This window comes from Lepidothrix coronata, unplaced genomic scaffold, assembly GCF_001604755.1.
Source record: "Lepidothrix coronata isolate B3197 unplaced genomic scaffold, Lepidothrix_coronata-1.0 Scaffold55, whole genome shotgun sequence".
NCBI lineage: Eukaryota > Metazoa > Chordata > Aves > Passeriformes > Pipridae > Lepidothrix > Lepidothrix coronata.
Window position 1 is genome coordinate 4,880,647 of NW_016690235.1, and position 141,049 is coordinate 5,021,695.

At 45.7% G+C, this 141,049-nt stretch overlaps 6 protein-coding genes across 12 annotated transcripts; 2 read left to right on the forward strand and 4 right to left on the reverse strand.

Annotated features, from left to right (window-relative positions):
• Positions 1–1,964: 1,964 nt before the first annotated feature.
• On the reverse strand, positions 1,965–60,054 carry CORO2A (coronin 2A). 2 transcript variants are annotated; one of them, XM_017816488.1, is made up of 12 exons: positions 59,987–60,054; positions 23,929–24,129; positions 19,037–19,153; positions 14,726–14,875; positions 14,002–14,181; positions 13,206–13,322; positions 10,876–10,980; positions 10,432–10,528; positions 8,381–8,493; positions 7,212–7,302; positions 6,657–6,928; positions 1,965–4,875 (listed from the first exon to the last, which is right to left on the reverse strand). In XM_017816488.1, exons 2-12 carry the CDS (start codon positions 24,127–24,129, stop codon positions 4,744–4,746), a joined length of 1,575 nt encoding a protein of 524 aa, XP_017671977.1. In that variant the 5' UTR covers positions 59,987–60,054; the 3' UTR covers positions 1,965–4,743. The 2 variants fall into 2 exon arrangements, with proteins under 2 accessions (XP_017671977.1, XP_017671976.1); XM_017816487.1 differs by lacking the exon at positions 59,987–60,054 and having other exon boundaries at positions 23,929–24,211.
• Positions 60,055–63,027: 2,973 nt separating this feature from the next.
• Positions 63,028–84,157, reverse strand: TBC1D2 (TBC1 domain family member 2). 2 transcript variants are annotated; one of them, XM_017816473.1, is made up of 15 exons: positions 84,041–84,157; positions 83,792–83,961; positions 81,642–82,132; positions 80,808–80,940; positions 79,746–79,887; positions 77,581–77,717; positions 76,786–76,973; positions 75,327–75,713; positions 74,374–74,484; positions 71,435–71,622; positions 69,793–70,263; positions 68,556–68,676; positions 66,940–67,125; positions 66,164–66,285; positions 63,028–65,476 (listed from the first exon to the last, which is right to left on the reverse strand). In XM_017816473.1, the coding sequence occupies exons 3-15, from the start codon at positions 82,047–82,049 to the stop codon at positions 65,275–65,277; spliced, it is 2,796 nt and encodes a 931-aa protein (XP_017671962.1). In that variant the 5' UTR covers positions 82,050–82,132; positions 83,792–83,961; positions 84,041–84,157; the 3' UTR covers positions 63,028–65,274. The 2 variants fall into 2 exon arrangements, with proteins under 2 accessions (XP_017671962.1, XP_017671961.1); XM_017816472.1 differs by having other exon boundaries at positions 81,642–82,049; positions 84,041–84,151.
• A 2,729-nt stretch (positions 84,158–86,886) lies between these two features.
• Positions 86,887–118,174, forward strand: IKBKAP (inhibitor of kappa light polypeptide gene enhancer in B-cells, kinase complex-associated protein). The gene is made up of 36 exons (XM_017816381.1): positions 86,887–87,004; positions 88,095–88,247; positions 89,918–89,999; positions 91,956–92,036; positions 92,369–92,454; positions 93,698–93,797; positions 94,674–94,764; positions 95,247–95,370; positions 95,986–96,076; positions 97,141–97,371; positions 97,663–97,833; positions 98,438–98,537; positions 99,166–99,348; positions 100,111–100,217; positions 100,760–100,863; positions 101,685–101,738; positions 101,834–101,939; positions 102,623–102,738; positions 103,373–103,446; positions 104,064–104,142; positions 104,412–104,491; positions 105,357–105,497; positions 106,588–106,673; positions 107,739–107,887; positions 108,722–108,845; positions 109,266–109,363; positions 110,535–110,736; positions 111,675–111,736; positions 112,267–112,329; positions 112,453–112,513; positions 113,286–113,399; positions 114,070–114,181; positions 115,292–115,419; positions 115,820–115,974; positions 117,001–117,079; positions 118,034–118,174. Exons 3-36 carry the CDS (start codon positions 89,957–89,959, stop codon positions 118,099–118,101), a joined length of 3,663 nt encoding a protein of 1,220 aa, XP_017671870.1. The 5' UTR covers positions 86,887–87,004; positions 88,095–88,247; positions 89,918–89,956; the 3' UTR covers positions 118,102–118,174.
• A 1,308-nt stretch (positions 118,175–119,482) lies between these two features.
• Positions 119,483–119,957, reverse strand: LOC108498081 (actin-like protein 7A). Its single transcript, XM_017816361.1, is given in 4 exon segments — positions 119,483–119,595; positions 119,598–119,691; positions 119,804–119,912; positions 119,914–119,957. Coding segments are annotated over 4 exon segments (360 nt in total).
• A 1,926-nt stretch (positions 119,958–121,883) lies between these two features.
• APTX (aprataxin) lies at positions 121,884–129,699 on the reverse strand. Of its 4 annotated transcripts, none has more exons than XM_017816383.1 (8): positions 129,628–129,699; positions 128,782–128,918; positions 128,024–128,070; positions 126,538–126,873; positions 125,051–125,110; positions 123,455–123,681; positions 122,555–122,658; positions 121,884–122,259 (listed from the first exon to the last, which is right to left on the reverse strand). In XM_017816383.1, exons 2-8 carry the CDS (start codon positions 128,909–128,911, stop codon positions 122,105–122,107), a joined length of 1,059 nt encoding a protein of 352 aa, XP_017671872.1. In that variant the 5' UTR covers positions 128,912–128,918; positions 129,628–129,699; the 3' UTR covers positions 121,884–122,104. The 4 variants fall into 4 exon arrangements, with proteins under 4 accessions (XP_017671872.1, XP_017671873.1, XP_017671874.1 ...); XM_017816384.1 differs by lacking the exon at positions 129,628–129,699 and adding an exon at positions 129,418–129,516; XM_017816385.1 differs by lacking the exon at positions 126,538–126,873.
• Positions 129,700–130,141: 442 nt separating this feature from the next.
• DNAJA1 (DnaJ heat shock protein family (Hsp40) member A1) lies at positions 130,142–137,789 on the forward strand. Of its 2 annotated transcripts, none has more exons than XM_017816400.1 (8): positions 130,142–130,399; positions 130,492–130,669; positions 131,793–131,897; positions 131,999–132,226; positions 133,605–133,719; positions 135,637–135,752; positions 136,334–136,434; positions 137,181–137,789. In XM_017816400.1, the coding sequence occupies exons 1-8, from the start codon at positions 130,268–130,270 to the stop codon at positions 137,397–137,399; spliced, it is 1,194 nt and encodes a 397-aa protein (XP_017671889.1). In that variant the 5' UTR covers positions 130,142–130,267; the 3' UTR covers positions 137,400–137,789. The 2 variants fall into 2 exon arrangements, with proteins under 2 accessions (XP_017671889.1, XP_017671890.1); XM_017816401.1 differs by lacking the exon at positions 137,181–137,789 and adding an exon at positions 136,708–137,174 and having other exon boundaries at positions 130,178–130,399.
• The last annotated feature ends 3,260 nt before the right edge of the window (positions 137,790–141,049 follow it).

Here is a 141,049-nt window from a genome sequence, read left to right on the forward strand (position 1 = left end):
GCTATTGTCTATGTTTGAGTAGAGTTTATTTTGCAGTGGGCAGCTGGCCTGGAGTAGAGGGTGAAGATGTGATGTGTTACAGCTCTGGATGCAGCGGGCAAGTTAACACCGCAGGGCTGTGTTTCCCTTTCTCTTGTTTGGTTTAGTGGCCAGGATGGCAAGGAGCTTGAGACTCTTCCTCTGCCTCCCACACTGACCAGCCCACTGCTGCCTTTTTCTAGGCTTCACTCAGAGCAGTGAGCCTGTGTTGGCCCCTGAGGAGGGACAGAGTTCCTGTCCAGCCACCCTCCCCAGCACAAGGTCCCTTACAAGGCAGGGAGGCCAGGAGGTCACAGTACCCCAATTACATGGCTGGTGCACAAAGTTCTAAGCACAGTCTTTGTCCAACAATTTCCACCTTTCTTTGTTCCTAACACTGGCCTAACATTACAAGAAACATTAAAAAGTTACATCTTGAATGCAGTCGTGAACATTTCCTTGCCCAATGCTGTGACTGATCAACAATCTGCTACAGAGGAAGACAGCTCAGAGGACAAGGGCACAGGCTGTGGCAGGAGAGCCTACCCCTGATAACACCTAAAATCCAACACAATTCAAGCTATCAGCTGCTGGAGCCAGGGTGCTGTCTTGTGTTAAAGTATGCTAAGACCATCTTGGTTCACTAGACTTCGAATACACACCCTACTATTGAAACAGGATGTGACAGGTAAGCCGGTCTGCTGGCTTGTAGATCCATTACTAGCAGTCAATCTCTTTATACTATAAAAGTCCAGTCCCATCTCATACAGTTAGATTCTTCTGACATAAGCCTTCTTGGGGTGTATGTATGGAGATTGCTCCCTTGGGCTGGGGACACCCCCCAAGGTTACTCCTCAAGGTTGAGAGAAAGAGATCTCCCCATAAGCATTGATATGGGTGAGTTACATCAAATCTCTACTTAATAATTATTCCTTTTTCCTAGCTTCAATAAGTTTCAATAATTGATTCAGTATAGTGCACTATCCTATCCTATCTTGTACTATACCACTAGTAGTTTCAGCTTTTATATTGTGCAGTAAATAATTCTGATTAAGATCTTCTGTCTAATCATTTGTATAAAATAGATTATTAATTGTACATAAATATTCTCATTTTGCCAATCATTAAAACCTGTGGGACAGGAGTTGTTCAGTCATACCTCTATAACTCCTTAAACTGAAACCGTTGATGTAATCCAAGGCTGGAATCAGATTTAGCTGCACCTAGGCTCCTCTCTGAGAAGGGGCTTAGAAAGCAAGGGAGTCCTTTCTGCACCTCATGACTCAACAGCAGGGACTTCTAACAGATTTTGTCTAAACCTTCCACTCCCACCCACAACACAGGCGACGGTTCTTCAGATTCTCACCATGGCTACCATGCTCATGGGAATCATAACAAAACAAAAACAAGAAAATGGACTTTGAAGAGAGCTATGGGCTTGAGCTGGCTTCTGCCCATGTATTTCTTCCTGGTGATTGGAGATACTCAGCATCACGACGGTGAGAGAGACCAGTAATGGGAATTCCATTTGTATTGTGATCCAACTGGAGGTTGCAGCTGCTATATTGCACTTGTATTGTCAATGCTGCTTTACTCTGCTGAATTAAAATTCTGTCTAACACCACACGTCTTCAAATAAGTAAATTTGGTATTAACACATTATACCCTCCTCATGTGGAAAATCTAAAAGAGCCTGGTCAGATTGTATTGCACAAGAGAAGCACCTGTACTGCAGGACAGCAGGAAAAACCTCACCACACAGAATGCATCTCCAGGAGGGCTGAGTTTACTCAAAACAACATACAAAGCAGTTTAGCACAGAACAGTTCGAAATGGCCACCCATTTGTACCATCAAGGGCAGACAGGAAAGATATAAAAATACAGGCCCATGTGCATAACACTGTGTACAACCTGCCTACTAATGTAAGGCCACTTACATTATTGCTTTATTCAAGCAAAAGAGGCAGCAGGTGATACTCCTTTCTGACCTTGATTCAGCCTAAGTTTCAGTCACTTCAACAATACAATAATAAAACGACAAACTTGCATGTATCAAAAAGTAAAGCTCTAAATATATTTATTATTCAGTTATATTTGTTTTTCATTGCACAAATTTGGTTTTTATCCCCATGTTTTACAGTTTTTTACAAAGCTGTCACGAGTTTTAGAAACTGTTAAAATGATCACTTAAGACTATTTAGGCACAGATCATTAACCCATAACTCCATTTCCTCCATTTGTTTTTCCATGTGAAAGATTTACGGTTGCATTTAAGCTCCAAATTGAAATACATTTGACAGTCCACGCTTTTACAGGCATACTGTCTGAAAAAGAAGTTTTGATTAAATAGTCTCACCTTATCAAATGTTTCCAGCAAAGCCTAAAGAAAGCAACTTCTTTTCCAGAAATGCTGAAATCAACACAACCCTAAGATAAGAACCATAGTGGCCCACTATTCTCTATGCTAGTCAGTCATGGAATAACAAAGAAACAGTTCTCAAGAGGATGTAAAAATCCCCTGTAAAATTTACTTTAACATAGAAATAATTTAAATAATTTATTCTGTATGAAAAAAAAAAACAAGCAAAAAAATGCAGCAAATAAAACACATATGATGAAAGGATGTGTCATATCCCCTGGACTACTGAGGCTGTGTTGAGTGCTCTCCTTTCTGATAATGATTTCTTGAAAAGCAGCGTCATATCTCTTGTGCTACCTTCTGTGAAAATGGCTTTGAAGTTTGAAGCTGTTAGGACTGTTCTACATAGCTGAAAAACTGTGAGCTTTTTGATTTCTTAACATAATTCTTCTCTTTGGTAAGAGAGCCTGATCACTTTTGGTGTAAGATTCATATGTTTAGATTAAAGCTCTGTATCTGGGTTAAGCTGCTTTTGCATGTAACTTTATATCGCAGAGTGTTCCCAGGACACAGGGAAGTCCATTCTAGATGATCTGAAATGAGCTGAAGTTTGTTTCAGCAACTTTGTTATCAATATATTATTTTTATAAAAAGAGTAAAGTTAAATAAGTGACTGATGCTAAAGGACTCTTCCTGAAGAATATGAACAACAACCTCCTCTTCTTAATGCTGCAGAAACAACAATATTTGTGATTTTTTAGCACCCACATCTATTGTTGCTATTTAGAAATGAGTAAAATATTTTTGAAAACTGGGTGAAGAGTTTGCAGCAGAGCAAAAGGGAAAAGTCTTCATGTGATTTCTATATAAGAGCAATTAGTGCCATGAGACCTTGCTGGCTATGCCTTTCAGGGATAACCAGGGGGGCATCTCACATGAGCACAGGCAGTGCACAGCCTTTAGTCCCCTTGATAAGGAGCCCTGTTTGTGGGTATTTCTGAAAATGGAGGGGGGTTTAATTTTTTTTTATTATTATTTATTTATTTTTTTTTAGATTTTGGGTAATCAGTAGGCCTCAGGGAACTAGCAAGGTATAGTATTCATTTCTATGTGCCACAACAGAGGTGCACAGTTAACAGGTTAAACAGCGGTTGCTTGCTCTGCTTGGGTTTAAGACATCTCCATAAGGTCTAGCAGAGAGCTAGAGAGCTGGTGCTGAAGGGCACAGGTCAGTGTGGCTGCAGGCCTTGGGGAGCCAGAGCAGCCTGGGAGGATGCAGGGGGCTGCACGACACAGCTGGGAAGAGGGACCCTGCTGCTGTAGATGGCTGCAAGGATGGGACAAGGTGCTGGCACCTGCGAGCTGAGGAGGCAGCAGCTGCAGTCACATGGAAAAGCAATACTCCAGCAACCACAGAGGGCCTTTCATGACTAGCCACAGCCCCGTGATCTTCCTGTGGTTGACACAACATGTCTAGCACCATTGCTGAAAGGTCGGCAGTGGGTTGGGGGTCCAGCTCCTCCCTCATCCTTTTAAACCCTCTTGGCAAATTCCCCCGCTGTCAACACCGTGCAGCTTCAAATGTTGTCCTCATTTATATGATGACCCCCAATTGACTGCAGCTAGTCTTTGGCAGAAGGAGGAAAAGAAGGCCACTGACCCACAGGACACAGAGTTCTTTCTCTGGAAAGAACTAGCCCACAACACCACCCTTTAAAGTGGGACCTCCAACATCAACTCTCCTTTACCTATCACAAAAAGTGCTGGCCCTTGGCACCCCCAGCGCAGGCTCCCACTCAGAGCAGGACTATCCCTAGCACAAGATCAGGGCAGCCATGGCTTTGCCTAGCCACCTGGTGCAGGGCCAAGCCATGAGGTGAGAGGGGTGCCTGAGGATCACTTTGGAGCTAGACCTGCCGTGAAGCTCGGCTGGAGAGTGGCCTCCCAAGGCAAGAGGACAGCAGCCACAGGAGCCACACTGCTGCATCCCATCATGGGAGAACTGGCAGCTGCCTTCAGTCTCCCGTACTCCTGTGGAATGGCAGCAAAACAGGTTGCTCCTAGAGTTTAACATGTAGCTTCTCCAGGACCGGAAGAGCAAGATTTTCCGAAGTCTCTCATTAGCATTAACACATGAGCTTCTGTCATCAGTGAGCGGGCAAGCAAGGGGAGCCTGAAGAAGTGCAGTAAATCCATCAATAACTGTCTGGTGATGATTAGGGAAATGTGACCACCACAAGCCAGGGAAGTCCATGCTGCCTGAAGCATCAATTTTTCTCCCAGTAAAAAACCTAGGAGGAGTTATTGGCAGCAACTGGAATCTCCTCCAGTTGCCAGGGGTGCAAAAGGCTGCAGGCCAGCACTTTCAGTTACTGCCTGTGTCTGTGCAGAGGTTTCTGATCTCCAGCTCCAGCTGTTTAATTTGGACATCTCTCTGGATTATCAACTCACGTAGTCTACGGATTTCTTCCTGTTGTCGGTAAAACATCTGTAAAAGCTGTAAGAAAAGACACATTTTACTTCCTTTACACTAAGAAAACACAGCCTGACAATGCCACCAATCCTGTCACGTGACATCTAAGAGAAGCAGCATCTAAACAGGAGGCCTTCAACCAACAGGCTGAACATCAGCAATGCTCCTGTTGTCCACTAGGTTGAGTTAAAACTGTAGGTGTTTCTCAGCACCATTTAGTAATGCTACATCTCCTTAATTTAATGGAAAAAATCAGGAAAAACAGCTTCATACCACTGATCACTCAAAGAGAGCCTACAGAAAGCATCTGGAGTCTAAATTCCTGAGTCCACTATACCTCCTTCTCTGACCTTGGGCAAGTTCTTCTATTTTTCTTCTTTTTTTTGTGATCATGCTCTGTCCTCTCCAGTTGGGACTAGCATAGCCTTTCACTGTGCATGCAGCAGAGCACCCAGATCTGCAAGGGCTTCTGTAACCTCAGGGTGCCAGCTCAGAAATATGTAGAAAAATATCCTTTTTCACGCCACACGGAAATTCAGATGTGGAAATTCCTGCCCTATCAAGCTGCAGAAGCTAAAATCTTGAAGAGATGAAAAGGGGACCTGAAAACAGCTAGGGGATGAAAATCCTTCCAGGGTTGCTGAAAGTAAACACACTGCATGTACTTGAAAATGTCCCTGAACTGCCAATGATGAGAGGCTGGAAAATCACCACAGAGATCTACCATTGTGCCAGCTTTGGTTACTATACAGGGAGGTGGTTGGCCACGGCTGAAGATAGATCATGGAGCTGCCAGGACATTTTCTGGAGTCTTTCCCAGGCGCAGGCTGCAATGAGCAGCCAGCCTCAGTGGCATTGCACTGTCAAGTTGTCCCCCAGCAGGGAGCTGCTGAGGCAGGAGCACAATCAGCCTCTTAGCCATGTCAGGGTCCACAACAGTTAGGCAGTTAAGACCATATGGATGCTCCAGGGGTACAGACAGTCCTTCCACAGTGATCCCTGCTGTCTCACCAGGCTCACTGAGTGCAACTCTCATAGGAGGGTTATACTGCATGAAGTCCCTTCTCTTCTCCAGGCACCAAACATCACAAACACCTTCTTGTCCCCAGACAGCCACCAGGCAGGTCTGTGCCACAAGAATGCCCAAGAATGGCTGAGGTCACTTGGTCTGTTCAGCCTGGAGAAGAGAAGACTGAGGGGAGACTTCATTGCAGTTACAAACTTCCTCCTGAGGGGAAGAGGAGGGGCAAACACTGCTCTATTATCTGTGGTGACCAGTGACAGCACCCGAGGGGAATGGCCTGAAGTTGTGTCAAGGGAGGTTTAGATTGGATATTAGCAAAAGGTCCTTCACCCAGACGGTGGTTGGGTGCTGGAACAGGCTCCCCAGGGAAGTGGTCACAGCACCAAGGCTGACAGAGTTCAAGAAGTGTTTGGTCAGTGCTCTCAGGCACATGGTGTGACTCTTGGGGATGGTCCTGCGTGGGGCCAGAAGTTGAACTCAATGATCCTTATAGCTCCCTTCCAACTCTTCATATTCTGTGATTCTGTGAAAAAGCAGGAATACTGACTGCTCCCTCCTTTCCAGATTCCCTCAGCTGGGGTGCTGCTGGGCTGTATTTCTGCTCCCTGTGTGGCAGCCAGGGCATGAGGAGCTTCTGCCCCCACAAAGAAGAAAGAGCTTACACAGACCCAGGTCTGCAAAATAAACCCTCCCCAAATTGCCACCTTGTGAATAGCATCCTTTTGGCAGCTGGCTTTGAGCTTCCCCCACAGCCCCAGTCCTTCACCTCACACATTCACACCTCATTTTCAGTTTTTGGTGGTGGACACTCAAATATGTCAAAGCAATTGGAGAGGCACATTTGCTCATTTTTTGGCGATTTCTCCTCCACTTTCAGCTGTTTCCTGCCATCTTCGATCTCTCTTGGCTTCTGCTTGTCCTCCAGTGGCATCCTTTCTCCCCAACCCTGCTGCTGGCTCAGATCAGTAGTTTTCATGAGTGGCTCTGGCTCAAGACACTGTGGTACGGAATTCACAGCTCCAGAGCCTGGTCTCAAGGATACCAAGAGAGGCCCTAAGGAGGGAGGCAGGTGACAAGTTAGCACTCACAAACCACACTCAGAAATCAGCTCTAAGCAATTCATTCAAACAACTTGTAAGGATAAACATGAAGGCACTTGACTGGAATGGCTTCCAGAGTTCACGGCCACCGAGTTATTTTAGCTTACAGTCATATTTGTTATGTTTCTCCTTTTCCTCCTTTCCTCTTTCTCTGGCAGTTAACAGGCCAGAGAGCTGGCAGCAGCTTACCCAAGCCCTGGGGAGCTGAAGGGCTGGGGAGCTCTCCATGTGCTGACCTTTGTTAACTCCATTCAGCCACTGTTGTGCTGTCAGTGCTGGCTGGGCTGCTGCAGTCAAGGGGTAGATATCTTCCTGGTATGATTCCGACTGCAAACAAACAAAAGACCAGAGTAACTACGTCAGTGGAGTTTTAGTTTAGAGGAGGCATACTGGATTGTGCTGAAGAAATAAGTTTATTCCACCTCAGCACAGGGAGTGTCATGAGTACTCATCGGCATGGACATAAAATCTTCTCACCTGCCCTGAGCCTCTCTCAGAAGAATTGCATCTGAAGGCCTAATTTAATTCCTGATGGTAAGGTCTTTGCATGTCCATACAACAGACTGGGGGAGGTTGACAAACGCTAACTCAACTCCCATAAAATCAGTGTTCCCAAGCATGAATCAGTGAGTACAAAGGATGGACACAAGTCATAAATCATTAGCTGATCATCAGCTGACAAAAACTGGCCAAGGAGATAACGTTGGAGGAACATGCCTGATTGGTAGTTGCAGTGAGCATTAGCTCTGCTGCCTCTGAATTCGAGGAACCTTCTTCTCATATTCTACTTTCTGAAAGTAGAAGGCACAGTGCTGACATTTCCCATGCACTTGACTACTCACGCAGTCACATGGAAGATGCCTTGGCTAGCTACTGATTCATGGTCTGTTTCCTTCTCTTAATGACACCAGCTCTGAGACTTACTTCTACATCACTCTCAGTGCAATGGGTCATGCCCTACATGCTGCAGAACAATTGTCTGTAACACAATTTTACCCTCTGGGTAGAGACCTGGGAATCCATCATTCCCATTTTCCTGGGGTAATTCTTCTTCCTTCCACAAGGAGATTTTTATGTCACTCAGCATAAACTCCAGCCCCTCTCTCTCTTTTGTCATTCTGTCAAACAGATGACACTGAGGAAGTTTACAGCCAGCTAGTAGACCTGGCAGCACATCTTAGAAAGTCAGACGTCAAACAGAGACCTAACTCTTGAGTTACCCAGACAGGGTTTGTTGGCAGGGCTGCCCCAGAAACTGGCCAGCTATGTCCCTCGTGCTAGGAGAGAGAAAATCCCTTGTTCTACCTACTCTCATGCCCCTAAAAGAGTCACAAAGAGGAGGCACTGCCCTCATTTTTCCACTGACATTTGCCCCAGATACGAACATGACCTGAGGTTGACTTACCCGTCGAGGCACAATCATGGAGATGGGCTCAATCAGGCCTTTAGTTGGAATCAGTTTGTAGAAACGGAAAATCTCACAAGATGACACATCAAGGCCTCTCTTTGGCATCATTCCTGGTGGAAGAGCATGAAATAAATGGGATATAAATCTCCCTAGGAAAGTTAATGTCATCTGCCATGGGAAAAGGGTCACCAAATAATTAAAGGAGTCATAGCATCAGTTCCACATCAGCACGGTCTGAAATCTGCATCCAAAACTGGCTCAGTGGCATAAATTACAAGACTAAATATTTTTTTTTTTTTTTTGGTCAGAGCATGGAGTTACATACAGGGTATGTGGTTTTCATGCTAAAGCTCCTGTTCCTTATTCACTCTAATGAGCTCCAAATTGAACATAACTGAGTAGAACTGGCAGGTGATGACACAGGATTTGAGTATTAGGATGACAAAGAAGGGATTTCAGGACACCTAAACACCACAAGATTAGCTATATGTATCAGGCTGAAATCCCTTCCAGCCCAGTATCCTCCCCCAAAACTGTCCCAAAACAGAACGGAGTATGGGAAGGGCGTGAACATCTATGCTGTCAGACAGCACTGTTTGTGTTTTAGGGACTGGCTAAGGCACACAGGGTCTCTAAGTACCTGATAACCTCAGCAGATTTCTCTCCCACAAGCTTGCACAGTCCAAAGCCTATACTGTCAATTCCATTAACATGTCAATTCCCTTAACAAAAGTGATTCCCCGTGCTTGTAGACCTTGCTTCATGGTGTTCTACATAAGCTTAATTTTCTACTACTACCCAATGGCTTGAGATTAGCTTAGTTGGTTAGAACACAGTGCTAATAATGCCAGGGTTGAGGGTCTGATCCCCATAGAGGCCATTCATTTATGAGTTGAACTCAGTGATCCTTGTGAGTCCCTTCCAACTCAGAATATTCTGTGGCTTCATTAAACAGTAGATTCTATGTGAAGGAATGTTGCTCTTTACATTATGCATTCACCTAAATGCAAATCTAAACTCCACTTCTCTACACAGTATTTTGTTTTGCTAATGTTGAGAAAGAAATTTTGTGCAATAGCCTTAGCAGTATATTTGATCAGCAGGACAAAGCAGATTAGGGCAGTAGATGTGATTCATTCAGGCCTTTTAAAAACACTTATACACTTCCTTTTCATGGAATAATTTTTAAAGAGACTACGACAACAAAAAAATCAGAATGTTGTACACTGGAAGGATTATAAACACTGAATAATGGGAGATCCTTCCAGTTAAGTTTTAAATAATTTATTCCTTTCGATTTTTTTTTTGAAGGAGACCCGCAGGGACAAAACCCAGTGCTGCCAAATATCTGTACCAATGTTCTGTAAGACCAGGAGCGTCCAAGGTGGTGTGGAGGGGTGGTAAATGATCCTAGAAACATGTCAGTCTACAGAAGAATATGACTTAAAGGGCAGACCCAAGAAGGTTCCAGAAAGGGCTGAGGACTGAAAGCAGACCATGAATTAAACAGCGGGTAGTATGCAAGGGTCTGCAATGGAAGACAGGTGACCTAATCACAGCAGGTCTATTTCTAAACAGGAAATGTCAGTAAAGAAGAAGGTAGGAAAACAATAAAGAGTGACGGCCTTAAGATGTGAAACACCTATTACCAGAGAAATCACAGGGTGGGAACAATGTAAGTATAGTTCAGTGCCAAAAATCTGGAGCAGATTCACAAATGGCAAGGAGCATTCTCCAGCTTTAAATCCACACTATCCTCCCTTCCACCTTGACCAGGTATGTGAGAGGGGCTGCAACACTGACTGGTAACGCTGCCCAGCCCATGCTCTGCTGGTCAGAAGGGACCCCTCCGAGCTCTGACCCTGTAACACCACCTGCCATATATACATGAGCTGGGCCAAGCTGACTGTTGTGCACCTGTAAACCTGGGTGGAGGAATCTGGCCCGTTTTCTTTTCTAAATGATATTTTGGATAATCCTAGACTCTGAGAGCCTCTAAAACAAAAAAGTCACAGTCTTCTTCTAACATCAGGCATGCTGCCACTCACCAATTCCCTTCTGTGGTAAGTGAGAACGATATTCCATCAAGTAGTTCAGGTATGGTTTCTCAGGGCTTATCTCATAGTACCGTATATTTCCATCACCCTAAAGGCAAAGAAAATCAACATCAGCCAGACTGTGCTGTTCAGCATGAGGGTCTACTAAGTATGCCTGGCCAGAGAAGCCACGCAGGATCAACACTGAACCAAATGTTTACCCTCAATTTCCTACATGGGAAGATTAGGACTCTGCAGTGTGCTTAACTACAATAAGCATGGTACACCAGTAATGTGGTATACATGGCCTGATGTGCAGCACCCTGTGGCCCCTTTCCATCTACCCATGTCCTTAGGCTAAGATGCTTCAGGAGCATCTTTGACCCCAGCCTGATGCAACGCAGGCTGAGAGCAGAATCAAACAGGCCAGCATTTGCTGACATGGAAAGCACTTACCTTTCCCACCACATAAAGCATGTGTGTGTCAGAGTCATAGACAGGAAACAGGAGTCCCGAGGAGCCATCCAGATCCTCCTCCAGTAAAGGCACAGAAAGGTCATTCTGGGCAGGACACAGGAAAAAGGGTCAGCTGCAATCACCTGTCAGTCACTTCAAGTCAGGGACACCTCACCTGAGCCCCAGCAGCACATGAGCCAGCTCTGTAATGATCCCTGGCCATGGCTCTGAGCAGAGGGCCATGCATAGACCTCTTCAAAGCTCTGTGGGTAGGAAATGGGTGCTCTGTCCCAGGCCTTGACTGAGTGCAGGACATCAGTTCCTACCACTAGAACATCTCAGGCACCTGATGACATTTCAGGGTATGTACAATAAGAAACATTGTCTGCCTCCATGTGGGCCACCAGACCCAGGGAGTTAAAGAGGCCTTTAGGGAATATCTGCATGGCACACTGTATTTTACTTATATTCTTCCAAAGCCACTAGTCAAGGCAATACCTCCACAGTTGTGTACCACCCACCACAAGAGCAGTCTACATCAGCAAGCAGTCTCCACACTGCACAGTGGGAAGGTGCCATTTGCAAGGCCAAAAGCTCCTGCTGCCCTTTGGCAGGTAAGCCATGTAGGACATAGCACACCACTGCCTACACAAGGCTGGCATGTCTTGTACAAAGCCGTCCCTGTACTGCTGAGGGGAGCAATTTTGAGAGGACCAGTGGGGAAGACTATGATGTCCCATGGCTACTGTGTGCCAATTCTCACATAAATATGTATTTAGCATAGGGTTAAACACATTACGTGCTGCAGAATTGCCAAGCGGCAGGCTCCAGAAATCCAGAGCTTCTGTTTAGATGTAATGATGACATGGGCAGATGTGGACCTCAGAAAGATGCCTGCTGGGCAGATCCTGTGCCAATGCCTGTTCCTAAGGAGGCTGCACATACCTAGACTCCCACTATGTTCTTAAACTAAGTGTGGCCAGCTCCTCCAGCAGAAGGCTCTGAAACCCATGATGAGTCACAGCACTACTCAGTATTGTGGAAAGCCTTCAGACAGCAGTACAATGCTTTACCTCTCACATATGGCAAAGAAGCTATGTCCAAACATAGCCACACAGCAAATCATAGGCCTGGTCCTCCAGCTTTTTCTGGTACAAAGAGTGACAGCACTACATGATTGTGCTGCATGGTGCTTGATGCAGAGAGACAACATGAGAACCTGACAAAGTAAAAACCTCTCACTGAATATGAGGGGGTATAGGAGAGAAGAGTTTAATTAGCCTAGCAGCCACTGTCATAGGAGATCATGTCTTGGAAGTGACCATTTAAGTGCTACCTCAATACTCTACCATCAGGAACCATCAGAAATCAAAACCACCCCACATACTTTTCTCCACTGAGGGCTTCATCTGAGTAGGCTGTGTCTAGAGCTCATTTCTATTTCCAATATCAGGACCAGTTTGCCAGTAAGACCACTAAGAGCCACTTTAAGTCAGAGCTACAGGAACCACCCAGAGGTCTTTTGAATGATTTCTTCCTTTAGTGGGCTGTTGTGGTTTAACTCCAATCAAAGTACAAGTACCACACAGCTGCTTCCTCACTTCCCCTTGGTGGGATGAGGAAGAGAATCAGAAAAGGGTAAACCCAAGTTGAGATAAGAACAGTTCAATAATTGAAAAAAAGCAACATATAAAACAATAACAATAATTATAATGAAAAGAAAGGGGAGAGAGAGGAATTAACCCCCCAAAAAATAAGTAATGCACAACACAACCACTCACGACTCGCTGACCAATGCCCAACCAGTCCCTGAGTAGCAATCCATGGCTCCTGGCCAACTCCTCCCCTTGAGCATGGCATTCTATGGTATAGAATATTCCTATAGCCAGTTCAGATCAGCTGTCCTGGCTATACTTCCTTCTGGCTTCTTGTGCACCTGCACACTGGCAGAGCATCAAACACTGAAAAGTCTTTGACTTAGGGTAAGCACTACTTAGCAACACCCAAAACGTCAGTGTGCTATCAGCACTAAATCCAAACACAACATTGTACCAACAACTAAGAAGAAAATTAACTCTATCCCAGCCAAAACCAGGACATGGGCATAGCATACTCTCTGTTCTGGAGGATTTCTATGCTTAAAGTTTCTTTAGAAACTCAGTTAACTCTCACAGCAGTAAGACCTATCTCCCATTAGGAATTTGACAGATCACTTCTGAAATCCTGTTATGGTTCAATTTTTGTGTATTTGGCAGGTGGAAAAGTTAAAGTGACAGCAAAAGAGAGAAAACCAAAGCTGATGTGGTTAAGATTGTTGGTCCCATACTCACTTGATCCCATAAAGCAATTTGCCTATTATTCCACCGAGAGGTTCCAGTAGAGAACAGCTTTTTCATGTTTCCAAGAAACAACACTTTATTGACTCTGTGAGACTTGTAGCTGGCTTCCTATAGGAAGAGAAAGGACACTACATGAGTAAAACAGCACCTGTTGCATAGCTACATTTCATGTTACATGACAACACTCCTTCATTCACATCTGAAAGATCTGCCCAGCCTGGCTGAAGTATGGCGAGCAGAACTTCACGAGGATCTGAGAAAGCTGGCCTAAACTCTTCAGGACCATTCCCAAAAGCCCAATCAACCTCCCCTAACTAATGATTGACATATTTGCAAGAGGGCAGACCCTATTAGTTGTAGGCAGAACTTCCTGTGTACACAAATCTGTGCAAATAGCTACAAAATACAGTCACCTTCCCCTTACCAACAGATACAAAGCCCAGGCAACAAGAACAAGGCTGGCATTGGGATAAATGTACACTTGTGTACATTTGTCCACCTGATCTCTGCAAGCCCTCCCAAGGCATCCCACATAGGGCTGCACAAAGTAGCTAAGAAAACAGTGCACTTCAAGAAGGGTTTCAGAGAGCAAGGAACATGGTAGCAAGATGCAAAAGCCTTGTTTTCAACAATGGCAGTTGAGTGTTCCATGGAAAGTAGAAGGCAATAGTACCATTGCCTTGGGCAATGCAAGGCACAGATCTTTTATGGCAGTGAATCTACCCAGGAGAGGAAACACTCCAAGAGATGAGATCAGCTGGACCACAAACCTCTGAATCCAACTTACTTGTAGGACTGCTCCTGCACGAGGGTCTATCACACGTATCTTTCTGTCCCTGCAGGCTGTGGCAAGGAGACTGCCGTCTGTGTTGAATGACATGGAGAGGACCACATCCGCGTGAGCGTCAAGAATCTTCACTGGCTTTGAGATGACAGCCTCCTTGACATCCAGGTTCCAGATCATTATCTGGAACAAAGGAACAAAAAAAATATCAGCCTTTTGCTGCCTGACTCACTATAATTTTTTGCACTCTATTCACTTCTTCCTCTTTTTTTGTCCACATGTATAGGTCCTACCATCATAAGTGATTGTTCTCCATTACTTAAAATAATTCCTGATACTTACAGCAATATATCGGTGTTGGCTCCGAATGTCCAAGATGTTAATTTCCTTTGCAACCACATTTTTTACACAAAAATAGCCAACATCAGTGCAGATATTTGCACTAGCACAACAATAAATCCAAACAAAAGTGCATGACATTGCATACTGTATTCAATTCAGTAAATAAGAAAGGCAGAGTAGACTGAAATTCATCAGAAGAAAGTTAGCAAGTCCTTTTGAACTTGTAGCAATGCCGTTTTGCCTTTGGGGTCGCCATGGAATTTCCCCATAAAGAAAGCTTCTGAACTCTTTAGTATCATCTTACAGCTTGAAATTAAAACAAAGTTCAAAACACTCTGCCAAACAGGGTGTCTCAGGAGGAGAGCTCCACAAAGCACAGACCTACCTTGTAGTCATAGCCAGAGCTGAAGAGGATGTTATCAGCCGTGGGGTGCCATTCAATGAGGATCACTCTTCCAGCATGCCCAAGAAGTTCTTTCTTCGGACTGGTAATGTTTCTTTTTAACAACTGGTTGGGGATGTCCCATATTTTAACCTGAATGGCACAGGATGGGTGTTTGTGAGATTCCTGAGTAAAGAGCTCTTGGAACTTACTAATAACTATTACTGCCTTGGTATTATTGTTACCATTGTAGTGAATAGGAATGGTCCTGGCTTTATTGAACACTAGTACTTTAAATTTGTATCTTTACTTTTCCGTGGACCCGAAGACTCCTCTTTACCGTCTATCTTTAGCCAGCAGTCCTACCAGGTTTTTTTTAAACTTAGCAATCCAACCCTTAGACCTGGCCAAGCTGTCAGCACAATTATGAAAAAGCTATTCCTAAGGGGGAGAAGTAAACTGCAGGTGTTGCAGACCTTGCCTCCTAACTTTGAGTAGGAGCAAGCAAATCTGAGTCCCAAAAGATATTATAATTCTATGATTTTATGATATTATAGCAGTGATTGTTTCAAGCTCAATCTCCTCTTGCTCTCTGGTTCCTCTTCATCCTGGTCCTGAGGATCCATTCAGCGCAACATGATAAAAGAACTGAGAACTCCTCTGGTCAGATGACAGCTATAGTCATGTTTGTCCCACAGAAAAATGTCCTATTGCTGAATGCTTTGCAAATGACACAGACATTTATCAAAGTACACAGAACACAACACCACCAGGTGGCCACAAGACAGGTGCCCTGAGCAGAGAGGCTGGGCAATACCACACTGTAGTCACTCAACACTGGGAGTGTGATGTCTCGTAACAGGTCTACCTACAGCTCTGTGATCTAGAAAGATCCTACCTACAAAAAGACAAAAATTATCTGTTCTCCTGTGGTGGAGGAAGACAATAGAGGAAACCTGCAACAGCAGCTGAACCTATGCAGGTAAAATGAGTCTCACACGAACTCTAGAAATACCAATATTTAGTATGTTAATAGATCCTTTGGCTCAATGAAAATGTCTATGCTTGTCATAGTTTTTCTGGCTCTTAGCCTGAAACAAAAGGGAAATACTCTTTAAAGCATAGTTCATGGAAATTATCCACACCTGCCAAGTCTCCCACTGTTCAGCTGATAAGGATTACTCCTCTCAAATAAGGAGAGGCACAAATTCTGGGACCTGCTGGGAAACATCATAAGCACTCTTCTCAACAGTGTTTATTCCACTGAAGAATCAGGCCCATCAGAAACTTCAGGACTGTAGGGTCCAGTAGTCTCCACATGAACTTCCACAGCAGCTAGAGAAAACATCACACTTTACAGCTTCAACAGTTATCACTTAAAGGAATGGGGCTGAGAAAGTAGGAAAGAGAAAAATAGGTTGTGTTAATGCTGAGAAGAACTGCCTAGAATGAACCGTTCACTCCTCATGCAATGAAATGGCAAGTGATAAAAGCAGAGAAAAGCCTCTGGCTGGAATCTCAGGATGCATCAAGTGGCAGAAATTGCCAGTTCTTTAGCGTGCAGAAGAAGCAGGTCTTGGATCCAAACCTGCAGACTAAGCGTGAACAATCCACAAGCTGTCTGCCCTTCTACATCTTGAAGAAAACCTGATGAAGTAAAGGCACAGAGTTGCCCCTCTAAACAGAGGGCAGAAGACCTTCAGCAAGCTTAATTCATACATGCCTGATGAACAGAAGGGGTAAGAGGATGAACTCAAACTCTCAGCCCCTGGCCATTTGCATTGGCCTCAGCCCTAAGCCTGCAGCAGTGCAGACTGAAAAGGGCACTCGGTGTTCATGTAGACTATCCATTCCCTCCCATGCCCAAAAGTACCACTCTACGTGCTCCAGCTATGCACCACAAAAGACGGCTGTAATACCATCAAGGCAAGCTCCAGAAAGGCTGGTTAATGGTCAAGAAACCTCTGAGGAACGTGGGTATAGGGAAATTTCCATCATCTTTGCAGAATCTTGTGGCCTTCCTCAAACACCTGAGGCATACCCAGCCCAGTAAGCAATTAGATGCATCCTTGCACATAAGCCAGAACAGTGGCTAATGCTAATGTTCAGAGATGGAAGAGAGCACCAGGCCTTTAACAACAGATTGCAAGGAAGGCTTTGGCTCTAATGTCCATATGGCAATATGGCAATCAGTGGAGATCAGATGCATCTTACTTTTCCCTGAAGGGTACTCAACAGCTGGAAGAAGGGCCTAGTGAAGATATGGGATCTGTAGCCTTAGAAATCTTCTCAACTCATCTGAACAAGGCTTGGAGTATCCCAATTTAACTGGCCTTCTTTGAGCTGGGCCTGGACTAAGTGACTTCCACAGGTCGAGTTACCAGGTAACAGGAAAGACAGTCACACTAAGAAACACAGCCTGACGTCCTCGCTACTTAGCAGGGAGGGAAGAGGTATCTTTACACTGTGTCACTGTGCAGGGGACTCCTAAGATACCACTTCCTGGTTCCTGATGATGGGAGAATAATAACAAAAAGCAGAGTACAGTCACAAACAAACAGACTTCTTAGAAAAACTTCTGGTGCTGAGACCAGTGACAAGCTCAGTGTTTTCATTCTTTAGTCTGAAGAATGATCCAGTGTTAAGTTTCAGTAGGAAACTGGAAAGGAAAGCTGTCACAGAGCAGTCTTCTGCACAGACCCTGGGTCCCAGTGGGCGATAGAATAAGTATAACTCAGCGGTATGCCACATCAGGGATGAAAGCTGGCAACATCCTGGTCTGGAACAACAGAAATATAGCCACAAGATCAAGGGAAGTGATTTTCCCCTTCACTCAGCAATTATTAAAGAATGGTTGGGATATTGCATCCAGTTTTGCACCTCCCAGTGCAAGAAGGATGCTGATAAAGTTGTGAGTCCAGTGGAGGCCACCAGGATGCTCAGGAGTCTGCAGCACTTGCTCTGTGAGGAGAAGCTGAGGGAGATGGGCTTATTCAGCCCAGAGAAGAGGCAGCTTCAGGGCAAACTAATACAAGCCTTCAATACTCAACAAGACTACTGAGAAAATAGAGCCTGGCCCTGTCCTGAAGTGCAGGGTAGGAGGACAGGATACAACAGTCATTAACTACACTGCATATAAGGAAAAAGATTCCCCATGGGAGCAGTTGCCTAGAGAGGTGGTGAAATCTCCATCCGTGGAGATTTTCAAGACTCAGCTTCACAGACCTGTGCAGGAGGTGGGGGTAGAGACCAGCCAACCTCCCTTTCAACACAAATGGTTCTGTGATTCTGTAACTGCAGCAGGATGTTTTAAAGCTTGTGTTCATTCCTCATATGAGGCTCAAAAGAGAGGCCAAGGTGGTGCTTTGCTTCCATAAGTAAGCCATGATGTGCCATGCTGCCTGAGACAGCAGGAAGAGCTGGCATACAGGCTGTAAGACAAAATAAAATCTTTGCTATTAGTCCAGAAACTGAAAGAAGCCTTTAAAAAAACACCAAAGTATCCAAACAAGCAAAGGCAAGTCACAAAACAGAAAAGACAATACAAAAAGCCTAGATTCAAGAGTGACTTTTTGTGAGAACTAAGATGGTAGAGGATGTAAACCAAGCCAGGGCTTGAGGAAATGGTAGGAGAAATCTCCCTGATTCTGTGTGACAAAGTGTGAACATACCCAGTGGGAGAAAACACATACGGGATCTCTGGGAAAACACACAGTAGTTAGGCAGGTGTCCTCACTATCACAGAAGTCAACATCACACTTCTGACAAGACCTCTTGAAAGCGACCTTTCAGTGGGTAGATATGGGCTAAACTGCCCCTTACAAACACAAATTGAATATTTCTATTCCTATGTATGACTGCATCTTAATCATACTAACTTCAGCAAAAGCATGATTTTACAGAATAACTGAGTGCAGGAATAAACTCAAATTTGTTCTGCAGGGCATTAATCTCAAATAGGTGTTCCAGATTATGGAACAGCTTTTATTCCAAAGTAAAGACAGAGTTTCATTGCAATGAAACTTGAATAGTCATTCCATTTTAAATTCATATTCTGTTTTTCTTATGCAAACACATAAAAACAAGCTCCCACAAAAGATCTTCCTTATTACATTGATTTGGTGTATCATCTGGAAGGGATCACACAGCTCTGAACTCAAGAGAAAAAAGGAATCTTACTCTTACCTGATTTCTTAAATAACTATATATATGCTTTCACATCTCATCCATGGACCTTTTGGTTTCTTTTTAACTTCTTCCCCCAAGAAGCACAATAGCCAGGTAGTAATGCAGAGCAGAAGGTGGTAAACTTACTGTGCTATCTTCTGAACATGAAGCTATTACAAAATCATTGAATGGGTTCCATTTGATGTCCAGAACATTTCCTTTGTGCCCACATACTTTGGGATAATGTGGGTCAAGCTTGCCTGTCTGGAAGAAAAAAATATAATCAAACCTAAGGTGAGCCATGGAATTACCAGACATTTTCAAGGAAGATCCAAGGCAGTTCCAGCAAGAAACTTGTTTCTGCTTGTTATGCTCCAAATACCCTGGGTGCTCTCTGTCTGTTGAGAATGGTTTTTTCTGTCCCTGCTAGTCAAGTCTTGATGATACCACAATAAAGAAAGGAAAGAGTGCTCAGGCCTTCCTAAGTACATGCTGCTGTCAAGAAATCTCTATGCATGCATACACGCACATTAGAAAGCACTATTAGGTTCAGATACCAAAATAAAACCTTGGAGGAGAAACATCTATGAATGAGTTGAACCTTCGACATTTTTCTAAAGATCTTGTGAGGGGGAGACAAACAACATCAGAATCTCCTTCAGAAGACATTTCTTATGAGCAGGAAAAAATTTTTTAGGTTTTATTTTTAGCCTCATACTTGTGACAGAAATTTCAAATGGAGCTTTTTCTTTCAACAAGCTATCTATTTCTCTCTGCTGGTGTTCAAATCCAGTCATTCACCAGAACAAATCAGAATTTTGGACTCTCGGAAAAAAAAAAAAAAAAAACCCCACCATTTTTAGGTGGATCTGCGCTGGTAAAAATCCTGCAAAGTGCCCTAAGGAGTATTGAGGGCCTTGTGCCACATGGGGGCTGTGTTGTGCTAGATAAACCCACACTGCAGGAACGGTCTCTGCTAGAAAGTCAAGTTTGAATACTTATATGTTAGGAGGGGTGCAGGGATTTTATTAACATTCAAGCACCGCTTGTTTCTCCCTGTCAGGAGCACAAGAAGTGTGGGGAGCTCCATGACCCACCTTGCATCTCAGGCATCTGTTCACAAGCAAAAGTCAGTCATCTAAGCAGAGAGACATGATGGCAAGCTGGTGATGCTCACCTGCTTACTGCTTCCCACCTGGAAGAATCATAAACCAAAATGATTGCAAATGTGTGGTCTCCTAGAAGGCAGACAATTCTGTTGATGTATTCTCTGCATCTCTCCAGAAGTGGGCCTTGGGAGTGCACAGCAGAGGGGAATCACTGCTGGCCCTAACCAGGCTGTGGATAAGATGTAATTTTCCCAGCTTTTGAAAATTTGGGGGGGGGGGGGCAATTTTGAATGCAGAACAGGACATGATGTGTAACTATTCTGGCTTCACTGGAAACTTTGTTGCATAAACTGGGACTAACCTGCTTTAAACCGAACATCCAGAGGGCTTTGAAATGTAAAAGACTGCTTTTTTAGACTACAGTCTAAAACAATTCTCTTTTAGAACAGCGACAGTGCAGAGAGATTTGGGAAGGCAGAAGAGAGATAAAAGGCCTTTAATAAGCAGTGTTCCCCCACCCACAGTGCCCTTTTGTAGGCTTCAGAGCTTGGTTTCAAGCTGACAACTAATAGGGCTGGACAGCCAGATCCACAGGGATCCCTTGATCTTTAAGAGAACTCTGACCCCTCCCAAAGCTGGCTCCCTGTCTGCTCCCCACTCTGTTAGGGAGACTCCCAGGCTGCCCTAAGCCCATTCTGCCTGACATCCTGCAAGGCTTTCTTACTTCTTTATGCTGCAAAGGAAGAGACAGATGCAGCCTCAACCAAGTTTGGTTGCCTTAAGAGACCACAGAAAAATGGGACTCCGAGCCAGCTTAGTGTATAAGATAAGATAAAGGGTAGGTCCTTTAATTTCAGGCCTGAGGCCCACAGGAGTACATAATGACACATCTCCCGTGTCCACGGGGTTCTACAATTTAAGATGTTAACCCATCCAATCTCAGATTTATCTATCTCCTAGCACCTCCCCCCGGCAAGCCCCTCTGGAAATCGAGGCAGGGGGCTCTGGGACCCCCTCTTCCTCATCCTCCTCTTCATCACAGCACATCCAGTCCTGGGTTTGAAGGTCACTGTGCCTGCATGGTATCTTCTTGTCCAGGCCAGGGTGCAGATGTTCTTAAACAGAATGAAGGCCTACCCTGAGGGAAGTCTAAAAAACCTAACAGAATTTTGAGGGAGTCATATGGAGTGGGGTAACAGTGTTGGGAAAATGTGCAACCATTAAGCTACTGAGAAGTAAAAAAGCAGACCTTCATCTTTCAAAGGAAGGCCACAAAATTCCCCTCTGAGTCAAGATCCTGCTTCGGCATATTCTGCATGCATCTCCCCAGCTCGTTTGTGTCAGACACCAATCTACACCCAGGCCACACTGTGGGAAAGCATCTCACATCCCAGATACAGTCACTGAGTTTGTGCCTCCTCGGACTTACAAGATTTACAGTCATTCAGTTTGTTCTGGGCACCTGCGGCCACAGCCGCTTCCCTCCCTGGGGAGATGTGTTGCCATTCCACCCCACTGGCTTCAATGGAACATATTCACCAGGACATACTTGACACATCCTGCAACAGGCCATTTTCAAAGTGGTGGCAAATATGCAGTTAATTTCTCTTCCCATGGAATGCAAAGGCCTCCTGAAAGGAGGGTATCTCCAGCAGAGAACTCATTCTCTACGTAACCTCCGCTGTTCCCAACCCTACCTCACCTCCAAGCTCTCAGAAAGGAAGAACGGTGCAGAAGGCAAGAAGTGGTATTTATTGAAGGAGAGATGAGAGAGCTTGGAATCCATGACTCAGCAGGAGAGCAGCACAACAAACAAGCAAGAAGGCAGAGTTAAACAGAGCAAAGCCGAGCCTTCATTCAAGCACATCCTTAGGCAGGCAGCCCCTCCAGTAGCAGCACATGCAAAATGAAATAAAAAAAACCTTGCAGGGATAAGAGCAGCTCCCTAAACAGGTTGTTCAACCTCCCCAGAAAGTGCAGCCTTCCTTGTCCTGGCTACCATTTCCTGCTTTGACTAAATGTGTGATGTCCTGGCTCTTGGGGTTTTCCTCCCCACTATGGCGTGCTTGGGATGTGCCTACTTCCTGTGAATCCAGTCAAAAGTAACTGCAGTCACAGTAAATACTGTCCCAGACATGTGTCTCCAGAACGGGCTGGCTTTGGTGCCCTGGCAGCCAAGGGCCCAAGCCAAATGGCCAGGGTGCTGTCTGCATGGGTCACGTCACAGGAAGTGGCACTCACAAAAAGAACCCCACGAGGAGCGCAAGTTAAAAGCTGCTGCTTTGCACCAAATGGCACCAGTTTGGAAGTGTATCATACAAAAAAAGTAACTGGTATCACAAGTCCCAACTCAGAGAGCCCCTTTCTGTGAGTGGCTGAGGATGCTTTCCTCCCCAACATGGGTCAGGAACAGGTTTTGGAATATGACTGCGTGAAGCACATCATTTCCCTGACTCATCACCAAAGGTCAACCCTCAAGGGACTGACTCGTCTCCATTACTCTGTTTTGAACACCTTAATTCTTCCAGGCACATCAGCATCCACAACACTGAGCTCCACATCTGAACTGCAGCAGCATTTATGTTTGCTGCTAACGGTTTGTTCCCTGGTCTCCAGAATCCCCTTCACCAAACAAATCAACAAGAATCACTCCCTAAACTTCCCCAGCCTCTTCACAGTTTTATACACCTCCCTCATTTGCCTTTCTTCCCAGACTAATTGAGGCCTAACCTACAAAGTCTTTCCGCACATGAAAGCACATTCACATTTTCACTGACATACTTTAATTATCCTTTTCTGTATCTTTTAGTTCTACCACGGCTTTGATTCCTGCATGCAATATTTCAGACCTGGGTGTAGTATTTGAGCAGGTGCAAGAAAGGAAGAATTACTACTAAAGACTAGCCAAGCTGAGAAGAGGTGAGAAGACAGAAGAATTAATAGTAAGCAGTGCAAGCACCTTTGCCAACACTTTGAGGGCTTGGTCCCACCCCACATCCCACAGTCAACAGCTGTCTGCTTATAGATGCATTTCTGTGATAAAGACAAGTTCCTCAGACTCAATAGACCACGGTCAAGGGGGCAGAAGTGACTCAGTCAAGAAAAACAGGGTAGTGGTTAATTCTAGGACATCTCTGAACAGCACCAGCATTGAAGGAATGAATAAACAAAGTCCAGAAGGGCCAGGAACTGTGCTAGGTTCTTCAAGCATAGCCAGTTCACTTTCATCCTTAGCAAATATATATTGAAAAAGTGGCATTGCAATAACACCATCAATTAACTTTTAATTAAAGGCTGAACTTTTGCCTTTCATCTGTTCTGTCCTGATTCCAGAGAGATCATAATCCCATATTGAAACTAATCCACATTAGTGCATGCTTAATTATTCTGAAGCAATAAACATCAGATGGCCAACTTCTCCCTCTCAGCAGATCCTAAGTCATAAAAACTCACAAAGCTGGGATTTGTTTCTGAAAGGGAAGAGCTTCATTGCCTGACAACTGTGTCTCCATTCTTTTACAAAGAAGGTAAAACAAAACATAGCATATTCTCCTTTGGTCACAGCCGAAGCCATGCCACTAAAGCACCTTTCTGGTTTTGCTCTCTGCATCCACTAAAAACTTTTTAATGTGCTGTTTCTCCCAGGACACAAACATCTAAACAGCATAGTTCCTGCTGATTATACAAGAAAGGCAAATGAGTTATGAAATGCAGCAAGGTGTCAAAAATCTGCAAGCAGCAATGAAACACATGTAAGTAGACACATCCCAGGAATCACCTGCCAGGGCAACTGGTGCCTCTTCCGTCACTTTGCAATTCTGGCAGCAGCATTAACTGAATATCCTCTGCGATCTAGATCCCTAGAAAGCCTGTCCCTCCTCCAGCTTCTTGATGTGCTCTTGAAAGCCAGCTCGCCCTGGCAGAGCTCACCTGCTTGATGGGAATGACGAGGAAGGCACCACCGCCCACGCACTCAGTGACCACGGCAATGAAGTTGGGGTTCACGGCGCAGAAGTGGTTGTCGTGGACGCTGTGGGTGATGGGCACGCAGTCGTAGCACTTCTCCTTGCTGGCAGCTTTGCCATACACGTTGCGGAACTTAGAGCTGCGGTACCGTGGATGCCACGACATCTGCAAGGGTAGAAACACAATGCCCTGTGACATGAGGACTGGCCAGCCTGGCAAGGCTCACAGACCCCTACTCCCCTCTCCCCACCACAGACTCACTCTCCACCTTTTGGGCTGCTCACACCAACCTTCAGCCAGCAAGTGGCAGACAGAGCTTTCTCTTCTGGTCTTCATCCCTTTGGCATACCCTGTCTCTGCACACTGTTGCACATCTCTGATGGAGAGAGGAGGGCACAGGGAAGAAATGACAGCTCTCACCATCACCAGCCAGCTGGGCTGTGCATGCCCAGCAGTCCCTATCACTGGGGCAGGTCCAGATGACAGCAAGTTTAAGAGGAGATGAATCCTGGCAGCACAGAGCTCAGAAAGCATGAAAGATACAAAATCTTGCATGAGAAAAGCCTGAAAGATGGTGAGCGAACAAGTCTTTGTTTAGCCCTCAGGTGCTTTAGAACCAAAAATCAGCCTAAATTTTGCTCACACAATCAGAAAAAATAGAAATAGTCATCTGTTGATGTTTTCCCTACTGACAATTATGTTCTGTATGTCTGGTTTATAACTGTGCTACAGCCCTCTGACAAACAGCATTTTAAATGGTGTTTAGATGAGACACATGAAGCATGCTAAACACAAGAACCCCTTACCACAGAGAGCAGTGAAGCTTAAAGAAATTAATGGAACTGATTTCATCCAATCACAGAATCATGGGTTGGAAGGAACCTCAATTATCACCTAGTTCCATTCCCCCCGCCATGTGCAGGGACACCTCCCACTAGACCAGGTTGCTCAAGAACTTATCCAACCTGGATTTGAACACTGCCAGGGTTGGGGCATCCACAACTTCCCTGGATAGCCTGTTCCAGTGTCTCACCACCCTCTTAGTAAAGAATTTCTTCCTAAAATCTAAACTAAGCTCCCCCTCTTTCAGTTTGAACCCATTACTCCTTGTCCTATCACTACAGTTCCTGACAGAGTCCCTCTCCAGTAGCTTTCTTGTAGGCCTCCTTCATTTACTGGAAGGCTGTTATGAGAGCTCCATGCAACATCTTCTCCAACCTGAACAGCCCCAGCTTTCTCAACCTGTCTTCATAGGGGAGGTGCTCTAGTCCCCTTATGAAGTTTGTGGCCCTCCTCTGGACGTGCTCCAACAGTTTCATGTCCTTCTTATGTTGGGGACACCAGAACTGTACAGAGTATTCCAGGTGGGGTCTCATGACAGTAGAGCAGATGGGGAGAATCATGTCCCTCAACCTGCTAATTTCAAATAGAAAATTACCAGTGTTGGTCAGAAAAGGCAGTTAAGACTATTAAATCCTACTCTTTCCACAAGATTTACCCAGTAAAAGGCACATGGCGAAGGTGAGTAAGATTCTATTGCTCAAAGAAAAAGAAGTGCAGATCAGGCAAGAAAGTTATGGGTGAAAGAGTGCCCCACAAAATCAGCTGGGAGTATGGGCAAAGACTGGGAGAGGGCATGGTTTTGCCCTATGTACATCTCTTTAATGTACATTTGCTGAATGGTATTATCAGTGATGCTGGATCAGTGATACTCCAGTTTGACAAGAGAACACAAACAAGCAGCTTTTGAGTTACAGCAAGGCTTAGACCACTCACTCATATGGGCAAGTGGTTGCAGGGAAGCACAAATGCACTCAAGGGCAGGGAGTCAAGTGCATCATCACCTAACAAGCAATTCTAAACTAAAATGTCTTTGTTGCTGGCATGGTATTGCATCCTCCTGGGATGACTAATAAAGGCTAAGAAAATGTATTTCTTGAGCTCTACAAGCACCTCTCAATACAAAGATACACGAAGCATACATAGTGTGTCACACTGGAAGATTTGGGTTGTGAACAGTATTAGGACACAAGTTCTTTCCTATTTCCTGCCTCCTCCCAAGCCACTGACACAGCTCAGAACCAACCCCACCTTGGACAAAACATATGCCTGTAAAAAAATCAGTCCTGGCAGATCACCAGTTGCTTTCACAGTCATATTTATTGCTCTCTTTTGCCTTGGCATGTTCTACCTATGTTAACTCTGCATTTGTCCATATTCTTAGCTGATTAAATTTCTTCTGCAGAAAACATTAGGTGCAAAGGATCTTTGATACAGTGAGAGGTACCTATCCCAAACCAAAACATAGAAATGGAAGTTATTTGAAAAAGAAAGCAGCAATCCTGAAAGCTAATCTTGGAAGAAGAGATGTTCACAGCTAGAAAGCAAGCTGAGATTATATGCAACTGGCTAGCTCCCCAAACATCCCCAGACGTGAAGTGTTCTCACAGTTCACACTCCTTACAGCTTTAGAAGTTAGGCTTACTCACACCAGGGGGAAAAAAAATCACTGTATTGTCTGGATGCAGCAGTAAGTTCTTACAGCAAGAACATTACATTTATTAAAGGAAATTAATTGCCTGGCTGTAAGGAACTTCTAGCTAAACTGCTCTTGAGTTGGGAGAGAGTGTGTGGTCTGAAGGTTCAAGGCTCTTCTGCAGAAAGAAGTAACCAAGCACACAGGAGCAATTACTGCAATACCATTCCTACTGAGAGCAGGAACACACAGCAAGATACTGACATCCCAAGCAGACTACCAGTAAAAGGTTAATGGTGAATAAGGAATAAAGGAAACAAAAGGAGTTAAATGGCCAAGTTTGGACAGTGCTTCGGAAAGACAGCTCTCTCCTATCTCAGCCTGCAGAATTCAAGTTCAGCTACCACAGGACAGAACTTCAAGCACCTACAATACAATTTGGACAGGAGGGCAAGATATGAGTGGGAATATCATAAAACTGGAAAAAACAATCAGAGTAGAACAATGTCCTTCTTGATGCTATTGCAGACACAACAAAGAGCTCCTTAATAAAAGAGGATAAATATGGTGAAAATAATATGGTCTTACAAAAAATATGGTGAAAAAGAGCCTGAGCAGGTGCAGCATCAGCTTCTGGTACAGTGGGAGATGCTGATCCCAAATAAAGTAGGCATACAGACATAGGAAAATCTTGTTTGGAAGGAGTGTGGAGGAGTGTCCTACATTAGAGGTTGCTAAAATGGTCATAAGTCTCCCTCCCTGAAACTCCTTTCATGACTTGGTTAGACAAAGCCACATCCTCCTTGATCAGACTATTATGACTATTCATAATAGTCCCGCTCTGAACAAGAAGCTGAACTGGAGAAAATCAAGGGCACTGTGCCACCAAACCATACTGAAACCTTACCATTTACAACTGAAAAACCTCACATCTTCACTAGGTAAAATAAGCCCCTGTGTGCACTGCCCACCATGCAGCAGACAAGATTGGTTCCTTAGCAAGAGACAAATTTCCAGCCAGCTCTTAATAAAAACAGTGTGGCCAGGGCTCTCACAGATCTCAACTATTAGACAGGGCAAGTTGTGGTGTCTACAAGAATATCCTTGCAAAGGAAAGAGGTCACCATACCTAGAAGTTCTCCATCAGAGCTTCAACACATCAAATGTAAAAATACAGGTCCTGTACAAAATGCATGGGCGAATGTATAGGTACTAAAAGGACTACAGAAACATTTATCCCCCAAGCAGGGCCCCAGTGCAGTCTGCCTTCATTTAGCTTGCCCAAATCTCCTCTTCCACTGCTGTCAGGACAATGTAGTAACCAGTCACAGGCCACTGGCAGCCCTCTTCCATCAGCAGTCCTGGCCCAGCCTCTTTGCTCAGCTCCTGTGCTTGCAGAGTAGGACAGAGGGGGCCTCAAGTCTACAGCTACAAGTCTCTTCCTCGTTTTTTGTTAAAGCAGGTTTTCCACTCACTTCTTTTCCTCCTCTGCCCTCTACCTTCCTCTAAGGAAGAGGTTGGTTTATTCATTCCTTATCTGGTAATGCAGCAATCTCAACTATCCTCTGCTCTTCATGGTGGTAGATGAGATGCCATATGTGTACCTGGGAGAAACAATCTGATTGAGTGCCATTGTCCACACTCCAGGGATGAACATGGAGGAGGAGAACTGACCAGACAGAAGAGAAGCATCTCTGCTCCTTCCTCTCAACAAGGAGAGCAGAGAGCACCACAAATAGCTTTTTGCAGAGCTGGGCAAGAAATGCTTATGGCCAGGCAAGAGGGGGGAGAATGGTTTTGACAGCATCTCCCATTCAGTGCTCAGAGAACCTGTGCTGGTGCAGCTGGAAAAAAAGCAGATTGTCTCCTTACACAGGTGTCAGAGAAGGCAGCTCTGAATGCTCTGTGGTCTCCTCAAGTTATGAGAGCAAGGAGATACCGGTTTCTGATATATCTCCTGCTCCCAGAAGAAGCTTCAGTGTGGCCTGAAGTGCCGTGCAATGCAAAAGTGAAGGATGCCATTTCCAAACACAGCTGCAGTGAGACACAGGAAGAGCCAAGCAGCAGCCCAGACAGAGAAGGTGGGAAAAGCTGGACTGAGCTTCTCTACAGGGCTGTGCCTGAGTAGGTCTGAGTGCCTGTTTCGGAAGAACAACATAATGTTATCTGCTGCATTTCTGTACCAGGCAGCGATAACTGGTCACAGTTCTTTTATTCTCCACTCCTGAAATCGTCAGTGACTCAATGAGCTTCCTCACAGATACAAACCAGTTTCCTGGCAGTGAGCAGGCCACCTGCAGCATTTCCCACCGTTCACTCTTGGAGCTAAGGCCACCTTGAAGTGTCTCCCATCCTGAGTGAGTCCTGCAGCAGAGCAGCCCTCGCCTCCTCCACAAGGGCCTTCAGGCTCCCAGATTACCCCCACACTCCACTTCAGCTAATTTCACATCAAATGAGCTCATCAAAGCCATGCCACACTGACACATTTCCATGTTCATCTCACCCTTTCCATGCCCTGTCCTTACCTATCAGCCCAATGTTCAGAAACAGGGTCTCTCACTGCTGGGGGAAGGGGGCAGTGGGGGGCCACAGCATCATCAGAGCTGACTCCATGGGCCACATTTTGCTAGCTGCAAAATCCTCCCTAGAGCTGGAGGCAGAAGGATAAGAAACATCTGGCCTGGCTTGATAGCTCGGACTCAGAATCTGTACATATATGAGGTAATAAAATCACAAGTTAGTTCTGCCTGGACAAAGTCTGTCTCCACTTGTATTCATTTGCCACACTTCATTTCTCTTTTTTCTTTTTTTTTTTTTGTTTTTTTTGTTTTTTTTGTTTTTAAGACAATCATATTGTCCTTGGCTCAGCAGTTGGATCTGAAATTTTAAGACAGAAAAGCAAAGCTGTAGCAATTCTCAGCCCAGCGCTCAAAAAAGGTGGAAATCTTTCTGGCATCTGAAAAGGTGCCTGGAAAACCAGTGGGGTACTTTGATATACTCAAGCACAGCCTACTCAGCTCTTTCATGCTTACCAGACATGAATGTTGAAACGCTTGTATGACCTCTAAAGAGCAGGCAGTTAAAGATGGAGAAGCCAGTTCCACTACTTGCCTTCGGAAATATGAAGCAGTAGCACTGAAGGGACTTTGCTCTGCTTTACCTCTCACTCTTTTATGAGGCCGTTTATGAAGAGTTAGCTTTTCGTGACTCATCTGCGAAACACGAGTGCAAAGGTCTCAGCTCTTGCCAAAGGAGTGAGCTCCTATAAGGGTTGTGAAGTCTAGGGAAGTCTGCAGCACTCAGGAGCAGTATTGGGAGAGCCATGCTGTGGCATATTTACTACTCTCTAGGAAATGTCAGACAGAAACAAACAGGCATATGCAAGTCCAACTGACTGAACATGTGCTTCACCACAGGCCAGCATGTTCCCGTTTGTCCTATCGCATCCCACTTACCCTAGGATTATGGATTTGCCTGCACCATGCATGACATTTGTGAATTCTGGATTAATTTTATCTTGGTCATGGACAAAATAAGCACATGGAAAAAATGAAATATATTTGAGGAAACCCAGACATATGGTAGCCTAATCTAGACTGAACTGAGAGCACCTTCTACACTGGTGCACAGTACTCTGTAAAAGAGTCACAGCAGCAAGGTCAGACCTAATAGTCCAAAAACTCAAAACTTTGGCAGTACTTTATTCTGCCTTCTACCATCTTTGAAATCCTTAGTATTTTTTATATCCCTGGCAGTGCCAGGAGCAGACCAGGAAGTTATTTTCCTTATATCCTGGGGAAGGCCTGACAGAAGATTGATGGAACCTTATTTCCTACAAATACTAGTTCTTGGGTGCAGCTCCACACCACTGCTAGGAGCTGATCCCTCCAGCACACACTCTTGCACTATTTGTGGTCTGGCACCTTCAGTCCCATCCATGCTTTGTCTTGCTCAGAGCCAAAATTTAGCTCAGGGGGAGCATTAGAATTAAGAAAACACAAACAAACAAACACAAACAAACAACCCTAACAACAACCAATCTCAAAACCCAACCAAAAACCAACGTAAGGCTCTTGAGCAGAATCAGATCATAGAAAGTATCTGATGTGAGTTAAACAGAGCACAAATGTAGGGGGGTCACATCACATCTGGAACGAGAGGGAACTGGAGTGTGTTTGGCAGCGATGAGGTCCCCAGTCAGCTCATCAGGGAACCACAGCCAGGCAGCGTGACGGTGTCACTCCAGCAAAGGAGAAGTAGCTATGACGCAGACCTTGCCTCATTCCCCTGTGAACAGACATGCACATCTTCAGCTATAATGACAACAGAAGACTTGGGAGCCAGGACCTTCATGCATTCTTGCTGCTGACTGCCAGGAAGGTCACTCATTTTCTGATTCCCTGCACAGTGCAGGATAATCAGCCACCATATGCATATGGCTCCCATATGCCAAATGAAACCAAGGGCTCAGCATGCCTGACTCTTTTGGAGACAAGATCCATCTACCTGATTCAACAATGGGCTTAGTGTTGGAGACAATTTTCCAGTGACTTTATGCAAGGGGAAAGGCTGAACAATTTCATAACTTTCCAACCTGGATGTTCTGCGTGTATTTTCTTTCCTTCTAGGCATATTCTCTGTTCTGAAAATACAGGCAAGGAGTGAGGCAAACTGCCTTCATGCTGAAATACTAAATTGTGGTGTGAGTTGTCTGTATTTCCAGGACTGAAATGATACAGAACACGTGTGCAGAGAGGATGATGCTGTACTTTCCCATCAGTAGCAACATGAATACCAGACAAAAAACGTCAAGTCTGGGGACTGCTCTGGAGGAAGGTGCCAGATAGTTAGAGGAGAATTCAGTGTAGAGTTGTACGGACCAGTGATCAAAGGTGTGTGACCTGCTAAGAAATACCAAAAACATTGGTGTGGAGATGAAGGAAGGAAGCCATGACAGTAGGCTTCAAACAAAGAAAAAGTTGGTACAAGGAGGATATAAATCATCTGCTTTCAAAGTCTAGTGGAGACAAAAGAGTCAAATGACATGTGTTTTAACTCCATCAAAGAAGTTCTCAATTAGCAGCAGTAAAACTTTCTATCAGCCACAGGAGTGGAAGAGAGAATAGCATGAATCTCTATCAGTGGCATTTCCCAGACAGATTTGATATAAGCCTAGCAATGACAACAGAGCTACAGCTGGCTCTGATTTGGATAGAAGACAGACTCATAGAGCTCAAAGAGTAATCACATAATAATTGTAATTTCATGTGCAGTAAGTCTGCTATGTCCGGAGTGTGGCAGGGCTATTCACCCACTCATCCTGGCTGTACTAGCCCATTTAGAAAGGCACCCAGTATCTCCATTTTAATCAATTTTCAGTTGCAGTACTTACTGTCAGAATGACAATTCTTAACATCCAAAGGCAAAGCAGCTGGATCATGTATAGCTACTTCAGAACAATCTGTTTCATATAGAATCAGAGAATCATAGAATCAACGGATTGGAAAAGATCTCCAAGATCATCCAACCCCACCGTGGTTATCAGATCACGGCACTAAGTGCCACATCCAGTCTCATCTTAAAAACCTTCAGGGACCACCACCTTCCTGGCCAGCCCTCAATGTCTGATTACTCCTTCTGTAAAAAATTTTTTCCTAATATCTAACCTAAACCTCCCCAGGCACAACTTAAGGCCATGCCCTCTTGTCTTACTGATAGTTGCCGGGGAGAAGAGACCAACCCCCACCTGGCTACAACCTCCTGTCAGGGAGTTGTAGAGAGTGATGAGGTCTCCCCTGAGCCTCCTCTTCTCCAGGTTAAACAACCCCAGCTCCCTCAGCCTTTCCTCATAGGACTTGTACTCAAGTCCCTTCACCAGCCTTGTTGCTCTTCTCTGGACCTGCTCCAGCCCCTCAATGTCCTTCCTGAACTGAGGGGCCCAGAACTGGACACAGCACTCCAGCGGTGATCTCACCAGCACTGAGTACAGGGCAAGAATCACTTCCCTGGACCTGTTGGCCACACTGTTCCTGATCCAGGCCAGGATGCCATTGGCCTTCTTGGCCACCTGGGCACACTGCTGGCTCATGTTCAGCTTCCCATCAATCCAGACTCCCAGGTCCCTTCCTGCCTGGCTGCTCTCCAGCCAATCTGTCCCCAGCCAGTAGCACTGCAGGGGGTTGTTGTGGCCAAAGTGCAGGACCCGGCATTTGGTCTTGTTAAACATCATACCACTGGATTCGGCCCATTTATCCAGCTTGTCCAGGTCCCTCTGCAGAGCCTTCCTACCCTCCAGCAGACTGACACTCTCCCCCAACTTGATGTCATCTGCAAATTTTCTGATGGTGGACTCAATTCCCTTGTCCAGATCATCAATAAAAATATTAAACAGAACTGGGCCCAACACTGATCCCTGGGGGACACCACTAGTGACCGGATCCCAACTGGATGCAGCCCCGTTCCCCACCACTTTCTGGGCCCGGCCCTCCAGCCAGTTCCTAACCCAGCACAGAGTGCCCCTGTCCAAGCCTTGGGCTGCCAGCTTTTCCAGGAGTGTGCTGTGGGAGACGGTGTCTAAGGCTTTGCTGAAGTCCAGATAGACACATCCAAAGCCTTCCCCTCATCCACCAGGCGGGTCACCTGATCATAAACGGAGATCAGGTTGGTCAGACAGGACCTGCCCTTCCTAAACCTGTGCTGGCTGGGTCTGATCCCTTGTCCATCCTGTAGGTGCTATGTGATTGCACTGAGGATGATCTGCTCCATAACCTTGCCAGGCACTGAAGTCAGGCTGACAGGCCTGTAGTTTCCCAGGTCCTCCTTGCAGGAGGTACCAAGAGCTGCGCTGCAAGTCAAGCTGTTTAGCAATGGCCATCATTCCCACCATTAACTGGCCAGAATAGATCCTTTCAAAGGTGTCACTGTTCAGGGTTACTATTAGGAGTGGTATAATGGTAGATGAAAGCCAAAAGTTTAATTTCAGTTCATTTGTTTAATGCAGAATTTCAGCTTAAACCTTCTTGACTGCATTGTTAAAACAAGTAGGCCCTAATTTCCTGAAGTTAAACTCAGCATCTCTATGGGACTGCAAACAGCACGTGTAGAGGGAGAAGACCACCCCATCCAGATGCAGGCCTGAAAGTAATGGTGAGCAAAAGGGGTGGCACCTTCAAAAGCAGAAATCACATGAATAATGGTAAAGGAAGGAAATGGGTGCACAAAAGCATTCACAGTGACACAAAACACCATCTGGAGAACTCAAAGGAGCTGAACAAGCTCAGTGGGCACAAGAAATTTCTCCTCTTGGCTAGGCCACCTGGAGCTCCCTCAGGAAGGTGTCTGAGGTCTCTGGCACCAGAAAGTCTTTCAAGCTAAGAAGGTTTGAAATCACCTCCCTGTTTGCAGAGACAGCTCGTTGGTTCCCTGTGCCCAGGCTGCCCCTGCCCCATCCCAACACCCATCTCCTGCGGGACCAGGCTCCAGAGATGAATTACACCTCTCTCTCCAGCTCCACCTCTTGCACAGTGCATCCAGGGGCCTGGCAGCACCCAGCATGCACCCACCCAACATGCATCCATCGAGGCACAAGTTCTTGACCCTTTCTGTCCCCCATGGCAACACTTAACAACATTTCACTCATTCAAGGCTGTAGAGAGAGGAGGCTCGCAGCTGACTCCAGTGACAGAAACAGGCATCCTACTCCACCAGCTGTAAGATCACCTTTATTCAAAGACTTTTTGACAAGCTTCATTCAAACTAATCCCGTGAAAGCACAAGATCACTGCGTGTAAAACATCACATTAGATGAAGGGTCTCTCATAAGACTGTATTACAGTCTTGTCATGGAAGCAGGGCACATAAAGGTTTGGAAGTATCACTCAATTAAGCCAATGCAGAAGGCCAAGTAAGTTTGTAAGTTCTAACAGAAAGCTCTCCAGCTCTGTCTGCTTTCAGGTAAGCAAGGGGGTGACACACTGCCTGTCTCTGGTCCTGATATCAGGACTATTGCAGTGATAGAAGGACAGACAAAGTTCTTCTGGAGAGCAGGATCTGGCACAGCATCTCCTGAAGAGACAAACCTGCATCCTTCCCCATCCAAACACACAACAGGATGCCCACACTGCTCAGAACACCCCATGCCGGGGCTGAGAGCCTTCCAGTTCATAGTGCACAATGGTGCATTTCGTGCATCCATTGAGTGGATGTACATCTCCCTTGCCAAACAATTGTTCTCTGTTTTCTTCTGCTGCATACCTCCAAGCAGGGTAGAAACACGTGACAATGAATTAATAATGGTTATGTTTGCTTCACGCTCCCCTAGTTTTGTGCATGAAGCCTCCCTTCTCTTTAAGACCTGTTCTCCACAAGGCCTGTGTTACATTCCTGCAAAAAAGCTGTCCTGGCATCAGGAGGCACAGGCTGAAATCCTGCCATACACCTGAAGACCTAGTGCCAGTGCACTCCTGGGGAAAGCACGTAACATGATAGCCTGCAAAAACACATTTAAGTACTGTTTTCTATTGTTCATAGGCAGGTTTCAAAACTCTGCCTCTACCTCTCACCTGAGACCCTGAAAAGCACTTCAGCTGTTCAGGTGATCCTGACAAGTTGGGACTCTTTTCCTCCTGTGTCCTTACTGCCAGGGAATCAAGAGAATTTACAGTTCTGAAGGACTTCTCTGAGGTTTCAATCTCTTGAAAGTTAGCGATAATTTGAAAAGCAGAAGGACCAACAGAGAAAAAATACACTTACCCCTCATTCCTTCTATTGCATGCAGAGTCAAAAAAGACAAAAGAAAGGAAGGCAAAGGGGGATTTTGAAAGTTACAATGAACATTTCAATCTGAAATGCCATTAAAGCTTTCCATTTCCCTTTTTACTTTCTTTTGGAATGCTAAACTTGTATTGCACAGGTAATGCCCTTTCCCTTTCAACCATATCATTTTAAGTGATGTTTCTATAGCCAAAAAACCCATACAGCAGCCTTGCAAGTCTCTTGAGAACACTGTTTGCAAGTATCCAAGGAGAGTGCCACAAGAGATTCAAACTATAAACCCCATGTAAAAAAGCAGATGATAAGTGGCACAGGATGTGCAACTAGAAAGCTCCTCAGAAGACACTCAGCCTCTTCTCAGCCCTCTATCAGCAGCCCATGAAATAAAACCTTTACATGAACTCAGCTCCAAGTAATAAAATCAAACCAAAGTAAGAATCAGTGTCCTTCCCGAAATCTGCCTAGATCCATTATTTCCTCTGGTCCCTTATCTCCTACTGTCTTAAAATCAGTTTCATTCATCTTATTCTTCTCCTGCCCTGCTAAAATCTCCCTCCTCTCCTCCACTTTTCTTTCACACCACTTATTCTCTCAAAATTCATCCCTCCCCATCCAAAAGCGAATAATGTAACTTGATGCCAAAAAGTAAGAAGATACATTCTAAGAGACCCAAAAAGCTCTTTCAGCTATCTTGTCTCTGCTAATGGCAATTAGATAATGCTTAGATCCAGAAGCTGACATACATGAAGTCAGCTTCATTATTGCCTTACACTGAACACCAAACTGTGTACTGGAAACAGAGGATACATTCCCATTCCAAATACCCCAGGACTTGCACAAAGGAAACAGTTAAAGACACTATTTTAAATAAGGCAGCTAATGTATCATGAAATACTGCTGGTTTTCTGCCCAAGAACCAGCTACGTGCACTGTAAATTTCATGACATGGCTCCATACGGAGCAGGCTGTACAAGAGAGCTCCATAAAAAAGTACTTCCCCTCTCCTCACTCACCTGTGCCCACAATAGATTTATGTTGAAGCAGAAATGCATCTGCTGCCTGCTCCCAAACCAGGCTTGTGCATTCTTCACTCAGGCTCAGGGACTTGGTTTCAGTGTCTCCGCTTTAAGGAGACTGTTGGCCCCTCTTCTGATCAGAGAGGTGTGATTCTTGCTGCATCTTGCTTCCCAATGAAGCTCTGCAGCAGAACATCTGCTAAGCAGGCTGCTCCAAAACTTTCTGCTCTTACCTAGCTAGCACCAAGGCACAGCTGGGAAGCAATGCAGTACATACACCAGGCCAACAAGGTGAATGTTTCTTACACCCCTTGCAGGTGACATCTATCACCTGGACGTGACACACCAGTAAGACTCACATACAAGCACCTTCACTGGGAAACGGCTGCTTTTAGCAGTTGACTAATCAACCAAGCCAGCTAAGTCCCAGAACCACACAGCTAGACCGGGACACACAAATTTGGCAAACACAAATACATCACATAACTCTATTTACTCTGAATAATGCCACTAATGCTTCTTCTACAGGGCAAAGATCTCTCTCCCTGAGACCTGGTACTGCAAACCTGCCCCTGAGGTTAAGCAAGAGCATTCAAAGAGACAGTCATTGAAAAAATAGTGTGCACAGGAACTTCTTGCTTCCAGACAGCTTTAAAACTTTCAACCTCACACCGCTCCAAATGCATTTCTCACCCTTTCTTCTTGCCTTATGCAGAGAAAAGGCTGTTGGCTGCAACCCTAATAGGAGCGCAATGATCACAAAGCAAGCCAGCAGCAAGAAAAGTGTCTACTTGTCATGCTAGTCTGTAGGTGCCACTTTTTAGCGCAAACCCAGTGCTGGGTTTCAATATCCCATCCCATATGTCCTCGTTTGCCACCAGCTTTCAAGGCAATGAGAAGGGCTTCATTAGAAATGGCAGAGCGGGCAAACACGTCCCTCTTGCTAAATTATTGTAGTAAGACACCGTTTTCTGCAAGTAGCACACACTCATTCCAAAAGGGGTTTGGAAGACAAGACAGACTCTCATGCTAATAGGGACCAGGCTCAGGCATGAGCAGTCAGCCCACTGGAGCACAGTCCACTCATCATTTGCTCTACCCCACACAAATATTATTCCCAGGTGATGTCACCAGACCTCATCCTGTTCCCACCCTCCTCTTTTCCCTTTTATCTGAAGCAGCAGTAAGGGACAGTTTTATCACAAAGTTTAGTGAACAATTCTCTGGCTCAGAGAACGGCCATACTAAATGATGTATCAGTACAGCTGCAGCTTTCTCCAGCTGTGCCTTGCAAACTTCCAGGAGGGAGAGTCCCTCCCTCCCCTTCTACCCTGTACCACCCTCATTAGATTGACCTACCCCCAAAGACTTCTGCCCACGCTCTCCAGGCATGGCCTGGAGAACCAGCAGAGCAGGGAGTACTTTAAGAGACACCTGCCTTTTGCTTCCAGAGAGGACTCACCAGCAACCAGAGGGAAGCCAGCAGGGTAGGGCTTGCGAGTCTCTTAAAGACAGAGTCACTAATTATATATATTCATAAATAATGAGTCTTATGCACCACTAGGCAGATGGAGAGGCAGCCCCTGGTTTTCAGCCTGCAAGGAAACTAGAGGGGATCTCTCAAAACACCAAGGGAATTACCATGCTGCCAGACTGTTGGAGGAGTAGGTGGAGGTTTTGCCAATATGTCCTTTTGCTCCACTGGTCTGGGACTACCCTCATCCCATCCTATTAGCAGCTCTTGCTTCCCCAAGAGGAAGGTCTCTATCATAAAGGCTAATGCTCCTCTCTCCTGTCCCTGTCCTGTGCGGTGACACCTCATTTATAACAAGATCTTCCCAAGAGAATGTACATCAATGAATCAAAGCCATACCCTCAATACAGCCATCCAAGCTTTGTGTTGAAAGGGTCATGCTGTTCCTTCTCGTTTTAAGCATTCCTTGCCTTGGGTTGTGAAAGCTTTTGGGTAAGGCTGTATGAAATACACTGCTGTCCCTATGGAGGAAATATTGCTAAGAACTGATCTTGGAGATGAGCATTTAACAGGTTATCTGTCCCCACAACCACCAACATCTGGTAGTGGTAGTGCCCAGGCCACCTTCCTGTCTTCTGGTACCTAGGAGGCTGCTTGCTGGTGCACCAGGAAGATGCAGGTGTCACAACAGACCTCCAGCATTTCAGCTCCTTTCTTAAAGGAAATGTAAATCTTTAATTTTTCTCAGAGAAGGCAAAAAGCCTAAATATTAACTGCAGCTCCGTTTTTTCTCAAGAAGAAGTAGCAAGCACAAACGAGAAAGTTTTCTTGCAAAGAAGCAATAGAAGAACCAGCAAGAATTGCAGAGTTGGTGAGAAAGGACACTGGAAAGATTGAGCCATGGAATGCCTTCTTCACCTCAGTCTTTACAGCTAAGATCAGCTTTCAGGCACCCTTGGTCCCTGAGAGATGTAGAAAGCCCAAAACAAGGAAGACTTACAGCTGGTGGAGGAGGACCAGGTCAAGGAACATTTAAACAGACTGTGGACATGCACAAAGGCCTGACAATGGACCCACAGGAGCTGAGGAAGATGACCTGTGTTGTTGCAAGGTCATTCTTGGTTTTCTTTGAAAGCTTATGGCAATGGGCCAATGTCCCTGAGGACTGTAAGAATGCAAATGTCACCCATATCTTCAAAAAGGGCAAGAGAGAGGATCTAGGGAACCACAGGCCCGTCAGCCTGAGCTTGATCAGCCCGTTAACTGTAAGAAGGAACTTTTTGGCTGTGAGAGCGATCAAAGATTGTGCCTCTGTCAGGTACAGGTCACTGAGAAAGGGTGTGGAGTCTCTATCCTTAGAGATACTCAAAACCCAACCAGACAAGGCCTTGAACCTGCTTTGAGCAGTTGGACTAAGTGATCTCCAGAGGTGCCTTCACCCTCTGCCACGCTCTGACCCTGTGAAATCCACACAGTGATCTCTAGGGAGAGCATTCTGAGCAGATACAGTGAAAGTAGACCAGAACTTTGTGTGTACAGTCAGTGTGAAGAAGATGGGAGATGTTTCCATTACACAACACTGCCTTCCGGGGATTCATCGGACAGGCCACGTTCAGGGGAAGGAAAACAAGCAGCAACTCAACCAGGTGACTTAAAGCAACAAAAATAGCTGGGCCACAGTGTGAACTCCCTCATTCAAAACTAGCTGAGGAACAGACAGGTTAGAAGGTTTTCAGAGGAGGCTTGGAAAAGTATAACATCACAGTAGTAAAAAGTGGAACATAGTAGATACACAGATAAAAGTGAGAAAGATGGAGGGTCAGCACAGCTTTTGTAAACTCTTACCAGGCCTCACAAGCCAAACTGCACTGACAAAACCCAAAATCACTGCCACATTGCGCACTCAGATTCCAGTACTATGATGGCTCCCCACCACAGTGATAAGGCAGAATGAGCTTAGCAAGAAGATCCTCAATTGGTAAGTGGTTTGTGAAAAATGGGAAATACCTACATTTGAGTATTGCCAGCTTAAGTTCAAAATAGACTCTCACTACCCAATTTACATGCCTACATGTCTCCCAGAAAGCATAAATTCGTGGAACAGAAGCAGATCACCACAGGTCTTGGGAGTCCATCTTTTTTGCTGTTCTTCTCATTCATTTCTCTATATTCTTCCCTAAGGATGTTTCTTCTAAAATTCTCGGGTAACGGAGAGACCATCATATTCCTGCTAAACTTATCCCAGCTCTCAGCTGCCTTTACAATTACGCAGCTTGTCCCTGCTGTCAAAATTAAATCTCCTTTTGTGCAGTCAGTGTCCCTTGCTTCTTAGTCTATTTAGCCAGCTCCCAGACAAAAGTTTATACCCAGTTTTCCAGTCTTCTCCAGTTTTTACTTCATTCTCCTCCTGTCAGCCTTGTTTTCTCAACAGCTGATGAATTTGTTCTCCTTTCTTCTGAGCTCTTTGGCTCATCTGCATTTTACCAGAGCAGCTGCACCTAAAACTGGCATACATCTATTTCAGTAATACAGATGAACAGATGCTTCCTTTATAATTTACCAGATACTCTCCTGTTCCTATTTATCACTTTCTTGCTATCACTCTCTTGCATGTCAATGAGTCATGTTCAGCCTGGAATGAACTGCAGCCTCTGGACATGTTTTTGCAGAACTGCACTGAGTCTGATGGTACTGCATCATCTGAAGACCTGAACCCCTCACTGCTGAACTGCATCCTAATTTTCCCATGCCAGTACTTCAGCTCTTCAAGGCAGTTTCAAACCAGAGCCCTGTCATTCTGCAGGCTTCCTGCTCCTCCTGGTTTCCTGCTTATTGTTTATTCTTTTGTTCTAATTGCTAATAAAAATACCAAAAAGCAACAGATGTCAGGAAGAACCCTGCAAAACTCTTCTCAATAAATTCTCACATTCTGATAATTAACTGTCACATAAGTTCTCCTCTATAATTCTCTCATCAAATGTACATGTACCTCACCATAGACAGATGTATCTAGTGCATCCTCCCTTATCTTACTTGTGTGGGACAACATTGAACATTTTTCTAAAGCCAAGATAAAGGATCCCACATCCACTGGGCTCACCACCCTCTGTAACATGAAATCAGTGTGTTGACATGGTTGGGTTTGCCATGCTTTTGCTACCTCTTTCATCTCATTATTTCTCCCGTGTGTTCCACCTGTTCTGATATACCCTTACAGAGAAGCTCAAGCTTTCCTCTGTCTAGAGCTCAGAAATCTCCATCCTCTGAAGGACTCTGAAGAGTCCTTAAAGACAACCTGCTAATTGTGCTGAGTCAATCTCAGACAGTTCTTCATGTGGCCTGCAGCCCACACTAACGCCTCACAGATCTGTAGTCCAAATTACCATTCATCCCTTCTTGCTGCTGCAGAAGAATTTAGCCAGGTTTGGGAAGGGCTCTGCATTTATCCCTCCAAGAATCCAATGTGGCTAGAAGCTGTGATCCCTGCCAGGCAGGACTGCACTGCTGAGCTGATCACAGGGTACACCAAGCCACTTAGGTGTCAACTTTCTGGCTAAGCAACCAGTACCCCAACACCCACTGGGGTCCCCAGACTGGACTGCATGCAGGACAGAAGACTGCTGGTTGCTCATAACAGCCTGCCAGGGGTACAAGTTCTTCAGGATCTCCAAGCTTTTGTTCTCCTGGGGCTTTGGAAGCAGGTTTTTCCAATGCACAGGACTAAGCTCCAGGTCCAGCACACCAAATATCTGTATCATTAGGAGATCACTCACAGAAAATCTTATCTGCAGCAAGAGGAGACCTCCTGTCTCACCTGTGGCTGGATGTCTGGAGCATCAGCTGGATGTCTGCAAAATCAGTGAGCCAGAACACCCCTTGCCACAGCCTACCTTTTTGGGCTGCACAGTCTTGCTGCTCCTACTGTGGAAAGTCAGGCCTGCAGCACTGTGCAGCCTGGCAGCTCTCTGCAGGACAGGCTGTCCACACTGGGTTTTGCTCTGCACACTAACAAATGGCCCTATGGTCCTCTACAGGCAAGATGGGATGAAGAGCACCTTCATCTTTTCCCCTGTGAGAAGCACCCCTTTTGAATTAGTTTCTGCATACCAAGGGGGACCAGCAATACCGGTGTGATTATATTCATATAATTACAGGCTTTAACTTCAACTGAAAATGTATTCCCACATAAATAGGCCTGGAAAACCCAGTGGCACTAACAAAGTAAGTAAAGGTGTCTGTGCTTTGCAGTACACGAGAAGCAACAGTTCCAGAAATCCAGAGAGCAATTACAGCTCACACTTTACAGCTCAGCAGATAACACTATCAATGCCATTTTCGTTTCTCCTTCCTTTTATTCCAGCCATAGCTCTTTAATTTCAAAATAGAAATTGTCTTTTCCTGCACAGGAAAAGGACGGGAAATAGCTCCCAGAGAACACTTTCTTTGGAACATTTGTGCACTCCTGCCAATTCGATTACTTTTGCAAATAGTGCAAGACTCCTCTCAAGTCCAGCACGTCTGACTTGCCCTTGGCCAGTTGTTTCCCTGCACCCAGCAGCACAGTCAGAGGATGGGTGTACACACACAACAGCTACATCATACAGCCCTGCTGCTCTACACCAGGCATTACGCTTGCCCCGATGTGTCCATTTGCCACAGTCATATCACAGGCCAGCTTGCTGGCTCCAACCCTCATCCAGGCAACATTTTTCACTAATTTGATGGTCTCAGGTTTACATTTTTGAGTTTGCACTTTTTTCAAAAAACCACCCACATGCTTCCATCTCCAAAGTTTCAAAACATAATATGAGTACGCCCTCAAAAAGGCAACCCTGAGGGCAAACAAAGGAATGTCAGTGTTATCTACAATTTGTAAGACACACACTTACGGGACAGTCTCCTGTCTTTTACAGATGTTTTACCACGGTTTGTGTTGAGCTACCGCTTCAAGACAAAATTGAAGCCCTCAGAACTTCAACACCAGACATCAGCCTCCTGAGTCAGATGCCAAATAAGCACAGACCATTTTGTTTCTGGTCTAGCTTCTCTCAAACCTACCACACCAAATGGTTTGTGAGGCTCATTGCTTAAGTTAGGCTCCCCTCCAAGCCTCCAGCCATGGACATTCTCCAAGGCATATCTGCAAGAGAGTAGGTCACACACCCCTGGACACACCTTGTCATCCAAATTCCACTTCTGTGTTATAACACTATCAAGGAGAAATTACCAGCAATAAATTCCTTTGGATCCAAAGTCAACAGACATGATTATATAGCAACCCAGACCTTTAAATACCATCTGCACATGTGATCTCAAACAATACTACAAGCTCAGAGGCTACAGATTTATTGTTACGAGAGTAATAAACAGTACGGATACGGCGTCTTTCACCTCTTGGTTCATGGCTTGGTTCCACCTAATGCAGGTGAGTGGAGCCTGCCTTCAGAGTATGTCTCTTCCACAACTGTGATCTGAGAAGCAAACTCTTTCCTACAAAGATGTTGCCTTTGGAGTTCAGAGTCCCCAGACAGACAACCTAACCACTAGATCACGGTCTTGACCATGGCACTTGACAGCCAGCTACTAACAGAGTGAAGGGAGCTACAGAAAGAGATATGTTCCCAGGCTTGTTTTTTATGCACTCAGTCCCCAGACTAGTGCCAACTAGTCAGTCCCCAAATCTAGGTAACTGACTGTAGTTAGTTTAGGAAACAAGGTTTGCCTTGCTGAGTCCAGCAAGATCTTCTCCCCACCAGATGTGATGCAGAGTCAATAGAGAATCCAAAGTGAGACAGCTACTGCAGACACCTGAGCCTCGACAGGGAAGCAGTTTAAGTTGCTGCCACATGAAAACTGAGTTACCGGTGAAGTCCTGCAAACAGGACCAGCCTCCCAAGCAGTTTGGTATGAATAATGTATTTTAAAAAAAAAAAAAAAGAAAAAGCTGGGAGTAGTTTGTAAACAAGAAAGGAGGTGGAGAGCCATTAACTAAGTGATCTGCATTCCTCGATTTGCTTTATCAATCTCAGTATTCAAAAAAAAAGCTTAAGAGCAGTCCAGACTCTCTAGTGAATCAACAGAACCACACAAAGGACTGTACCACTCCTCTCAGCCTCCAGGCTCTGCATTAGCTTTTAGCTACCATATCTACCACATGAATAATGTAGCACGTCTTCCAGAGCATCTGTACTCCAATCAATCCACAGCAGCAAATAAAAACCTTTCAGCACGCCTTTCTATCAGGCAGCAGGACCTTTTTACAGCTGCTCAGAGGCATATCCTTGGAAAAACAACCCTATCTGCGACCAGAGATGGAAGCCTTTTAAATCGGTCAGCTGGGAACCAGCCTTTTAAATCAGCCATCCTGCGATGGGCCTCGATTTTATCAATTGCCTTTCTTTGTCTTTTGTTCCATAAGGATCCACACCCACCGTTCCGGGGCTCAGATTAAGGGAGCTCGGACTAAGATTTCAGTCGGCTTTCGGAAACAGGCAGGTGCCACTCCCCAAAATCAGCAGCTGACAGCCTGCAGCCTGCCCTTCCGAAGAGGGACAAGATGGCCTCACCAGCCACACAGCACACACACACCATCCTTCTCCTGTGCTATAAAGCAGCCTCTACCATTCCCTAATGTGGGAGTATGGGTAAAGAGCCTTCATCAAACCAAGAATCAGTCATATGCTCAAATCTCTGTATTTTCAGAGGCAGAGCAGGTGATAAAAAGAGGCACTTTGTCCCTCACTAGTGCTAGTTTGAGTATTGATCCTCAGCAGAAGCACAAAGGTCCCTTCTCCTTGGCAGCCCACCAGGAGCTGTAGGAATTGCTTCCGTCACCTCATTTCAGCAGCACAACATGAAGGCTACTGGCTACCTGAGGAAGGACATGCTGCTGGTGCAAATGGACTAGGATTTACAGAGGTGATGGGGGACAAAATGACAGCAGTGAACAAGATCTCAAAGAACATATTCTAGAGTTGTGTTATCTTCCATCAGAAAATCCAGCTCTAATTAATACTCCAAAATACTTGCAGTTCTCTGGCACAGCAAGGATACTTAAACATGGTGCCCTGGAAGGCTGGTTGCGAAAAAACAGCTCTGCCTGTAGTATAAACATTGCACAATACAGAGGACATGAAGTAGGAAGGTGAAGGAGTCACTCAAGATTAAAATAATGAGTTGATTTCCTCATGCTCAAAACAGTGAGGTCAATACCTTTCTCTGAGCAGCCACAGCAGCCCCTCTTGCCCCTTATTTTTGGTGCACAATGGCCAGAACAGGACATGAGGTCTCACATATGCCCCTGGAAGGAGACATGTCAGACCCTCCCCCATGCTAGCAGCAAGTCAAATCTTACAACAACAAACAGAAGGTACTGGGTGGACACAGCCTCAGGAGAGGTGAGACAGTGCCTCCTCCACTGATGTAGGCATCTTCTGCTTAGGCCACAAGCAGAAGGAGATTCCAGTACTTTTGCCTCCCCCACTTATCGGCTGGGGCCAGGGAAGGCAAACATTGCATACAGAAACATTGAATACAGACTCAGCCTGTATGAACAGCAAGACTCCAGAAATCCACTGCAGCCTTGCACTCCACAAACAGCTGGTACCACCTTGTCTGTCTCAGAGCATCTTTCTCGTGAGGGACCCCAAGGCAGCTGACCAAGGGCCAAAGACATACAAAAGCCCCAAGCTCGGCAAAATGCACATTGTGCAAATTTTGTTCACATTAGAGGATACACCAAGTGTTGTGGACCTCAAAATAATTTTAAGCACGTATGTCCAGGGGCAGACAAGGGCTGCCAGGAGTGAGTGAAACAAGGCCACTCTCCACAAGACAAGGTTGAGACAGCAGAAGTCCAGTGGCCATCCTGGATGAGCTTTCTAACTGCGTTTGTATTCAGTCACAATTTGAAACCACAATGCACTCCCCAAAGTAGGCAGCAATGCCAAATGAGTTCCAGCATAATAATTCCCTGATGGTGATACCCATTCATGCTATTGCCCCATCTCCACCAGCTGGTATTTCTCCCCGGGTTTGCTCTTCTGTCATGCTGGTGCAGCAAGGAGATGGATAAGGGAGCACATGTGCCTCACAAAAATAGCTCAGCCGGGTTATTTTTAACTGGGTCATCCCAGCATAGCCAGCAGCAATGGTGAGCAGCAGTGAAGAAAGCAAAGAGAAAACTAGCAGAGACCACAGCTTCAGGCAGCTTCCATGAGGCTCATACTCTCCTGTCACCTGATCTGGTGAAGAATCCAAGACTGTATCATGGGTAGGATCCCCCAGAACATTGTGAAGTGCACATCATGAAGTACTGGCTGAATTGTCACCTGTTCTTTATTTTATTGCTGCGGTCACTTGCAAACCTGACACCAGATGTGTACTTGAGCCTCCCCTGGGACAAGTAAAAGAAGCAAAAATAAATTAAAACAACAAAACACATAGAATCACATGAACAAATCAGGTCAGAAGGCACGTCTGGAGGTCCTGAGTTCTGACCTCAGCCCCCAGCAAAGCTCACTACAAAAGCAGGTCATGTTGTTCAGGCTGTCCAGCTGAGTTTGGAAGACTGAGGAGGATGGAGATCTCACTGGCCTCCTTGGGAAACCTGCCTGCCTAGAGTGTTGTGGAGAAGCCTAGGCTGCAGTTGGCCTGCAGGGTTACCCAGATGACTCAGGTCAAACTTGTTGCCCACCAGCACCCTCACAGCCTTCACTGAAGAGTTGCTCTCTTCACTGCAGGGAGCTGCTACACATCAGGGGCAGAAGCTGACATTTATCTTTTTTCCTGGGCCTGTTTTTCCCCTCATGACAGGCATAAAGCACTCTGGGAGCCTCCAGATTGCTTAGGAGGCCCAAGGGCTGTGAAGTGCTTATGGAGGGTCTGTTGCCAAACTTTGGACTTCCCTGCAGAGGCCAGACAAGCATCGCTCTTCCCATGAGCAACCTTTCTTCACCCTCGAGCGAGGGAGCCTGAGGCGCCTGTGGCACCATCACTGTCACTCCTCAGCCAAGGGCGCCTGGAGCTTTACTTCCTGAAGATTCACATCTCTCGCTCAGGCACAGGGAGTGAAACATCAAGATCCCCCCCAGTCACAGGAGTAGTGTCTTCATTAATATTTTGAAGCCAGCATCAGCTAGAAATCAAGCTGAAGTGCATGGCCCACCCTTCAAATGAGTGTGAAGATGCCTGTGCTCAGTCAGTGTAAAGTCAATTTGTGCATCTCATGAGGGACAGGAGAATCCTCCAGGGATGACCCCATACTTGGTGGCAACACCTTTTTTTGGCAGTTCAACCTCTCCCTTCACCCATCCCTTGTCTGCTTCATGTGGTGTCCATACTCTGCAAGCTCTGAGAGAAAGAAAGATGATGAGTTGAGAACATAAACAGCTTCAGTCAACATGGCCTTTACAAAATACCATAGTGGGTCAGGGTAGTATGAAAGATTAGAAAAACTCAAAGTGACCCCAAAACTCAGTTCAGATTCATTAGGCTTTTCAGAGGTCCCAGGAAGGGCCAGAGGCAGTATAACTGAAGCAGAGGATGGGGCCACTCCAGCCTCTTTGGAGAGTAAGCCCCTCCTTCCTCTGGTTCACCTCCAGCTTTCCAAGATAGCCTGTGTACAGAAAGATAAAGCCAACTTGCCTGCATTCTCCAGAGACAATACCCTCTTTCACTCTTCTGGTTACCTGGGCAGCAAAGAAAATATTATTGCTTATCAACTTCCTTGTGAGTACTAATGTGCTTCTGAATTCAATGAGAGGGCAAATTCCACCTTACAGAGCTTTTATACACTGGCAAGATCCTGCCTCATTGCAAAAGAAAAGCAAATACAACAACCTTGGTTCAAAGACCAATGAAAACTGGAAGCCTAATCTGCCCCACCAACCTGCAAAAAGCAGGTTAGTCTAAAAAGCACATTGCCACATTTATTGTCAGAAAGACAGCCTTGAAAAACTCATCATCAGACACTCCACAAGCTCAGCAGTTTCTTCTGAAACTAGAACACCATTCTTTCACTCCCCTGTTTCACAGAAAGAAGCTTCCTGCTATCCAAGACCAAGCTGGCTTCTGAGTTTCAGGAACCAAAGTTCAGCTCCCTGTTGAAAAGATGCAGCTGGGTCTCAGTAACCTGCCATGTTGTTTGGGAAGATCATGACTCTTGGTCCCACTGCTCTTTACTGTGAGGCCTAAGCATGCCTGCAGACATCAGGCAGAGCAGGTATCTCTTCGAAAGGCTACTGTACAAAAGGCTTTCCTTGCAGCAAAGCTGAGCACCACTGATTCAAGGAGATAGTCCAACTTCAGGGAACCCCACAATCTTGGTTACTTACCCAAGGAGTCCAAGTGAGATCCAGTGGGCTAGCCAGATTTCTCTTCAAACCTCTTCTGCCTACCTGAGAAGTTGTGGTCATCACTAGAACATAGATATGTTAGGAAATCTGAAGTGACCGGCAGGATGATGAGGCAATGGAAATACACCAAGTGCAGATGTTTCTCCTGAGTTCTGTGAAGCTTTGGAGGTTACACACTTCACCTGAATATCTCAAGATACAGCTCTTGCATCTAATGTGATGTAGTGTAACTGCACCCTCCCATGACAGAAGCTTTGTGCACTAACCAGCCCACAGGTTAGAACACTTCCAGGATGTGATGGGATCCTGGCCAGTGAGACTAAGCCTGGATCTCATCTCTGAAGCTGCCTGAGAAAACTGAGGAATATAACCAGGTGAAAATGGAAACTGCTAAAGAGCTGGGAGGCACTAATGAGGCTCTGCCTGGTCTGGACAGGAAAGCACAAGCACAGATGCAAGGGCCCTGTGCAGGAGACACCCCCTCTGGTGGTCTCCAGTTTAGCCTCACAGTCAGTCTGCCCATATAAGTCCGGGCAGATGTGGAGCCTTCAAAATCCCCAAGGATGATGGCCTCCACCTGCCTGGTCCCAGGGATGTACAGCCCTCTTGGGGATGCAGCTTTCTCTAATGTCTGACCTACTTCCCTCCAGCTGCAGTTCTGTTCTTTTCTCCTTGTTACACTGTCTGTGCCAAGGAGAGTATGGCTCTGTAATTGTCCTTCCAGGAGTTGTATCCAGATATTAGTAACTGGGTTTGGCAGCAAAAGACAGAGGTACCTACCACCATAGACCATAGAAGAACCAGCTTTGAGTTTCCCAGTTGTGAGCCAGAATTAAAGAGAAATGGTCTCTGTCTTTCTGGGAGCAATGACAGCAAGACTTTGTTTGTTGAGAGGCACTGGGGGCAGCATCAGAGGTATTCTCTGAAGCCATAACTAGAGTTCTTCCACCTCCCTTGCAGCATAACCTGCATGCAGAAAAACATTTAGGGGCCCACATAAAAGAGAAGTGTGGGAAACTCTCCCACACCCATGCAGTGTTGAATTGGTTTATGATTCCAGTTGAGGCTTTTTCCTTTGACTGGCTGATTAAATCAGAATTGACATCTCTCTGTTCTCCACAAAACTCCTAACACAGTTTTGAGCTCTGTAACAGCAGGTGCCACTTATGTGACACACGACACGCCAGAGAGAGTCTGGCAAAGGCTGGTTTACAGACACAACAGCCAATGTTTTCTTCCATCACATCACAGAATCACAGAATATGCTAAGTTGGAAGGGACCCATGAGAATCATCAAGTCCAATTCCTGGCCCTGCGTAGGACACCCCAAGAATCACACCATGTGCCTGAGAGTGTTGTCCAAACGCTTCTTGAACTCTGTCAGGCTTGGTGCCATGACAAGCTCCCTGGGGAGCCTGTTCCAGTGCCCAAACACCTACTGGGTGAAAAACCTTTTCCTGATATCCAGCCTAAACCTCCCCCAAACTAGCTTCATGCTGTTTCCTCAAGTCCTGTCACTGATCATGAGTGGCCCTCCTCTTCCCCTTACGAGGAAGTTGTAACTGCAATGAGGTCTCCCCTCAGTCTCCTCTTTTCTTGGTCTGTTCCCCTCTAGGCTGAACAGACCAAGTGACCTCAGCCACTCCTCATAAGACCCTCCACTACCCTCCAGACCCTTCAACATCTTCATTGCCCTCCTTTGGATGCTCTCTAATACCTTAATGTCTTTTTTATACTGTGGCACCCAAAACTGCACACAATATTCAAGGTGAGGCCATGCCAGTGCAGAGCAGAGCAGGACAATCCCCTCCATCAACTGGCTGGAGATGCTTTGCCTGATGCCCCTCAGGACACAGTTGGCCCTCCTGGCTGTCAGGGCATTGCTGACTCAGATTCAACTTGCCATCAATCAAAAACCCCAGGTCCTTTCCACAGTGCTGCTCTCCAGCTTCTCATTCCCCAGTCTGTATGAACATCCAGGGCTGCTCTGTCCCACTTGCTGAAACTGGTACTTTCCCTCCATATGGGTGGTGATTGCCCAGTCCTCTAATTTATCAAGGTCTCTCTGCAGGGCCTCTCTGCCCTTGAGGGAGATGACAGCTCCTCCCAGTTTAGTGTCATCAGAAAATTCACTTAGTGTCCCTTCCAGTCCTGCATCCAAGTCATTAATGAAGACGTTGAGGAGCACAAGGAACCCAGGATGGAGCCCTGTGGAACCCCACTAGTGACAGGTCACTGGCCTGATGTTACCCCATTGTGATACATGGTACCCCATACATCACAAGCTATAAAATCAATTCACCATTTAGAGCATAGTTCAGTTTTACTCTTTTTGGATTTCAGTCTGGCTTTGATTGATGCTGAGTAAATGGGAGGACTACGCATGATTTCCCTGCCAGGGAAATGAGATTCTGTGCCCATTCATTCACCCGCTGGGCTTGGCAAATGCAGTTTCTGAGGAACTAGTGCCATCCATCCTTCTGAAACAAATTCATCAGTGCAAGCGCAGAAGTAATGTTTGGTTCAGACTGGGAACACAGGTTTGGGGCAAATCTCCTTTTTGCTGCCATTCACTGCACTCCAGTTTGCATTGCAAAGTCATCTCGGAGCATGCAAACAGGATTTCTTCCAGATGAAATTAAAATCATTCCAGGATCAGAACCCAGTGCTAATGGGACCAGCTGAGTCAAATTAAAACATTCAAAATGCTTGTGGATATGAAAAGTCCTGGTACCACCTCTTTCACTCCACAGATCTACTTTTCTTGCACTCTACTTTTCTTGTTGTTATAGTTAACAGAGAGGTGAGGTCTGTCACTGCCCTCTTTTTCATAGACATCACTCTCTGTTTGACTTTCAGCCTTGCTTGTCATCGTATATACCATTTTCATTGCCTCCTCTCCTCCAGGTATTGCACTCTTATGCTGCTTTTAGGTGTTCCTCAATCTCTTACCATTTCATTCAGCATCATTGCTCTTCTCTGTGACCAGTCTCATTCTTCACACCTCTCCATCTTCACACCTTCTAGCAATGAAGATCAGCCTCTCCTCCCACATAGTAGTAGTTTATTTACTACATACTTCATTCCTGCCAGCCTTTTTACACATCTTCAGTACAAGTTTTCATCATCTTCCAGCTTTGTCCCACTGCACCAGACTGCTCTTTAACCCTTCCAGTTAGGGAGCACCTCTGACAATAGCTCCACATCCCAGCAGAGCTCACTGCTACAGGCTCTCTCTCCCTCTACCACTGCTACTTTCCATGCCAGCCTATTTCTCCAGCATAGCTGATTCCACACTGACAAACCGAGCTTTTTCTATGCCTTTGAGTCAGCTCTGGGCATCTGTGCCTCACAGACTTTTTGAGCCAAAGGCTTATCTGTCTGTTTAGCCAGCCCTAATGGATTTTCCGCCTGCAGATTCATCTAATGGCTTTTCTTGAACCACATCCCCAACATCCTGTGTCAATGAGTTCCACTGTTTATCTGCATCCTGTAGTTCCCGGGCAGTGATAAACAGAGGAACAATCACTCCCTATCTGAACTCTCCATCCCATCATACTACCATATGTCAAAAGCCATATGCCATATCCCTTTTCAGGCATCTACCAGGTCCTCAATGAGCTGCCGAAGCTGGCATTGCGTGAGTCATTAAAGACACAGTTGCACTGTAGATGTATCCAGACAGTATTTGATCTTTCCACAGTGCCGCAGAAAGGAAGGGGAAAAAAAAAAAAGAAAAGGTAGAGCAGCCCTTGAAGTCTGGCTGTGAATTAAAGCAGAATATTGAACTTCTGACATAATGTAGGCCAGGCAGTTTGGGATGCTATTTCCAAGCCTTAGGCAGTAAAAACAAGGACTGTGTGAAGAAAAGTGAGAAGAAAAGCTCTGGATAAGACAACAGAGGCCTCATTGCAGCTGACTGAATATGCAGTTTTCTCTGGACATCTTATATGCATTCATGAAATTATATCTGCATCTAGGGCTTTCCAGTATCAGAGAGTCTTCAGGCTCCAGGAAACTTCTGAAGACTGCTCAGAGCCAGAGGAGAGTCAACGCCATGCTCCTAGGTCAGTCAGAGATGACAGCAAGTGGGAAGAGTCCCACAGCAGGCTGGAGGGCTGCAGGTGAGTCCAACCACTGCCCTCTGTGACACCGTTATGCCAGGGAACTCCAGGCACAGGAAGGACAGATAGGGAAGTAAAGAAAGGGGAAGTTTTTTAGAAAGAGCTCAAAATAAAGATCGGAGTTTCCTGGGGAAGACTTGCTTTTCTGCAGGAGTTGAAGACACTTGTGGATTTACAGACTTACAGACTAACACACAGTGCACTCATCTCCCTGTACTGGCACTGGCCAGTGGCACCAGTGGAAGCAGAACCCTACATTAATGAAAGGTGTATGAAACACTTCTAGTGCCATGTATGGTATCTTCCAAACCCACACAACAGGTAGAAATTGGGGTATAAAAACTGCTGCCTTTTTTTTTTTTTTTTAACCTAAGACAAGCTGTCATGAAGTCACAGAGAAGTTCATGTTGCAAGTCATGCTGCCAGGGAAGGAAGAATAGGTAAGGCACTGTAAAGCTCTTCTGAAATACACAAAACCATACACAAGATAATGACTGGTTTCCCTGGTTTCTCAAAATTGAAAGAGAAATCATCACTTCAGTTCCCTCTTTACACATCAAACACCTACTCTCAATTAAGCTCAAGAAGTCCTGTTCTACTAACAGCCCACAAAGAGTTGGACACCAAAACAAAGCTCCCAACACAAAGATTTCCCAAGCTAACAGCAAGATGAGCTTTATTGAAATGAGGTTTTTTTAATCCTCAAGGATGACCACAATATACTCAAGGACATCCTTTGATATTTTGCCTCAGTTCAGTGAATGAACCCATAAAGCAGATATGTGTGCTGCAGCAGAAAGTTAAGGATTCTTACCACTCATCCAAGTTAACATTCATCATGACTGTTGGGAAAGAAGCATGGGACATAGGGACCAAGACAAACTTTTCAGGTGGACTTTAGCTAGCAGTTTCTTTGGTTTAACTCCTTGAAACTTTCATTCCTAATATTACCAGGTTTTTGCTTCTAATACCATGACAGAATCACAGGCTGGAAGGGGCCTCAGAGGCCCCGTGGTAGAAACTTCCTGTCGAAGCAGGGTCTGCCTCCAAGTCAGGCTGTTTCTCAGGGTCTTGTTCATGTGAATTCTGAAAATCTCCAAAGATGGAGGTCCTACAACAGGCAAGCAAATCATCCTGCTAAGCCTCTGTCTGGCTAATAACTGTGACCACAGTCAGGCAACACACAAACCACAAAGGCAGGTACTGGTCCTACACAGTGCTCTGCCTCCATGAGGATGAGTCATGTACCCCTCCCTCTCCAGATCTCCAGACAACACGGCAGGTGAAGTTCTTTTCCACTTACAGACAATGTCCAAAGTGGCTCAGAGGACTCCTGCCTTCAAACTGTCATCCCTACAGCGACCGTAAAACAAAATTCAGGAGAGAAAGCGAGTTATTGCTTTAGGGAACAAGAATATCACCTTGGGGCCCTAAAGGCAAAGCTCAGCAGAACATGCTGAGAGCATGGAGAGAGAATTGCATGGTCTTCACTATGAAGAGACAGGATGCTCTAGGGGTGACAAGCTGGGGAAAGAAATTTCTGCAGGATGCCAGGTAGCTGCTGTTGTTTTGGTGCCTGCTAATGGCAAACTGAGAGATGTAACCTACATCCAGAGAACACTGCTGTCTGCACTGAGTGACACTGGCCATTCAATGAAGAGTTGGACTCAATGATCTTTGTGGGTCCCCTCCAACTCAGAATATTCTGTGATTCAGTGATTTAGAAGATCACACTGTTCAGGTTTCTACCGATGCCTTATCCTGGGAAGCTCTTCCCATGATTCTTCCTCTTTGCTGCTAAAAACACAACTGCCTTATTATTTTGCCAAGTAATAACTTCTGCTTCCAGCTACCGGCTCTTGTTCTGATTTGTCAGCCAGACTGAAGAATCTATTATCTATAAAGACAAAAGAGAGTTCTGATCTTTTCAACTCCATGGGAACCAAGAGAGTTCACCAAAATACAACCTGGGCACTAAGAAAGACAAAAGTGTGAACCTTCCACATGAGCTTTTACCTATAAAAATCTCAGTGAGGGTTGGGCCTTTCTGCTCTAAGACTTGGTTTGCCTGGCAAACCTCGTGCATCACACCCATAGCTGGGTTTATCACACCCAATGCCTGGTGCATCACACCTGTAACTACTGCACAGGGGAGTAATGTATGGCAGGGGCATGAGCCTCAAACAGATGCAAGGGGCTGTAAAGTCAAGCCCTTCAATCCCTATTAAGCCCTTAAATGCGTGCCATGATTTTTAAATCTGTGAGACACCGAACTATTGATTTCTGCAGAAGCTGTTGGATGCCAGGCTATCATTAGCAAAATCAATCTTTTCAGTTAAGACTCAGGCATCACCTACTGACATCAAGATCTTTTCAAATTCAAAGAGAAACATGAACCAGAGCCATGATCACAGGCAGGAGGGGTCAGAAGAGAGACTCTGATCCTCCCTGACTGTAAGGAAAAGAGTCTCTGTACATAGAAAGAGCTGAATATTACTCGAGCAGGAACTTGGAGCAATGCTATTCTGATTTTGTTTTTGTTCCTCTATGTGTGCGTTTTGGTATTCAAATTAAATTAGAGAAAATGGCAGGGAAAAATAATGTGAACTAATTACATTTAAGTAGATGTTAGCAAGACAACCTTTGACTTCTATTTGTCTGTTACAATTAAAGAGCTGCCTGGGTTCTCTGTGCCTATTACCCTGCAATTCTGTTGCCAGCACAGGCTCCTTTTAGAGGGCAAATAGAATGGAAGAAACCAGAGGATGATGAAGATTGGTCCCTCCTGCCATCATTCACGTTACAGGCAGTATTCCTAACATCAATGTGAGCTTTCTTAGAAAGGAACACTTTAACTGTGCCAGCAATTCAGGCAAAATAGTAGCTACACTTTTCTAAGGCAATATATGTTTTATATTTTTCAAGATTTATGTAATATTGCTCAGAGAAAACACTGTGAAACACTGCTTTAAATAACTGGTTTTAAATAACCTCACCTATAACCACGTGGAAGGTGGCTGAGTTGAACAGCACTGGCAGAGCCAGACTTAGTGCAGCCCAGAAAGCAAAACTCCACAGATACCCGATGGGAGAAGAGCTATGGTGCTACAGGATCCAGCACAGATCAGTAGTGTGACAATGACTTGGTGGCATTCAGGGGCAGCATCACTTCAAGGGTCCTTCTGGCAGATTGGTAAATTCCTGTGTGCAAACACTCCCTGGCTAAACAAGACCCAAGTGAGGACAGGCAGTATCAGGGGAGATCCACTGCTCCCAGTCCTGCACTTGAACGTGCTCCCTTTCACTTGCTGTGTCAGTCCATATCCCAGCCCCAAGAGAAAGCTATGTCTGAGAAAACTGCACTTGTCCACCAAGCACTACCCATGCACCCTGCCATTGATTCTCAGAAAGCCTGGGGTGGGATCCAGAGCTTTCCAACTCTCCCAAGGAGTATTTCAGCCCTCCGCACAGGCACTCTGCAAGGCAAGTTTAAATCACACTATCTGTAGAGCAAGGACTGATTGATTTCTGCTCTTGGGAGTAAGCCCAGTACCTGCCTTGGCTCCTCCTTGCACCTTTTTTCTGACTGTCCCTGCTCTACTCTATGTACAGGCTGGACCCAAGAGGCTCATATTTCCTTTACTAGTGCAACCCTGACATGGGCAGCCTTGCCCAAGTCACCTTTTCCTGGGAGGAGCTCTCCCCCAGCGTTGCCTCCCAACCTGTTTAAGCACAGCTCCAAGAACTGCAGGAGGAAGAACAAGATGGAGTTTGGCCTCTCCTGCCTTCCTGCAACCTATCTAATCAGCTTCCATGGACTTTGTTTTAATCTCAGTGATAAAAATGCCACAATTGCTGGGAGTTTCTGCTGCTTTGTCTTCCTTATTATTTTCCTAGGTGACTTTGTCCCACAGAGGGAGAGAAGTAGAGCAGAGTCATCTGTTGCAGAAGACCTCCTCTCTGCAGATAAGAATCCATGTTTCCTGGCACAGAGCAAAAGAGCACAGTGATTCACCAGACTGGAAAGAAACTCCTGCACAAACCAGAGCTGTGAAGGATGCTTGGAAGAAAGGGGAAGAGAAAGGCCAAACTTTGGGCACTGCTCAGGAAAATTTGAAGCGGTGTGAAACAGAGCAGAGTCAACAGTCAACACGGGAAGAGAGAACGGGGCTTGGAGCTGCATACTATCACTGGTCCTACCATTGGCAGTGGCATGTCTCCAAGCTTTAGAAAGGGCTTTGCTTGGCTGAGGGTCAGAAAGTCCTCTTTCTGAATTTTAAACTTCTCTGGAAATAGTAAGCATCAGCATTACCCTAATAGAGCCCCGTAGGGTGTATTTTCAACATGGGGAATTGCTGGCAAGCCTGTAATACCGCAGAGGGGAAATCCCTGGAAATACTAGGCCAGTCTGGTTTCTACTTACAGGCCAGTATAACCCTGCGAGTGTCAAATCCTCTCAGCCCATATACAGCCTCCTGGATGATCTAAAGGTCTTTCCTGTTTCTCCTGCGGAGAGGCAGAAGGCGCGTCAGCGTAACTGGTATGTGCTGCAGGCAGTTTGCCTCAGTCAGCTCTCTGCAGCCAGAGCAGCTTAACGTGCACTTACAGGAAGCCAGATAATGACTACATATAAACAACTCACTGCATTATCACTTTGGTGTCTTCTTGCCACAGGAGCAAGAGACCAGACTGTCTGTGTTCCTGTTGTGCATCAAGAGGTGGGCAGAGCCAGCTGTTTCAAAGGACAGCTGCTGTCCAGCCTCACCAGGAATGGATCCACAGGTCCCATTGGCTCTGAGCAGGAGGTTTAGTTGCAAGGTCCTCAGCAGCCACCCAACCAGACATCAGCCCACTGGCCAACTGTAACACTGACCACCATTTTATTCCCAAAAAAGACAGCTGGTGTTTATAACAGGCAGAAGGGAATACCCAGATAAGGTGGTGGGGTTTGTGGGGTTTTCTTACTGAAGAAAACACTTTTGAGCAAACTTTCTCAGAGAAGATTTATTTATGAGAGTGAAGGACAGGGTCTGGCCCTTAAGGATCTGCTGAGTTCTCTTGGACCAACCAAGAGTGGATGGTGGGGAAATCATTTGGGATATTCTCCCTCCACCCTGTTTCTTCACAGAAAGCCTCCGTCGTACCCTGTGACAACTCACACCCCAACAGTTTCCCCATCAAAATCCCTGCCATGGAAATCTGGACCCAAACAGAGTGGGATGAAGACTTCATGCTATGCACCCACTGTGGGCCAAGGAATACAAAAATATCAGAGGAAGCAAACTGATCACAACTTATGAGGAGCTACAAGGTCATGCATAAAATCTACCTTTGCTTGCCCCCAAGGCAGAGTCTCCCACTCCAAAGCATCACCTTTGCTTCTGGGATTTGCCAAAGCCTTCAGTTCTCTCCCCCAAGTCTCTGTAACACTGAAGCACCTGCAGTTCACAGCACAGAGACCTGCTCTGTACTGAACTATTCATCCCCAAAACACAGCCCACACAGCATTCAAGCATCTGGCAGTCCAGACAGCCCATAGGCAAGGGAGAACTGCCCTTGCAGAGGCACCACAAACCTGCTCCAGAGACAGCAGCCTGCCCAGTGCCAACCAAACTAGAAAGAGACTCACAGAAACCTGCCATAGAGTCAGGCAATGGGCAATCCATTCATTATCCAGCTGCTAACAAATGTAGCAAACACAGAAACATTAAAAATATTATTTATTACTAACATTTGCAGAGCAAGAAAACTGCTCAGAGGGGACGAACCAACATATTCAAGAGGCAGAAATTACCCAGGCAGAAAAAGAGAATAAGAAAAAGAGAATAAGATACCATGACCTGCTATCAGGAAATCCACCTGCTGCACCAGATCAGCCAGCAACCAGCTGGATCAATGGAATGAACAATGCTGCTGGCCAGGCAGGTGCAGCTGCCACACAGAGGGTAGCGCTCTCCCTCACCCCCTGGTCTTGCAAAACAGGCACACTCATGCAGAGCTATTTTGCCTCAGAGGAAGAGAGGTCAGGAGGAGCTTAGGGCAGAGCTGGGGTGCAGGTAGCAAAATTCACAGAATCACAGAATATTCTGAGTTGGTAGGGACCCACAAGGATCATTGAGTCCAACTCTTAAGTGAATGGCTCGTTGTCCGAACATCACCAGTGCCTGGGTCTCATGTTTCCCAGGTCTATGGCAGCTCTACAGAGATAAGTGGCTTTGATATGTTGCCACAGACTAATAGATCGAATGAATTTGAAGTACTTCTTATCTAAGCTATAATAATAGCTGTCATAATGTTAATTCAAACAACATCAGCACAGATGAAAACACCTCCTTTTTCCCTTGCCGTTAAGAAGCAACCAGCTCTTCCCTATCCTGCCTCCCAAAGCTCTAGAGTTTCCTGAAATGCTCACAACCAAAACATGAACTCCCTCAGTGCCTCCATCAGTCACTCCCTATCTCTGATGAAACCAGGAGAGATCAGAGCTCTCCAAAGAGGGCACAGCCAGTGGGAGAACAAAGAGAACAGCAGGGCTACACAGGCTGCTCCTTTGTTAACCCACTGGGGAGCCTGCATTGAGAAGCTTAAAAGGCAACCAGCAGCCAACCTTCTCCCAAATGTTCTCTGAATCCTCTGCAGAAATCACTTCTCTTGAGCACCCAAGGGGCCAAAAGAGGCTAAGCCTGTCCAGGCAAATTCTCTTTACAGGACTGCAGCAAACACTGTCTTCTTAGAAGGTGTAAGTGAACGGGTCTGGGGCAAGGTGGGGTGGGAATCAGGAACAGACAGGACTCTCCAGATCGAGACAAGGAGGGCACCACTCCCTGCAGAGTGAACAATGATGTTCATCAAGACACACTACACATAGCTGACCTCCCCAGGCCATCAGTGACTTGTCTGCAAAGTGCTGTCGTTGTTACCCATCCCTTTGCAACAGCCTGCCTTAGCCCCTGATAGAGCTGCAGCATGGAAGCAATCCTCCAAAGCTGTGTCGCCTGAAAGTAAGACCCCTTCAAGGGCTTGCCCTGAAGGAGGAACTGGCACCAGGAGATCCTGATGCCAGAGAATCGTTATGTGGCTGTCATCACGCTCTGTGCAAGATGTGACCTGCCCTGACAACAGGCACTCAAATTCCCCATGACTCCAGCACAAAAGGGCCAAATTCAACTCCTCACACACAGCCGTAGATAAGGCTTCTCTCTGCACAATAAGCAAAGTTATACAGGTGCCAAGCCGTGCCACCCGTGGCCCCGGCTGGCAGGAGGAGGCGCAGCCTTCCCGGGCAGGCAGCGGAGCGCCCCGGCTCGGCACGGAGCGCTGTTGCTCCGCGCACCGGCGGCCCCTCGGAGCGGGGCGGGCCGGCCGCAGACCCTCGGGCCGGCTGCCGGTCCGCCGCGCTCCGCGCAGAAAATCCCACCGGCAGCTCCCTGCAGGAACAGCCCGAGGGCAGGGCGAGAATCCTGCCCGCCGAGGGCGCGGGCAGCACTGGCTGCCTCGACTGCGGCCAGCGGGAACGCCCCGCTCCCAATCCCGCTCCCGCTCTCTCTCCCGCCGCACACACCGGGGGATGCCCGAGGCCCGTGGCACCGGGTGGCCGCCGCATCCTCCGCCCGTGGGTGCCCCCGCGGCTGCGGGCGGCGGCCCCAGCTCCGCACAAAGCAGGGTGGGGCCGGCGGGGGCTGCGGCACCCCCGGCGCACAGCGGGCAGGGCAGGCGCCCCCGGCTCCCGGCACTGCCGGGATCGGCAGGCCGCGGCAGGTGCCCGCTGCCCGGCCCCACGCCCCCCACAGTCCCCGATCTCGTACCTTGCCGCTGCCGGCGGGGGTCTGCCCTGCGCTCAGAGCCGCGCCGCGGCAGCCCAGCCCGGCCCGGCTCGGCCCGCCCGCGGTCCCCGCCCCGGCCCGCCCCCCGCGCCGCGCCCCGCGGCCGGGAGGTGCCGGAGGGACCGGGGGCTGCCCGCCGCCCCTGGCTCCGCAGGGCTCCGGAGAGCCTTCCCGGGCAGGGCCGGTCCGCGGATGGGCCCGGCCCCCGGGGAGCAGCCTGCCGTGGGCGGCGTGGGGTTTGCGCTGGTGATGCCGCGGGGAAAGCCCCTCCGCAAACACTGCAAGGTGCGCGGGCGGTTCTCCCTACCCCGGCCTTGGGAGCCGGCTCGCCCAGGCCGACGGGCGCCATTCACCGTCACCATCCCATTGCAGGGAGGGCCCCCGAGTCTCTGGCTGGAGGCACACGGTGAGGGCTGGGTGCGTGTTCCTCCTACAAGATCGTCCTGACAGCATCATGACTTTGCCATCACCTGCAGAGAGGCCTTGCATTGGCTCCGAGAGCTTCTGAGGAGATGGGCACGCTGTGCCGTGTCCTCAGTGCAACCACCAGGTCCTGAACATCCTGAACACTGCACACACCCCTGCAACACATATTAGTGTGCCAGCCTTAGATGGCAGCCTCTGGTGGACTTTGGCAGATGGAAAGACACTGGCCCAAAGCTGCAGGGCCTTCGCTGGTGGCAAGGGTCCTTAGAAAGCTTCTCATGTCTTCAGAGCTCACACTCAGACTTTGGGGTTAGCTGGTATCTCGGCAGCACTAAAAACCTCCCTGGTACCCTGGGTGAGGAACTTGGCAAGTAGACAGCAATGCCCAAGATCAAAGGGCAGAGGAGATTTCCTTAGCCAGGTCACCCTCTCAGCTAACACCACTCTGGTCCTGTCCGATCATTGAAGCCTGAGACAGCTAGCTCATTTCCATGCTTTAGTCCCACCAGTCATGGGTAGCAGAGGCAGCTCTGGGCTGAGCCAGCAGCTGTGACAAGATTGTGACACTCAGTGTCCTCCACAAGTGAAATGCTGCAAATCAGTGTAAGGGACCAAGCAGAAAATCAAGCATGCCCAAACGATAGCTCAGATGCTGTTACCAGTTTGTAACTCCTCAAGACAGAGGACTTTTTACCAAGGAGCTGGGTATCAACCTGAGACAGACTCTGGCAAAGACAGTGGGGGTGTCTCAAATGCTCTGAACCAAAGCAACTGAGGAAACAACAGGCAAGATAACGGGGATTGAAATCAGTAAAGCAGTAAGACCTGCTGACAGTGCCAAAAGAATGAGGCAAGAACTGTGTCCTTATCCAAAAGGTAATCCCAGCAAGGGGAGATCATGACCATTGACCCAGTGACTACCTTCTCACTAGAGACCCCAACTCTAGTAAAAGAGTAGACTGCACATGTGAAGTCATGCCCCTCAGGACACCTGAAGTCCTTTTGGAGAAGGAAAATCATGCCCAAGACTACATCCACCAAATTCTTCAAAGGTGTTGAGCAGAATTTCAGAATCCATCAGCCTGCCTCAAAAGTACTCTTCATGCCTTGCTGCCAGGTTCCAGGCTGGGACATCCCAGGAGACTGAGGCACTTGCACAGATACACCACCAGACAGCTGCTGAAAAGCAAAGTCCATGGATGGAGCACAGGAAATAATCCAGCTATGAGTATGAATCATGGCTGCTTGTGCAGCAGCTGCCCTTGGCCTGCCCTGCCTTCAGGTACTGAGGTGACTTTTGGAACCCCTCAGGACACTTGTCTGAGCAGCATGTGCTCACATGGAGAAGTACAAGACAGGTCAGGTACTGATGCACTGATGATGTCCAGTGCTTCCTTTCACATGCGTTGTGCTCCAGGCCTGTTTAAGCTGTAGAAGATTGCATGCAGGACTGACAGGGGACAAAGATGTCTTTGTTTGAGGTTACTGAGGGGAAAGATTCCTGCTGCTTGCAGCCCTGTCCACTGTAGGCACCTGGCTGTGCTAGTCATGAGCAAGTCGTGAGCAAGTGCCATTCATGTGAGCACTAGTGCTTTTATATGCAAGGGCTGAGCTGCAGCATACAGAGGCATAGATCCTGCCAGCCCAACATCACCCAGGGCCAAAAAGGGGGGAAGAAGGGAAGCCTCATGACCTCTACCTGTTTGCAGCTCAGGGACTTACTGAGCCAGCAGTGTTTGGCCACCCTCCACCAATTTACCCTCTCAAACCCTATAAACCTTAGGTGGCCCCAAGGTCCTGCAACAAGGTGAACTATAGATTAATGGCACATTCTAAGAAAGAGGGTGGGTGTGGAAATCAAAAACATCCTTTCTAAGGTTGGAGCTGGTATCCCAAGGTTTAAATTAATGCAGAGACAGAAAGCTTAATTTAACAAGTACTGTTATGCATACAGCAAGACTCAGCAAAGACAAGTGTTGGGTAGAAAGTCACCTGGTTTATCCACAGGTGCCAGCGCAGGCAGGAGAAGCTGCTGGGCTGCACAACCAGGTCAAACTGTATCCCAGCCACAACAGCTGGTAGTGGCAGCAGAAATCATCCTTGAGCATTTCATGCACAGACAACCTCTGTTCAAAGCACCCCTGCCACTGACTGATACTCACTGCAGGTCTTAAAGAGGCCTGAGGGATTTGCATTAGACAAACCTAACCTCTGGGCCCAGCTGGCACCTTGTGACCTGAGTTCAGTGCTTTCCAGTACCTCTAAAGTTTGTGAAGCACAAGGGAAGTAGAGTAGGGCCCAGAGGACATGTAAGCTTGTTGGCAAGGTGCAGGTCTGCATAGGCTTTGCAGATATTCCTGCATCCACCATGTTTTAGTAAAGAACTACCCCACTGAATGACAAGTGACTAGTCAGCAACATGACCAGAGGAAACAGCCCTTAGCAAATAATGTCTGAAGCAAAACCAAGAGCTGGTGAAGACACACAAGAAAAGAAACTTGTAAAAACCTGAGATGCCCTTCCCTTCTGATTTCAATTAAAAATTATTCTCAGAATTCCCCACCAGGGACAACACCTTGGTTCTTACATTTACCTCAGAGGTGTTTATTTTTTAACAGGTCATTATATACCACATAGACCAAAGTTTATTATATACCACAGAGATAATCTGGCTATGGTTTGGTCTAAAAATACATGTTTCAAATGCTTTTTTTAATAAACATAAGGGCAAGTCAGGAGGAAAGATTTTTAAGCTGTTGCAGAAAGCTCTAGGAATAAAAAAAATTTAACTAAACTTGTTATTTTCATGGTCTTGATTTAAAAGATAATGTCTGTAGCAGTAGCAAAAATACATATTTGTGCACACCCATGCACATAACAGTATGAGTAAATTACACTAGCAATACCATCTGTGAGGAAAAATCTTCTGCCTTTTAGGCTACCTTACCTAGGTGGCGCAAGTGCATTTTTTGAGATATTGTTGTAAGATTCCAGTAACATTTTCTTCTCATCCCGCACTTTCAATGTGTGCAGCTCTCAGTGACACGCAGAGGATCTATCCACTCTTCCCAAAACTTCATTTCCACTTTGATTACTTCCATACTGTGCGGTTGGTCTCCACAGCTCTCTCCCAGTCTTCTACAATTCACTGAAGCTGGCTGACTTGTCCAGTTGTGCCTAAGGCAGAGCTGAGGCAGACCACACGTCTCAAGTGAACAGAGGCTGGTGCTGTTTCCACCAGAGTCTGTGGCACTAGGCTGAGGACACTATGGGCTATGAATGCATCTTTCCCCTTCCTCTGCAAGCACTGACAGCTTGAAGGGTTGGGTTGTCAACCACAGGATGTTTAAAGGAGGCATAATCCACTGGGGTTCAATGTCAGTCTAAAAACACAGAGTAGAGCTCCCATTACAGCAGGGTCTGCTGCATGTTGTCAGTGCCAGCACTGCAGGCACACCTGGAATAAAGCACAACTCAGCAGGAAAGTGGGGCTGCAGGATCTGGCATTGTGTTAGGGAAAAGAAATTGTATTTATCTGAAGCACTTGACTCATCCTGGGTCTGTGGAGGACTGAGCTGCACAGGCAGGGCATCCAGCCCAGGGGATGGGCAAGCCTGGGAGGCAAGGGAGAAGGCTATCAGACCCCATTCCCAAAGGCAGACAGGGCATCTCTGTGTACTAGACCTGGGTTCGGGGGAAATTAATGATTTTTCTAAAGAAAATCAGGTCATCTTTTGTGACCTTGTCCCTGTGGTTTGCAGGTTCATTCCCAGAGTGTCATAAGCCATGGGCAAAACACCTTCAATATTGTTGTAAACTCCTACAGAAAAGACCTTGTCCCTCCATTATGAGTAGGAGTCAGAGACAGGGATATCAGCACAGGAAAACAGTAACTGTGGGGCAGAGAGAGATGGCCACACACTCATCCTGGCCAAGCATGAGGCCATCAGAAGATCCAGTCATTCCCAGTAAAAGTCTCTGTAACACAGGCCCTGCCTGAAGCCAGGCTGTGGTTGGTTTCACACTGAGATGAGAGTTCCTCTACAGAGCAAACTCACCTCTGGAAGGCAGAGTGCTGCCAGGGTCAGGCCAATCCATAGATGGCTCTGCTCAAAGCTAAATAAAGAGGAGAGAGAGCTCCCAGCATTTCCCAGCCAGACAGGGAGACACATCTTGTGCTCCCATGGATTTCCACGGGAACCAAACTGGAGAGACAACTCCACTCTCCCATAACCCATTTCCCATGTCTGAGCCTAAATCCCATGGGGTGATGTTCTCCAGCTTCCAGGACTTCCTCAGACCCAACACTCACCTGGACGCAGTGTCTTGGCTCAGTAACTGCAACGTTAAACACAAGCTCTCCTGGCAGGCTAGCCACTGAAGGCACCATGCCCTCAAAGAGCAGGCTTTCTTCCGAACCAATCTGCTTTAGGTACCAATGAGGGAGGGTTCTCGGTTCGTTATTTCCAGTGATTTTACTTGTACATAAAGATCTCGCTCAAGCCTCCATTGGAAAAATGTGGAAAAGCCCTGCCTGGCTGAGTCTTTTGCACCACGTCAATTCCTGTCATCGTACAACGACCGATACTTCCTATGCACCCTCAGCTGTAATCCTGAACTGTACAGGACAGGGTGGGCTGAATGGGGAGAAGTACAGAAGACAATAAAACTCCTCTGACATCTTCCAATCCATTACAAGGTCTGACTTTGTCCCCAAATGGTCAAGGAACTACAGCCTTGCTTCCTGGGGCAGATGAGCTCCTGCTGTGACCACCCTTCCCCCTCTGGTCTATCTCCTGACCTTCTGCAAGATAGGAGGGAAGGGAGGGCCAACCCTATTTTTGCTAAATCTCTTCTTCCTCTTCACTAGCAACCTCCTTTGGGTCCTGAGGCCCTTGCTCTGCTCTTTCTTTTACATAGGCTGCCTTGATCTGTTCCAGTTCACACAGCTCTGCCTCCAGCTCTTCCCTGTGCATTGACCGACGGTTCCTCAGCAGTTTCATGGGGAAGGGGTTTAAGTCATTGAAGGCAATGTTCATCAGCTTCCTACAATAGAAAACACAGGTCTGGTCAACCAATTTACTGGCTGGTAACACGTAGTAACAGATACACCAAGGGCATCCCGAGGCAGACAGAGTAGGACCTCACACTTCAGCTCTCTGGGCTCAAAAGCCACCAAGCAGCAGAGGCTTAAAGGAATCACAGGCAATTTCTTCTCACACCAACCCAAGCAATACTTTAAACACACCTATACCACACCACCGCTTAAGGTACCAGTGTGCAGCCATCAGTCAGAAGACAGTGGATCAGATGCCAATTCTGATGGCCTCTCAGGGAGGAATATTCCTGATGCTGAGCTCTTCTGAACATGGAAATCTTCACCTCAGACACATTGCCATTAAAGGTTGTGAGTGGTGCTGTGTACCCAAATACCCCAACTACAGCTGAGTGAAACACAGCAAGCAGTAGCACAAGTTCCAGTTGCTACAAAAAGGAGGCTGACACAGAATTTGGGGCTTGCTCTGCTGTAGCATGCCTTTGCCTGGGCCAAAAATATTTTAAGTAATGTCAGGAAGGGAAAGTCAAAAAGAGACAAACCGATCCATGTCCCATGGACCTCTCAATGCATATGCATCTCTCTTAATAGATCAGTGACAATTCTTGTTCGGTTGACCCAACAGGAAAGGAAGTGCAAATACAGGATGGAAGGTTGTCTACAACTCACAGTCCTACCTGCCATCCACGATCATTCTCGTGAAAAAGCGTAGGTACTGGTAGATCTCCACACTGTCATGAATTCTCAGGATTTCCTCCTCGTTGTATTTAAAAATCGCAAGAGCATAGCGGAAAATGACCTGGAGGGTTGAAATGTATTTGAGTTGACAAGTTTTAAGCAGCTGAGGGACCAGGCCCTGCTGGCATGAAAGATGGGGTCAGGCACACAGCACTGCAGCATAGGCTTGACCCTGGGATACTCCTGCTCTCAACAGGCTGTGCTAGGACAAGCCTAAAGAAGTACAGAGCGAATTTCAGGAGAATGACCCTCTGTAAGCTAATTTACAGCCCTAGAGAATTCCAGGACCTACAAAAGGATACCACAGGGATTTCACAAGGGGTCTCCAGTTCTCCCTATGCACAGGGGCAATGCAGGACACACATCTTCAGATAATAACTGCCTATCTTATGCTCCCTGAATCTGTCATACTACTTGTGTCCAGGTCACAAAACAGGAGATGCCATGGCCTATCAGAGAGCTGTTTGGTAGCACAAATACCGGATAAAAAGTACCAAGGATACTCTGCACAATATCAGGGGTTAGGTTTGCCTACTGGCAGCAAGTACACAGACAACACAGGAGACTGAGAGACATCAAGGCGTGCTGCCAAACAGGCAGGAAAGGACAAGGGGTTCAACCTCACACCTCTTCGATACATATCTATGTCCACTGCCCTGCCATCGCATCGCAGAGGTGGTGCAGATGTGAGGGAGGCCTAGACTGAGAGTTGTACCTTAGTTCCCTCATACAAGAAGGCATCCCACACTTGCAGAAGGATGTCGCTGACCAGGCTGTCCACAAAGGCCACCAGAAACCAGTTGAAGGTGATGAGTGACACATCAATCTGATACTGCTCAAAATGAGCCATGAGGCGAGGCAGCTTCTCGGACAGGAAGTCTTTGAAGACTCTCTGATCTACCTAAAATTGACAAAAAAGAAAACTACTAAGCCCTAGTCAACAGCAGTCCCAGTATTGAAGGAGGAGCTGTGCAACAGGACAGTGGCCCTTGCGTGATGGGGTCATCACTGGTGCTGCCTTCTAGCGAACCACACCCCAGGAAGAGCAGAGTATCCTTTGTCTCCCAACCCTTCAAAATTACTGAGCAGTGTACTTGCACACTGCACCCAGTGCAAGGTGTGGAGCTGAAAAAGGGCTAAGATACAAGCAGAGATATGCACATTCTTCTCACTCAAAAGGATCATATTCCTTCCTAATCTCAAAGTAGAGAAGAAAAATGCTGCCACATCTTCCTGCACCAGTCTTCCTGGGATTTTCTGTAATACCATGAGCAACCAGTTGAATGACAGGGATTAAAACCTGCCCAGGTCTGAATGACTGCACATGGCCCAACAGAATGAACACCTAGAATGCCTTTGACTTTACAAGCAGGACCTGAACTCAATTAGCATCTCTTTGTGGTCCAAGTACTGCCTGTGCTCTGCTTCTGCCTGCACGAGCCGAAACCCAGAATGTACTTGGTGAGATCCTTGATACAGGTTTATAGAGGCTTCATGTCAGCGGAGCTGTGGTTTCTAGAGGGTAAGCGCTAAGGAGCAGGACCATGGTTAGGTCTTTCCCTATGCCATATCGTACCACTGCCCCAGCTGTGTCAGCCCACTTGACTGTGGCACTGTGGTACAAACCAGATGAGGTAATATGCTTTGTCTTTAAAATTTGCAAGAACCTTAAGTTTTCCAGCCAACTCAAAGCTGGAACAAGCCAATCCACAAAGTACCACCCTAGACTTTTCTCTTTACATGGATCTTGGCTACACTTTCAGAGACCAACCATGAGTTCAGGAAGTCTTTCTAAAAAAGACTCTCTCAAATGGCCAGAGGGCTTTCTGATCTGCAGGGAGCCCCAAAGCAAGAACACACACTGTCTCTGATCATGAACTGAGGCAAGTACAGCGAATATAAAAATCTCGGTATTTTCATCCACCTGCACACGGCACTCCAAAGATAGAATACAGTTTCAAAAAAGGTATCTTTTTTATAAGGTATACCTTTATCAGAAGGGCTGCAGAATGGTGCCTTTTTCATATCAAAGTTTGCTGCTTCACCTCTACTAAGCCCTCCTTAAAATAGTAACTGTGGAATTAATGAGCATCTTCCTTCTGACTAAGTTGACCTTCAAGGAGCAGTACCCAATTTCCTAGTGCTGGGGATCAATTTTGCTAGCACTTTTGTACTCTCAAGTCTACAACACCTCTGCAACAGAAAGGATTGCAAAGTGGTATCACTGTCCTGTGAGAAATCAAACGCACCACAAGTTGACTGCTCGCTGTTAAACCTTTACTGTAAAGGACTGTGTGAGAGTCCAAGCAAACATGAGGGTGCACAGCTCACCTGTGATGTTATCAGTGTGTCACTGTAGTAGTCTGCTGGCATTAGGTTCTCCACAATATGGACTAGACACCAGAAAGCACTTTCCTCATCTTCCAGGACCAGGAGAGCTACAGCTGCCAATCTGTGGTGGACAAGACATGGTGAAGCAATACAACACTAGAGGAGGTGTCATCAGCCAGCACACGAACTGAAGAATACAAGACTTCTTTTGACATGTCTTCAGTCCATCAGTATCCAAAATATCCAATGTATCAGGACAGCTGGACAGAGAGACAAGTGATCTGTTCTGCATGTTTCTGAAGGAACCATAAGGCTGTGATTTTCTTTCCCGTGTGCCTCTGTCAGAAAATATGGAACTGGTGTGACAAAGCTGGGTTTCCCACCTAATGGAATTTTCTGTAAATCTGCTGAAGTTAGTAATGTGTTGATTTTGGCTATTTCAATACAGGAAAGAGCTCACTCAGAGGTACTCCATATGCAATGTAGTTCACCTTCCCATACATTCTTTTATATCCCTTACCTCCTTTAGCTCTGATTTATCCCTTTCAGACAGACTGGAGAGATGACATCTAATATCAAGGGCTCTCTGGAGTGGAAAATGTCTTTCTGAAGACCACACAAAGAACAACAGAAATAGCTTATACAGATATTCCTCATGTGAAAAGCTCCAACTGGAGATTCTCTTCTTGAAGCTTGTGCCCGGTGCCTTTTTCACTTGGTAGGACAATTCTAAGAAGTCTGTGTTTGCCTTTCCTATAGCTGTCTTTGCCAAGTGAAAGAAGCTTTTAGGTTCCCTGAACTTTCTCTTCTCCAGAAATAATCACCTCAGTTTCCTCAGCCTCTTCTTGAGTTATTTGCTGCACTTCCCTTGTATCTTAACACTTCACGACATTTCCCTCAACTCTTCTCAGCAAACAAAGGAATCACCAATGCTGAGTACATTACAACTTAAAAATTCAGCCCCAGCCTCATGCTGTTATTCTAGGACTGCCTCACCCTACCTCCTACAGCTGTTCCTTCCTATTCTGTAACTACAAAGACGCTAAACAAGTGCATCCTGCTGCTTGCTGGATCCCAGCAACAACACTGGCTGAAAAAAAGACACCAAATGCAGAATTCTGCAGGAAATACCTAGAGCCAGGACAGAACTCCAGAGAGGCAAGCATCGCAGCCTGAAGTATGTGTCTACACCTTTTCAGTGCTATTCCATGAAGAAGCAGCATACCTGGTTTCTCACCTGTTCAGTCCCTGGCAGTATCCAATGGCAGGATTGTGCCAGGAGAATGCCAACAATACCCTCCGGAGCTTGGGAATGAGCTGGGAAGTGGGAGAGGAGAAATGCTTGTTGTTGGTCAGCGTGCGGGGCAGGTCGAGCTCGATCTGGCGGCAGGCAGGGTGCTCAGTGCTCCTGCTCTGCTGCAGCAGCCGCTGGTAGTGGTCAGGCAGGCGGCTGCAGTGCCGGCTGACAATCCACCTCCACACCCGCTGCCGATGCTCCACTGGAATGCCACTGCGGATCAGGCTCTTCAACTCTGCAGAGGGGTTCAGCTCTCCAATGCTGTTCCACCTGTCACGGAGGGGCTTCTCCACAATTTCCTGGCTCCGCAGTTTGTTGGACTTTATCTCCAGGGCTTGGATTTTGGCCAGAAGTTTCCAGTCCTCAATTTCATAGTCAGGTACAGTCATAAACCCATACTCATCATACTCACTGGGGGAACACAAGGCAGTGGTTAGTTCAAATGACAGTGCTAGTACCTCTGTCAAGGACACTGTCTGGGGTCATGCCAGCTACAGCCTGCTGCCACATTCCCATCACCCATGCCAGAGCACAGGTACTCCTCCTTCACTTCCCTGGCAGCAGCATGTGACAGCCTGCTATGCCCACTGTCTCAGAGCCTTGAGGACCAATGGGAGCCTGCAGCAATGGCATACAACCTTAGACTCAACTGTAACTTTGCTCTGAGCTGTGGCCCAGCCTCATCAGACCTCTCTCACAGCTCCCCAGCCTCAAAGGGAGTATCTAGCTCACCCTGTGTACCTTCTCCCTACCATGTCCTAGGGCAGAGACAGGTCTGTAGGAATGGACTGCAAAGGCTTTGGGGCATCAGACCAAAGAACAGAGATCCACAGTCCTTTCTGATGTCTCCTGGTACGCAGTGAAAATCTCCTACCAACTGGAACACACCAGGAGTGCTGACAGTACAGCTCGTTGAGGGTTTGTGCACCATCCATCCACATGGTGGGATACTTGTAAGGTATCATCATGTTCTTGGCAGAGGGACCAAGCCTGGCCTAGGGGTCTCATCTCCAAAGCTATCTGCAGAACCTGCGAGACTCATTAAACAGATAAAATGGACACTGCTACAGAACAGGAGCACTGACTGGGCAGGAAGGCATAAACACACGTAGGGGCCCCAGCAGTGCTGGTGGCAAGGCTCTCTGGAGGTTTCTAGTGCAGCCCACCTTCACTGCAAGGCTGTCCCCAGGATTAGCACAGGGCAATGCTGGGAGTAGAAAATCCCTAAAGACAGAGATGCCCCAGCTACCAGGTGGCCTCTCCTACAGAGAAAGTTCATCCTGATGTCCACTATTCACCTCCCAGGCAATCCATGGCTGTCATCACTTGCCATACTATCTGCCACCACAAGAAAAGTTTAGCTGTACCATCTTTAACTTCCCCTACCTATGGTGATATGCTGCTATCAGATATTCATGGTCTCCAAAACACCAAACCAAACCAGCTTCCTCAAATTCCTCTGCTATGTTGTGACTCCAAGTCCCTGCTATAAAAATGTTCCCAGATCTCTCCTGCCTGCACATTTCCCTTCATAGACAGGCTTCTACAAGGGTGTTAATATTTCCAAGCTCTTGACTCTTACCTTACAGGGTTCAAGTTAAAACCTTCTTCTGCTTCTTCCTTCACATCCCACTGGAGCGATTCCTGGATGAGATTCTTCACCAACTCAGCATGGGAGCTGGGCAGGCCAGGCACAGCCTCCTGCAGCTTCCGCAAGACTGTCAAGTACTTGCTCTCCATCTGGCAGTTTCTTGCTTGCAGGCAGGCACACTGATGGGGAAACAAGAAGTAAAAAGCTGGCTCAGTGGCAGTTCTTCCTGCATTGCCACTGCTCTCTACTGGCCTAGTCTGCACATAAAGCAAAGATTGCTGAACAGCAAAGCCCCAGAAAACACATTCAGTAGTTTTCTACAGTCAGTGGAACTGCAGATGCGAATGAATCACCTTGGTCTATCAACAAGCACGTACTGCAGGACCAGCATGCAACAGAAGTTGCTTATTGCATGGGAGACCTACTACATCATCACTTACTTTAGCACTGCATTACACCAGTGGGTGGCCATATTCCAGCCAGCTCAACTCAGGACACAATCCAAGAGCAGCAACTGCATCTGAATTCTCTGCAGTCTTTTTCCCTGCCCCTCACACAAGTTGTGTACACCACATTGAGCTGTGCCCTGACAAAACACACCACTCCTGAGACCGAGCTATAAGCGTACCATCTTCAGGATACATGGCAGCACCACAGACCAGGTGCCACATGCCCCTCAGCATCCCCAGTCCCATGGCACTGGTACACATCGTTTCTCAAGCACAGGAAGCCCAGCTGAGTTCAAACACCAGGACAGTACCTGACACCACCATACTCCTGGGCACACAAAGCAGAAAAAATGAATGATGACTGTTAGCCCATTCCACAAGTGAGGGACTGAGGCCACAGAGGTGACAAGACTCACCCAGTGTCTCAAAGGAAGCTCAGTGAAGACTCCTGTTCAGTGGAAGCAGCAGTGAAAACAAGAACGAAACAGAAACCATGGAGAGAATTAGGTTGCATATAGAGGGGACAGGAAGGAGCATGGGAGACTTTCATACTACCACTTTAATCAGCATGTTGCCTCACACTGAGCATGCTGGGCTGGTCCAATTACTTCCTTTCTGAAGGTTATGGCTGTTTCAGGATCAGAGAGGGCAGTAAGTTAGGAGGCAGGCAGGGTTTCTAAGAACTAGAAAGCAAACAGATTTAAGAATGGCAATAACACTTCAGAAGCACCTTTTTGCCCTGCTCCAGAATCCACAATTGTGGAAACATACCTGTGGTGGTGCATCCCCCACCTCAGGCCACACTATGATCTCAGAAATGCTCATTAGACTTCAGCCTTGATGAACGGGACCTGGGCTAAGCTCCTCTTGAGCTTATCAGAAACACTGTCTGCTCCCAGGAATTTCTGCTGTCTAACGAGCTCCTGGTTTTTAATGAACAGCACTGGAAACTTATTTTTCTTGCAAACCCAAGTGGAATAACATTTTTGTTACCAAACTTTCAAAAAAAGTTACCAGCCCAAATTGCAGCCAGGATGGAAAATTACTATGACTAAAGCCCACTCTCTTGTGACCCTATGTGAGACCCTTTGAGCTCTCCCAGACTGCAGCGGCCTATGACCAGCAACCTCCCTCTGAGTGGGGCACGTCTCAGAGCCAGAGAGCTCTCAAGTTTGCTATACTTGGAGGACCACCACCAAACAATGACCACGGACCCTGAGCTGATGCCCCCACTCCTTGAGGCTCCACTCTTTGCCTGTTGAGAAGCTGCAAAGTCATCCAACATGAGTACTTCACCGAACTCGAGGGGAAATTTTCACAGGTGTATACCTTGTACATACTCCATAGGTCTGTATGTGTGCGAGTGGGAACACGCTACAGCAAATGCACTATGAGTGTTGCTCTCCTAGATTCTTAAGTACCATGGGTTTGTAAGTAAGTTAGGCCTACAAGTGGGCTACTGCTGTGCTATAGTAAATTCTGTATGAACCTTTTATTAAACTAAACTATTGATTAAGTGCTGCTAAGCTTAATGCTATTAAACCTTTAGGCCTAAACTGTTAGTCAAGTTCAGGGCTCAGTTTGGCAAGGGATCCATGCTGACCGTTGTGACTCAATGGGAGGGTCTCCCTTATTCCTTTTATCCTTACCCTTTCCCATTTTTCCATCTCCAGCCTCCACACAGATCATTTTTGATTGATTTTAGTTTTAGATTTATCGATTTTAGGTTTTAGTACTAGTTTTCCTCTGTGTGCTTTAACCATCCAGTAAGTAGAAGAGCAAGCCTTGCCAACAAACTTCATCATGCTTTCACTTTAATATTAAACCTGCTTTAGCTGATAGCTTTGCCAGTGATTCTTTAAGCAACTTAAAACATTCATTCATGACAATACCTTAAAAACCAAGGAAGTAAAACCTCGCCAAAACCCACAGAACAAATGCCAGCACACACCACCAGCCCTGGAAGTGGTTCAAGACCAAAAGGTAGGATTAGACAAGCCTGAGAGTAACCAGGTTATGCACACTGGCAAGGCTAGAAATAAAAATAAAACTTAAGAAAAACATAAAAACTCTGATCTAACTGCAGGACCTGAAGACTGCTGTCACATGGCAATGCCAGGTCTAGCAGAGAAACCATGACTACATGGAGCCAGGACTCAAGTCTGTCAGCCCTCAGGAACCTCTTCTGATTGCCTACACAGCATTGCTTTTTCATTTGTGTACAAAAGCATAGCTGAAATGTAGAAATCTGGGTTAAGTTTCAGCACCCTTAAGACTGAACTTTGCAGGTATTTTACTTCTATTGCAGAATGAAAATGATCATGTCTAATTTGGGAACAACACAAAGCAGAAGAAAGGTCACACTAAAAAAAGACATTGGGAAGAAAGCTCACTCCTGGCAGATCAAAATCCATTCTAGTGTCAATTTCAAAAATAAATTAGTAACAGTTCACATCAAAGGAAGAGGTCATTTTGCCTTACCTTCATCAGAAGAGCTTTTTCATTCTCAGCAGCACTTGTCCAGAGTCGAGTAACCTGGTGGATCTCCGAATTGAGAAATTGATTCTGGGTTTTGTATGCATCTATATCATCCTGCCATGAAGCAAAACAGTCATACAAGGAGAGTTCTTGGGGGGCTTAAAATCCCTCCCATTTCAGGGACACCAGGTTATGTTAGGGACAATAAAGTATCTCAAAAATTTTGTGTTCTGGGGAGCAGACAGGACTCCCCAGGATAAATATTGCCTACAAAGGAAACCAAGGCACAACATTAAATAGGAATGTCATGCATTGAAAATGCTAAATTCGTGTATATGCTTAAAAAACACGGAGATATCCAGGTCATATAAAGCTAGAGAAGCAACTAAATAAGATATAGAATATATGTGCTTTGTTTGGGTTTCATATGGTTGGTTGATTTGTTTTTGGTTTTGGTTTGTTTGGTTTTTTTTTAAAGGAAACAAATCTCAGCCCCATGGCTGCCAGCAAAAACACTCTCCCCCAGTGTAGCAAGGGGCTTTTTGGGCAATTCTCCACCTCATGCTAACTGGTCATTATAACTCTGCACATACAACAGGATGAATCTGAAAGAACCAGGATGTATTGGGAAACTGTTTTCAAGAAGGAAACACAGGGGAACAAGTTAGTGAAGGCAGCAAGTGAGACTGCAGCCTGAAACAAAAGAAAGCAAAGAAAGAGGCAAGCACTGAATGATGATGCAAAGTCAAACAAAACAGGCTCTGAGCTGAAGCTGACCCAGAAGCTTTTTCAGCACTCTAACGGCATCAGGTGAGCCCCTTCCAGTCTTCCTCCTTTGAAGGCAGATGGAACAACTAGCAGAAGCATATTCTGTGCTTCCCACAAAAAACATCCTCCCACTGAACCTGAGGGAACAGAAATGGGAGCCCCCAAAAGACCTGTGTCGTCTCACACACCTTTAGGTGCTCAATCTCCTCCTGCTGCTTATACAACGTCTCTGCAGTGACAGTGTTGTCTTCTTGCAGGGGGTCAGAGAGCTCTCGGGCCATCTGTTCTGTCAAGGCCATGATGACTTCCTGTTTGGCGTGGTTCTTCTCCATCAGAAGCTGAACGTGTTCCTTGAGTTCCTGGATGTGGCTGTCTCTCAAAGTCAGTATCTGCTCCAGTTCCTTCTTTTCTTGTTCAAGAGCTTCCAGTCGACTAGTCAGATCTGCTATTTGTCTCACTTTGTGGCGCACCAGCTCCAGCCTGTCCTTATCTTCTGCTGCAGTGAGATACATGCTAGATACTCGCTTCTCCTGCTGGGCTGCCTCCAGAGCTTTGTGGAGAAGTTTAACCAGCTCCTGGAAAGGGAATGCAAAGTCATCACATCACAGTGCTGCCCAGGGCAATGGCAGCACAGACAGCACAGACCCAACAGTGAAAGGTCCTCAAGATCTTGAAATTGACTCATTTCAGAAGGAAAACTGAATGCAGAAATCTTTAAATCACATTGACACCATAGTAAAGAAGTTCTGCTCGCAGAGTTGGGCCTGAAATGTCTCTGCAGCAGGTTGCAGATGATTTGACTTTATGTGGATTGTAGCACAGAAGCTGCTGCTCACACTGTCTGAATTTCCTACAATCATTCCTGGGAGGCCCAGCAGAGAACCTGGAGATCTGGTCAGCAGTGTGGTAAAACTGGGAGGAAATAATGCAGTCTGCATCCTCCTGTGCTACCAGGAGGTAATTGCAGTATCCATTTTAATCTTCCCACTGCCAGAGTCCTCCCTAGCTCCATCCTACCCAAAGGCATGAAACCTTGCTCCAGCAACACGTTGCTGATTCAGGCTTTGCCATCTCAGACACTTAAAAAAGCAAATCAAGGATGCAATTGACTGCCCAACGTGGGACCTGGCTCTCCTGTCTCTTCCGCTGGAATTATTACCAACATCATTAGTGGAGAACCTGGCATTGCTCCCCGTCTGTGAAGAACAGTTTCATTCATGAGAGACAGCCCTTGCAGTGACTCAAGTCCTGACTTCTCTAGTCAAATCACATCTTAGTGGTGGTTCACTGTTCAAAAAGAATGACTTCTTGTTAACAGCATGACTCCACTTGACAGTTCTTGCCAGTGTCACAGTACCTATTCAGAATTGTACTTCATACCTTCAGTGAGCAATAGAGATGCACAAGCAATACACCAGCAGAGCACACTTGGATTTGTTTTACGTCCCTCTTCTAGATGGCTGCACTTCCTAGTAATGGTTGGAGGTCCTCCCTTGTGTTACACACAAAGTGGTAACACCAGGAGCTTCAAGTGGTCCCATTTGTGCCCGTTGAGCACTTCTCAGCCTAAGACCAACGTACAGGGAGTCCCTGCAACCAGCCTCAGGGCCCTGCCCTTAGAAGCAGCAGTCTCTTCACCACACTTACCTTCTGTGACTTGACTTCCTCTGTCAGCGTCAGGATCTGTTGCTGTAGAACACTCACTTTATCCATTGGGTTCCTCTCCCTGGACAGTTCTTCATGTGAGCCTGGGAAGACACTGTTTGTCCACCTGGCTTTCCTAATCCAGTTCAGCCTGGACTCCATCCTTCCATCCTCCAGGGTTCCTTCCTTAACTGAAGAGAGATAGGCTTAATTTACATAGAATTGCTTTGCTACTCTGGACTCCCAAGTCTTGCTTTGGGGGACTCACAACACTTCTGCAGAGAAGGCTGACACACAGGACAAGGAAAATTGACCTGCTGGGATACACAGGATTGAAGCTGAAACAGTGGGGATCAGACACAGGTATGCCCAGAATAAATGAAGCTGTGCAGTTTTATGGTACCTGTTAACCCACACTGCACCCTGCTCATGTATCTTGCCCACAGCAAATGCAAGTTAACCACCATGGAGAGGTAAGCATGCAGTGGAGCTGCTCTGCTTAGCCTCTGCTTGTGCAGCAATTCTACCTCAAAGAAATATGTCTGGCACCCTGGATTTTGGGGGTTTTTGCCTCTGCAGAAGGTTGCAAAGATAGAAGATATAGACAGATGCAACCTGAAGCAGAGCCAAAAGAGCCAGTTTTGTGGCAACAAGACAGGAAGAGACTTGAGACAATGTGATAAGAGTCTTCATATCCCTTGACAACTTGCCATCCTCTCCTTCCCATTCCTGCTAAGTCCTGATTCCTACTAAAAGGCATCATGCTCAGACCTGCTCACAAAGCTCAGTAACAATCACCTGCACACCCTGCCTCCACTTCTGCCTCTTGTTCCTCATCCAGGTTCGAAGGATGCTCTTGGAATTCATCGAAGCTGAAGACATTCTCATTGTTCCCCCAGAGCTGTTTGGAGCCACAGATATTGTAGACAGTGTTTCTGAAACAAGAAGAGATCAAGACAGGCTAGTGAACAGGAGAAGCCATGATCACTGCAGTCAGTGCACATTCAAACTATTCAATGCCTCTACCTCCCCTTAATTCCCACTTCGCCTCCCAAAACATCTCTCTTTCATATGCTGAGAAAATGAACTCTTCACAGCATTGGTGGATCTGAGGGGAGCAAGGCTTAAACTACTGTAACTTTTGTACACAAAATCAGTACCAGCACAGCAATATAAAATCCAGCGATCTTTCCCCATGTGCTTAAGCCCTATACATAACAGATGAAACAGAGGGATCAAAGGTAACAGTAGACCAACAACATCTGTCTCTCCTCTCTCTTTCTCCTTCCCTCTCTTCCTCCCTTCCTCTCTCTGCCCCTTCCCTTAGCACATGGCAGAAATCCCTAAGTGCCAAGAAAAGCTCAGCTACCTACAGCACAGCCAAAACTTGGACAAGGATCAGATTTGAAGCAGCCATGGGCTCTGTGCTCCAAACCACATTTAATAAATAACCTTGCCACAACAAAGTCAATAGACTAAATGGAATAGAAAGATTCAGGAACAAATTTGCAGTCAGACCCAGAAACAGTTTGTTTCAGCTGCTGTTATCAGATATTGTCAAAAGCATTAATTGTCAAAAGCACTTTACAGCATCATACAGAGCCACAAATGTACAAGTATTTTCTGTAAAACCTATGCAAAAAGGTATGCATACAGGTCTTTTCCCTTCTCCTCACATGTTGCCCATCAGCTAAAACAAAATAAGCCCCGTTTTGAGGTCTGCAAAAGACTCAGTGTCTGCTACTTTCCTAACTGTAAATGAAGGTACCATTTAGATACTGTTCTCCTTTTGCCTTGCTGCTGGCTCCAGAGCAGAAGAACAGATGTTACTGACATCAGAGAACATACTGGTGCTTAAGATCAGCAGACCTTCAACCCCTGTTGTTTGGAGTTAGTACTCATCTAATGCTATTTTCCTGATTTTCTCTACCTCATGCTGCAGTTTGTTTTTCCCCTCAGACTGCAGAAGCTCAGGGATCCAGACATGTTACACTCATGAAGATCCAGCCTGACAGTGAGAGAGAGCCTGGAGAGATGTTTACAGAACGAGGGCAGCAATACAATTTGAAGCTGAAAAGAGACTATTGCTAGTCAGGCTCACAAAAGCAAGGCTGGGGAGTTGGGGGGGTGAGGGAGGAGATAATGTTTGCATTACTTTTAATCAAAAATTAGTGAGTAGGAGAAAATGCATAGCCTGCGAAATAGTACAGCTGATTGTGATACTCACTGGTCCCATGGGGGTCTTTCCTCCTATGGGCATCAGATTATAACCACAGCAGTGGTGGTAAAAAACAACAGGCAACCTCCCAAACAAAAATATTTGGCAGGTGGCTGGCTACCTACTACACCTGTGCCACTTACACATTTTTTTGGTTATATGTAAATAAGTGATTAGGAAATACCTACTGAGATATTGATAGGGTTGCTTTTGTGCAACTGTACCTGCCCAAGGCTTGCAACTTGAAATCCAGAAGGAGGAGTAGCAAACTGTGCAGTCAGGCCATATTACAGGCTCAAGAACCTTTTCCTTGGAGCTCCTGCTTTAGAGAATGCACTACATTCAAGGTCCTTTGAAACAACTGAAAAGTGCTAATGGGCTTCTATCACTACCTACTGAGTCCAGCTCAACCTGACCATGTGCCCTTCCACAAGTGCTGTGCAGATGCATTACAGGCATGCAAGGCACTGCTTACACTGAAGAGAGTTTAACCAAGTCCTAGGTCTGCCACTAGGATCTTTGCTAAGAGAGCAAGATGATGTGAAATGCATCAGAACTGGGGTATGTGAAAGACCCTCTGGTAGGAAGTTTACTTTAGCCTGGATACCCTTAAAAAGCTGATTTACAGTTCTTCCACCTAGGCAAGAGTCCTGTTTCAAACAACACACGACAGGCAAGGAAGGCACATAGTGGTAGACCAGCATGTCAACAGCACTCTGCAATCCAGTTCTCTTCATTCACTTACTGTATCTCTGTCCAAGGGTGCTTAAGGGAGATGTTCTGCAAAGCAGTAGATGTCTGGGGTGCAGGCAAAGATGCTGCCTTTAAACCCACTGCTTCTGTTGGTGTTTTCACCAAAGGCAGAAAGTCATCATTGTCAACCACATCTATGTAAAAACAAAACAGAACACAAAAGCAAATGAGAAAGACGGAATTCCATTGGACTTTGGCTCCTTCATGTAACCGGAGAGGCACAATATTTTACTACAGGTATACATTCTATGTTCAAATGGTCAGGTGGAACTAGGACAGCAGAGCAGTCTTCCTTAGTTTTCCATCAAATTACAGAAGTTTCCATGTACAAATACAATCATCTATTTGAGGACAATAATGTGATTTCAACCATATGTATAAGAACGACTAACCCTAAACAATTAAACTTTTTAACTGCCTAGAGAAATAAGTAAGGGAGACTTTGCCATTCTCTTTCCACATCCCAAATCATGTTTCATAGTTTTAATGTGTGGGTAACAAACTCTCCACAGTTTGTTACCAAATTTTTCCCTGCTGTACCAAAATGCCAAGGTACCCAGAACCTTTCAGAGCAGACACTTACTAGGGAGGGAATTATTTGTCTCAAACAAAATGTGCATCTAGTCATGACTAAACGAGTGGACACCCTGTTTGTACCTTCCCCTGATCCACCCATCTGTGTACCACCACTTCTAGGAATGAACATCTTCATACCACTGCTGAAAATAAACTTGCTCAGTCTAAATTTCACAGGCCTAGCAAGAGGAAGGGAATATACCAAATGTGCACATTTCAGATGTGTGAGGAAAATCAAGATGGAATTCATGATCATAAGATAATAGCTGGACATCTCCAAACACATGCTGTGGATTTGGAGGCAGCTTATTCACTTTCATGCATAATAAGGCAGAAGTTCCAAACATTGAACAAGCATTGATAGTTGGCACCTGCATTTAAAAATCTGGCCAAAACCTCTGCCCACTTACAGATGAGGAACACCATCCATGGAGGGTGTGCTGAAAGCAACAGAAAAGCTGACATACTCAACACCTACTTGTTCTGCCAGCTAGAGGTTCATTCACAAGCTGGGAGCTGCCCACAGGAAATCTGCTCTTAGTGTTGCAAAATTCCCAACGTCTCATTTGCAGCTGCTGCAGCCAGTACATCATTGCCTGCTTGCTGATTGCCTAACATAAAAAAAAAAACAGGAAAAGGAAGGGAATAATCTCATCAGCATGAGACATATCCTGAGGGGATGACCACCACTTTGCTACACAAGTCAGCAGAAATAAAGGCCAGCTGCATCAAGCCTATGCTGAATCTGTATCCTCTGGTCCTAACCCCGATCTGGGAGGACAGAGTAAATCTTTAGTATGGCCTTAAGTAGCAGAAGCTCAGTGGACCGCTGACCTAACTTTAAACGTGTTTTGGTTTACTGTGCTCCAAGGCTAAGCAGAAATGTCACAATTATTTTAGACAGGAATCACCCACAGACCTTCTTAAAAGCAACTTTCATGGAGATAAAAATCTAGCAAAGATTTCTGCTGGAACAATCATTTTAGACAGGGGAGTTCATTTCGGTTCAGTACATTACGTGTGGACTGCAGGACTCCCCAGTTGCTTTAATTCAGCACACAGTTCAGGTTTTATTCCTATTCTGTTAAACAACAGCCATCTCATCTCAGGTTTTATTCCTATTCTGTTAAACAACAGCCATCTCACACATATTGCAGTCCCACCCTTGCCAAATCAAGCAAGTAATTTAGGTCCAAATGGTAACGATGCAAGCTGGGAGGACTAAAGTGAAATTCAAGCTAAGAGACGCCTTAGTAGAAATCTGTCTGTCCTGACTGGGAATGTTTCATTACAAGAAGATGCTGCCCCTTACCTTCAAAGTAAAAGCTCTGCTTGGTGTTCTGATCTCAAAAATCCCTTCCCCGTTTTCCATTTTGCAGTCAAAGCTGGCGCTGGAGAGCTCGATAGACCCCAAAGGGTTAATGTCCTGGGCAGTTCTGTAGTATAGTAAGTGACATTTGTTTTCATCGTAAAAGAACCAGCGAGACTTCCAGGTCTTGATTGGCCCCTTGATGCCAAGCTTATTTAAATAGCCACAGAGTTTTTTTCTGGATGTTTCTTTGCTAGGTTTCAGCTGTATGTTTTCCAGTTCTCCAGGAGAGGAAAGCACATCTTTGTCTTTCACTGAGGCTCCATTTCTGCTGTTATCATCTGGATTTGACTCCACTAAATTTCCTAGAGCTGCAAGGGGACATGCTCCGCTTTCTGGTCCTTTCTTCATCTCTTTCAGGAAATAGATCAAAACGGGAAATTCTTTAGGTAAATAAGTAACAGCAGATCCTGATTATATCATCGTTATAGAACCTGAAGCAAATAAAAAAGAAGGAATAAGCTCACGTCTAGCATACAACAAAAAAAACATACCCTAGCTTTCAAACTACCCAGCCGAGATCTCCAACTCTACTTTTGGTTGTTGGTCCCTGCCTTCCTGTGCTCAGATGACCTCTACATATCTGCTTTCTTCCTTTTTCATTTCTAAATTAGCCTGGACTAGCAACTAAGAAACAGTAATAAAAAATAATCTTTTGAGTGAAAAGTAAGTACAGCCTGTGAGCATACAAAATCAATAGCAATAATGAGAACATTTGGGAATTAAAATGTTAAGGAATGGTTGTAGAAAACATGGCAAGATAAAAAGCTCTGGGGGTAGGCACATACTTTGGTCAAGGGGTTGGAGGTAAGCGTGTCCTGGTAATTACACTGAATGTTCAACCAATACTTTAAACTATGGTGTTTGGAGAAAAATCCAGCCTTATGCAGCATCCTTTTAACTAATTTGTGTCAGCTGAATATTTTTGTTAAAAAGCCTGTATGCTATGTGTTAGTTCTTCATCCAGTAGGATGGAATCATATGATCGATTATGCATCAGAGAAAGTAATTCTGTGATCCTTGCAAAAGAGACTTGGTTGCTCAGTGGCCAAAGTAACCACCTGGGTCCCAGGGGGAACACAAGGTGCAAAAGATAAAAAACATGCTGGAAGGGATCTGTGTAGATCTCTAGTTCCACTTTTCTCTCAGAGAAGGGGCCAACTTAAAAGCTGTAGCCAGCTGCTCAGGTATGCATTCAGATGAATTTTGATCATATGTAAGGATCAATTCTGCCATGCTTCTGAGCACTTTTTCAAGTGCTTCACCATATGACAGGTGTGATTTTCTGCTCAGAGCTGCAAACACACACAGCTCCTGTATAAAGAAAGCTAACACCACTCCAGAACAGTATCTACAAATAATTTTTTGCATTTTTTTAAACTTCAGTTTCAGACACTAACATATCTGAAGCAAATCTGTAAGCAAATAAATTGTTGCAGTGTTGAGTTAGTGGGAATCTAACTGCAGACACAAAACTATTAAACACAACATCCAGCTGTATGACAACATGTGAATGGAGATAATACAACGGAGCACACAGAGATGTTGCCCAACCTCACACTCTGAGGAACGACTTATCCTCATGACTAAAAGAAGGCTTACCCACCCTAGCGCTTGCTAAGCACCATCATGTTTATTGCTGCCAACTCCTGTTCCCACATCAGCTTTACAGACAACTACTGATAATGTTCGCTCTTTTTGGAAAGCTACTGAAATTCTTTTAGTTGACTCCCATGGCCGTGGATCTTGGTGCTGAGCACATTCACAAATGCCAACAACAAGCACCCTTTGTGAAGGTGTTGCCTCAACTAAGGTTCTGTAACACCCAAAAGCTTCATTTCCAAGCTAATTTTGCCTGGCACAAATGAACTATCATCAGGAGGAAGTAACACTCTCAACTCCCCTGAACGGACCCCGGAGCTTTAATGGCAGTACCAACTATGTCCTGTACAGTCTGAAGACTCCATCACATCTCTTACCAGCATGATGGTCCACACCATGAACAGGATCAAGTAAGCATTTCAGGTTCAAGCACCAAGTTACAAGGAGTCATGTCAGATCTGTATTGCAAACCCCTCTAGATAAGACCTCACCTCCTTAAGAGAAGCCGAGAGATGCTCCTGGAAGTCACCGTCTGCTGGCATAGAGCTACTGCTGCAAATACCACCAAGCAGGTAACCACAGCCTCCAAGAAACCCAGCAGCAACAGAAAAGCGGCTTCTGCTCCAGGTTTTCTTCGGTCCAGTCGTTGCCAGGGAACTGTCTGAAAAATATATTTAGCAAAAAGCTGCCTTAACACTGACTCATCAATGAAAACAGAACAGGGTGAACTGCGCACAAACCTCTCCGGAGCTGCGGCGTGAGCGGCACAAGGCAGCCCCAGAGCCCCTCCCCGTGCCTCTCCCAGAAGCGCCTCCCAGCCCAGCTGCACCGCGCCGGGGCACCAGCGCCGGCGGCTGGAGCCTGGCACGGCGCTGACCCTGGCACCGCCTGTAGCGGGCAGCGGCGGGGGAGGGAATCCGAGCCGCCCTCTGGTCGGAGGATTTTGGGGGTGGGGTGGTGGCGGTGCGGGAACGCGCAGCTCCCTCCGGGAACACCTGCGGCCGCCGCCCTGCGCTTCCTGCCGGGCCGGTCCGGCGGCGGTGCCCGGCGGGGCGGGGCGGGGGGGCCGGACCGGGCAGCGCGGCGGGGACGCGGAGGGGAAAATAGTAATAAAGAAGGGCGCTTCAGCTGGTTGGGGGGAAGAAAATTATTCACCAGGGGGATGGTGCACGGTGCACATGGAAGGGAGTCAAGGCTACAGGGGACCCGCAAGTCCCGTCTGCTGGGAGGGATTCTCCCCAAGCCTCCAAAACCACCGGGCGGCGATGCAGACCCGCTGCTCAGCGCACCCCGCAATCCGAGAGCCACAGCTGTGCAGTCAGCTGGAGCAACTGAGCAAAGGCAGGCAAATTCCAATGGGTAAGAACAGTGGTAACTTGGTGCCGCGGGAGACAAGGCTGATGGGATCAGGCTGGGCCAAGGGGTCTAGACTAAACCCTGAAAAAGCTTCCAGAAGAGATACTGCAAGGAATAGGGGTGTCAAAGACCAAAACAAGTAGTGCAGGTCCTGGGGGGGGCCCGGGGGGCGGGGCAGAGCGCAGGCAGATTCACATGCTCTCTGTCAGCTGCCTTTCTTCCTGCTACAGTTGCCAGGCCCTGATGGGCTTGGCAGGTACTGGCCTGGCCCGGGAAGGCAGTTCTTATGCGTTTATCCCCAGGATAATGAATCTGGATGGCTTTGACTTTGTGTGCAGTGATAACTGAGCCTTGATATCACCCATTTCTGTTGGTCTCAAGAAAGCCCTCTTTGAGTTTAGCCAGCTTTACAGAGTTTTATCACTGACTTCAGTCAAGTTTAATACCAGAAGAGAAAAAAGCAAACCTAGGTGTCTGATGGGCTGTCTTTCCACTGGCCTAAACTGCCAAACTGTAACACACGTGAAGCTGATTATAGGATGTAAAAGCTACAGATTTCCATAGCCAAAACCAATTTGTCCCAAATTTGTCTTGCCTCAGCATTTGGCTATTAGACTGGATCACAGAATCACACAAGAATCACTGAATTGTTAGGGTTGGAAGAGATCTCTAGAGATTATCTTGTCCAAACCCCTTGCCAAGGCCAAAGTCACCTAGAACAGGTTGCACAAGAACATGTCCACGTGGGATTTTAATGTCTCCAGAGAGGGAGACTCCAAGACCTCTGTGGGCAGCCTGTTGCAGGGCTCTGCCACCCTCAACGTAAAGAAGTACTTCCTCATGTTTAGATGAAACTTCTTATGTATTAGTGTATAGCCTTTGCTCCTCATCCTCTCACTGGGCACCACCAAAAGGAGTCTGGCACCATCCTCTTGGCACCTGCCTTTGAGATACTTATATGTATGGATGAGATCCCCTCTCGGTCTTCTCTGGACTAAAAAAGCCCACTTTTTGCAGTCTCTCCCCATAAGAGAGAGGCTCCAGACCCCTAATTATGTCTGTGGCCCTCCACTGGACCCTTTCCAGTAGCTCCTTGTCTTTCTTGTACTGAGGTTCAGTACTGCTGGAATTGAGCTCCACTAGGAAAAGGGAAAAGCATGAAGGCTATAACTGTGCTTGCATGAAGTCCATCTCTCCCCTGAAAGCTGAGCTGCGTTCTGCCCCTCAGTTGCACCTGGAGGGAGGTGACAGAACATGACAGAAAGAGTGCCAACAGGGCAGCACTGGCCTGTGTGAAGGCTGGCCTGGAAGTGCCTTAAAAGTCTCAGCTGGAGTTCCTCAACTGGTTAGTGCCAAGAGTGGCTGCAAAAGAATCATCCTGCTTCCAGTGTCACTTTATACACTAGCACTGGCACAGGCATTGGTGAGGCCACACATTGAGTACTGAGTTCAGTTCTGGCCCCTCACTTCAAAAAGGACATTGAGGTGCTGGAAAGTGTCCAGCAAAGAGCTACAAGGCTCATGAAATGTCTGGAAGACATGTTTTATGAGGAACGGCTGAGGGAGCTGGGTTTGTTTAGTCTCAAAAAAGGAGGCTCAGGGTGGACCTCATTGCTCTCTACAAGCACCTGAAAGGAGGTTATAGCCAGGTGGGGGCCAGTCTCTTCTGCCGTGCCTGCAGGGAGAGGATAAGAGGAAATGGCCTTAAAACTGAGGCAGGGGAGATTCAGATTAGATATTAGAAACACTTTTTTCCTTGTCAGGGTGGTCAGGCATTGGAATAGGCTGCCCAGGGAGGTGGTGGAGTCACCATCCCTGGAGGTGTTCACGAGGTGTCCGGATCTGGCGCTGGGTGATGCGGTTTAGGGTTTAAGTGGTGACAGTGGCAGTGCCAGGCTGACGGGCGGACTGGATGATCTTAAAGGTCTCTTCCAACCTCGGCGGTCCTATGATTCTGTGATCCTGTGTGCAGCCACACAGAGAGCTGAGCAGCTGAGGAGTCAAAGCACTGGTTTTGCTGTCTGAGACACAACCGGTGGCGACCCGGCCCGGCACAGACCGCAGGGCCACAGCAGGCAGGGAAAGGCCCCGCTCCGCCCTGCGAGCGGCGGCCTCCGCGCACGGCGCCTGCGCCCGCCCGCCCTGCGGGAGATGGCGGCGCTGTGAGGGCCCGGCGTCCATCGCTGCCTCCCCGCGCCATGAGGAACCTGCGGCTGCTCCGGGCCGGCGGGCGCCGCTGCGCCGCCGCCACAGGCACCCCGCGGTGCTTCTGCCTCGGTGCCGAGCGCGGCACGGTCCTCGTGGGCTCCCAGTACGGGCTCGTGGAGCTGCGCCCCGGCGGGGACTCGGTGAGAGCCAGGGCTGCGGCTTCGGGGGACAGTGCTCGTGCTTTCCGGCGTGTTGTTGGGGTCAGCTTTGTTTGCAGAGCTGGAATAAAGCGTTGGTTCCTCCGGGAGCGCGGCGGTGTCCGCCGGGAGCTCGCCCGTCTCCCGGTGCGGCGGTGTCTGGGGCGCTCAGACCCTCCGGCTGCGCCCGCCGCCGCTCGCCGCCCTCCCACCGCGCCGCGGGATCGCCGCACTGTCATCTTGCTGGCTGAAGAGGCCTCCTGTGCCTCTAAAATACTAAATCGGCCTCTTAAGAGCGTGGCTGTGTTTTGACACGGATCACTCACGTGGCTTAGTCTTAAGCATGACCTGGCGAGCAGTGGAATCAGAGACACAGTTCACAAAACAGAACCAAGGAGGCAATGGGGTAGTGAAGAGCACAGAAGGAAGCTTTTGAAACTGTGCTCTAGGGGGCAAAAAACCCCAACATATCGCTGAAGTAAAATACTGCTACTGAGTTACGAACTGTTGTTAGAGCTGGGTTGCTGTCTTCTCACTGTGCAGCTCTGAGGCATCTAATTCCCTTCAGTACATTCGGTTCTGAACTTAACTTGGCAGAAGAGCTTTGGGGCTTACCAGAGATCTCATTTTCAAAGATTGCTGTACCTTAGTGCACATGCAAATGCTTTTCCTTAGAAATTCTTTTTTATGCTGTGTCTTTGAAGTCTGCATCTCGCCTTAATAATACTGGGACACTTTAGGCAGCTACTGGTGCACCTCTAAATATTGGCACTATGCGGGGAGTTATGAAAAAAGGGTTAAAAGATGATTAGCAAGACAGATTGAAAGTTGCGGTATTGTCATTTATTGTTTGCTTCCTTATATGAGTTTCTCATTGTCTGCCTAGCACTTTTAATGTAAGAGGATCTTCACAGTTTCCTGTGGATAAGTGAAGATAAGTTTCCTGGTGCCATTCACACACTCTTTTCTGCTGTTAATGCTTTGTGTAACTGCAATAGGATGAAATACACCCATGGATGTCAGTCTGTCATTTCTGCAAAAACCCCACTGAGGTGATGTGTAATTACTAAGTCATTGCTCCCTCTGTGTCAAGGCGACAAGAGAAGTTTCTTTGGTTGAGGAGGGTTTCTTGCCTGAGGATGGAAGTGGCAACATCGTGGGTATCGAAGATCTTCCAGAGCAAGAGTGTGTGTGTGCTGCTACAGCAGCTGGAGACATCCTGCTCTGCAATCTGAGCACGAAGCAGGTAACATTGCAGAAAAGACACAACGGTACTGAGGGATTTCAGAGGAAAGAATGATACTTGTAATTTCTTCAAGGGCAGTAAGTTTGTTGCATATTGAGCTGTGGTTAGTCTCCCTTCCGCGGGCAGACAAGCTGATTTTTGTGGGAGCCTTGAGCAGAATTAAGGACAGAATAGACACACTGTGTAAAAGAACTGGAATTGAAGTGATGGCTTTTCTGTCCGCTGCCCCAGTCCTCTTAAGTTTGCTCGGAGGGCTCTTAGCAAACACCCAGCAGCCCAGGATCTGATGGAGAGTATTACAGAAGCAGGATTTTGCTGAGACTAGGTGCAGAATAAAGTAATCATTCCTAACTCATAGTGTAGCTACCTTTTTGTTATCAGTCGATCCAGAACATCATGTTGACATGACTTAACTGAAGAGAGGAGAAAGTGTAGTGTGCTGTGATTTTTGGAACATTTGGAATGAAAAAGCCCTAGAAAACATTAAAGGGAAACTGAAATAGCTGAGCAGATATGGCAGGAACTGAGACACTTGCTTTCTCAGTCTCAGATTTGTACTATCTTCAGCAGCACCCTCTGAAGTCTGAATCAGCGCCCATGATACCAGGCCAACAGTGCAGGTGTAGGTGGGCATGAGATGACAGTGATCTGTCTGGATTAGCTGTAAGGTTGTGGTTATTTGCAGCTTGCCTGTTTTGATTCTTGTTTGGGTTTGATTTGCAAATACAACTTAAATATGCAATCAGCTGTGTCTGAAAAAGGTGTCCTGGATTGCAACTTAAAACATGTCATAGTGGAATAAAAATTAACGAAGCATGTGATACATGAGACTTTTCTTGCACTGATAGATGCATCAGAGAAGAGGTCTAACTTCAGATTCTTTATTTCAAGGCTTTTTGGCTTACTTTCCAGTGTTAAGGTTGTGTTCTTTTGGTGCAGTCAGGGCAGCAAGAAAGAAGTCTCTAAAGTTCCTCTGCTTGTTGTGAAACACTTTCTACATGGTTGTTAGTTACTCTGTGCACTGGTGCCCAGTCTCACTTTGTTTACCTGGAAGAGATTGTGACACCCAAGCCTAAATCCTGTAATGGCATCATCTTGCCATGATATATTTATTGTTCTGTTCCATGCCTTTTGCAAGTCGGGATAACACTGCGTGACAGAAGTTCTTTGCCACTGCTGTTATGTGCTCATGATGGCCCAATAAAACTGGCCCGGTTTTCATACACTTTGAAGTTGGTGCAGCTATATACAGTTGTCAAGTTCAGCACCCACAGGCTGATCAGAATTCAACTGCATGTTGGAATTCTCTAGGTGAGAACCATTATATCTGTGTTTTGTGACTAAAGAATTTTTTACCAATGTAATCAGAGGCCCTGTCAGGCAGTATTAGTATTGACACTATACGTGCTGACTTAAGACTGAAAGCTGAGAATAAAACTCTTATTAAAACTGGGTATGGTAGAAAGTGTTAATCTTTAAACATCTGGGCCCTCATACATAAACATTCTGGAACCATCTTTGGTCAGACAGTTTCTTTTGTTTCATGAAGCAAGACTTGTGACTTTTTTAAGTAGGAGGGAATTTCCCTACTTGGTGACTGTTTGCTTTTCTGCTGGAATAGTGCTGCACTCATGTTCCCGCCCCTCTGTGATCTTATTTTGGTCTTGCAGGTGGAATGTGTTGGAAGTGTGGACAGCGGTCTGAGTACTATGAGCTGGAGTCCTGACCAAGAGCTTGTTTTGCTTGCAACAGGTATTAATGGCAGCCTGTAAACTTCCTGTCTTTGGGAGTGAAACTCATTATGGCCAAAACATAAAACACAGCTAAGTTTTATAGAGAAGAATAAAAAGACAAAGTTACGTCACTGGAACTAGGACTTAAAGCAGGAAAAACCCCTACCTCATCCTATATGTGAGATTTCATTTCATGATCCATGAGGTGCTTTGGTGATCTAAGCAGAAGCTGTTCAGATCCAAAAGACTGAGTTTTGTAGCAGAGCTATTAGTCCTTCAGCTCTTTCAAGGAAGTAGATTTGATCTTGCCTCTAAAACATGAAGACTCCTCCTTTATATCCCTACTTGATTTATTAGTAACAAAAACTGTTTCTTGGCCTTTGGTAGGAAATGTATGTGTCACAGGCCCAAGTTATATACAGGTGTGTCTCACTCAGAAAGTGAAATTAGCCTCAGACTAAACAGAGTCATGGAATGCTTGAGGTTGAAAGGGAGCTCTGGAGATCACCTATTCCAACCACCTTGCTCAAAGCAGGTTACCTAGAGCAAGTTGTAGGGGACCTTTCCCAGTTAGGTTTTGAATATCTCCAAGGTCTGAGATCCCACAACCTCTGTGGGCATCCTTTTCCTGTCTGTGACCACCCTCAGAGTAAAAAAATGTTTTCTTACAGTTTAAGGGAATTTTCTCTATTTTAATTTGTACCCACTGCCTCTTGTGCTGTCACTCAGCATCACTAACGGTGTTGCTGTGTCTGCTGTACCCCGCTTCCCACGTTAAATATTTACACACACTGATGAGATTCCCCTGGAGCCCTCTCTCCAGAGCAGTCTGGCTTCTCTCAGCCTCCACTCATGTGACAGATTCTCCAAGCCCTTAGTAAACATGTGACCACTTGCAGGACTCATTCCAGTATGTCCTTGTCTGTCTTGTACTGGGAAGCCCAGAAATGGAGTCAGCATTCTGCATGTGTCTCACCAGCACTGAGTAAAGGAGCAGGATCACCTTCCTCAACCTGCTGGCAGCACTCTTAATGCAGCCCAGGATGCTGTTGTCCACATGTGCAGCAGGGGCCTACTGCTAGCTCATTTTCAAGTTGGTGTGCTCCAGGAAACACGGTTAATATTTTTGGCAAACGCCTCTCCAGCCACTTGGCTCCCAGTCTCTCTTGGTGCCTGAGATGATTATTTTCCATGTGGAGGACATGCCTTTTTTCTTGAGCTTTATGAAGTTCTGGATAGCCCATCTGGATAGCCCATCTCACCTACATGGCAAGGTCCCTGCGGACAGCAGCAGAACCTGCTGCTCCAGCTGCTGCTTCTCCCAGTTTCATGTCATCTACAAACTTGCCGAGGGTCCTGTCTTCCAGGTCATTAAGGAAGATGTTAAGCATTGCCCCTGGACACCTGGGGCACAACAGTGGTGACTGACCTTAAGCTGCACTTTTTGCCACTGATAGCAAGCTTTTAAGCTTGGCAGTTCAGCTGCTTTTCAGTGTCCTCTTATCTATGCCATACGTAATGAGTTTGTCTATAATGATGTTGTGGGACACAGCATCAAAAGCCTTATTAGAGTCAAGATAAATGAAATCTACTGTTCTCCCCCTATCCACAAGCTAGTCATCTAATTGTAGGAGGCTCTCAGGATGGTCAGGCATGATTTCCTCTTCATAAATCCATGCTGACTGCTCCCAGTCAGCATGCTGACTGCTCTTCTCCTTCATATCTCAAGAGAAAATACTTCACAGTGCCAGGTACTTGTTTTGAAGATGAAAAGAACTTACTAATGTTAGACAAGGAAGCATGTTTTTGAGTACAAAAATTTGAAAGTGTTTTTCTATTCCAGTCGTGAGATTTCATGCTTTGAAGGATAGTACCATATTTTCTATACTCGGGCCCATGACAGAACAATAGGACAACACAGGGGAATGTTGAGTGTTCATTTGCACCAATACTGTATTTGCCATCTGCCTTGCAGGTCAGCAAACACTCATCATGATGACAAGGGATTTTGAACCAATTACTGAGAAGCAAATCCACCAAGATGAGTTTGGGGAAGGTGAGAGGTGCACTGAAATGAAGTTGCCGTAACTGATGTCATTGGTATGTTGTAAGCATGTAAGGAAGTGGAGCTGAGCATTTATGGGTGCCAGGAGACATTTTAGCCTGTATTGCTGCTGGACAGCTGAAGAAGAAAGTCAATACTTTTAGTTGTCAGCATAAATTCAAGTAAGTTCTATGTACTAAAGGACTTTCTGGGCTATGTAACTTGCCTGCAAGATTTTAGAATAAAATTTGGAGGGAAGGTGTGTGTGGCTTGAAGCTGTGGTTGTGTGTATAGTGTACAATAGTGCTGTAAATCTTCCACTAAAATGATTACTTCTTCTTCAGGAAAGTTTGTTGCTCTTGGTTGGGGAAAAAAGGAGACACAGTTCCATGGATCAGAAGGGAAACAGGCAGCACATCGCAAACAGACGGTATGATGATGGGTTTTTTTGTGTCAAGCCCATGCTGTCCCTGGGAGAACATGTATAATGAGAGTTTCTGTTATTCCTGGGGTGCCAGTTTCCCAACACCTTTCTGGTAGTTCTCTTCATAGACTGCTTCTATTTCGGTGTTATCTGAAATCCTGCCTTTTTATCGTCCTCCTAAATCAAGAAAGCAGCTGGGAGTACTTAATACTTTTCGTATAGAGCTTAAAGCAAGAAGATTTGCAAGCTCTAGTGCTTGCAGGGGTAAACCCTGCCTTAAATCAGCATGATCAATTTTGCTGAATGTGTGCTGTATGCTGAAGTTTTTGGACGAGCAAGAGAAGTAGCATGCAGTGTGGCTGAAAGCAGCAGAAATAACAGTAGATTGAACTCCCAGAAGACCAGAGAAGAAGGATTTGGGCTACCTGAGCATCACCTGTGAGGCAGCTCCTTCACATTTTAGCTCTGTGCTCCTTTGTCTGACGCTTCCGTGTTTGAGTCTTGTTTTCTCTACTTTTTGTTTTGTGAAAAGTCAGGCAGCTAAAAACGTATTTTTCTTTTTGTGCTTAAGTTCCAGAATTAAAATCGTTCAGTTAAATCGGTACTGCTGAAAGCTCGCAGGCTACAGTGCAGACATGAAACATGGCCTGTTCCAGCTTTACTGTTGGGACAGGCAGAACAAAGCTTGTCTGGACAAGGGAAAATATGCCTAGTTTGACAAAGTTAAAGCTTCTGAATAGCTGCCTCTTTATGTGTATTCTGTTGAAATTTCTTTTTTCCTGTGTTCCGTGAAGAGCTCGTTTGCCTTAAAGATCACTACTTCTCATCCCAGCTTCTATCTGCCTTACAGTTTGCCTGGATGGCATACCTTTCTCTTTCCAAAGGGTTGTGACAGTAATGAACAAATATGTAATGAACAGCATCAGTAATGAACAAATCTCAATTCACCCTTGTGTCCAGCTTATGCTCAGGTGGTCTATAAGTAAAGACCCTTGTGGAGGGGAAGGATAGTGTGTGATCATGTGAAGAAACTGTCATATGCACTTGCAGGAAAAGCAGATTGAATTATTTCAGTTTTAATTCTAGTATTTCCTGAAATAACATTCTAAATAATGAATTTTTAACTTTGTAGCTTTGACACTTTTAACAGATTGATTCCATGCCAAGGCTCTTCAAAGAGCAGTCTGTTTAGACAAAGACAGCATTTGCCTTCCGAAGTTTTGATGCAACTTTCTTTGTGTGACTTCAGGAAGTGTTGCCAGCCTCAGCCTGGGATGATGGCAGGCCTCGGGTGACATGGAGAGGAGACGGGCAGTTTGTTGCAGTGAGTGCTGTCTGTCCAGAGACAGGTATGGGACCAGACTTCTTTGGAATACCAACATGTGTAAGGGGCTTCTTAAGCAGAATCTAGACAAGGCAAGAACTGGCTGGTGTTTGTGGTCTCTTGGCCACTTAAAGCAAGGGTGAGTTGAGCTAGTTAATTGCTCTTTTCTTTATTCTGATGTTCTCAGAGGCCTTTTATAGACATGATGTTTTGAATACTTTCTTTGCAGTTTGCTTTTCAATTCCTTGAGTTGCCAGGAGAGGGTACCACTGCGTAGATACTATCTGAACTGCTTTTTTCACCAGTGTTAAATTACTGCTCAAGCTTTAAGCAATATCTGATAGGCTCTCAGTGCCAAATGGGTGAACATGTTTGGGGTGCTATATCCACTGTCCCTCATACCAGCAGTTTAGCATTGCACACTGTTTTTTTAAATACTGGTAAATACTTTTCCCTTGTTTTAGCCCTGAAACCAAAGAGGTGATGAGCATACTCATTTGTTGTAAGACTGTAACTGATATCTTCCATGATAAATGCTACTTTTTGAAAGCTTAAATATACTGATCAACATATTGAACTGCACTGCTCTTCCACAAGTTTGGGCTTTCACCTTCAGTACTTCAGATTGGGAGGATCTTGAATGTATACAAAGATTTTAACATTTCCATGGTGAAAGCTGGAGGAGGAAACTAGTATGACTGCACTAAATCAGACTGCAATTCCTAACTCAGTTCCTTTAGTCACTCAGTTACAATGGGAGAACTGCCTGAGACAGAATTCTTAGCCCTCAAGGTGTACAGGAGAAATCTCCTTTTTATACATGCATCAAAATTTGCTCTTCTGCCCTCATAAAATCAGGTGTTTTCCTAGAGCTTTGTCTCATTGCGCTCTCAACCTGTAGGTGCTCGGAAGGTCAGGGTGTGGACCAGAGAGCTTGTGCTGCAGTCAACAAGTGAGCCTATCTCAGGATTACAACAAGCACTGTCCTGGAAGTGAGTAATAAAGCAGTCTGCATGGTGGTAGCAGTGTTGCTTTTTATTCCCTGGTCACCGTCTTTGATCAGCATCAATTTAATTTCTTCTGTGTTTGTTGATTTTTCCCAAAACTTGAAGAAAGCCACTTTGTGATTCAGCATGAGAAAGAGTGGCGCCTTAAACCTTGAAAAGTCCGATACTTGTGTTACATGTGGGAAAAAGGGCTAGATTGTCTGCATAGTGGGTTGGGACTCAACTGTATAAATAGGAATATTACAGGTCCCATTGCCAGTGCTGACATTTACTTGCTCCCCTGCAGATGCCATGAGCTCAGGAAAATGTCTCTGCTGGACCTACGACTTTGTCTGCACAGGGCTGAGGAAAACACATCCTCTGCTGCCCTTTTCTTCGTGTTGCTGGAGAAAATGTGAAATGATTGGTGTTTAAATGACAGCTAGTGACTGTGTGAGCAATGACTCTTCATTTGGCTCTTTTTTAAGGCCTTCTGGAAACCTGATAGCATCTACACAAGAAAAACCCAACAGACAGGATGTGGTTTTTTTGGAGAAAAATGGACTTCTTCATGGCGAATTCACCCTCCCATTCCAGAAAGGGCAAGTCAAAGTAAGTTCTGTGTCTGGCCTTCTTTGATGAGAATGTGGTGGAGAGGAGGACTAGATCTTTTGCAGATACTAGGAGGAAGTTTTTAACTTAACACTTAGTGCCTGTCCTAATGGAAGAAGTGATCTGAAAAGATAACAGTGAAGAAGCCCATGGAGAAGATGCAATGCCCTCTGTGAGCACACAGTAGAGAGACATGTAGTACATGGTGATTGTAGCACTGGGGTGCTGCTGGGCCCTGTATGCTTTCTGTCAGGCAAATGATTCATAAGTGCTATTCAGCATGCCAGCCATTGCAAGAGTCCCAAGTAAGAGAAGTGAGAAGCTACTGCTAGGATGTTACTTAAGCTTCTGCCTTTGGATTTTGAGAGGCCTTTTGGCAGATGCTTCCTTAGTGCCAAGGAAAGCAAAGAGAACACTGCTGTCATGTCTGTGGCCTCTTCAGCTGTGGGGTTCTCAGGATGCCTTGCTCCAGCCATCAGGAGCTTTGCAATACAGGAGGGCTTTGTTTGTCTGTTAACCCGTGCACCTTACATTATTGAAGATAAAGAACAACTCCTGGTCTTGCAAACAAGTTGGGAGCAACAATATCAGTAAGAGCCATGTTTGTGTCTGCAGGTTAATGAACTGCTTTGGAATGCGGATTCCACAGTCCTGGCTGTCTGGCTGGAAGACCTGAAGGTGGAAAACTCCAGCCCAAAAAGTTACGGTGAGAGCACTATGTGCGGCTCTGGCTCTTACAGTTGCCTGCAAATGTGGTCAGCAGTGGGTACTTATCTGCAAGTTAGGAGGCACTGTGGAGGCTTACCAATGGCTTTGAGACTGCAGTGCTGGTGTCGTGGTTTAACCAAGCCAGCAGCCAAGCCCCACATAGTCACTCACCCACCTCCTCACCAGCACCAGCAGGACTGGGGAGAGAATCAGAAGGGTAAAAGCTAGAAAATTCATGGGTTGAGATGAAGACAGTTTAATGGGGAAAACAGAAGCTGTGCGTGCCAGAAAAAGCAAAGCAGGGAATTAATCCACTGCTTCCTATGGGCAGGCAGGTGTTCAGCCATCCCCAGGAGAGCACAGCCCCATCACTTGTAGTGATTATGTAGGAAGACAGACACCTTCACTCCAAACATCCCCTCTTTCTCCTTCTTCTCCCCATTTTATGTACTGAGCATGGTGCCATGTGGTATGGAATATCCCTTTGGTCAGTTTGGGTCACCTGTCCTGGCTGTGTCTCCTCCCAACCTCCCAGGCAGCCCCAACTTCCTCACCGGTGTGGCAGTACAAAAAGCAGAAAAGGTCTTGGCCTCTGTGTAAGCCCTGCTCAGCAATAACAAAAGCATCTCTATATTATCAACCCTGTGTTCAGCACAAATCCAAAATACAGCCCCATACTAGACACTGTGAAGAAAATTAGCTCTACCCCAGCCAAAACCAGCACAGTTGGTCAGGAAGAACTGATAGTTCAGCCTGAGCTCAAAACATCTTCCAGGCTGCTGCAACTGGAAGTGGTATGAATGGAATGCTAAAGGTGTGAACCCTTCATGGAAGAAGGGTACCTTCTCACAAGGTAGGTCAGTGAATTCTGAGATTGACTCTTCTGCACAAAGTCTGTTGTTAAGCTTTCTTGTGCTGGGTGTTTGTGACACAGCTCCTGGACTGAAGGCCAGAACTGTTATTTTCATTGCACATAACCCACCCCTAGAAGAGCAGTGGTGGCGGGGAGGAAGAGTTTGAGCTGGAGTACTAGTCTGTAGTAACCGTTTGTTTTTCTTACAGTTCAGCTGTGGACCACAGGAAACTATCACTGGTACCTGAAGCAAAGCCTACATTTTGGTAGCTTGGAGGAAGATCGGTTGGTGTCACTGCTATGGGACCGAGAGGACCTGTATAGACTGCATATACTCTGCCAGGGCTGGCATTACCTCTCCTATGACTGGCATTGGGCCACAGACCATGGGACGGGGGAGAACGGTCAACATGTGGCAAATGTGGCTGTCATAGATGGAGGTAAGCAGTGGGACAGCTTTGCAGCTCTAGAGTTGGAAGAGGTGGTGTAGCCTTTTGTATGCAGGCTGGATGGGATTATGGTTCTTTTACTGTTGTTTCTATGAAGCTGTTACTTAGGGGGTCCGTGTAATTGGTGGAAGCCTCAGAGGTGGGTCGGTGAAGTTAACTGCTAAGAGCACAGCAAATATTTTCCTGTAACATTATTCCTACTACCAGTAAAGAACCCAACAAGAGCCTCACTAACATTTGGAGTGGGATGCAGCCTGGATTTTCTTCTCTTTTTTTCCACAGATAAAGTGCTTGTCACAGTGTTTCAGCATGCTGTGGTGCCTCCACCCATGTGTACCTATGAGCTTCAGCTCCAACAGGCAGTTAATCAGGTTGCATTTCACACAGATCCCAAACATAGTGGGGACATGGCTGTCCTGGATGCTGATAACAGAATCTCTGTGTACAGATATGGTGAGAGCATGTTGCACAACCTTGTTGAAAGAAAGCCTGTGTTCCTGAGAGCAGTACCCTGAGGGACTAGTAGGGTGGTAGCCAGTCAAACCTTTAGTAGTTAGGAACAAGACATGTTTGGTTTATTTGTGGGTTCAAGCTCTGCTCTCATGTCCGGTAGTTTGGGTGACAAAGAAGCATTTTGGTGGTGCATTGACTTTGTGAGAAGACAGTGTTCAATACTTGTTTGCTGGTAATATCCCCCTGACTAGCTTCAGCTTGAGTGCAGCACACGGTATCTTGTGTAATCTGTTCTGATGGCATGTTGCTGATTGGCACTGGAGATGTCTGAGAATCTTCCCAAAGCAGTCCTACATACAGTGTGCTGTGAGGAAACAGGCTGTTACTGCTGTCTGTGTTTTGTACTGTAACCTCACAAGGTAACTGTCTGCTCCAGAGTGAGTGTTAATGAGAATTATGTGTTGTCTGTACAAGTAGGAATGGAGTTGTCTGACTTTTTTAATAGTTTGATGTAGTTTGATCTACCTTTGATAAGATTGAAGCTGGAAAGGGCTCTCTTGAGAGGATCTCTAAACTCTACTTTGTTCTGCTTTGTGTTTGCTAGGACAGAGTACAGTGAATGACCCTACTGTCAAGTTAGGAGCTGTGGGCGGAAATGGATTTAAAGCAGCTGTGGAAACACCATACCTGGATAAAACCTACAGGTAATGTAGAACTAATACAGCTGTAGTGTCGAGAAGAGTGTTGTGCCTACCTGGGTGCTTTAAAGGTCACAGCTCTGAGCACTTGTCTCAAGATTTTTAAGAGGTTGTCAGATAACATGGTTTCATTTTGTTGACACTGTGGCTGCAACTAGTGCTGAGAAGTGCCCTTGACTGAGGTCCCTGTCTGGTGGAAGCAGTGACTCTCAGTGCCAGTCCTGAGATAGCCTTTCCTGTGCCAAGTGCTGCACTTGGTCTCTGGGAGCAGGAGCACAGTGTCCAGGCCCATGATCATGGCACACTGAACAACTGAGTTGCTTGCATAACAGACAGTGACAAGGTTAAAAATCTCACTCTGCTCTTCATTTGTTCCTTGAGGCAGTTGGCATGGAAGCAGTACTACCTAGGGAAAGCAAAAGGAGCTTCCTAGTTCTCATCCTTTGCCTCCAGCCCAGCCTGTGGCAGGATTCATGCTTTGGGTGTCTGGGTTTCTGCACTGGAGCCTTCCCAGCCACGCTGCATGTCTGAGCAGCCAGGCTGGCTGTGCCTAGGAAGACCTTTGCCCCTCCAGTGAGGTGGCTTACTGAAATCAAGTTCAGTTTGCTTCCCAGTCTCTCTTATTTTGTGACAGGGTTGATGTGGGCCGTGAAAACGGTGAAGTGATGGATCCCCTGGGGCTCCGATTTCTCACCTGGCTGCCAGATGGCAGCTTCCTGGTGGTTGGTCAAGGTCATCACGCTGCTCAGTCTGTCCTTCACCATCTGACTGCAGTGCCTCACGTGGCTGGAGCTGAGGAACAGCGCCTGAATTTACGGTACTAGAGATCTGTCAGCTACGGCTGAAGTCTGAGAACACCTCTGGACAGCCTCTTATTAGACTGCAGCCTGGAGGCTGTGGGTTGGGGAATTTGACTCCCTTCCTGCAGGAGAACCAAACAGCTCATTAAACTGCACTTGGGTGTAGTCCTAATGCCTACACCCAGCCCAACAGCAGTGTGCATGCTAACATGCCTGTGTCAGTACGGGATAGCTTTGTTCCCTTGAATTCCAGGCCCTCAGGGCAGGAGGATGGGACGCGACATTGAATTCCCACCATTATCAAGGTCCAGAAGGGGACTAGTAGCCCTTGTAACTGCTTTTCTCCTCCTCCTCACCTGCTGGTTTTGTGGGGCCAGTTGAATTAAAACAGATCACAAAAAAAAAATGCCACTTGGGGTACAGAAATAGAGAGAGATCTGAGAGTTGCTTTCTGCAGCACTCACACAGCGAAGACAGGCTGATTTACATATGAACTGTAGAACAGAACAAAAGAAGTGTGAGTTTCAGAATGCTGCAGGCATGCAGACAGTATCCAGCACAGTTAGGCAAATGCCTGTTGGCTGGAGTTGCTGGTGCTCTGTGGTGCCCATGTCAGCTGGCACAGGTGTGAAAAGACTGCAGAAGATCCTTACTTGAACAAAGCATCTGTCCGTGCTGGAAATGTGCATCTTTCCATCTGGCCACAAGAAAGGTGGGATATAGGTTTTAAGTGTATCTCTTGTAACTAATATTCTGTGTTTTCCTCTGTCTTGCTTCAGGTTGTCTACGCCTGTAGATGGAGAAGTGATCAGCCTGTACTGCAGCCCAGTGACCAAAACTGTAGCTCTGCAGCTGGCTGATAGACAGATCCTAAAATACCTGTGGGGTAAGCTGGGCCCTGTTAAAGTACCTGGTCTTAGTTGTAGTTATTACAGATTTCTTAAAAGGTTTAGTGAGATGAATTGACTTTCAGGGGCTTGACTGACTCTTGCTGGGTAGTTGGTGCTGCCTTTCATGCTCCCTCTGCTCCCAGAAATGGGGTGAAATGAGTGATTTGTGTGAGAAAGCAATTAACATTGTTAACTTTTTAAATGTATGTATGTATTTTTGTATGTATTTATGTATGTGTATGTGTTTATATATGTATATTTACACACACACATATATATATGCACAGACACAAAGCTCAGTGCTGACTGGCTGCCACATCCTTGATACTTCTCTCTCATTCCATGGTGGACTAGAGGTGCTACTGAGCCCCAGAAGTTAATGCCTTCTTGTCTCCTGAGCCTGAACTTCCATCTCGGCATTCCTCCCCTCTGTCAGATAGTGTAGCTTATTCCCAACTCTGATTTTCTTGTGCCATGTGGTTTTCATGTCTGAATTTTTGATTGGCTGGAAAACAATTCAATCTTCTTTTCTTCTCAGAGGCTTCTACTCCAGTCCTTGAGCCCTGGCGGACGAGCAGTGGCTCTGCTGTTCAGTTCCCCTACCCTTGTGTTCAGACTTCTATCACAAGGATCAGTGATGAAGTAAGTGAGACTGTGAGCAGATTAAATTCCTGACTCAGTTGTTCTCTGTGTCAAAAGTGCACCGTGATCCTCTGCACAGGGTCCAATGATACTTCTTTAAGGCGTTTCTCATGAGGCCCTGTGCAGACCTGAGAGCATATCTTTCCTTGCCTTCCAAAGCATTTCTGATGGATTGCAGTTAACACCCAATCACCCCAATCTATTACTATAACGAATAATGTCATTGAAGAGCAAGAAATTTCAGATGGAAAATTTCCAGCAGTCGCTGCCATGCTCTGTTTGAAAGGAGTATTTTGCTCTGTTTTATACAAACTTAACCTATTACCAAATATGGCTGCACTGAGTTACTCAGATCTCCTACTGCTGGTGTTTCCTATTGGTGATGGTTTCTTGATAGCTGCAACAACTTTAAGAGTGAATGGCTGTTTTGCTGATAGTTTCAGGGTTTCTTTTGTTCAGTGTGCATCCCAGTGAATGCTGTATGAAGCTGCTTTGCTATACTCTGCTGCGTTTCCTCTGGTATTTTGCACCGAAGTGCTGCTGAATAGAAAAACCTAAATATCTGGTGTGGTTTCTGCTTCTGTTTTATGACTGTGCAGTTGCAGGGTAGGCGAATTTTCAGCCAACACTTTTTAAAGATGTTTAACTTTGAGCCCTACTGGAATAGAGGTTGCATGAATTCCTGTGCAGCTTCTCTAAGTAATTCACATGAGGTACTCGTTACCTAATTGTAAGGTACTTCAATCCAGTGCTTGTCAGTGTTGTAAAATACTGGAGGTTGTGATGCTGATAGCTCATAGTTTTCATCCTTTTTATTACAGGAGGTGATCCTGGGCCTCACAGATCGATGCCGTTTTTTTGTTAATGATGTTGAGGTACCAAAGTTTTTGTCCCTTGTTGCATCATCTTTTCTGCCAAAGGCAGCTTTCCTGTTCTGGTCTATACAATGATGAACTTCATTTTTCTACAGGTTGCTTCCAACATCACCTCATTCACAACATACAATGAGTTTTTGTTGGTGACAACCAGCTCCCACACCTGTCAGTGCTTCTGCTTAAAGAACTTATCCGTGAAAGGTAAATGTCACCACTGTTTGCCTGCTGCTGGTAGCTCATGGCCATTGTCTAGGAAGACAAGATGTCCCCATTTTTCACATCCAAACCTGCTGTATTTGGGTCCCTCAAAGGAGCTGCTTAAGAGATGAGAGTAAGAGAGCTGCTTTCAGAAATCTGCCAGAGAGCAAGAAATGCAGGGAACTGACTTTATATATCACATGCTTCTCACAAGGAGCAGTATTTGTCCTGTAGTTGTTGTCCCTTCACTATTTTCAAAAGCTTAGCCCTGAATTCACTCCCTCCCCTCCATGTCCAAAAAAAGAACAGTCTGTGTGCTATTTGTGGGGGTGTGGTAGAGAAGGGATTACTGTAGAAAGAGTTTTTGCTGGTATCTGGCTCTGAGAAGTATGATGACCTTGGTAAAGGCAGGATGACAACGTAATAGTGCTTTACACCTTTCTGTGCTTCTCTCCTCTGCTCTGTTGAGCTTTGTGATCCTCTTGGATAGAGGACATAGCTCTGCTTTGTGTACAGGTACAGCAGGGATTGGCACTGAGAGGTTCTCATCCTGTCAGGAATTGTTGGAGATCACTGGTGTGTTGTTGACTCAGTTGGTCCAGTACAAACTCGTAGAGCTACACAGCAGGGCCTTACTGGGGCACTGTGCTGCAGCGTGCCCTGTGCTGATAAATATGTTGTCTTAGCCCTTCAGGCTGGCCTGAGCAGTGCTGCTGCACCCAACAGTGAGACCCTGCGCAAGGTGGAGCGAGGGTCACGCATCGTCACCGTTGTTCCCCAGGACACAAAGGTTGTGCTGCAGGTCAGTGCTCTGCCCGTGTCTGTTGAGCTCTGCTGTCTTGGTGTGTAGGGGGCCGTCTCAGTGGGCAGCACCTGGCAAACAGCCCTGTAGTGCTGCAGCACAGGCAGCTGGGTGTGAACAGAACTGGGAAGGACGATGCAAATTCTTAATGGCTAAGGTAGTGTAGTGCTGCATGTTGTGGCTTCTCACCATGAATCTCAGACTCACTTCCTAGGACTTGCTAGCAGCCCTTCATTAGCCTTGGCACTAAGTTTGTCTGAAGTGCTGAGCTCACTCTTCAGAACCAGCAGAGATTTACAGAATGGAGAAAGATGTCATTTGAGAGGCACCACTGGAAATGTGGAGCCCGACATCCTCCCTGGAGCGGGGCTAACCTGAATAACCTGATCAGATTGCTCTGAGTCTTCCCTGATTGAGAGGAGTCTAGCCTCCTGACGAAGGAATATTTCTGAACTGAGAAGAATTCTCAGATATTTTTCCATGGTCACTGAAATTGCATGTCCTTTGAAGTGCACAAACAGGCCCACGCACCTGCAAGTAGCAGACAGGCCTAGAAAACTGGCAAGTCCTCACTTTGCCTACAATATAGGCAGAATAACTACAAATAAGTAACTGTGTGAATCTTGTGTTATAGATGCCAAGAGGAAATCTGGAGACTGTTCACCACAGAGCTCTGGTTCTTGCCCAGATTCGGAAGTGGCTAGACAGGTAAATAGCACTGGTGTATTTGGGTCTTCTTTCCCCTGGTCTGAGCTGTTGGAAGCTGACTGACCTGGAAAAGAGAGGGAGGCTAAACTCTGGGGAATTGACCTTATTAGAAGGAACGAAACTGTTTCTGGGGCTACCAGCTACAAGTCCATCTTTCAGCAGTGCCAGGTCCTTCTCACTTCACCACTGAAGGGTTTATTACATGTGCGGAGATTGTGTGGGTGGGAGAAATCATCTGCTTCATTCTCCAGACTTCTCAATCACTTCATGATGAAGCTGGCTGTTTTCCATTTTTTACTTAATTCACTTACATTGAAATTTTCTGAAACAGAAGTTGATCCATTAGGTTAAAATGTAGCACTCTCTTTTTATGAAGAGAAAATAATGCAAGTTACATACTGCTTCATCGACCTGGCACGCTGGTGTGTCCCAGTGCAAGGGCTGGCAATGAACAGTGCTGACTTTGCACATTTTTTCAGGAAGGCAATCTACACAGCTTATAGCATGGGCTGTTCTCTTCCCTCTGGTTTTGCGCTTAGCTCTAGTCAGTTGCCTTTATTTGCGGATATTGCATCTTATCCACTATGTAAACTGTCCAACTTCACTCATTCCTCTAGGCTTATGTTCAGGGAAGCTTTTCAGTGTATGAGGAAGCTGCGAATCAACCTTAATCTTCTCTATGACCACAATCCCAAGGCAAGTATGCCCAGTTCTGTTGTGGTGTTTGGCATGCTAATCTACCCTAGAATCCACCACTGTTGAACACTGGGTTCAAAAGAGTAGGTGGTGCTTTCAGGAGAGGTGGCTGCCCTGCACTGCTCTGCACTGCAACATCATCATGCAGGCAGATTAGATTTAGCATTTCCTTCACCCTGTACTTTCAGAGAAAGTCTCTGAATTTTTTCTTGTACTTAATGTACCGAGAATATTCAGAGTAACAGTGGTAATACTCTTGTTCATTTCAGGTATTTCTGGAAAACACAGAAACCTTTATCAGGCAAATAGATTCTGTGAACTATATCAACTTATTTTTCACAGAACTGAAGTGAGTATAATTCTGCAAATGGAACATGCATGTAGTCATTGGTACATAATTTTGTCAAAATATTGGCAGGTCTTCAATGTGGGTGCACGGAGTCAGAAATCTGGCATGTTGAGTCATAAAGGCCCGAGTTTCAGAGACAGTGTGTCTTGTTGGGAATTCCAGCTTGCAGGCAGCCATTAGATTTTTGCAGCAAGGAGTTAATACATTGTCCGACTGCTTTGACTTGTCTTCTGGTTTGCTGTCCAGCAGTAAATGAGAACAGAAAGTTTTGTTCCCACATAAAGAGGAGCAAGATGGCACTGCTTATCTAGAGCCTGAGGCCAAGATACTTGCTTGGATTTTCAAATCAGGTCCCCTGACTTCTTTCTTAAGGTTGAGTGATGACACTCTAAGGCATTGGTAGCTTCAGGACTTCTGAAGCTTGCTGAAGTAAGTAATTGTTTAGGAGCTGGAGCTATCACGTTGCTGTTCTATTTTATTTTCAGTTTTGACCTGACCAGAAATAATAGCAAATGTTTTATTTTTCAAAAGTACTCAGTGGATAAATCCATACTGGATTTAGTAGCAGACAGTTGTATCTTGTAAATCTTGTTTACTGGTTGGGGGTTTTTTGTACAACTGAAGTAGTTGTTCTGACCATTTGTTGGGTTTTTTTAATGCCTCTCTTGGCTGACAATCAATTGGGACTGATAAGAGATTTTGGAGAGCTTTCTGGTAGAGTGGCAGGCTGTGTGTCAGTACAGCATAACAGCTATCTTATTGAGTAGTAATTTTCTACATGCATTTGTGTTTCTTAATGTTATTGTCTTTGTTCTGGGTTGTCTGATGGACACTGCTGTTATTCATGTCATCTGTTTTTATTTAGAGAAGAAGATTTTACAAAGAGCATGTACCCATCTGTGAATGGTAGCAGTAATACCCAACCACACCAGCATTCTGATCAGAAGAAAGTTAACCTCATATGTGATGTGTTGAGAGTTGCCATGGAACACATTGACCCTCAAAAGTGAGCGCTTTCTTCTTTAGGTGAAGGGAACCATTAGGGAGATTTCTAGTAAGTCACTGGCAGAAAGCAAAGCTGTCTTTGACATCAGTTATTTTGCTTCAGGTTCTCTGAGATGAGCTTGTGCTCCACAAAACTTAGGTATACCATACCTTCCTTCTGCTGAGGATGCTGTCCTGGAAACCACAACATCTGATAATTCCACACATAGCAAACCAGCATTTTACTACCAGAATTAAAATAATAGATGCAGGATGCTTATAAGGGTTCAAGTACAATCTGTTTAGGATCAGTGTGGTATGGGGGTGGAGAGACATGAGCAAGATTCCCATATCAGTGGGTTGCTGACTGTTTGAAGCAGCTGGCCTTTTGCAGAGATCTCAGCTGTTTCATTTGAGACTGAATTGTTTTGTAAATCATCAGCTGCATAGTTCTGAATTATTAGCTTTTTGGTAGCCATCCTCCTTGGATGAATCAACACCAGACAAGGATAAAAGGTGGGGAAATGGGATAATAACAGTGTTTAGTGAAACGGTGTTAAACTATGGGCAGCTTACATGTTAAACAGTGGATAGAGGAGCAACAGGTGGTGAGTTGCTGCTGAGCCCTGAGAATTTAGACACTTTTCAGCAAACTGTTTCAGAAAACAAAGCATGTCCTTAGCTGGAAAGCTGTTTTGAAATAGTAACTCTGAAATGTATCGAAGTAAAAATAACATCCTACAAAGCTTTTATTTTATAAAATAGGCTATTTTCATGCCAAATTTCCTTTTGAAAACTATCCAGCTATCTGAACTTTCAGAGAGACGTGTGTTCTCTTCATTATGCTGGCTGGCAGGGTAAGGAAGTTCATTGTACTCAAAACAAACCTCCAGCTTTGTGACATGTTTGAGGAGTCATGCTGAGTAGAAAAACCTTTCTGGTATATTCTGTTCTTTTCCCATGTTTCCTACCTTCCTTTAGGAAGTTCTGAGAAGTTTCTTTTTTTTCTTTTTACTAAAACATAAATTAGAACTTGCAAAAACTGTGTTAAAAAAGGAATAAGCAGTGTTTGCCTTCTCACTTTTTCATTCACTACTTCCCTTTTTTTTCAGATACTGCCTATCAATACTGACAGCACATGTAAAGAAAAGTCCACCAGAACTGGAAATTGCTCTCCAGAAGGTTCATGATCTTCGAGGTTTTGTATCAAGAACTCAAAAGTTTTGAAAATGGGTGGTTTGCAGGAGCTTTCTGTTAAGGAAACTTCCCTGTCCAACCATCCAAGAGCCACTCTGGCAGTCACACTCACACCACCTGAGCTGGGACTGAAGCCCCTTTGCAGCTACACACCCCACAATCACACAGTCAGATCAGGTTTCCTTACCAGCTTAACCCCAGGTGTCGCACAGGAGAGTCTCAGATGTCCAGATCCTTAAAATAATTTAATCTTGGTGCAATAGCTAAATAACAAAATAAGAACTCAAGCCGGTGCCTGTGAGAAGGGACCCTGAACAAAGGACCCCCTGGCCTACAAGGGCTTTTATACCCTCACGGTCTCTCCCCACAAAAGTCTGGTGGTCCTCAGCTCCTGCCGTGTCTCCAAGTGTCTGGTCTCGTGGCTGGGCCACAGGTCCCCAGACCCAAAGGGCTGGCAGTTCACGGCCCCCAGAGCTCAGCCTGCAGCTCCCACTGCAGCTGCACACTGAGCTGCCTGCTCTGAATGCATTCCTCAACACTTTCATTTGTTAGCATGGCTCACCCAGGAAATTATTTTAAGGTGACTGTTTATGGAGTCAGCCAGAAAACAAATGTACTTGAAACTTCTGTGTGTTTAGGTACAGCAGCATATCAGCTAAGATATGCTCCTGTACATGCCCTGAGCTCATCCTTTGATCTAGGTTTGTCAGCAGATACCCCAGAGTTGGACCTGTTCTTGGTTTCCAGTTGGAACTCTAGTTCTCCAAGCATGGGATAGGGAGTTCCTATTCTGGGTCCTAGTGTCTCAGGCTGGCAAACCTTTATTTTGTGCTGATGCTTCTAAGTTGTCACAGTTGCACATTTAAGAATTTACTGTGCTTGGGATGGTTCTTGAAGTTGCCCAGGAAAGGCAAAGTAACCCCTTCTGCAAGATAGAATAAGCTGTTAGTTTGAGGGTCCCTGTCTGATGTCAGGGTTGTGCTTGAGGATGCATCCTTCCTTCACATCAGGGTTCCACTGCTGGTGGTGTAACAGATCATATCATAGCTTCTTTATCTTGTTACAGAAAGCATTACTTCAGATATCAAAGCCGTGAGTGCAGAAGAAGCACTGAAGTACCTGCTTTTCCTTGTGGATGTCAACGAATTGTATGAGTATTCCTTGGGGACATATGACTTTGATTTAGTCATCATGGTGGCAGAGAAGTCTCAAAAGGTCTTTGCTTATAGTTCCAGCGAAGGAACTAATTTTTTGCTTTCTCAAAGGTTCTTTGGAGTCTGTAGATGAGAGTGCATATTCTGTTAGTAATGGCACTCCACCCAGGCAGGATTCCAGTTGCTCAGAAGTCCTATGTGTGCTTGGGGTGGTGCTCAGAAGCTGTCACATCTCTGCATCCCTTAGTACTTCTTGAGCACAGCTTTGGAAACTTGTACTCAAGGTGAAATGGTGTTCTTCTAGAGCAGTGGGGCAAAATACCTCTGGGCAAGGGAGGGACTGGTGTCTGAAGTGTTGTGACTGCATGCCTTCCATTCCCAGCTCTGTACTCTTGCCATTCTTGCTTATTTAGTGGTGCTTATGATAGCAGTGTGTATCTTCACACAGGTTTAATGTGAAGTCTCTGAGTGGAAATGCCCATCAGGATCTGCAGAGTTTCCTAATGTTACAGTAAAGGCTGCTGTCCATCAGTTAGAACACCCTATTCATGTTAATGGGTTTTATGACCTTTGGTGTGGGGGACATCGATCAGCTTTATGGCTGCAAATTTATACATGATAATATCTAATAGCAACTAATATCTGATATGACATAACAGCCTTGAAATTTAAATGTCACCAGCTTTTAGATACTGCCAAAGTCTATGTGGGAGGCAGGTAATTTAAGTTAATAATTCCTGGCAAGAATACATATACAGAATTGATCTCTGAAATTACTTACATTTGGAAAGAAAAAAAAAAAAAGCCTTTTTTTAGGACTCTTTCTTGGTAAGGATGGCAGCAAATAAGGATTTTAGCATATTAGCTCAACTGCAGTTCTTACTATTCTTTGCAGGACCCAAAAGAATACTTGCCCTTCTTAAATACCCTCCGGAAAATGGAAACCAATTATCAGCGATATACAATAGACAGACACTTGAAGAGATACACAAAAGCTCTTGGGCACCTCAGCAAATGTGGTAGGTGTCCTAAGGAGAATTTCTGCAGTGTAACATTTTAATTTTGGATAGCCTTTTGGATAAAATAGCTGGAGAAAGAGAAGGATTGCACAAGGTCATCTTCCCTCCTGGTAATGCATGGTGAACTTCTGCTGCATGCTTTTTGAATGGTAACTTGGTGCAGGGAGTGATCATGAAGCATAAGTTTTGTTTTGTTCCTGCTTAAGTGACTTGTGCCCAGTTGGTATCTGTGGCAAAAGCGGAGCAAACCTCACAGAAGTGAACACCCTGATTTTACAGTAGTAGAACAGGTGCTTTTTTGCTCCTCCACCCAAGCACCTCTAGTTGCTTCTTGATGTAATGAACCCAGACTGTCTGGGAAAGCTGTGAGGGCTGTGTGCTTTCTCTTTTATTTTTATGAAAAGTACATTATTTCTGCAGGTCCTGAACACTTCTCTGAATTTCTGAACTTGGTGAAGGATCAGAATCTGTATGGTGAGGCCTTGAAGCTGTACCCCTCTAGCACTCAGGAGTACAAGGTGTGTAAGCATGTGACACTGCAGTGTCCATGCTTTTCAATCTCTTATTCAGGTGTTTGCATGTCCTCAGCACTTTGCATGAGGGCAGGAATGAAACAGCAGCTGCTTGTGTGCAGGTTCTGCAGGTGATTGCTGTTCCAGTGTTGTCTGAGACGCTCCTCTGAGATGATAGCTGGAATGACTATTAGGACTAACCCTATGGGGCCTGGTCATTGAAGGACTGGCTGTTATTTCTTTGGTCCCGTGACCCAGAGAGCACGTGGAATTCCTGTTTCTTGTGCTGCACTATCTTGTGGTGTGCTGATGAACTTCCATTACCACAGAAAGACTTCTTCCTGTCTTGATTTCTGTCTGGCTTGCAGATTGTGTGGAGATGCTTTGTTATCCTTAAACTGTTCTGAAAGGTGCTACAGAGCTTGGGACACTTGCAGCTGTGCTGTTTTGTACTATGTAGTGTCCCTTGTTGGTTTCGGTATTACTGAAGAACTTTAGCTTGCCCAAGGCTGAGATAAAATGTAAGTGCATTTAATATAATTTTATTTAGCTATTGTAAATACACAACACAGAAGCCTTTGTAAAAGGAGTAGATTGAGAAGAGGGAAAATATAGAAACTTGGTCTATTTGCAACACAGTGAAAGCAGAAAGGACTGCAGAAAGCAGAAAGACGTCACTCATGAGGGACGTCTGTTCCTGAGTGATTCATTGGGAGTCTTCTATTATTCTTTTCGTATCCTTCAAGTCAAATCCACCTGCCCCTTCCTTATGGAGCTAGTGAGCTTCAAATAGCCTGTGCCTAGAAGTGCAGGGCTTGCTTGTTCCCTTGTGCCAATGTTTGCCTCCTGAAGTAAGTTGGTTCAGAGAGACATTCTGACAAAAACTGCTCATGTGAGTGGGGAAGAAGGGTCTGATTTCTTGCAGTATCTAGTTTACCCGGCCTTTGGTTTGGAGAGTTAGGTACCTCCCCACGTCACTTGCTTTGGTCCTGCGAAATGTCTCCATGTGCTGATCGTCAGCCTTTGGCTTGATAAAAAGTTTGAAATGAGGTAGAAACATTGTGCCTGGAAACCCCTTGGAGGAGGGGGTAGTAGGCTTTTGTTGATGGGCCCTTAATATTTACTAGCAGAGGACTGCTGTAGCTTTACAGCTAACTTTTTATTTTTCTTCTTGCAGGATATCAGTGATGCATATGGGGAGTACTTGATTCAGAAACAGCTGTATGAACAGGCTGCGTTGGTATTTGCTCGTGCTGGCATCTTTGCCAAAGCACTTGATGCTTTTCAGAGCAGTGGCAGCTGGCAGCAAGCCCTGTGCATGGCATCACGGCTTGGTTACACACAGGACAAGCTGTCCAGTCTGGCACGGAGCATGGCAGGTAGGCCTTGAGGAGATGGAAGTGTGCAGAGCAGAAGTGGCTGTTGTTATTTATGGTTCATTTTGGTTTTTTCTAAAATTCAGTGAAACCCTCAGTATTCAGCAGGATTTTTTTTAAATGAGAACAAAGATCCCCTGCTTCCCAAGGATTTGTGCAATCACCTTTGTTTCTCAAAAGAACCTAAATGTGTTGGAGCTATGTTGGTAGGCACCCAGGAGTTGCCAAGCTAGCTGTGGCCTTGGCTGCCCCATGCTGACTGCTTCTTGCGTTGTTTCCTTGCAACTGGTTGCTAAACTGCTCTTCCAAATTGCCTTCTTGGTTAACCTCAGGGAACATACATGCTCTGAAGTGTGTGACATTACTGAGGCCTCTGGACATCACTGATGCAAGTACTGTGCCTAATCACAGATCTTGAAAGCTATTGGATAATTCAGAGCTGCATTTTAATGTTTTCCACTTAAAGCCTGCTAGCAGCTAGGACCACATGGTACATGTAAAACTCTGTGCTGTCCTGATGCAGGAGAAAAAGGTAGCTGGTCTCAGAATTTGTGCTCACTAGTGCATCTCAGACTGCATGTGTGAGATGTGTTGTGGACCTGGCATATATTGCAGCAAGAGAAATGGAGCACTGTCCTGACTTTAGCCTTACCCAGAGGTCGAGTTTATGAAGGGCTTGCTTAACACAGTGGGAATATGGCTTCTGGGAGTGTAGTCTTCCACAGTTGGATACTGCAGTATTTGCTTTTTTTGAATCCTTCATGTCTTCCCTTTAGTACTTTTTTCTGGTGCCCTTCTTAAATTACAGCTGTAATTTAGCAATTGAGTGTGTGTGAGCAGATAGGAAGTGCTTCAGTGAGTGGGATTTTCCTCTGCTTTGTAGTTTTGTGGCACAAAATCTAGCTGTTTCTGAAAAGCTGAAACTCCACCTTTTCTTGTAGGAAAACTAGTTGAACAGAGAAGGCATGCAGAGGCAGCCATACTCCTGGAACAGTACTCTCAGGTAACATATCAATCACCCTCATGTCTGTGCCCCAGTAATACCCTCTGTCAGATAGATACACCATCTGTGTTCTCTCTGTTCTCCTGCACCATATGTGACTCCGTGCATGCTGACAGCAAAACAGTCTGTGCCATGGGCTCCCTTGGGGAGGGCAGAGCAGGTCCAGGTGATGCAGTGAGCAGGGTGGGAATAAACACTGTGTCCCTGAGTTTTTCCACTCACGAAGCTGCCCATGCTTTGATATGGAAACCTTTTGTCTCAGACAGCTGAAGCATGAGGGCTGGAGTAAGGAAGACAGAGTTCTAGAGGGGTTTCCCCTTACTGTGGGAGGAGTAACATAGCTGTGGTGGGTTTGTGGTTTTTGTTTGCTTGTTTGGCTTTTTTATGTCAACACTTCAAAGTACCTGGCATAGTAGTGTTTTCCTGTCTTGACTGTGATGCTGCTGCACAGAAGTATGCATCTGAATAGCTGCTACCTGAATGTGTATTACTAGCATCAGTAGCAGCCCATGGTTGCTCTTTCCTTCTAGGACTATGAAGAGGCTGTTCTCCTGCTCTTAGAAGGGGCTCTTTGGGAAGATGCTTTAAGGCTGGTAAGACATTTCAGAGCACAAGAATTGTTGTGGAAAGGAAGTACTTGTTTAGAGTGCAAGAACAAAGGGATGTGATCTGGGTTAGATCCTTAAATAATACATTCTTTCCTTTCCCTAATCTAGATTCACAAGTATGGTAGACTGGATATCTTGGAGACCAACTTGAAACCTGCTATTCTGGAAGGTGAATCTGCAAAAATCTGATCTCTGTGCTATAGAGGCTAAAGAAGGTCTTTACTGGGTCTGAGGGAAGTCACAGCACTCCAGTACTGGAAGCTGTGTGGAAGCTTTGCTTCCTCCTAACTGATGCATCTCAGTTAGCTGCGTTTGGCTCTGCTCAATGCACATCGAAGCCCTGCAGTGTCATGGGCTCTCTTTAACTTAGTAAGGCTCCTTTTAAGCTTTTCCAGAGCTCACAGTCACAAACTGAAAAGGTGTCTGTGTGTGCATGTCCATGAACAAGCAGGACAGTCCTGGTTCCAGAGCACATGTGGCAGCAGGGCTATGAACTAGGAAAATGGGTAGCAGCTATAAGTTTTGAGTAGTTCTGAGGAAAAAAAATACTTGGTAGCTGTATTCTCCCATCCAGGGAGGATGTTTTATTACCATTATTCGTTGTTGTTCTTCTCAGATAATGGACTTTATTAGTTGATTTTTTTTCTTTAGTTTAAATCTAATTAATGGAAAGAGACTTAAGCCAGAGAACTTTCTGGTCTTCGTGTATCAGAAACAAGACTCTGCTAGAAAACACTTGTATGGCAGGTTAATTCACTACACATCCAAGGGTATCTTGTTTGGTGGTCTCCTGTATTATAAGCTTTGAATTTTCTTCTACTTGAGTCCTTTTGTGTGCTCTATACCTGACTTCTGAGCTTCTTGAGGACTGTGCTTGTGTAAAAAATGCTTTTCTGTTTCTGTTGCACAAATGTTGATGTTCTGATTTTCTCAATGAGCAGCTCAGAAAAATCAGCTGATCTTCCTAGATTCTCAGAAAACAGCATTTCTTCGCTATAAGAGTCGCCTGCAAGTGGTCCGGGAGCTGAAGGAGAAGGCCTGTGAGAGCCTGCAGGGTTGGTATTGAAGTGCATATGACTTTATCCCGCATAAGTAACTATGATCATCTTTTTCTTTGTGGTTTCCTTTTGCTCTGGTAGAGCTGTGCTCTCCCCCAGCTCCAGTAGCATCTCCAGCAGTAGAACAGCACTCTCCTCACACCCTGCTCATACCATACTTGGAGTGTGGTTGTTTTGCCTTCCTTATTCTGTATTTTCAGTGCTATCTTGTGTAACAGCTTTCATGGGATCAAAACGCACCTGAAAGCTCTTCAGAATAACACAGCATTGTCTCCACAGTGCCATCTTGGCTGGGTGAGACAGTGCTCTGCATGTCCTTTGTGCTGAGTACCTGTAGCCATATTCACCTGCCAGCTCACACAGGTTCAGGGGATTTTTCTGAAAGCAGAATGCTTTGTCCTGGTGCAGATCTGCTGCACTGAGATTGCCATCCCTCTGATTTTGCTGTTCAGTATCACTATCCCCACCAGGGAAGAGGAGCAGTGTTGTTCTCACAATTGCTGTTTCTTCTCGTGTGCTGGCTGAGTGGGATTGAGAGCCATAATGCTCCAGAACACCAGCAGGTAGAATGAATCTGCCCAGCAAACTACATTGATCACACAGAGAGATAGCTTGAAATAACTCTGATCTTTCTCCATACTGTGACAATTGTTACCGTGTTTTGCAGATTATGACATGCCAAATTGCCCAGAATTGGAGCTTGTCTCTGAAACCAGCAGTATTGTGACAGCCAGTGACATGAACAGCAGATATTCACACAGCAATTCAAGGATATCAGCGTAGGTATCTGCCTCCAAATTAGGTAGTGACTATTCTGGCATCAGCATTTGGCAGGTCAGCTTGCTCGTGCTCAGAATGTTCCTCCTTGCAGCTGTGTGTGCCTTGAAGCTGCTTTAATTACAGGCATTTCATAGTTATTTTAACTCCTATTGGAAGGGAAAGAGCAGAAAATGCCAGAAGCTACTAGTGCAACCGAGTGCCCAGCAGAGGAGCTGTGAGCACAGACTCTGGGCAGGATCTGGCTCTGTGGGTGTCGGGCATGTTGCCAAAATAGCTGGCTGTAGAAAGCTTGACACAGAATACAGGCAAGAGCCTCTCAAACGTTAACAGCTTGTGCGCATGACTTGTGTTCTTTGTCCCTGGTTCTGCACTTGGTGTGTGGGGGTTGCTGCTAAATCTCATACCGATGTCTTCCCACAGCGGGCGTCTGCGTTGTATTTGAGTGCTCTTAAGAATATGGGCTGCAGTGTGGGGTGTGGTGTGTTACAGGCTGGTGTAGTCTGTGGGACTACTTCTGAATTCCCAGCTGAAATGTAGAAAAATACAGTTGTGTAAAAATTGTGGGCTTCTTAGGGAACTTTTTTTTTTTGTGGACCAGATGTAAAGAGAAAGAGAATGCGGCCTTAGTATTCAGCACACCTGTGCCAGAGTGTGCTGATCACTTGGGAACAATATACAGCTAAGTCTGGCCTATGAATTAAGTTGCTTTCCTGTGATAATGAGTAAGAGGCTCTGGAGACAGCAAAAATTAAAATGTGCACACACAAGTGCCAACCCTGGCACCAGCGTTTCAAGTGGAGCTCATCTTTGCCTGATAGTGACTACTGCTTTGTGCTTAAAGTCATGCTTTAACCCTGCTGGAACACAGAGCAGTCTTTTTTGTGGTAGAGAAACAGTTTGACTCCTGTCTGGTGTTTCAGACCACAAAGGATATGGGTTGAGTAGCACTGAAAACTTTGTCACAGTGCTGAAGTTTACACACAGTCCCGTCACTGTAGAGAGTAAGGACTTGAATAACAAGTCTCATGCACACTGTTGATGTTCCTTCAGCCTTACCCTGTTAACAGCCAGTCCTATTGTGCATCCTGTAACTGAGTGCAACTTTTCAGGCGATCCTCAAAGAATCGGCGCAAGGCAGAGCGTAAGAAATACAGCTTGAAGGAGGGGAGTCCTTTTGAAGATATTGCCCTTCTGGAAGTCCTGGGAGAAAATGTTCGTGCTGTTGAGTCTGCGAAGGGTAGGACACTTGGTGGTCTTAATCCTCTCTGCTTGTGAGGACAGCTGAGGCACTGTGCCCCCTCCTTTTCTTATTGTGTGTGTTGGAAGGAAAAGTTGCCTGGTCCGTACAACTACCTGTGTTGAACTTTGGTATAGTTCCTCTGGCTCTGTGGTTGGAAGAACATGTGATAGTGTGAGCTCCCTGCATTTGAAATTTGGGAGCAGAGAAGCAAGGCCTTGTCTGTTTCGCTATAGGTTTGTCTTACTTTTGTACTCCAGCACTGTGGGGGCTGGATAGGGACAGAATGAGCTCTGAGTTGCCACTCTCCTTCCTATGCACTGATAGCAAAGAAATGCAGCTGTTTATTTAGCATACTTGCGTTAATTGCTATTGCTTGTGCTTCTCTTCCCTCCTGCAGGAGATATACACATCCTTCTGAAGCAGCTTGTGCTCTTTGGTTATGATGAACAAGCTGGGGCACTGCAGCAAGTCCTGGAAGAGGTTTTGCAGTTGATGGAGACCTCAGTCCCAGAAATCTGGACTCCAGACCTGCAACAGAGCTCTGTCGACCTGGTCTGTGCTCATCCACAATACCTATCACACCTGCTATACAATACCAAGTGTTTACCAGTATTTTGTATTACTCAGCAAGAGCCCAGAATCCTTCCCTGGCTTTCAAAATCTGGTTTGCTTTTTTTTTTCTGTAGAGGTTCAGTAGACATTCTGTGCAATATCTGCCAAGTCAGTACACACTAGGTGTGTACAACAGGTATAGCCTACTGTGTCCTTGCACTGAATGCCACTTTGGACATCCTGAGGCTTGTGTTACCTTGTCCTAGTGGTGACTTCTTTTTGTAAACTTTATTTTAAGCCATTTGTAGAACATGGGAACACTGTTTTCTCTTTTAGGCCTAATGGTAGAAGTGTTAACATAGCTTTTATGTACAAGAGTAGTGGTTGTTCAACCTGGTGTTGTGAAGTGAAAAGCTACCAGACCAGTCAGTTTAGTCTGAACCAGTATATCATAAGGAGTATATTGCAAAAAGAAGGCTTATGTCAGGTTTCTAAGCTTCAGCTTAATGCAGAATAAGGAAATCACTAGGACTGTAGTTAGTTCCCTTCCAGAGTAAAAGTCTTTATTTCTAATAAGTGATTTCTGAGCATTCACAGTGAACACAAGATGTTCCCCAACATCTTCTCCATAACTGCTGATCAGCAGGACTCGTAAAGACAGATTAACACTTTTCTGTATGACAGGGAATTGAGACTCCCAAAAGAACTTTAAATATTGATGGTGCTGTAATGAAATTAGTACTGCCAAGTCATGACATTTACAGGGCTGTGAAGCAGTCGGTGCTGGGATAAGGGTTCTGTGTCCTTCAGAGCTGTGCGAAAGCAGTTTTCTTTCTTCCTCTATGGTAACTTTTCTGAGATATTACTGGACTTGATCACACATTCCTGGTTACATTGTACTCTGAGATCTCCTGCAGGCAGGTGCTTCTGCTTTTGGACACTAACAGCAGAATTTCCTTTGAGGGTATCCCTGCTTTTAGCCTTGCTTAGTTCAGGTTGGAACATGGCTATTGCTTCTTATTGCAGGTCTTGGGACCCAATTCAACTGCAAACAGCATTATGGCTGCCTACCAGCAGAAGAGGATGATGCCTTCTGTTGTACAAGGTTAGTTGAGGCTCTGAGTTAGGTGTGGATGTGAAATGTCAGTGAGGTTAGTGGGCTTTGAGGCTCTCCAACCATTGCTACCTGCCAGCAGTTGTACCAGTTATTCAGCTGTAGGCGTTTCTTGCTTTTCTTTATGGTGTACTGTCCTGCCTCATGGCAAGTGAGCAGCCATCTTAACAAGGTTTATTTATTCCGAATTCCTGTGCTAAAATTGTCTCAGTTGTGCTCCTGGTTCCTGTGTGTGTAATGTCAGTCTGTTTCAAGGGAATCGAAAATCTGATTTCTTAAGGAATGTGTTAAATAATTCTTCTTGTAACTTACCTGCTGAATTTTTCTATCTGGCTTTGGCAGTCAGGCCAGGGTCTTGACCAGGGCAGGCTACAGCCTGTCATGTCACTTTGCTGTCTTGAAGTTCTTGCAGTTAATGCAAAATTAGGGCTGAGAGACCTAGCAAGGGTCCCAACTATCCTGTCTTCCCTCTTCCCCACTAGTCCTACAGTCTCTTCCCCTGCTAGTCCTGGAATTGCCTGGGGAAATCCTCTAATGAACCTCTAGATGTGACTTGCCTGTTGCCACTTGCCAGGGCTGGCTCCAGAAAAAACCTTGTGGCTCTTATTCACGCCAGAGAGAGCTGGCTGTTGTGTGTGATTGCCCAGTGACAGGTGAATGAATGGAGTTCTGCTTTGTGACACTGCTCGTTGCTTCTTCTTTCTGAACAGTAGCAATAACTGAGAGGGGATTGATGTGCCCCAGAGACTTTCTTGTGTAAGCAGCTCTGCTGGTGGCACTCCTCTGTGCAGGCTGGTGATCAGTCACTAAAGGGAAATGATAGATCTTGAGCGATTTCTCGGTGTCCTTTGAGGTAAAGAAAAGTGAAATAAGTAGTTGACAGCTCTTGAAGAACCTGTATTGCTGTTACCCCCCGTTCTGACACTTGTTCCATTTGCCTTTCAGATCCAGACGTACTTACTCCACCAAAATTCAGTAAAAATCTACAGTGGAAACTGCATCTTCTGCAGTAACTAAAAGCCAAGGAATACCTGTGAACTCTGAACTGTAATTTTTCATATAAGTTCATTATATCTTTACAGAAACTGTTGTTGTCCTGGCTTGTTGTTGTCCTGTCCTGTTCTTAGGGCTGTGCAAGTGAAGGGTCCCTCCACCTGATGCGGCTGTGACTGTGACATCTATGGTGTCACACTCATGGGGACAGCCACTCACATCTCACTGCAGAGGTGGTTTGTGAAGCTGGGGAGCAAAAGGGTGTGCTGCTGGCTGAATCCAACATCTCCTACCACTGTTCCCTCCCTTCTGGATGAAGCAATCCCACCAGAATGGGCTGTTTTCTCTGCCATCACTCCCTCCCATGGATGGGAGTACATGCCGTGATGACAGGCCACATTTTAAGCACTTCAGCCTGCTGTAGATCTCACCAGTAAGTCTGTACCAATAGCAAACTGTTGTAGTTGCTATACAAATTAACTGTTTTCTCTGCTGAAGCTGGATGTTGCTAATACCAGTTTTTCATCAATATTGCTTTGTTACATCAGAGTGAACCCTGCAGTGCCAACAGCCATTGCTGTCCTGAAACGGTGCTCGTTCACACCAGGGAAATCTTAGGCAGAGGAAAACATGAATAAAAGCAGGGCAAGAGGTGTCAGTGTCATGCTCTGATGGGTAATACTACCTCATAATTACCTAACTAATTATCTGAGTTTAAAGAAGAAGATGGACTAATGCTGCTGTATGGCACTGACAGATCAGCAGCTGTACCCTGATAATGCTGTGCACCATTGCAGAACTGTGTCATCTGGAAACTGGTCTCGTACCTGAGAGTTAGGTTTCACCCAAGAATACTTCTGTAATCTGATGCAAGCAGTAACAGCAGCAATTCTGGGAGCAGAGGAAGAGGGCAAGGCTGGAAAACCTTTCAGTGGTAGCAGCCCCCTCTGAGTTACTTTTGGCCCAACAGCTGCTGTGTTCAATGCAGGCCGTTTCAGGTGCTATGGAAAAATGCCAGCAAAACCAAGGCACTTCGTTGTCTGCTGGAGGTATTTAATGACAAAGTAGTGACCTGTGTTCTTACTGCACGCCATTAGCACATCCAGTGCTGCAGATCAGTGGGTTTGTGCCTTGTGTCAGGATGGCCATTTGGTCTTGTGCCCTGTGTGTTGTGCTGGCTTGGGCTTGTTCGAGTGGAGTGGTAAAACACTCCTTTGTCAGGCTGAAGCATTGGAGTGCCTCTTGTTTCCAGCTGTTCTGAGTTATGTGGCCTGTCTGGGTGGTGTGGGGATGACTTCAGGCTGTTGTCAAGTACTGTGACTACACATTTAGTAACTTTACGAGATAACGTGTGACATCTAAGCTAGCATAATCTCAGTGATGCTACATGTAACATAACCTTCATGGATGGGGAGATGCATGCAAAGTGCCATGGCCCCTTTCCACCACAAGACCTGAGGTTTTTCCATAAGAGTACATGGATAAATAGGACTGGTGGGCAACAAGGACAGCAGAAATTCTTCAAACTTCATCTCATCATCTCTCTCCTTATCAATAATTGGACACTGACACCAGAACAGCATGGCATAGTCCTCCAGCTGAATCTTCACCTGCAAAATACACTCCAAAGTATCTTGGGCACAGTTTCAGTCCACCACTGCCATGTCTTACTGGCTGATGAGTGTTAAGGCTATGTTGCTATTCTGAAGTTCTCTTTCCAACAATGATGTCTTTTTGGTTGCTCTCTTTGGTTGGTAAGCTCTGTATGGGCTTACCAGCTGTGCATGAGAGGATGTGGGAAGGCCATAGCTTCCCTGCAAAGCCACATGAAGTAACCTGTGCCAATGTCTACAAATGCTGCTTTTGTTTCCCTCATGGCCCTGAGGCTGCCCTGAGTCACAGACATGAGCTGACCCTTGTGGCTCCAGCTGCATTTAACTGTGAATCTTGTGGCTTTCCCTTCTGGCCTGTGTCTGCCATGAGGAGGATCATGGTTCTCAAGCATTTGCAACTGGTCTTGGTCCAAAATAGTTCCCATTGCAAAACATCAGCACTACTTCATCTCTGGGGCCAGTTGAAGCCCTAGTTTGTATAAAGAGTGAATCCACAGACTGGCAGTGCTTTTGTTATTGTTTCTTACTCTCTTTAAGTTTTGCTTTCTAAATTAAGGCATATTATTAATAATGTCAGCAAAAGTTTAAGTGTGACTGGTGTTTAAAATTAGGCCAGAGCCAACCCCTCACACTTACTGTACCCCATTCTGGTGAAAGATGAATGGTTTAAGAAGAGATCTTGCAGAGTGATTCATAAGAGAACAATAAATATTTTAAAGACCCAGAAAAGTGGGAAACAGCAAGGTGTTGCAGAATAGTTTGAAACAAGTAAAGAGATATCACAAACAGAGATCTTGAATTAGATACTGGACACTGCACTTGGCAATGTTCAGTAAGTTTTACTGAACTTAGCTAAATCAGCTAAAAATGGTTCCTTTAGATGAACTTAGCTCATTATAATGTGAAAGCCACGCCTCTAAAGCTTAGGTTACCCACGTCCAAATGAAAACGGCTACCTACTGAACATGCACAATAAATTTGAAATGCTTTGTACCTTTAAGTTGAAGCAGGCAAAAGATTGTCCAATAGCTATCAAGTGGGCATGCATTTAGAAATTGGGTAACTCCAGGCTTTGGTATTTTGAAAATACAAACACACTGCTTGGCTGTAACTGGGTCTGCTGGCTCTGCGGATTCACCACCCAGCACCCATCTCTGCGCTGGCATGAAATAAACTCGGTTCCTTGCACACCAGGTGAAAGAACCCATTTCTGGGGACAGTTCCATGACAGGAATGTCTTTGTTCTTTTCCAGCAGCAACAAGTTTACTATTTGCCCATTGGAGTGTGTATAGCAACATGCAGCTGCATGGGGGGACGGAAGAAGAGGACACCCTCTTCCCGCAAAATGCGTTATCAAGAGTTAGAAGCAGCATTTTACTTGTGTAGCAAAACCTCTGCGTGCTCTTTTACTGAAAGCCATTTCACCCAGAAGGCATCTTACTTAACAAGTCAGAGCTGGGCTTAGGATGAAATTGAACTGTACACACCAGTTCTGGACCCAGAAACAGATTTTTATTAGTACTGCTCTGCTGCCTCTCTGCAAATTCACATCTTGAAAATAATCAAATGATTAGAGGCTCACCAGAATTCCGATAGGGAGAAACAGAGCAGGATTAAACCACACAATTTCTGTACCAAACTCAACGTATGCAGAAAAGCAACTGCAAACCTTGATAGTTTATTACTCTGGGGAGCAGTAAAGCTGATCATTTCCTATTATGCATGTATTTTTATATAAAAATGCTTAAATACATATTTGTACAAGAAAGACATTGTCTGCCCCACTTAAAGCCTGAGCAGTGGCTATCCTGCACCCTGGTGAGGGGCAAGGCCTGCTCCATAGCTGAGGGGAAGTTCAGCAGCACTGAAATGTCAAGCCATTCAGTGGCACAGCCAAGTGTGGGTGCTATAGCTGATGCTCCTTCCCCTACACTGACAGCAAATTCTGTCAGTCACACCAGCACCTGCAACATTATTGCTTAGGAGAAACTTCAGTGATAGGCAGCAGACATGACTAGAAAGACCTCTAAATCCTTTTCTCTGCATTCTCAGTAGAAACCTAGATCTGAGCTCAGTTCAGCTTCTGAATTAGAATAAATCCTTTAATTGAAACAGAACACTTCTTCCAGACTTTTTGGCTCACATACAGATTAGTGTGGCTGTACCACAGCAAAGCTGCAAACACACCTTCAATTTCAGAAATCACTTTATGTTTTTATTTGGTTGAAGGGGGGGGGGGTGTTTTTTTGTCTTAGCTATTACAAAGTCAGTATGCTGCTGTTTCCAGGCTACTTTTCCCAAAATTACATTTATCATTCCAGTTAACAAACACACATTTCCACTTACATTTTGCAGTCTTTGTTTTGGCCTGAAATCCAAAGGCAGGTTGAGACACCATTTTCTGCAAAGTCATTTTGGCCAATGTTTCCTGAGATGTTCCTTTAACTGTGGGATTGTGGACAGCTGTTGTTTACAACGATGGCATCTGAGGGGCAGTTTGAGAAGTTCAGACACACGATCTTTCACCATCACTTTTCCCTTGCTTCTTACCATCTCTATCACATCTGGGGGGAAAATAAAGAAACCAGAGGTACTGAGACCACATAACGTCATGAAACACGTGACACTGCAAATCTTTGTGCACTGCTTTGCATGCACAGCATGTCATCGCTGCATTCTAATTTAAACCAGCCACAAAATGCACTATTACCTACTGCTACTCCCCAGTATCTGAAATCAAATAAAACCTTTCGCTTTCTGCAACAAAATGCATGGCTTACGTATTTGTTTGGAAAAAAAGCCCAAAGCCAGAAGCTGCAAGTAGGATTACATGTTATGAAATACCTTTTCTAATATTACCTTGAGAGTTTAAGAAATAGTCGGTAGTAAAAGAGTTCCAGTGCTTTTTGGTTTTCAGGGCCACAGAATCAAAATCCTGGCTGATTACATGCAAATGTAGCTGACTGAAAAAAAAAAAAACAGATATGAGAGAAGAATGTTAACGCTTCAAGTCCTTTTGCAGTAGTATCAGTTGCAAACTGATGATTCAGCAGAGCTTTGTGGGTCAGTCTTGGCCCTCAGTCCCGGGACAGAAGAAACACAGTCTGTTCTGGAAGCACCATCTCTTGCCAAGCATTTCACTTAAACAGTCAAGGTCACTAGCCTGCATATTCCATTGGCCCCTCACTACAGTCTATATTCCTACTAGTTTCCAGAAAGGCAGAGAGTAGTTTTAATAAACCAAAGATTTAAACTTCGTAGAGTAACTGAATGGGACTTGATCAGTGACCAAAAGGTCCACTCAAGAACCAGAGAACAACTTAGGAGCACTGACTGCAATATTTACAGGCATTTGGATGCTCTGGGATCTGGACTTACACACAAAACTCAAATCCTTGCGTGGTATCAGGCAGGACTTGACAGGCCCAAGAGTCAGTCTCATGCCACACTGGTGCCCTGGGATGGGGATGCCCTCGCACTTGGCACTGGGAGCTGGCTGGGGCTGGACCACAGGCATTCCACAGCCCCAGCCCTCTGCCAGGGGAATCCAACAGGCATCTCCCACTGGACACAAGACACTGTGTAGCCCATCGGCATGTATGCAGCAGTGTGCTGCACAGGACCTGGACACCAAGCTGTTTGTGGTGCTCAGGAGGATCAGCTGTTCTCTAGCCATGTCAAATCACCTCACAGATTGAGCCCCAAGTCTGTGTAACTGGAAGAACAGGGCCTCCACCTGATGACTCCTGCAGGTCTTACCTCATACTGGGGATAGCATGGTAACCCAGTCTGAACTCCAGGCTCTCTCTGGCAGGGCACTGTTCAATCATTTTTTGCCCAACTGCATGCATATGTTCCAGGAGTTCAAGATGGTCCCTGGTGACTGACTTCAGGCTGGAAATGGGGTCCCATGGTAAGATAAGCCAATGGTAACGTGCTTTGGGATATTTATCCTTGATAACCACAGTCTTTTCATCTTTGTAAACCTTGCAAAAAAAAACCAACTAGATTACTTTCTGATTGAAAGTTAACTATATTAATCCTATAAGCACTATATTTAGTGGGTTTTGAGATGTTAACCAAAGAGAACTTTTGCTGGAACTAAGTTGCTTCAGGATAAGTGCCCTCTTCCATAATATGCATTATGGAGTGGTGTTGCAGCATCCCTCTTCACATACTTTATAGAAGGAAAAAGCTTTCTATTCTTATATTTTATGCTTATATCTTGGGTCAAAAAAGCACTTTTTTGGTAAGCGCTGTATGAAATTCCACTTCAGGGATGACAATTAAGCTTCATGTTTAAAAAGTAAGTAAGAACTTCAGTAACTTTATCATTCCCTACAGACAGACTCATTTGAAAGTGCTGGCAATTCCAGGACAATAAGCATCCAGTTCCACAACTGTATGCACTTCAACACTCCAGACTCAAATAAAAATAATAATAAATCAGTCAAGATATAGGGCCTTCTGATAAGTTATCAGCTAAGTAAGCAACTGGCTCACAGGTTGGGCATAAAGAGTTATAGTGAGAGCAGTGACATCAGGCTGGTGACCTGTGACTAGTGGGGTTCCACAGGGTTCCATCTTAGGCACTGTGCTCTTCAACATGTTCATAAATTACTTGGGTGCAGGACTTGAAGGAATACTAAGTAAGTTTGCTGATGACACTAAACTGGGAAAAGCTGTCGACTCCCTCCAGGGCAGAGAGACCCTGCAGAGAGACCTTGACAAATTCAGAGAGATGGGCAATCACCAACTGTATGAAGTTTAACAAGGGCAAGTGCCTGATTCTGCACCTGGGACAGATAACTCTGCTTATCTGCACAAGATTAAAAGAAATTACCCAGAAAAATTCCTGTTGGCACAAAGAAACCAGGTGGAGGAGGAGCCAGAGGTCAGATCCTGTCCCCTGGCACAAAGGTATCAAAGTTAAGTTTGCTGGAAACCAGGAAACTGCACTATGCTTAGAAACAAGGCAGTGCTGACTACAGGAAAACGGGAACCTCCATGACTTGCTTCAAGCCACAACCCCATTTTAGTTGGTTTCCCTGAGGAAACAAAGCAACTGCATGGCTCACCTGCTCTTCCACCAACCTTTTTGAAATCTGTTGGCCAAATCTGATAGTATAGAGAGCTCAAAGATAATTAAGATAATGACACTGTAAAATCAGTAATCTGCAATCTGCAAAATCATCCCCAATTAATTTTATTACAGAAAGAGATGCAAGTACAATTCAGCCCTCATGCAACACTCCACTGGTTAACCAGATTGTGGAAGTAAACTGAAGGAGTAATCAAGCTCATTTAGCTTTGCTAGACAGGAACTACTGTAAAGTACAAGTGTACAACCCTTACCTGCAATTTTGGATCTTGCATGGAGCTCTTTAGACCCTGACTCCAGTGTCCTAGATGTTCCTACAGCACAAAAGGAAAAAAATAAATTATAAGGCAATTAAGCATCCGATTATATATTTTAAAGGATTCAGTTAGAAACATTCATTAGTATGTAACAGTAAAACAACAGCTGAATGACAGCTATTTCCCTTCCATAAAATACCAACATATCTACTCCAACTGCCCCCAAAAAGCTACATTTGAAAACTTTTAACAAGATACCGTGAAGCTGAAAAGTTAAATCTTTCAAATGTTGGAAATTTAACATCAGGGAGCTCTAATTCTGTTTGAATTTAATAATCTGCATGCACATATCATGGCACAAGGCCCTCTGCTTTGGGGATCACCAGGGCCACAAGAAGTACAAAGATCTCCATTAACCGTCCTATCCCACACTGCTCTGTGCAGAATAAAGTAGTTGTGGTGTGTGGCCCTACTCTTAGATGTACTGATTTTTTTGTATTGTGCAGTGGCTTGTAGAACAAACAAAAAAGGCAGGGGAAGATCAAGCCAACAATAGCAGCTCTCTTCACTTGGTTACTGAACACTTAATAGAAGGGCTGCCTCGAGTGCACCTCTTTCAAAACAGATGTTTTATGTGTTGAGATCACTTTACAAGCATTATCAATGATGACCCTCAGCATATTTGTATAGAGGAAGATGTTCAAACATTATTATAGTGCTGGCAGAGAAACAGTGTGAATCATCTTATTTGCCGGCTCATTCCACAGATCTGGCCCCAGTGTAACTAGCCCAAATCCACAAATGAGGTAAGTGGCTAACCCACTCCAACCTGAGACTGATATTTTGTCCTGAGGGGTTTCATTTCTGTGCCTTCTCCTCCAGCAAGTGCACTAGTTCCAAATGCATTAAGCAGTCTTTTATTTTGTCCATGTTCACAGTGCTAAAAACTCCCTTTCAAATGATTCTAGCTGGTTACATTCATTAATGTAAAAATGGTTTTACTGAAAGGAATGAACAAAGCAGGAGGGGAAAAAAAAACCCCACGCAATTAAAAACAAACAAAACAAAAAAGTCTCAAGTTGTTCTATTCTCTGTGTGTTTGCTTTTAGACAGCAAGAGCCAGGACAGTATCCTTGGGTGACTCCAGCTAAACAGAGTTCACGTGGACTGTCCTTCCAGAAGAAACTGCAACAGAAACCAGAAACTAAATCCTCACTTGCTACAAGCAAGCTCCCTCACACACACCCAACCCTCAGCTCAGGTTAGAAGGGGTCCCAAGTAACTGCCTCAGGGACTGGATGATGCCAGGAGCACAGTCCTTGCATCAGCACAGATCAGCTTACATGCTCTGTATGATCTGAGGATCCGTGTTCACCAAAGACACCTCCCCACCGCTAGAATGCACAAAAGTAAAAGATCAAAGTCCTCATGGAGGAGACAACCCCAGAACAATCAGCACTATATAATCAGTACTAATACAATACATTTGCCTTTTTGCTTGAGGTTCCTTCATGTGGAGATACACTGGTAGTGCTTAGCTTGGGATTTGCAGAACTGCCTTGTGTATCCATCACCTCCATCTTCATTGTTTTTCTGGGCACAAGCTCTGCATCATCATTCTCACAGGAGTCCTCGTGTGGCATCTTGTGGGTTTCTGTTTTCTCTTCCACTTCTGTAACAGTTTTCCCTGACTCTTCCACAAATTGCACCGTGTAGGGGTAAAGATTATTCACAATATGCAGAACTTGGCCTGGCTTCATTTTCACCACTTCATCCTTGCCAATATTCACAAGATCAACACTACTTGGGTTGACCCCTATCTTGGGTAGACAGAAAAAGGAAAAAACAGTAGCAAACGATGTTTTAAGTGGAATCGCCAACTTCCACCCCGTTCTTCTGGAATACCACTCACCATCCTGGACAGCAAATGCATTTCGTGTTCACTGCCCCCCTGCCCACATCAACCCGCTCTAGAGGACCAGGGAAGTCCAGCTGTCTATGGCCAGTCTTACACTCACAGCTGTCAGCACACAGCCTCAGGGATGTGGTGTCACAGGGAGCCTGCAGGTCTGCAAAGCTGACAACAGAGTTACAGCACGACTCGTGCCACACATCCCACAGCAGCAACTATTTCTGAGCAGTGACAGTGGTTTTAACAAATTATTTCAGTCCAATCACACATGGTGTGGGCAACCTACAGTGACTGCCTGATAGATGGATTTCACCCCATTGTGAGGGTGACCCTAGGAAAACTGGGACTCTTCAGAAAAATGCTTTTGGTTAATGTTTATGCCTGAAGCAGGCTTTGGGAAACCAGCTCCCTCCTGTGACTGTTAAATTCTGTCACAAAGAATTTCTATAGCTTCTTCACAGCAGTACCTGCTTGCTTCACAATACTGGTGCTGGGCCTCCTAAGTGTGAGGGAGTGGCCCTGCATCCATCCAGCTGGTAACATGAGAATGCCTTTAGTGCTGTCTCACATCCATCCTATCCCTTGTAACCATGTCTTTGGCTCTTATCAACCATCAAAACAAAAACCTTTCACAACTGTGTGGTTCCACCAACACATGAATTTCAACCTCAAATGAAGGGCTGCCTCAGCTTGAGAAGTTTAAGGCTCAGGAGGCAGATAAGCAAGTTTAGGGGAAGGACTCCAAAATCTCCTGAATGCAGCACCTGGAAGAACTGATGGAGGATTCACAGTAGCATTCCCTGATGCTGCAAGTCTGTCTGTCTTTAGACTGGCACATATCTGGAAGGAATAGTGCAGTCTGTCACTGAGGTGCACAAAGAAAAAGATCACTTATGAGGACCAATTGCTGCGCTCTCCTTTGGTGATAAAACAGCTCCAGGTCCTTCAGATCCAGCGATCAGTGATCAGAATCATCAGCTGGAGCATTTGTGGAGTTAAGTACAACAATCATCCCAGTAAGTACCATAAATATTGTATATCCACGCATAAAGACATACCTGCTTAACTGTGACATATCCCTTGTTACAATCTGCTTTTAACTGAACTGGCAAAAGAGAAAGAACAAAGTGTCACAAAACGGTGTAAATAAAAAAAACTCTGACGAACCCCCCAGTGCAGAAAGTACTCCTCTGTTTGAAGGCCTGCTTCCTTCTGAAGCTGACTGCTGTGAATGTATGCAAAGAGAACTTCTGCCTCATCTCCTCCCAGAACCACAGGTAAAACAGAACCAGCCCATACACAGAGCCACACCATGACCAGCAAAATTACTTCAGAAGAAAAGTGGAATGTTTGGAGGTCTTCTACATGTTCTTACCAGCTCTCTGTGACAATAAGGCATGCAGCAGGACTGTGTCCAGAGGGATGAAAAATAAGGCAGGGAAGATCTGCCGTATTTTACAGATGACAGGTACTTTCATATATTCTCCAAAAGCATGTTATTTTATGTATGGAATAACAAGTCATACCAAAAATCAGCTGGTGGAATACCAGGGAGAAGTGCTACCCACAAAGCAGGCAGTGGAACACAACTGTGGGCCTGGGAACTCACGCTGAGATTCAGTGCTTTAGTTTATGAAGGTGAACGTCCTGTCTTTGGGTGTCTCTGATTTTTCAGGACCCAGAGATCTCCCTAAGTGCTTACTGAAAAAGCTTGATGACTTCAAGAACCAGGCAACCCTACGGACCACACAGAGGAAGGAGGTAAGTTCAGTTGCTGCTGCATGTGGAAAGCAGGATTTGGGCTAAGCCACCTTACCTTGCTGCCGTGAACACTTCTTATCCGTTATCCCAGTCTCTGGGCCACGCCCAATTACCACTGCTTCCAAGTGTGGCAGTTTCACTCGCTGACTGCATTTCTCCTTCCCCACGAGCCAGCACACACGCATGGCTGTGCTACAGAGCAAAATAAACAGTGTGTTACCAACACACCACTTCCCTAGAGGCCACCTTCCCGTGGAGCAGAGTCCAGGAATTTTGCTGTCAGCCCATCCATTAGCTGAGCCAGTTCTGCTAAATGGGTTCATGTTTCTGAAATTCAAGGCAAAGCACGGCATTAACACTCACATAAGCTAAGAGCAAGTAGCTGTTGAAAGGACAATGCTGTTTTCCTTCCTACGTTACCATACGTTCTCAAAACCATGGATCATATACAGGAAAAATCAATTGGATTGACGGTTCCATCCGACAGAAAAGCCTACCTACAAAGAAAGTGATTTGTTTCCCACTGAATCAGAGTTGATTCAAGAGACTAACTTAACCGCTAAAACAAAGAGAGCAGCAGAGGGGACGAGAGAGGGGGGATAGCTTCATCCAGCAACAGTCAGCACATGGATCATGCTATGAAACCCTCAGGTTTACACTCATTTGACCCTGGAAAGCAAAGATCCCTCACCCTCCCCCTGCCCGGTGCTCGGCGCTGAGCGCTCCTCCTCCCAACTCTGTGGTGAGCCCACGCCGGCGGAAAGTAAGACTCGGTCCCCAGTGCAGCACCGGCACTGTCACCCCCCCACCCCATCCTCACGGTCCCCATCCCCTTGGCAACTACAGGCCCCGTTTCCATGGCAACTCCGGGTCGCACCCCCATCCCACCCCGCCCCCTTACCGCGCGTGCCTGCTGCCAATCGCCTGCTGCAGCGCAGCCCCCACGTGACCAGGCGGTGGCTGCCGCCACGGCCCGTGGCGCGGCGCAGGCGCACCGAGCCCGCGCGCTCAAGGGGTGGACGCCGGGGCCTGGCGCAGGCGCAGTGGCGCGGAGCGGCCCGGGCCGCCGACAGGCCTGTGCGGCGGCGAGGCCAGACCCGCGTAGGACGGGGGCAGGGAAAGGGCGCGGAGCGGTGCCGGGAGGGCGGAGGCAGGGCCGGCGCTGCTAGCCTGTGCCGCTCGGTGCCTTCGCTGAGGGGGGCGAGGCCCGACCGGCGCGCAGGCGCGACGCGATGCGCACGCGGGGCAGGGCGGGAGTCACCGCCCGCGCGCGCCGGGGGCGGCGAGAGCGGGCGCTGATTGGCCAGCCGCGCTCACCTCCTCAGCAGCCATTGGCGGGCCGCCCGCCCGGGCCCGGCGAGGGGCGGGGGCGGGACTTCCGGGGCGGGGCAGGGCGGGGCCGTGCGAAGAGCGGCGGGGCTGCGGGACCGGCCCGAACTTTCCAGAAGAGTCGGGAGCGGCGCCGCCAAGTGCGGGATCTCCGCCCGCAGCCCCGGCCGCCTCCCGCCGCCGCTGCCGCCGCCACCGCCGCCACCGCCATCATGGTGAAGGAGACCACCTACTACGACGTGCTGGGCGTGAAGCCCAACGCGTCCGCCGAGGAGCTGAAGAAGGCCTACCGCAAGCTCGCGCTCAAGTACCACCCGGACAAGAACCCCAATGAGGGCGAGAAGGTCGGGGCGGGGCGGGACAGGGCGGAGGGAGCGGGGCGGGAGTCCCGCCGGGGGAGCCCGCAGATGTCCGAGTGCCCGTGTCTCTCGCGCAGTTCAAGCAGATCTCCCAAGCCTACGAGGTGCTGTCAGACCCGAAGAAGAGGGAGCTGTATGACAAAGGAGGCGAGCAGGCCATCAAGGAGGGCGGCTCCGGGGGCGGCTTCGGGTCCCCCATGGACATATTCGATATGTTCTTCGGCGGCGGAGGGAGGATGCAGAGAGAGAGACGAGGTAAGGTGCCGGCTCTCCGACAGTTTCTCAGGGTGCGCGCGGTGGTAGACAGATCAGAGTCTGCCATGAGAGTGCCCTGGATGTAAGAATTGAAAGAGAGTTAAAGGGAAGTTACAGGCTTAATCTCAAAATCGAAGAAAACTGTTGTCCCTTAATGCCTGAGACTGCAGGGGAGAGAAGACATTTGTTTCCTACGGTGGTAGTTTGGTTTGCCGTTCATTGTCCCCTGTTAATCGCTAACCAGGCGTCATTGTGTTTGGGCAGCCTTTACCAGAGTGTAATCCTAGCTGTCAATAGGCCGAATAGGAAATATAAGGGTTAAGTAGCTTAATATGATTTGATAGCCCTGCTACTGTAAGCGTAGTGCCTAAATGTGCATTTCATGTTTAATTGCAAGCAACTGCATCTAAATAAGATATCAGAATCAAGTTCAGTCTGTGGAACCTTTTATCTTCCTGCGCTGTTCAGTGGAGTTAAGTTGAAGCTGCAGCAAAATGCTGTTCAGCAGTTAAGCTCCAGATTAATCACACTGGGAAAAATTCTAAACTGGTTAAGAGCAGTGCTGACCCCATCACGTCTTGGTGCAGATCTGGTGACAAAGGGAAGAAAGAAGAATTTGTATGAAAGTGTTATAGTGTTGTAGCAAAATACTCCTAGTAAGCCAGAGCTAAACTAAGCCTGCAGCACCTAAAGTTCTAAGGAATTCCTGAGTGCAAGAATGTAATTGCTTAATTCTGTTTCCAGAAAGTCCCCTGGTGAGAGGAAAAAGTGCTGGAGCACAGATTCCAGGCAGTGTCTCCCACTTCCTTATAGGACAGATGTTCAGTGACCTTGTTAAAACTGAGTCCTTCATTATATAAGTTAAATGGCTGAGGTTCTGTATATTTTGTTTCTGTTACTGTTTTTGCTTTCACAGAAAGTCTCTTCTAAGGGCAAAGCCATTAGAATTGTTACCTGACTTGAAATCAGATGGGAAGGGGCTATTGACTAATGCCAGCAAAACAAGACAAAGTTCTATTGAAACAAAATGTTAAAGCCCAAAGACTGTGTCGTGACTTGAGCATGGAGACGTGGGAAGCTGGAGACCAAGCTTACAGACTTAAATATCTGTTTTCTTTTGCAGGTAAAAACGTGGTCCACCAACTGTCAGTAAGTTTAGAAGATATGTACAATGGTGCGATGAGGAAACTTGCACTGCAGAAAAACGTTATCTGTGACAAATGTGAAGGTAACTGTGAAACTGAAACTAAACATAACTTGCTTTTAAAGTTGTCGGCGTGTTTTTTTTCTGGCAGCACATAACGGTCTGTCTTCAAATTTCATTGTCAGGTCGTGGTGGCAAGAAAGGGGCAGTAGAATGCTGCCCTAATTGCAGGGGATCAGGCATGCAGATCAGAATTCACCAGATCGGGCCAGGAATGGTGCAGCAAATCCAGTCTGTGTGCATGGAGTGTCAGGGGCACGGAGAGCGTATCAGCCCCAAGGACCGGTGTAAGAGCTGCAATGGCAGGAAAATTGTTAGAGAGAAGAAGATCCTAGAAGTGCACATTGACAAAGGTGAGGTGTCTTACTAAGGTGAAGTATTGAACTTGGATGTACTGACTGACTTTGCAGCTCTAAAACGGAAGCTTTAGAAAATACATGGTGTTTATTTGGTGAGTAACACTGATGAATACACATACAGTAAAGTTGCCTGTTGCTGCCTTTTTTGAAGTGGGAGACTGTTTTCTAGGGAAGGTCGACTACTTCTATGTTCCCTTCTAAAACCTGTGCACATAACTAAGAATGAATTTTAGAACTGTATTATTGTAAGAGATGAATTATTTTTGAGTTCACTGTAAGCACAGTTCATAGTCAGGAAGCCTAATCAGGTTTCAGTGCCCGTAGGGAAACCCCGCAGACTCCGATCACTTCTGCTGTGTTTCAGTGTGAAGGGGAACCAGGTCTGCTACAGTAACAGGGCGCTGAGACAGTGCTAAGCCTCTTGTGCTTAGAATTCTGGTGGCTGCACAACCCTGACAGTGCTGCTCAGTGTGGGTACTCCTTCCCTGCCTGGCAAAATGCAGCTCCACACACAAACCCTCACAGTGGTGGGTGAACGCGGCAGTATTGGATGGCAAATGCACCTCTGTTGAGGGGGCTGCTCAAAAGCTGGTGGGAGAAGTCTCTGGAGTAGTCCAGCTTCTAAGACAGAGCAAGCTTACTACACATGGCTTCTACAGGCTTGCTCCTGATTATCAGCTGCAACTGTTGTATGTGTAAGCGTAGCTTGTGCAATGCTGAATTTGTTTTTAACAAGGAAAATCCTACAATAATAGTAAATATGAGGACTAAGAGGGGTATAATACTGATGTTTCGAACAGGAAAATCTCTGAGAAGAGTGTCTTTTCCTTTCTAGAAATATAGGCTTATTTAGCATTAGGAAGCTAGAAGTTTTGGTAGACGCACTTTTTTGTGGGTGAAAGGAGTGTCTGACATGAGGGTTACAGTCCACTAGAAGTGCTTCTTCAACTTGGCAGGCACTGAGATGATGTTTCATAAGGAGATGTGCCACGTATTTCTAAAACTGAAGTAGCTTATTGGTCACTTGCTCTCAAAATGGAGTTTGTACACAGTGTTGCTGTTTTATTTTTAGTACTTGTGTGTATAATGAAAATTTTATGGTATTCCCCTTAAAGAGTTTTATCTTGGTGGCTGTTTTGACAGTACAATTAAGCTTAGTGACCTTCAGCCATAATATTGATTCAGATTAGCCAACACTAAGGTTGGACACGTGAGTGGATTAAAAACAAAAAGAATTCTTCAAGGGAAGATCCTGATGTTCTTGTTTAAAGATCCAGAGATTTCTTGATACCAGCTTGTGTCTATAAAAGTGTTTCTTGTTGGTGCTTTTCACTTAAAAATAAGGAAAATGTTTATTTGTTTTCTGCAATAGGAATGAAGGATGGTCAGAAAATAACATTCCATGGTGAAGGGGACCAAGAGCCAGGTCTGGAGCCAGGGGATATTATTATTGTATTGGATCAAAAAGACCATTCTGTATTTACAAGGTAAAAACTCTTGAATCCTCTTGTGTTAACTTCTGGTGCCTACTGGAGTTTCAGTGGATATGATCATGTGACTGGAACTCACTGAGTTTGTTTGGGTGGCCAGAGGAGCACCGAGGTGCAGGAATTCTGGTGCAAATAGTCTCAGCCACGTGTGTTCTAGTAGCATGAGAGAATTGTTTGTGAGCTTTGGCAGAGTAAGGGGATAGAAGACAAACAGAACCAGTTATAGTAATTAAGACTTTACAGGTCTTTAATTTTAAGAATTCTTAAAATACTGAGATTTTGTGTGGTAGATTTGAGTATTTGTGACTCTTTCCTTGGTCACTTTGGGATGGCATTCTATTACTTAGCTCAGAAAATTACCATTTCCTATAGGCAGCTGTTTATTGTCTGCTTGGCCTCAAGGCATGGAAAACTTGGAGTGTGTTCACATTTGTTTGGGGATCTTACTTATGACAAACTCACTCAGTATAGCCTGCACCCTTCTGATCAAAGGTGGTTTCCCTCAATTCATTTCCTGCCTGAGTGCTGTGGGCAGGGTAGTTGGTCCTGCCCGTTTTTTTATTGTGAATGCAGAAGTGACTCAAGCAGCGTTGACCACATGTCAGCTATTTCACGTTACCAGACAGTCCTGCTCAGTGTTGCACACCTTGCTCTTTCAAGTTGCTGTTTGTGGAAGGGGTCTGTGCAGTGCATTTTGGCCCAGTTAAAAGCACTGCTGTTCATCTTGCAGAAATGCGTTGTACTTGATGTCGTGCTGCTTCTGTTCAGAGCAGTTAAAAGGGAATCAGTCAGTTTAGACGAAGCATTTATTTGTTTCAGCACCTGCCACTGACCTTGTAAATAGGAACAGTGAGCCAAAGGTTCCTGGGAAACCTGTGGCTGGTCTGCCTGACTCTTTTGCATGGTGCTGAGCTCTTGAAGCTGGTGCCAGAATTCTATGCCAAAGAACACTGAGCTCACAGGTTAAGAATCAGTTCTGTTTGCTTTGGATAAGCTTACTCAGCTGATTTTTCTTAACTTCCAGTGAAACCAGACACTGAATCAGATGTGCCTAACTGTTCTCATGGTTTCCTGGGTCTTGAAGTCAGAATTCTGCTAGATTATTTTTGTCCATCTTTCTGCCCACTGCCTTCAGTTCTAGTGTCCTTAGATCACCCTTGATATTACTGGTTTTGTGGGGTTATGCTGAGGTCATGCTCTCGCGCAAGTGGGATGTTCCTCCTCTCCTGTCAAGAGTCTAAAATTAGCTTTTCGTGCAAGTCTCCTTCCAGAGACCTTTCAAATACAGGGTAAGTGCTACAAGTTCTTTCAATAGGCTGGACGATTTTGTAGCTTCTGAACATGTAAACATCACTAGCACTGCCATACTGAAGCCACAATAGGCAGTAGTTAAAGGAATTCACACGACCTATTCCAGGTACTTCTTGGTGCTTTCTAAAAGGTACTTGCATCATTACGCAGAGGCCATCACCGTTTCAGACTTCCCTAGTAACAGATCTTCAAGAGTGAGTGTAACATATTAACATAGAGTAAGGTGGTACACTTAAGAAAATGAAGGTAGGGATTAATTGTTGGAGGGTTTATGAGGCTGAGAGATCATTTTTTTCTTAGAATTGGAAAGGAACAGGGAAGTGAAACTGGATGCAAGTGAGCCTTGCTATATGTATTTATTTTCAGTAAACACTTCTACACTTTAGTTAGCTTGATGTGATCAGTAATGGCTCTCTGTGGGTATCATTCCAGTAATTACTGGCTTGAAATGCTACATCAGTATTTGGTATTCTTTATTTAAGTGCCTGAGCTTCTATTAACATTACAGCTTATTGTCATTTCCAAGTTAAATACTGAGATTGGGTATGATCCTTTTACTGTTTCTGCCTATCTGTGACTGTTGTTTGTTTGGTTCTGCCTTAGACGAGATGAAGATCTTCTTCTGGCTATGGATATTCAACTGGTGGAAGCACTCTGTGGCTTTCAAAAGCCTATCACAACGTTGGATAACAGAACTATCATCATTACCTCCCATCCTGGTAAGAGTTGCTTTACTTTCTGTTGGAAGTCCTAGCGCAAGGTGAATGTGAGCTGGAAACGAAAGGAACAGAAACATCCAGCTTTGATGTACAAGGGATGTATGCTGGTATCAAGCTCTTTTCCCTAGTCTTTACAGTACAAATCATGAAATAAAAAGGGAGTTTTGGAAAGCAGTCAGCAGTAACTTTTTCTTTGCATGACATAGTAACAGACCTTACCTCATGGACATACTTGTATCCTGAGGATACCTCATGAGAATTGAAGGGCGTGGGTCTCTGAAAACCACTTTTTCGGCCTTGGAAGTGATGGAACACTTAATAAATTTGTAAGTATGTTTCCTTTGGGAAGCATAACAAGGTTACAGATTTAATTTAGTATCAACCTCCTTTCCTACTCAGATATTACAGGCAGTAAGTCCCTGTTAGACTACTACATAGTGGTGTAGGTGCCTAACCACAGTATAGAAACCTATGTAAATATTAAAGGGACTTAAAACTAAAGCTGCTTCTGTTGCCTGCATATATCTCTTCCCTTTTTTTTTTTTTTTTTGTGTGATCTTTTTGTTTTGCTTTGTTTTTAGGCCAGGTAGTTGAGCATGGGGCTATTAAGTGTGTGTTGAATGAAGGTATGCCAATTTATCGCAGACCATATGAAAAAGGACGTCTGATCATAGAATTCAGGGTAAGTGGGTCAAATCACTTCCATGGCATAGTACAGGACTGAATATCTATCCAAAATTTAATCTCTAAGCATTACCTCAGTCAAGAAGAGATACCAGTAATCAGATGTTCTGGTTTGGTGTTTGTTTTTTACAATGAGTGAGAACACGTAATCCATCAAACAGAATTACAGTTCAGAACAAAGAGAGAACTTCCTACACACTCTATGCTGAAAGTACCAGAGGAATTTCTTCAGTGACCTTGTGAATTTCCTTTTGTTTCACATATTCTTTAGGAAGGATGGATGAGTAACTTCAACTTCTGTGCTGGAGCAGAAGAGTAGGCTGGAAAATGATGATTTCTTCGCTGGGGAGAAGCTAATGCTGAGAGCTGTAGCAGCAGGCTCTGTCTGCTATGGCTTAGAAGATATTTAACCATATCTGTAATGTTAACATTTTGTGTTTATATATACAAATATATAGTTTTATATGTTATTATATGTATCTTATATATAGTTTGGTTCTAGGCTGATTCCAGAGGGCAGCCTGAGGCAGAAGAAATGTATTGGTTGAGTTGCCAGAGTTAGAAACTAACTTCATACAGGCATTAAAAAATAGCTTAGTGATGTTGATAATTTCTTTAAGCTCTGGATTTAAGTGATCTGTGATGATAAAGCTGATTTTGGCAGATGTTTGACCTGTATGTAGGAGCGATGGTAAAAGACCAGTTCAGACAGACTTGAGTAACCCCAGTTCTTGATGATTTCAGGTCAACTTCCCAGAGAGTGGCTTCCTCTCCTCAGACAAGCTGTCTTTACTCGAAAAACTGCTACCTACAAGGCAGGAAATAGAAGAAACCGAGGAAATGGAACAGGTGGATTTAGTGGACTTTGATCCATCTCAAAAGAGAAAACACCACTATAATGGAGAAGTGTATGAAGATGATGAGCATCAGCCTAAAGGTGGTGTTCAATGCCAGACATCGTAAATGGGCCAGTGAATAACTTGTGATGCTTGTTTTGTATGCAGTAGTGGATGAGTGAAGGACTACAGACAGTTCGCCCTCACCTCCTGCTATATGTTGTTCTATCCAGCCATAGTTATTTCTAAAAGCATAAAGGAATAAACTAAATAATTAAACTGACTTTGCAATTTGTATAAAGCTCCAGGATGCAAGCTCCAATGAAGTTGATTGCACTTCACCCCTGACTCTTGGTCCAGAAAACTCCCTTACCTGCTTGTCTTTTCTTCCAAACCTTGTAATTCCTGTATGTGTGCAATTGCCCAAGCTTAAACTTTTAAGATTCTGTGGTGTGCTTTTTAGGAATTTTAGATCTTATACTCTGTGAATAAAGTATGCACAAGTACTTACAATCCATGGTAAGACGTAGTTAAGTTTTGTACCAATTAGGATAACAATGTTTTGGGCTTATACTGTTGTTTGTTAAAGGGGCACTCGCTCTAATGCAGCCATGTGATACATGAAGCTGACGTGGATGTGGTCAGTCTCCACAGGCCCATTGAAGCCATGTGATCCACTAGCTTTGCTTAAGGTCAGATAGTCCCTTCCTGTGCCAGCACTAGTCCTGACCCCAGAGCTCGATGTGGAGCTTGCTTTGCTTCACCAGTGACTCCTGTTTGGCTGCTGTCCTGCACCACACTGCCTCTGGAGCCAGCGCTTGCTTGGAGCTTCCTTCGCTACTGCGAATTAGTGAACATCTCTAGGCTTTATCAGCACACATGTGGCTTGGGATCTGTCACACTGCTGCTTGATTTCCACCTTGGTTACTGAAATCAGATATCCCTCAGTGGTGTGTCATGGAAAGCAGTGATGGCCCTTTTGGTGGGTATATGTGATCCTGCAGAGGAGAGAAGCTTAGTGAATACAACCAACCGATGCATATGGGATGTTCTGAAATTAATGTATTGTGTGCATTATTTTAAACTGAATCTTGGAAATTCTGTATGAATGTTCTAATTATTGTAGATGAAGCGTTTCCGATATAATTACAAAATGGCTCATTGCCTCCTTTCTTAGACCAGATGTTGGTTTAAAGACACCACCCCCTTCTTTTTAGACAGCTATTCACAGAAAAAATCTTAGCAAAAACCTTTCAGAAAATATGCTGAGAAGACAGGCCCAGATTTAACCTCTAGTGTGGTGCTTTAGTCTTGTGCAGCCATCTGGCTTGGGACAGAGCTTATGCTTTTCATACTGCTTTGAAGCAAAAGTGTCACAAAGAGAACTCTTGTAAATAGCTGCTACGTGACAGTACATGTGTTGTAACTTGAATATCTGGAAACTCTTAGAAGACAGCTCTAGCTCTTCTAAGTGTTACAGGTGTCATTTTATAAAGACAGCTGTCACCATGGGTTTTGTACCTGAAATGTAGTTCCCTTTCAGGTATCCACAGAGCAGCAATCATCTGCATGTTTCCCCTGCTTTTTTGTTTTCTTTATTCTACTCAGCAGAAATAAAATCCTGTAGGCAAAATGTTTTTCCAAATTCTGCTTTGAATGAGCTCATCAGTGAGCTGTACAAATGTGACGAGAGCCTGTGCTCTATTTGAGGGATGGTTTGTTTGAGTGAAGGGCAGAAACAAAGTAATCCTAGCTCTGTCTAGAGAGCTCAGCTCTCTTGAGACTGCACAGCTGTCTTGAGACTTAAACAGCAGTAAAATATGCTACTTTTTTTTACATGTTTATTTTTTTCCCTTAAGCACGGGATCAAAACAGCAAGGGCAAACAACACCTATTTTGCTTTGAGGATGAGAAGGGAACATTATTTTGCTTCAGATGACTGTGTATTATTTAAAAAAAAATCACAAAAACGCAGGGGAAAAAAAAAAAAAGCCAGCATTCCATAGCCTTATTTTCCCAACACCACTTCCATTTTGCTTTCACCACACCCACAGCCACACAGTTGAGGTAATGGTCTTGACTTACTTTTCAGACCACGGATGATTCTGTTTCATGCTTGGTAACACCAGAGGGGATGGGCCAGGTCTAGATTCCACGAGAAGCTGCCTCTGGAAGCCTTAGCAGAGCAGTCCAGGGAAAGATCATACTACTAATGCAGGAAGGGCAGCAGAAACACCACCAGTTTAGGATTCTGCTTTGAAATGAGCTGGTGACTGACGTAAAATCTGTGTCCCAAAGAAATACTGGCAGCATTAGAGGGAGTTTTTGGCAAAAAGCACTAGTCAATGATGGCAAGAGCTAGCGAGAAGGACCCAGCCCTTAGACCTTCAGGTACAAGGTGTGGCCTCTTCCAAGCTTCTTTCTTGTCCCGTGATATTCTAGGTATTATACAGTTGCAGCAAGCAGCAAAACATGTTCTTTGCCACTGAAAAATAAGACATTTTTTCTGACTTCTTGTTGCTTTATGTGGAATACAGTTTCCCATTTTGGGAAATGAAAGGACAGCTGTAGAAATTGAGGCCACAGTAGCACAAAATAGCTGTTTCCATGACTACCAGTGTAGTAATCTGACGTGTTGTTACCTGAGTTGATGCTTGCAGTCACTTCCAGTGTTTTAACACCACCAAATTCATACATTCAACTCGATAGTCTAGTCTATTATTATTCTTTCCACTCTGCACCAGGCATCTGAGACTTTTTTTTCCCCCAGAAATCTTGCAGCTCCACTATTGCACAAGTTTGCTGTGAAACAGAACACCCACTGCAGACTCATTTAAGAGCCTGCTCTCATTTTTGCTTCTGCTTTCAGAGCCCTTAAAAAAACAGGTCCTTTCCTCCCCATAGCTTTGAATACCTGCTACCCAGCAGCAGCGCAAGAAGTTTGCTCAGCCTAGGGGAGTAAACTGAATTATCCCAAATCTGCTCTGAACTTGCAGTGTGATGCAAGGTCAAGCAAGCAAGCAACTCGCCCCTGTGACTTCTTCATTGGCGACTTCATCTGCGAAGACATGTTTATGGTTGATTACTGCTTAGAGCATTGGCAAGGCACACTGAGAAGGGAGGTTTGATTTAAACCATTTTTTCCAAAAACACACGAAAACAAAAGAAACAAAACCAAAGAAATGCCAGACCGAATGTTGTCTTAGGAGGTAAGATGAGTGCTATTACAGTGCTCAAAGAATGGGGGACTTCAACTACCCTGAAAACTGCTGTCAGGAAAACACAGCGGGACATAATAACAGTAACACAGGTAGATCCACGCCTCAGGTAAGTGCTAAGTGCTCTCTGCCATAATGATGGGCACTCAGCTCAGAGGCTGATGAAGTGTTGTGGCAGGTGGCTAAATTACAAGAGACAGTTAATATACTCTGCAGTATTAGAGGGACAAAGCAGAGGTAGGTAAGTAGGTTCAGAACCATCCACTCGCAGTGGACACCACCAAGCATGAGGCACCTTGGACATGGTGACGCACAAAAGCAGGGCTCCAATTCAACCTCCACCATCCAGACCAAAGCCAGATACGATATACCTATTAAAGGCTCTAGATGTCCATGAGCAAGGCCAACAAGGAGAACCTGCACTAGCAGTGCACGGTGGTTACTGTAAAAGGAAATGTTGAGTGAGCGTGGTGGGTGACTCTCTGTTAAGGGGCACTGGGGCACCCACCTACTAGCCTGATAAAGAGTCGTGGGGAGTTTGCTGCCTCTTGGGAGCTGA

Bases quoted from the DNA above. Each gene is read 5' to 3' on its own strand.
- TBC1D2 (XM_017816472.1), bottom strand. From the start codon at position 83,842: ATGCCAGCAGACGGTGACTTCCAGGAGCATCTCTCGGCTTCTCTTAAG. The intron at 74,485-75,326 runs GTGTGTGAGACG...GCTTCATGGCAG, and splicing joins AGGAGATTGAGCACCTAAAG to GATGATATAGATGCATACAA. The intron at 67,126-68,555 runs GTGAGCTGTGCA...TGTCAATTTTAG, and splicing joins ACACACTGATAACATCACAG to GTAGATCAGAGAGTCTTCAA.
- CORO2A (XM_017816487.1), bottom strand. From the start codon at position 24,162: ATGTCACAGGGCATTGTGTTTCTACCCTTGCAGATGTCGTGGCATCCA. The intron at 10,529-10,875 runs GTAAGTGCTTTC...CTTTGCCTTTAG, and splicing joins TGCTTTATGTGGTGGGAAAG to GGTGATGGAAATATACGGTA. The intron at 4,876-6,656 runs GTGTGAATGTGT...CTTTTCTTACAG, and splicing joins CACCAAAAACTGAAAATGAG to CTTTTACAGATGTTTTACCG.
- APTX (XM_017816383.1), bottom strand. From the start codon at position 128,911: ATGCGTGTGTGCTGGCTCGTGGGGAAGGAGAAATGCAGTCAGCGAGTG. The intron at 122,659-123,454 runs GTAAGACCTGCA...TTTTTTTTTCAG, and splicing joins CATGCTATCCCCAGTATGAG to TCAGCTACATTTGCATGTAA. The intron at 122,260-122,554 runs GTAATATTAGAA...TTTTCCCCCCAG, and splicing joins CTATTTCTTAAACTCTCAAG to ATGTGATAGAGATGGTAAGA.
- IKBKAP (XM_017816381.1), top strand. From the start codon at position 89,957: ATGAGCTGGAGTCCTGACCAAGAGCTTGTTTTGCTTGCAACAG. The intron at 99,349-100,110 runs GTACTAGAGATC...GTCTTGCTTCAG, and splicing joins GAACAGCGCCTGAATTTACG to GTTGTCTACGCCTGTAGATG. The intron at 108,846-109,265 runs GTAGGTGTCCTA...TTATTTCTGCAG, and splicing joins TGGGCACCTCAGCAAATGTG to GTCCTGAACACTTCTCTGAA.
- DNAJA1 (XM_017816400.1), top strand. From the start codon at position 130,268: ATGGTGAAGGAGACCACCTACTACGACGTGCTGGGCGTGAAGCCCAAC. The intron at 130,400-130,491 runs GTCGGGGCGGGG...TCTCTCGCGCAG, and splicing joins ACCCCAATGAGGGCGAGAAG to TTCAAGCAGATCTCCCAAGC. The intron at 131,898-131,998 runs GTAACTGTGAAA...TTTCATTGTCAG, and splicing joins TATCTGTGACAAATGTGAAG to GTCGTGGTGGCAAGAAAGGG.